The sequence below is a fragment of the Ptychodera flava genome, chromosome 7 (assembly GCF_041260155.1).
Source record: "Ptychodera flava strain L36383 chromosome 7, AS_Pfla_20210202, whole genome shotgun sequence".
Classification (NCBI taxonomy): Eukaryota; Metazoa; Hemichordata; class Enteropneusta; family Ptychoderidae; genus Ptychodera; species Ptychodera flava.
Window position 1 is genome coordinate 31,965,125 of NC_091934.1, and position 123,593 is coordinate 32,088,717.

The 123,593-nt window shown below is 38.3% G+C and overlaps 4 protein-coding genes and 1 long non-coding RNA gene across 10 annotated transcripts in view; 3 read left to right on the forward strand and 2 right to left on the reverse strand.

Annotated features, from left to right (window-relative positions):
* LOC139137290 (inactive phospholipase C-like protein 1) overlaps window positions 1-11,084 on the reverse strand; it is an 11,841-nt gene extending 757 nt beyond the window's left edge. Inside the window, exons 1-3 of the mRNA XM_070705299.1 lie at window positions 10,927-11,084; window positions 3,280-3,505; window positions 1-1,879 (exon numbers count right to left, since the gene is read on the reverse strand). The exon at window positions 1-1,879 is cut by the window's left edge and continues 757 nt beyond it. Of these exons, the coding sequence (XP_070561400.1) occupies window positions 1,452-1,879; window positions 3,280-3,505; window positions 10,927-10,965 (693 nt within the window). The 5' untranslated portion in view covers window positions 10,966-11,084 and the 3' untranslated portion in view covers window positions 1-1,451. The remainder of the gene's footprint in view (window positions 1,880-3,279; window positions 3,506-10,926) is intronic.
* A 6,210-nt stretch (window positions 11,085-17,294) lies between these two features.
* Window positions 17,295-20,069, forward strand: LOC139137295 (complement C1q subcomponent subunit C-like). Its single transcript, XM_070705312.1, has 2 exons — window positions 17,295-17,604; window positions 18,408-20,069. Exons 1-2 carry the CDS (start codon window positions 17,448-17,450, stop codon window positions 19,058-19,060), a joined length of 810 nt encoding a protein of 269 aa, XP_070561413.1. The 5' UTR covers window positions 17,295-17,447; the 3' UTR covers window positions 19,061-20,069.
* A 71-nt stretch (window positions 20,070-20,140) lies between these two features.
* LOC139137294 (phospholipid scramblase 2-like) lies at window positions 20,141-44,117 on the reverse strand. Of its 2 annotated transcripts, none has more exons than XM_070705310.1 (10): window positions 43,942-44,117; window positions 42,379-42,724; window positions 38,695-38,848; window positions 37,600-37,677; window positions 34,002-34,078; window positions 30,661-30,791; window positions 28,960-29,080; window positions 28,334-28,436; window positions 27,616-27,674; window positions 20,141-23,429 (listed from the first exon to the last, which is right to left on the reverse strand). In XM_070705310.1, exons 2-10 carry the CDS (start codon window positions 42,682-42,684, stop codon window positions 23,388-23,390), a joined length of 1,071 nt encoding a protein of 356 aa, XP_070561411.1. In that variant the 5' UTR covers window positions 42,685-42,724; window positions 43,942-44,117; the 3' UTR covers window positions 20,141-23,387. The 2 variants fall into 2 exon arrangements, with proteins under 2 accessions (XP_070561411.1, XP_070561412.1); XM_070705311.1 differs by having other exon boundaries at window positions 43,968-44,107.
* LOC139137296 (uncharacterized) lies at window positions 23,858-27,027 on the forward strand. The gene is made up of 2 exons (XR_011553362.1): window positions 23,858-24,202; window positions 25,519-27,027. It is a non-coding gene; the product is annotated as an uncharacterized lncRNA (long non-coding RNA).
* Window positions 44,118-52,678: 8,561 nt separating the features above from the next.
* On the forward strand, window positions 52,679-119,783 carry LOC139137291 (orexin receptor type 2-like). 5 transcript variants are annotated; one of them, XM_070705300.1, is made up of 3 exons: window positions 52,679-52,819; window positions 53,167-53,275; window positions 114,531-119,783. In XM_070705300.1, exons 2-3 carry the CDS (start codon window positions 53,209-53,211, stop codon window positions 115,793-115,795), a joined length of 1,332 nt encoding a protein of 443 aa, XP_070561401.1. In that variant the 5' UTR covers window positions 52,679-52,819; window positions 53,167-53,208; the 3' UTR covers window positions 115,796-119,783. The 5 variants fall into 5 exon arrangements, with proteins under 5 accessions (XP_070561401.1, XP_070561402.1, XP_070561403.1 ...); XM_070705301.1 differs by lacking the exon at window positions 53,167-53,275; XM_070705302.1 differs by lacking the exon at window positions 53,167-53,275 and having other exon boundaries at window positions 52,679-52,815.
* Window positions 119,784-123,593: the final 3,810 nt, after the last annotated feature.

A 123,593-nucleotide genomic window follows, 5' to 3' on the forward strand; every position in this document is an offset into this window, starting at 1 on the left:
AACATAATGTAAACATTTCAGGAAATTTTACCCAGCCAGAGTGGAGTTAAAATTCTTTGGAAATCTTGAAATTGGGAGAAAAGAGAAGGTAGGAAATCGGGTGATTTGCGTGTATTTGCATAAATTAACATTTCTTTATCACGCAACTTACGACCGCTTGACAAGATTAAAAGTGAAATCAACCAATAGTTTAATCTTGAGTTAACAAGTTAATTGAACTTGAATGAATATTTGCAAAAAAGTTATTTTTGAGAAAAATTCTCTCTGTTGAGTGCAGCGCCCCCTTTAGAGCTACAGGAAGTAATGCCTAATGTACAAAAATATCGTGTTGGTAAATAGAATACTATTATTTCGTCATAAAATAATTATACAACCTCCTAATATACTACTATCTGAAAAACTCAATTAGCCAACTGAGGCTTTCCATAGAAAATTTTAAGATACGATGTATATTTCTGCCATATCATTCTAAAAAGACAGAAGAAAATTATTTTATTAAATTTCTTATTTACTTCCAGATAAATACTGGATGTAAAATTTTAAATGATAATACTCTCACAAGTGCATCGTTCTCAAGCCTAAAGCTCTGTTAGCTGTGACGTTGTAAACTATTGTCCAGGTTTTTATTTGTATTAACATTTTCTTGTTCTACTCGCACAATAATACTACAATTGTAACAATAATATTAAAAGTGACAATTCTTTTCCCTTTAACGAATTTAAAATAGTTCGCGCCTCGAAAATGGAAGACTAAAACTTTCTCTCAAACTTCCCTCACGCAAACTTTCAACCATTCTCTTTCAAAATCAAGAATAAAAAAATTAGGGAACACCGTGCAAGTTTTGGTACTAGAGAAACAAATTACCCAATATTTACCGATATTTGAAATTCAAAATGGCCGCCATCCCTGTCTTATCTGCATAGGGGCAATAAAATCTCACAAAACTAACCCAGTGAAAACTTTATTAACTCCATAAGCTTCAAAGTGCGCCCCCACGAGTGGCAAGCCGAAATAATAGTGTAGGAGTTTGAGGGTTCGAATTTCTGTTCTCGAGGCGCATTCTGCCTTTAAGGTAGTAGCCTATACACCTCGAAAGTGAAAGACTTAAACTTTTTCTCAAACTTTCCTTAAGGACTCTTTCCACCATTGTCTTTCAAAATGAAGAATAAAAATCAGGGGTCACCCTGCAAATTTTGGTACTAGAGAAACAAATAACTCAAGATTTACGGATATCTAAAATTCAAACCGGCCTCAATCCCTGTGTTAACACTATGAAGAAAAATAAAATTTTCAAATTTCGAAAAACTAAGCCAATGAAAAGTTTTCTTACACCAAGAGCTTTAAAATGAACCCCCACAAGTGGTAGATCAGAAAAGAATTGTAAAAGTTTGAGAGTCTGAATATCTGTCCCCGAGGCGCGTTCTACCTTTAACTAGTGCACTTGTGCATCCTCATTTAGTTTCTACAGTTTTGCCATTGCTTTGCATTGTATCTGGCTCGGCCTCTGAGTCCAAGGCTTTGATGATTTCCTTCATTTCGCTCATCATATCATCGATAAATTGTTGAAAGGCCTTCACTATGTCATCGACTTTTTTGAACTCCAGAACATTGTGGCTGGTGTTCTTGACCGCCCTTGGCATCTGCAACGGATTCAGATTCGCATCCTTCACCGTGTCCTGCAACGTCTCCGCCTGCTCTATGATCCCCTTTGCTGATTCCACGGCCGTTTCTAGGAGATTCTGTATTTGTTTCACGAGATCGCTGATCGCTGATACGGAGTCGATGAGGTTCTCGATGATATCCGCCACGTCTTCGGAGTATCCGGTTCCCGTTGTTAGCTTTAACGTGTAATTCGCCGTCAATTCCAGTTTTAGATTAGCTTCATTGAAAGAGAGGAACGAATACCTAAAATTAGTACCGTGGCATGATATGAAACGAATGAATTCAGGTTTCTGGGACTTTGAATATATGTAGAGAAAAATATTTATTTCTTGTATCATACGGAATCAAGACTCCTAGTTATTAACTTAATTAAATAAGAAATATGAAAATATAATTGTCATCATCATCATCGTCATCGTCGTCGTCGTCATTATCATCATCATCATCATCATCATCATCATCATCATCATCATCATCATCATCATCATCATCATCATCATCATCATCATCATCATCTTACAGCAAAAATGCGAACCTTGTACTTTACGTAATGTTTGGCGAAGCTTGGTTTGAATTTTGGCTGGATGATGATGATGATGATGATGATGATGATGATGATGATGATGATGATGATGATGATTATTATTATTATTATTAAAATTAATAACTATAAGCCTGGATTCCCTGTGTTTATATTGGCCCAATAATGTAAATTTGTCACTTGAAACCATGCATAGAACAACGAACTTGTTATTACTATGTTCAGCTACAGTTATAACGTACGACAGCGCAATAGTGATTGATGATATTATAGCGTTGTCAATACCAATGATTAACGAGTCGCTTGTCTTTAAAAATTGTGGACTATGTAAATCATATCATGCGGAATTGAAATAACGTATCAGTTATTTTATTAAAGTTCTGCTTTAAGGCACCTGACAAAATTTTGGGCACCTGTCCTACTTCGAGTTTCAGACCACACCGTAGCAATGTTTTTATGGTAGAGGGCGCCTCGGGGACAGATACTCGGACTACAAAAGTTTTACTTTTTTTAATTCTTTTATGATCCACCACTTGGGGGGGGGGGTTCATTTTAAAGCTCTTGGAGTAAGAAAAGTTTTTCGAAAATCGCAAATCTTATTTTCCCCAAAGAGATAACACAGGGATGGCGTCTATTTTAGAAAATACATTGTTGAAAGTTTCATCAGGGAAAGTTCGAGAGAAATTTAAAGTCTTCCACGTTCCAGGCGCATACTAACTTATGAATTGGTTCGTAATAATTATTATATTGATATTTTTAGTGATTCATTTGAGATAGACATTAAATTTTATATATTTGCTGGCTGTTTACTTTTTTTTTATTTTCTTTGTGTATTCTACACTCGATTTATTTTTATGAATATTTTCTGTTTTGCTGTTGTTTGTTTTGTTGTTGTCTTGTTCACCTTAAGCAGTGTTATTTTTTTCTCTTGAATCTTTTTGATGAATCTGTAAATGAGACTTGAGCACGGAGGGTTTCTGAATAAATAAATAAATAAATAAATAAATAAATAAATAAATAAATAAATAAATAAATAAATAAATAAATAACTGAGACACATGATGTCTTTCACTTACGGATTCTCTTCTTAAGACCGAGAAATACGTCTTTCAGTGTGTCGGTGTCTTTGTAGCCGGCTAGCTTTTTCAATTGCGATATCGCATCGTCCAGTTTCTCCTTCAAGTCCACGGCCTCATTGAACGGCGACGATGCGTTGTCAAAAAGCGTGTCTAATGTCTCCACTTTCGTCTTCTTGATATCCAACTCTGTGAGTTCCTGCTTCTTCTTATCGTCGGTCTTGCTCTGCAGACGAAGAAAAATTATGAGTCTCACCCTTGAGGAAAGACGACCCCCTTCTTTTCCTTTACTTTAAGATTATGCGAAGGTAGATAGACACAAAGGCGGATACACAGAGAATGACATTGTCACGAACACATGAGCTATAAATTATTATTATTACTATGAATTTGTTTGAAATGCGCTACACACACTTCCCAGTTCAATGTACAAAACAATAAAAAATAAAATAATAAAAGTTACAACCACTCATGATGCTAAAAAGAGAAAACTCACTGGATAAAAACAGTAAAACTAACCCCAAAGGAAGCCTTTTAAAAACGTACAAATAAAACTGAGTAAAAAGGTAAGTTTTCAAATTGCTCTTAAAACTGTCAACAGTTCTTGATTCCTAACGACAAATCATTCCAGAGTGCGGGCGCACAAACAGAAAACGCTCTCTGACCATATATCTTGTTGAAATTACCGCACTAAGTGGTGCCAAACGGAAGTGTTCAATAAATCGCAGGTCTCTTGCTGGTACAAATAAATTAAACAAATCTCTCAAATAAACAGGTGCCTTTCCATGAACAGTTTTGAAGGTCAACAAGAGTATTTTGAATTCAAGCATCTACCGGAAGCCAATTTAGATCTTTAAGTATTGGTGTGATATGGTCAAACTTACGTGTACGAGAAACTAATCTCGCTGCAGCATTTTGAAGAGACTGCAGTCGAGAAAGTTGGGCCTTGGGAATGCCAAACAAAAGACTATTACACTAGTCTAGTCGGGATGTCACAAATGCGTGGACTAGTTTTTCAGTCGTAGATCTATCAAGTAGTTTACGGATCTTAGATATTCTATGCAAAGAAAAGAAACCGTTTTGCGCAGACTATCTAACGCATTAGATTTCAGACGTGACGAGAAGTGAACAACTTCTGCCGTGTCATCATTCAGAACAAGCATGTTGGATTTCATCCAACCGCGAACGTCATCAACACGAAGTTCAACACTAGTTCGAATGTCGTCAGGTCTGTTGCAAATACATATATTTGCGTATCGTCCGCGTATATCATACAATCAAGTTCATGGTTTACGATGATGTCTTACAGTGGTAGTGTCTACAGTGTATAGAGTGTAAACAGGACTGGGCCAAGCACAGATCCTTGTGGAACACCATATTTCATACGTGAGCTTTCGGATGATACAGATCAAACTTTAACAGATTATTGGTGATTAACAATGTACGAACGAAACCAAGATCATAAATCGCTCGGTTTCCAACTATAACTGTGCGTTCGTACGAACAGCTGATCTAAAATTCACACAATTGTGGATGTCTGTACATTCTCCAAAATGCCAGTCCCTATTTCAGAGAAAGTAGTTCGTCGTATTGCTTTCTGTATGTTGAAGAGCAAACTTAAAACAGAAAATAGGATGTCCTAAGATTTTATTCGGTATTCAACATGTCCTCGCATCATTAACACTGACAGTATGTTTCAAATTCAAAAATTCTAATTTTCAAGTAAAGTTGTTAGGCTATCATTCAAGAACCTGAGTTTCTGCTTAGTGCGAGAAATAATTCTAGAAATGGGTTTTCAAGTTTGTATGATAGTGTTTACCGAGGGGGAAGCAACAAAATGAAAGTGCGCCGAGGATGAATAGTTTTGCATAATGACCTGGTCACGGATCGATAATTAAAAGGAAACAGTGCAAAGTATAAAACTAAAATGGAAAATAACGCATTCAAAAAGAGCAGTCTAAACGGTTTACACGATTCGTGTTTACACGCATGAACGAAAATCTTTGGAGTGTACCGACCCATGGCCCTGTCGAAACATTCAGATATTGTTCTGCGCGGGAAGAAATTCACAAAAGAAATATAAGTGGACTTCCGCTCTCTACAAAGATTATCACGTGATCAATTTCCCGGTAATCACACGGCACAGTTCCTCTGTATCAATGGGCACAGAATAAAATACTAGGGCCGTCGCTTCACCTGGTTTGATTTTGTGGACGATAACTATTAGGACAGAGTACGTGGAAATTGTTTCTCAAAAGAAATCGTAAAAAGACGCTTTCTCCTTGTGAATTAGCTCCGTCGATATCAGAAAATGATAATTCTAGATAGTATTAGGTAATGACGTAGAAACACAGTGTCTTCTTGTTCTTTCATCATCTTTCTTTCGTCATCACATTTGTCTACTCTTCCCGTAATTTCGTATCGGTATGTTAAGTTAAATTTTCGGACATTTGTCTACCAAACTTGTCTTTGTTTGCATCTGGGTCGTCTTTGCCGTACAATCTTTGCCATTGTGGTCTGCTGATTCTGTCTGCCATGTCTCTGTGTGTCTGTCCGTCTGTATGCCTCTATGTGTATCACTGACTGTTGGCTTGTCAGACGTGTATTTCTGTGTGTGCGTCCAGCAATATATGTGCCATGCTTATCTTTCTGACTGTCAGTGTGCCTGCCTGTGCGTCAGTGACGTACTGTCTCTATTGTGTCTGTTTGCAGCGCCGTCTGACCCGCTTTTACTTTCAATTCCTGTTTATTTTGAGAAGCTGCAAGAATACAGACAAGTTTTACGACGAAATGAAAGTACAGATGTACCGTTTTCAACAATCACAACTTCTCCTATCGTAGAACGTCAGTTCAGTTCAGTTCTTCCAGTTTAAATTTAGGATGGGCAAATCCCCGAAGTTAGCGTAGGAGCGTGGGTGTAATTGTATTCCGCTCGGTAATTCCCCTGTAGTATTCTGACGAAACACGGAAGTCAAGTCAAACCATCTTTTTCAGAACCGTGACTGCATGAGGTATTTTTCAGGCATGATCGCGACACGATAATCGTCTGCCGTGAGTTTGATCGAAAAGATGAGCTAGAGGAGTCCGACGCATGACATTCACTGAATTAATTTGCTAATAAAAATAAGGAGACCTCATATTATAACCGATCATATTTAATGACTGATTACTCTAAGAGTCGGTCACAGGCGTCGCCATTGTCTCTTTCACTCGGTCAAATTTCCATGGTCGACAAGCGAAAATGTCTGCAATTACCACTATCAACAGACAGTGCAAACAACAAAATTCTATCAACAAATAGAAAATGCAAATAAATACCTCACGAATGCAGTTGCCCCTAACAATAACGCTCTGGTCGTATGAACGAGTATGGACGCCTAAGACTGGTATTTTAATTTTACAAACTTGTCAATGCGGCAACAAATCGCCTAGCAACGAATTCAGCCAGAAATGCTCCCTGGCTTAATCCCCTCCAAGTATGAAGACACTCTCATAACATACAGATCTGCCTTGCTGAAAGCAGATATGCCAATTGCGCATATCATCACACTGCCAAGTTATGCACTGTGAAGGAATGAACCCGTAAATCCTGCGGCCAAACGATCTATCTGTGTCAATTAGTCATATCGACGTATGGATTAATTAGCGTCATTTATCTCTTTGTCAATTACGTCATAATGATGCGTTTTTGCAGACTTCAAATATTCGACCACTTCATTCACTCATTCATTCTGTTTGAATTTTATGATTGCGTATATAGTTCGGACAATAATGTCACGGTTACACATTATTTTTTGAATGAGGAAATCACCGAAGGTAGCGTAGAAGCGTGGGTGTAATTGGATTCCGCTCAGTAATTCCTTTTTAGGTTTTTAGCCTAATAGATTTATCTATGGTAAGAATGCCGTATATATTCGTTTGGACTGAAAACTGGCCGACGCGCCTGGAGGACTGCCTTCGTTGCTAGGTGATGTGGTGCCATGGGTGACAAGATGCAACGATTGAAATGTCATCGTATTCAGGATGGATACACCTTTATGTAACAAGAGCATTATTGCTAGCGGCAGCTGTGTTCATAGTATGATTATGTTTAAGTTTTCCGAGGACAATAGCACTTCGCAGCCATTTTCACGGTCGACCATGTAAAGTTGAACACAGGAATGAAATGTGGCGACATCTGCACTTGACCTCTTGTGAACTTCAGTCGCGTGATTACTGATTGAATGACAGCAAAATTAAGTGAGATTGGTAGACTTTGATCTGCGAAAGTCAGGCACGTGACATTTCAAGACTATCCAGTTCATGTATTTTTTTGTTTTGTTTTACGGTTTATGGACGGTCACATTGAAAAAGCGCTGACTCAGCTATTCTGAATCGAGTCGTGTGAAAATGAAATTCTATTTTTTGGCGGGAGGGGGGAGGGGCGGAGGGTAAGTTCTTTCAAAGCGTCAAGAAAATTGCATAATTTTTATTTTATTTTATTTATTTATTATGCACAACATGATACCTAAAGTAACCAGCAAAAACAACAAAATCGTGCATGGATTACACAGAAAAGCCTGAAGACTTATTTCCACTGTGGTAAAAATATACAACAGACCGACAGACAAAAGAAAAAACAATTACAATATAAACGATTTGACAACAAACAATAAAAAAACACTTCCAAAAGATCTGTGACTAAAACACAAAAAGTCACACAATCAAAATTCAAATGAAATCTCCTCTGAGACGATCCACAAAGGTATCTTGCAAATGCCGTTTTACCTTTTGCTTAAAATTAGAACTAGAATCTACATTCCTGTATATGTTACATGGAAAACTGTTCCACAACTGCGAAGCTGAGTACAGAAAACTTGTTTGAAAAAAAATTAAGTCCTCCTGGGATAAAAACAGCATTATTACCAAGCCTTGTGTTGTAATTGTGTACAGTTTGTCTCGTGACAACATTTGATGTAAGATAATATGGAGCTTGACCCCTATTATTTTATGCATTATATTCAGTTTCAGATATGCCGCGCCGCCCTTTGCTCCACACAAATCCACCCTTAGGCTAGTTTTTCTAAGTGAGCTGCCCCAATATGTTCCCTGGGTGCATATCTAGAACAAACCTTATTATTTTATTTTGTGTTGTTTGTAGTCTATGTTTACTAACAACCTTCAAACTTTGTTACCAGTAGGCACAGGCATAATCAAAAAGGTAATTAATGAGGTTTTGCCTTCTGAATTATCTGTCTGGCCATACTCTCTCTCGATAATCTCTGATCCAAATCTGCACCCAAATGGTTAACGGAGTTCTTGGCAATGACATTGGTATCATTACGGACTACTTCAAGCTTAGACTGCCTTTTTAATAAGTAATTCGAGCCAGAAAAAGAATTGATTCCGTTTTACTAAGATGTAATACAATTTGTTATCCACCAACCATTTATTCAAACTTTGCAACTCTAAGCTTAGTTCGTTTTGCATTTTACCAACATCCTCACCAGAAACCATCAGTGCTGAGTCATAAACATATCAAAAAAGTTTACAATTTACAGCATAACTCATATCGTTTACATGTATAGAAAACAGAATAGGACCCAGTGTCGATCCTTGAGGCACCTTACAATTAATTTGATTAAATGATGACATATGACAATAAGATCTGAACCAAAGGACAGCATCGTGACTCAGGCCCAACGCTTTAAGCTTGTATAAGATGATCCCATGATTCACGGTATCAAACGCTTTCTGAAGGTCGATAAGCACCATTACTCCCCGTCTCCAGGAGATGTAAATCGAGCATGTATCAGTTCTGGTCTAAATCCTGATTTGAATTTATAGAGTAAGCTGTTTTTCAGAAGTTACTCTTCCAGCTAATCCAATATTATTCTCTCCATCACTTTAGAAACAATGCTTGGAATTGAAACTGGCCGGTAATCATCTTCAAAAGTTTGTCATTCTTTTGTAAACTGGGACAACTTTAGCATTGGAACAATTTGCTGATGGGTGGATGGATAAATTAATGACATGAGTTAGTGGAGCAGCGATCTGCTCAGCGCCGTCTCTGAGAAATTTTGCTGGAATATTGTCTAAAACTGTCGATTAAGTGCTGTCAATGGAAAGATGCTCCCTGTCACACCTTGACGATTTAGCCAGCTTATGCCGACGTATCAAAACTTTTCTAACACGCTGGCTTGCTGAACTTACAATGTATTTTCAATTGTGGGCGTATACATAGCGTATTCATAACGTACTCATTGGTTAAAAGTACGGTTTGGGTACGCGATACAATTATCTCGACACATTTTGACTTATGAGTAACTTACAAGTAATGTGTAAGAATGAGTGTCAACGAGGTGTGACAGGGCCATTTTCTACAACAACTTTGTCAGGGTAAAAATGTTTGACGTGGTCTATTCCGAACTTACCAGACACTGGGGGAAGTTTGTTGACAAGTGAAGAAGCTATTGTACTGAAGTAGTGGTTAAACCTCTGTGCAACTGTTGTTTTGTCAAAGCAGCTTTCATTGCCCATAACCAAGCCAATATTTGCGAACGTAGAACCGACTTTTTTGAGGAGCCTATATGGTTTATGGTGGTTTCAGATCCATTTGCGGCTTTCACTGTCATTTTCTATCTCAGTGAATTGCTGTTCCAAGAACTAAATGATCACAATAGTGGGTTTTCCCTTCACTCTTGTCAACCCTATTTCTCTGTAAACAGGTCCACACTCACCGCCGATAGCAATGGGTTCAGGCCAAACCATGGCGTGAAAGGTAAAACAGTCATGAAACCAATGAAGAAATTTAGCCCACAAGATTTTTCGAAGAAATTACTCTTGAAGTCTGTGGACTCTGCGTACGATTTAAAAAAAAACAACCAAAAACAAAAAAGCAACAAAAAGTATAACTATAAAAATTTTTTCCTGTAAATAAAAAGCACATGTCGTCAATTTTTTTACTACCTATCAGTGAATTTAATACTTTCTACGGCAGAAGTATTTCAAAATGTCATTTGGGTCAAAGAGGGCTTCACGGCCGACACAAAATGTTTGAAATCTGTTCCATTATCGTTTGGGACAGGGTAGCGTCTTGTAAGGCTCATTTACATATTTGTCTCTGATTGAAATTTGATAGACATGCAGACAGACAGATATATAGACAGACAGATAGACAGACAGATGGACACTTGACTTGACTGACGGTGAGATAGGTATTTTTTATCAGTCCATCATGTAACGGGCATTAGCCCAATGACAGGATGAGGTACGCATAACTCACTAACATCATGGAGCACTGAGAAGTAAAGTGTCTTGCTCAGGGGAACGACACCGTGCTGGAGTCGCAAACTCATCGACCTCCGACACTGAGTCCATTACTCTAGACCTACCGGGTCTTGATGGGGTAGCGTCATGTAAGGGTTATTTACCTATTTGTCACAGATTGCGACGTAGATAAAGTAAGTCTTACTTAGAGAACATTTGATAGATAGGAGAAAATGACAGAGACGGACAGGGGCGCATAGAGACACAGAGAGAGACACAGATTAAGGGGAAAGGAAGACAGAACCTAGCAGAAGAGGGGCTAAAGTCAAACCAATATGAATATGTGACAAGAAAGCACGTCCAAGTCCGGTGTTAATTTTTGGTGTTCAAATGTCCTACCTTTGATCCGCAACATGCCCAGCTCTGGCAACAACCCATTGTCGATGGCCTCACTTGCACTACAGGTCCGATACAGACTAGCCAGGCAGCTACACAGAAAGATCTTTTTAAAGAGTTCGGGCCTACACAATATTGGAGCCCGAGCTATCCCATTGGATAAGCGCTAACAGCATGCGAATTTAGCCTCCGGAAGCAGGACCGTGACTCGACCACAATGCAGGGGGGAAGCAGAACGAATTCGCGATATAGCACAGTAACGCTGTGCCCGACTTCTCATTTAGATAAAACGATTCATACGAGAAACGTCAATAATTCACAACAATATATATATATATATATATATATATATATATATATATATATATATATATATATATATTCACACACACACACACACACACACACACACACACATATATATATATATATATATATATATATATATATATATATATATATATATTTTACATATATAACAAATTTGGCAGTAGGAAAATTTTAATAGTTTACGGGCCCCTAGACTATCCTGAGAAGTGAATTAATATTTTAGTGTGAAATTCCAATACCATATTTGTTGGCCACATCTGCTCTTTCAAACACCCTATTCTAACCAAGTGCATTTATATCAATTGTTAAAAATTTATAAAATCATTAAGCTAGTATTGTATTGTAAAAAGAAATTACTTATAGTTTCCTCATGGACTACAATGTATGGTGAATCAACATTTTGGTGAAATTCCATATTCAAACTTTTTGCACACATATGCACATATAACCACCCTAGGCTAATCAAGTACATTTATATCAATTATCAAACATCTATAAATGCATACATATTGCTAGTTTTACATTGGAAAAATTGCTCATAGTTTTCTCAAAGGTTAGCATGTATAGTGAATCAACATTTTTGATGGAATCCAAAAATCAAATTTCTTGTATACACGTGCACTCTTTACCTTCCACTTTAATTAAGTAAAGTACATTTACATAAATTATCAAACATCTTTTTTTTCTAATGGAAAATTGTTGATAGTTTGTCCAATAGACTCCTATGTATTATGGTTTGATATTTTTGTTATCGGTCACATCCACGGCCACTTCTTTTATTTGACATATTTGCGCGAAAAATGGTGACCCACCCCCTGTAATTTCTGTCCAGTCCCTAACATTAAAAAATAATTACAAATTAAATAAAAATAGACCTTTCTCGCAAAAGTAACCAAACAAAACCAATATCCCTTTCTATGAAATATCTACTTTATTTCCCTATTTATCTCCTCGTCGAACAGGATGCGTACCCGGAAGTTTCTTCGTAAATAAAACTGATAACAGTTTCAAGTATGAAAGGTATGGCGACAAAGGTAGACGCAACGTTGTCTTCTCAGAATGTCTAATATGAAGAAATTATTGGAAATTCCAATGACGCAAGCATTCGGTTTCCGCATTGTCTGTGGCGAAGAGGGTTCGTTCCGTCCCGTCAACCGAAGCTCGTATCGGTACATTTCGCATATTATGTGGTGCTTAAAGTTCTGAAATATTACATTATGTTTGTGTGTCAAGTACATGCCAATCCGCCGTTGAACTTGGACGAAAAGTATAAGTAGACTGTAAGAGCAGTCGCTCGAGGGCGCCCCCTTTCGAGCGACAAACATTCCGGTGTGTGGTATTAGTATAAACCATGCTATGGATCTCTACCTCCGCTATTATCAAATTCGACAATATTTGCGAAACAGGGAGGCACCGTGGACCAGTGGTTAGGGTTACGGACTCACTATCAGAGCTTGGTCAGTTTGACCCAGTTCAAGGCCCAGTAGGTCCAGAGTGACGGACTCCCTATCGGAGGACGGTGAGTTCAAAACTCGGGCACGGTGTTGTGCACTTGGGGTTAAGAGGTTAAGTATAACTCATCCTGTAATTGGAAAGAAACTACGTTATCAAATGAATTGGAGGAGGGCCGTGTCGTCGGGAAATTTTGCAAAGCGATAACAGCGAGTGGGTGATTTTTATAGATTTGATAAAACAGGTCGAAAAACACCGTCCCGGCCCACGCAACTTTAGTTTTTGTCTTCTTTCGTCCAAACAAAGGGTCTATGTCGTCAACTGCTACGTGGGAAATACCACATACTTGTCATCTTTAACACAAATTCTACTGATGGGAAGACATCAGGTCTGGGATATGAAAACACTGTCATGGTGATTTTTTATCCTATAATTTGCCACAGTCCCTAAATCCACAACGTTTTAGTCAGTTAAACAAGGTACATTTCTTATTTGTAGATACTTTAATAATGAATGTACTTGTCACAATCTATTTAACAAGATCGGACGAGCAGAGAGATGCCTTTGGTTTGAAGTCCTCGGGAAATCACCAATATGTTTTCGAATAAATAGATATATGGATAGATATATGTGACGTAGATAAAGTTACAGAACCCTTAATAGATAGAATGGCAGAGACAATTGCGTAAATATCGTACATTCATGCACTGGCGAAGTTTTCACATTTTCCCCTGAATGGAGATTGGCAAAGACGGCGTGTTGGGCATGCCCATTTAACGTACTCGTAAATAAAATCGCTTGTTAGGGCCATAAGTTATGCCACGACATTACGCCAACTGACCTTACGCGTGTCCGCGGCTGGTCTTTTTTTTAGGCGTGCGCGCATGCGCGACAGTATATCATAACTACATCGCTCTCTCTAATCTAGGCCCTATCTTAATTTTTTTGTTCATATTACCCATTTAATCCGTAATAGTTTCAGTGACAACCTCCCCTTCATAATTACTTGATGGCCTAATGTGTTGACCTTATCACAGATGATCTAGCAGTAATAAGTAAAAGAAATATAATATTTAAATAATAACACATGAGAGTGAGGGCAAGATCACGATTTATTGCCTGCCCAAGGGATGGTGGTCATGATCGAAATATTCAATATTCAATATTCAATATAATATAAATAATAACACATGAGAGCGAGGGCAAGATCACGATTTATTGCCTGCCCAAGGGATGGTGGTCATGATCGAAATATTGAATATTTCGATCATGACCACCATCCCTTGGGCAGGCAATAAATCGTGATCTTGCCCTCGCTCTCATGTGTTATTATTTTTATTACACCGAACAAACTTCTTCGAGTACAGTTCGCCTTTAATTTCTGCATGAGTCCGGACCTCAGCGTAAAATGTTGTCAGTGCCAAGTCGAAGGTTGCCGCTGAAAGTTTGCCGATCTCCTCGGTGGGGTATCCAAATTTGTTGCTTGTTCGTTTTCTATTTACTTGCATCAAAATATCGTCTAACTGTGCCGGTGACAGCTCTGCATGACGTTTCGCAGCCATAAGTTGCCGACTGCAAGTAGGCCTACAAGCGAACGACAATTTGTTACGCGCAGAAAGGTTGCGCAGTAAGTAAACGACGTCATCCATGTAATATCAAATGCAGAGGGCATCATCAAGTTCGCAGAGGGCATCATCACGTTCGCGGAGGGCATCATCACGTTCTTTTACATGTCACGTGAGTTGTGTTTAACCAATGGCAGTGCACGCTGAATGAGTGAGGTGTAATAAAATATAATAGCAATAACGCCCGCCGCAGTCGAATATACACTCGATTTTAATACATGCATATAGACTCGACTATCGGCTCGTACTATATGCGGCGAATTGTACCAAAATTGCGTGAATACACGAACGCGTCTTGGGTTATTGCTGAATTAATTTCATAATTATAAAAGATTAATATTATCAATAAAACCTTTTTTTGCACTACGCCAGGTTTGATAAAATCACTGAAGGTGTATAAATTATACTTGGCGCGTTCTAGTAGTATAAGTATTTAAAAAGAGAAGGCAGCCAGCTGCCACGGCAAGTCCTCACTACATGTCTGTGAAAATCTTCTGTCTGACTCACCACTTATTTGCCGTATTTCCACCTCAGAAATGATTGATGTTGACATAGCCGACATAGCTACCTTGTTTGGTTCTTGAATGTCGTCCTTGTAATGTAGTGCGAAGTCAGTTTCTCGACGGCATGGCAGCGGTTCATGACGGTATTCGGAAAAGTCCGTAAAAGTTTTAATTTTTCCGCTGCTGTTGACTTCTCAGCATAAATCGTGTAAGCTGATACCATCACGGTTGTCAACCAACAGCTTACTGTTCAGAAGGACTGTCGAGACAGTACTGTAGTAGTGAAATACCACAGAGAGCCAATTTCTAAAGGGCGTGAATTTGACATAAATATTAAATACGGATCATCATTCAGTGCAGTTGGGTGCATTTGTGAGTACACAATAATGACAGAAATATTACATTTTTATCAACATTGAGTAAAATTGGCAAAAATACTGATCAACATTTAGGAATCGAGTGCAGTTGACTACTTTTTTAAGAATACACTGATGACAGAAATATTAATGTTACATTATTATATTAATGTCAACAATATTAATAATCATAAATTTATTAATATTTTTACGCTTTTGTTATGACTAACACCGCCTTATGACCCTGTGTTTATGTTGTCTGGACTTGTCGTAAAGGGCCGCAGACCACGATATCAAATATAATTCATACGCAATCAGTGATTTTATCACGTATTGCAGAACAGGAAGTAGCTCTGCTCTAATGGTTTATAGGCTATCAAAACTGTTGTATTAATAATATTAATATTTCATAACTCTGATGTTCATATATTGCTTATATGTTTACTCCTAGTTCGGCTTTGGCCTGATCAGAAGAATAAATCAATCAGGTAACGTTTATTGATATAATATTGAAATGAAAAGAAGGTTTGAATAATATAAACAATGATTGACCAAGTGGCTGATTACAAACCCTGACCTTGATTTTACATAATTCTGAGGTCCGTTGTTGGTTGACCTACTTCCACAAAACACCTATAGTGTCATTATGCTAATATCATTCAAATTTGTACAGAACTTCTTCAAAGACTCGTTTTTGTGAAAATCAAAAAATTCACATCCGCAAAGTTTCAGTTCGCATGTAAATATAGTTAAATTTTGGGTAATTCGTTTCACACTAAAATGTGCATTGTGACCGCTACGTTGTGTTATTGACCACGAAACAACATGGTTCAAGGGAAAAAGTTGGCCATTTTTCATGAATTTTGTTTTATACGAGATACTACTTATAATGTTTGACATGTTGAAAGACACTGAATGACTAGGTGACCATGCATATATTCGACCCCGATTTTAGACAAATTAAATGAAACCATCGTGAAAATGAATTAATGGTCAACCGGGGTCGAATGTATGCATGGTCACCCATTCATTTAGTATCTTTCAACATGTCAAACAATGTAAGTAGTATCTCGTATCAAACAAAATTTATGAAAAATGGCCGACCTTGTCCCTTTAATGTGAAAACTTTCTGTTGCAAGACATGCATGGGGAGCATTCAGCTATCATGGCCCGGGCGAACAAGAACAATTTAGAGGGTTTTCTGAAATCAGAATACTGCAAAGGGTTGGTCATTTATTTTTACACGGCACAGAGGTTGGCGGAGGCTACCCATCATGTCGAACACTGAGGCGAACTTCTGCGTATAAATCCATTTCGCGGAAAGTAACTTTGACACTCCGCATGTCTTCATTCTCTGAATTCATTTCATTACAGTCTGATTAAAAAGTATTGTCTATTTCTTCAACACCTTATTTGGCCCTTGCCAATTTACACAAAGGCGCTTGACGTGTCGGTGTGGAAATGACGTTCCTTGTTGGCAAGGGCAACACACACAGATGGAAGCTATACGATCAATCAAGACTTGGCTTTAAGTTCCCTTTATGTTGTTGCATAGGTGTGCTTGGCATCTAACTGTTATTTAATATAAGTGTAATACCAGAAGGTGCTCATTGGCAATCCGGGTACTTTCACTGGAATATTTGGGCCATACACACGACTCTGAAGATAGAATGCGCCTCGGGGACAGATATTCGGTCTCTCTCAAATTTTTCCAATATCGTTGTAGTTTTGTGAAAATCGGGAATTCAATTTTTCTCCATAGAGTTAACGCATGGATGATGACCATTTTGAATTCAAATATCGGTAAATGCTATAGGCAATTTGTACATACCAAACTCTACACAGTGAACCCTGGTTGTTATTTTTGATTTGGCTGAATGTTTCATTTAGGACAGTTTGAGGAAAAGTTCAATACTTTCACTGTCGAGGCGCATACTACCTTAAAACTGTACAATTTGGATGTCATCAAACATGTTCACGTGTGTAACAATGAAACCTGATAGCCGGTGTGCGTTATCAGCAAATATCCACAACATCCTCACATTGTATGCAAAACCACGTCAAGACCTGACAACCAAAAGCCTCCCGCGGTTCAAAAATTACCCATTCACAATGCAGTCCTTCCAGCTCTTTATCTGTTGTTAATATCCAGGAATTTCTGATTTGAGAAAACAAGTTTAAGCTTGCACTAGCCTTGAATTTCAGTTTGCATTGCATTCGCATAATACTGAAAATTGGCGAGTTCAGTTGGATCGACAATGAAGACAGTAATTACAGTTACTGCATATTTTATCCTGTTTGGAAATTCCCTTTTTTGGATTTGCTCTACGGGCGACGATCAATCCTGCACCCATTGCTGTGACGTTGAGCTTGCCAATGTACCCGGCTACTTCAGTATTGTGCGTGGAGAAAAGGGTAAGTTACTCCCATCAATAAAGGGAATAAAATTACGCCCTGCACATACTTGTTCAGTAGTTTACACATATTTACAAAAATTTACAACACAAGTACACTGAATTCGTCATGGGACACGCAAGACAACACTGACCAGTGTATCGCAATACGTTCTAATTGTTTTCTAAAGACGATAAGGCCCTGAAATAATTGTTATTTTCAATCTGGTGATTTTTGTTCTGCTGTGTGCACCATGGAGATATTTTCAGATGCTGTAATACTTGGCTCTTGCCCTCTCGCTCAATAGAATACTCCAATTATGTTTAGTCTCGCGTCCAAATAGTTATGATTTGTGCCAGTAAGAAGTTGTGCGATCATCGTGTTTTACCTGTGGAGTCTGTATCGGGTGCACAATAAATAGCTTATCACATTAAACAAAACTGCAAACTAGTGTTGAGAGATGTTGACTTATAGTATTGATTCCAATTATCTTTTTACCCTTTGCTTTTACTGTGAACTGATGGAGTAAATTTTGCAGGCAGTTCACTTGCATTCGTGGATGGAATTTTATGCGCAAACAACATTCCCCTATCATTTATAGGCAAGAGAAATCGCCATTTGTTTGATTACACTCAAGGTATTATGGTAGCCAGCAGATTATGCATTGATTTGAAATTGTTTTTAATAATGACTGCCTAACGCATACCTTTGGCTTTGAATCGTTCAGTTTGAGTGAAATGTGTTGAGGTGTTGCTGCCTGACGCTATATTGAAGTGTCTCTTTCATGTAACGACGATATTATTCATGTGTGCTGCATTACACAGGTGATACTGGTGTACCGGGGAAAGATAGTGTAATTGGAAAGCCCGGTCCTAAAGGCAACCGTGGTCTGGATGGGGTCAAAGGTGCATTAGGGCCAAAGGGTCACCCAGGTTTCTACGGAGATGAGGGGGATTGTGGTCGTAAAGGACCCAGGGGTAGAAATGGTGGAAAGGGTTATCCTGGGATCAAAGGCCTGACAGGGCATCCTGGGGTCAAAGGTCAGAAGGGAGGATGCTGCCCTACCCCTGAATGGTCCGCTTTCTCTGTCTTGAGAACAGCACCTGTGGCTGCATCGTACTTGTCATGGACGGTCACGTACGATCACCCCCTTACCAATGTCGGCAAAGACATGAACTTGGACACTGGAATTTTCACCTGTCAGTCTCCCGGGGTGTACTTTTTCTCTGTGTCTATATTTAAATATCGCAACTCACACTCGTCTGCACTCCTCATGTTAAACGAAGAAACATTTTCGACGATATATGACGACGACGATGACCGGGAAGGTATGAGCACTCACGAAGTCTACCTGACCTTGGTCAAAGGTGACAGGGTATGGGTCAAAGTTCATTCCAAGCACGTTTTCTTTCCCTACAGAGACTCTAAACATGACATTACCTTCAGTGGGTACTTGGTACATCCTGCTTTGTCATAATTTGATGCGTATAAGCATATGAAATGCATATTTTCAATGAATCGTTTCTTGACAACGAACTTTCAACAGTTGTTTTACATAAGCTGAGTTAGAATATTTAGTATGATCATGACGACAGTGCAATTTGTTTGCACTTAAACACTGATATTCCAATCACACGCGATCACAATTTCCCGACGGAAGATAATTGTCAATGGTAATACATTTTTTTTTAATAAGCGTGTAATGTTGAATGTTAACTTAGTCGATACTCTAATCATGATTTATTTTGTGGGTACCCTGACATGAGCAAAGAATTTATTATGTATACTCGATTGTTCAACTTATGCCCTTTGATTTATTTTGACACAACAGCAAGATGGTGTGCGAGAGGTACCGGGATCATTACCCGGATTCTCTACCATGTATTACCATTGACGATTATCTTCCGTCGGGAAATTGCTATACGAGAAGACGTCGGGATACAGAAAGACTGAGTCTGAGATTACATGAAAAGGTTCATAAGACTGGCAATTATCAGATGAAATTATAACTGTGATATGTAAGATATTACTTCCATATTTAAACCTGAAGATATTATTTTTATGTATATGTATATCTATATATACCTCTCTCTCTCTTTACACATTTATAGAGGGATATGTGTATCTATACATGCAGGAATATGTATTATATCATACCAGTATATTGATGGCACAAATCCAGCGATCTGATTGGTCAAGACGCGAAAAGAACCATGGTATATTGGCAATATACCGGTACCACCGCTTGAGCAAAAATCCGTTTTTGACGTTCAACGCCAGAATTTCAATATACTATTATAATATAATAGCAATAACTCACACCCAGCGATGTATATATATACACACATCAATATGTATATATAATACAAGTATATACACATTAATAAATTACCTAAAGTACAAAGTAATAGTATCTGTTACTGAAGTTTCATGCATCCTGTAATCTTCAGACTAACAATTAGAAGTAAAAGGATATGTATATATTATGTGGTGAGTTTTGTGCTGTGTGCAAAACTTATCAATAAAACACTAATCATTGAATTCCAGAGCATTGCTATTGTGGCTATGACTGGTATGGATTTTATTGGAAAGTAATTCATGTTAATACATCTGCATGCGTAGTTAGTTTGAAAGAGAAATGATGACAGTCACAGAATGCTAAGAACAGTCTGACTAAAACATTTCTGTATGTCACAGAAGGGGAGCCTTTGTAACTGAGCTTTACATCGTGGAGAGCAAATGCTATTTTCAGTAACTTATATATCGAGGTATGGAAAAGTATTCAAGGAACAAATGCGTTATGTACACACGTTGGCAAACCTGAATGAAATTCAATCACAACAATATCAGTAAATAATCTAAATTTATAATATGCAAGTTAGTTATGTTAGTGCTTTCGTATTTTATGTACAAAAAAGGTGCTTTATGTTAAAATTGGAAAACTGAGAGTGTAAATCTTTCGTGCGTGTCCCTCTGGGCATTTCATCATATTTACAAACTGGCTAGTTCTGTGAAACCCATATAACTCAGAACAACACAAATACTAGCAAGGGAGTCATGAAATAGCAAACTATTTGATCATGGAGTTTCAAGCATGCAATCTGCTCACCCCTATTCCCTGTAAATAGGCCCATAATCACCATTGTTAACGATTGCTTTGGGCTAAACCATGGTGGTGAAAGGGTAGATACAAATATGGAGGAAATTATTTAAGGAATATTTCATCACTTGAGCACTAATTACATTCATGAATACACTTTAACTGCCTCTATGAAAAAATAAATAGTTTAAATAGAATTTTCTGAAACAGAAATTTAGTTTCCATCAAAATACAAGTCCTTGTCACTTTCTTCCTACAGAAGTAAACTTAAGCCTCAGAAACAATATACTGTATAATGATAACCTGGTGAATAATTTAAGGTATAATGTCCCTTTAGGATAGATATTCAGGCTCCAAAAATTTGTTAACACTTTTTTGATCTACCACTTGTGGGGCGAGGGGCTCATTTTCCTTACACCAAGAGTTAAAGCTCTTGGCGTTAGAAAAATTGTTCCCATCTTCGTTTTTCAAATATCCAAAATTTCATTTTTCCATAGAGTTAACACAGTGATGTGGCCATTTTGAATTTCAGTAAATGCGACAAGTATTTGTTTCTCTACTGCCAAATACCCCTGACTTGCTCCAGTAAGGAAAACTTGACCACTTTTAATTATTTCACTTTTCATTATTACTGTAACGTGCCTCAGGCACATTTTTTTTAAACTAAAATTTTTACTATAAACGTCTGGTCTACTGATTGTGAAGACTCACTTTGAAGCGTATAGAGGAAATGAAGTTTTCATCTCTGTTTTTTTGTGCAATATTGAACATTCAATTTCTCTCTAGAGTTCATACAGTGAGTTGGCTATTTTGAATTTCTAGTGTTGGTATGGATCACATCGTCTGTTCCTGTGATATCAAAATTTGTAGAGTAACTCTTGATTTTATTTTTGATTATGGAAGAGAAAGGTTTAAAATTTTGTGGAAAGATTGTGCAACAGTTTAAAATGTTCTGCTTTGTGGCACATATTTTCTTAACACATTCTAAATACATTAAATGAACAACTAGTAATATGATTTTGCTCAAAATGTTAGGGACATGTTATTATAGTTTGTTAGCGAAGCAATGGAAACGGTCAGACAATATTTATTTTTTTCAACAAATGAAATTTCCTAAATACCCTTATGATTTTTTGTCACTCACTGTTACTGTATATTGGAGACTGACATTAAAACCCCCTGTCGTCTCATGCAATTAAATACACATGCGATGATACAGCTTAGTGTAAAATATTAATACTACATGATATTGCAGTGAATACAAAAATTGATTGGGCTTACACATTTTCAATAAAACTAACCATCTGAGAGTAAACAACCAAAATACATTTCTGAAAGTAATTCAGTAAAGATTAAAATTCTTTTTCCTCTACTTACTGGGATCTTGTCCCGTGCAACACTTTCACATGAATTTGCCATTTTCGTTCAGCCAATGGTTATGCTGCCATTGATTACATCAAAAGGTATTTGTCAAGTATTTTACCAAGCTAAAATAAAGTATACTGATTCTATCAAAAATTTCACAAAATGAATATACTTGAAATGATTTGGAACATTAGAAGGCAAATTGGAAAGTATATTCTTTAGTTAAAAAGTTCAAAATTTTCAAATTCTTGTCAATATGACATATATGGTGTTATACAGCTATTAATTGACAAGTGCTTGACTGGCCATTTGAACTTTGACAGAGGAAAGATAGGAAATGTGACAACTACCGATTGTCCTGTAAATGTAGACATCCTGGCCCTCTACGTGAGTTTTTTGCTAGGATTGAGTGACATATCTCCACATGTCAGATGTGACATTGAATACAGTCACTGGCTTGCAGGATAAACTTAAATTAAGGTAGAATGCACCTCGGGGACATATTCGGGCTTTCAAACTTTTACGATTCTTTTCTGATCTACAAATTGTGGGGGTTCATTTTAAAACTCTTGGTGTACGAAAACTTTTTACCATCTTAGTTTTTCAAAAAGTGAAAATTTTATTTTTTCTCCATAGAGTTAACACAGGGACGGCGGCCATTTTGAATGTAAAATATTGGTAAAATTTGGGTAATTTATTTCTCTAGTATCAAAATTTGCACAGTGAGCCCTGACTTTTATTCTTGATTTTGAAAAAGGATGGTTTAAAGATTCCTTGAGAAAAATTTGAGTGAAAGTTTAAGTCTTTCACTTTCGAGACCCATACTGCCTTAATGCATTCAGGACAGGACAAAATAGACCTAAGCTGATGCTAGTCTGCAGAAACCACTACATGCTGACTTCATGGCTTATACCCTTGATTTGATTTACAAATGGCTGTTACTGACACTACATAATACACCTACACCAGACATACAACGGACACAAAGAATACATGATATCATCCATCTCCAAATACCACACAGCAGCTTACACAAGACTTAATAATATTCCAGATAGCTGTCACATGATACTGAGGGATTTCACAACTTGGTTTACATTTTACAATGTAAATTAAGACAGGAAACACCATGAAAAAGACAAGCTTGGATTGTCTACAGTGAAAAGAATAAAACATGATGTATACAAGGGCAAAAGATGACAATTCTCATACCGCTGAAACCTGGTTGAAAGTTATCACTCACTGTAATGTTTGCACACAATTATGACATGTAATTGTATCACAGAAATATCTTCAGGAAAAACAGAGAATGATGTCTTCTTTCACAATTTGCCGTTGTCTATTGTTTCTGGTTGTTCTTCTGCTCAAAGTACATGAAATCCTGAAATAAAACAAGAAAAGACACAAATCAAATTTCAGGTTTGTTAAGACACACTTTGTGCAGTGCGGCTTTTATGGAAGATTTTTTGTTTGTTTAAACAATTAACCTCTGGTTTTCATTATCGGAATTTCACAGCACTTTCCAATTTCAAAAAATCCTGTGTTTTTGTAGAGAGACAAAGTTCATAAACATTTAAGGCTGTAACAACCAGTGGAAGCAGAGGCAACATACATCTTTTGCAAAGATATGTGTAAACACTATTCCCAAAACATAAGACAACTCTCTGGCAATAATGCTGTGTGGATTTGCTGAGTTCAAGTCCTTGAACTATATATGAGGTTTGCTTTCAGGAAGGGATTCATTGCAGCCGGCAGATCACATGGCCTGTATCTTTTACACTACTCAGAGCTGGTGTGCGTTATCAACACAATCCACAACATCCTTGTATTGTATGCAAAACCATATTAAAAGTCAAGGAAGATGTGTTTAGGACTCTAGACTTTCATTCCACATTCATTTCAGCATTTCAGTACCTGCATGAAAAATCACTGTTGGGTGTTTCTGGATTGAAATATCACTGCTTTAAAGAGCTAATTCAGACACCTGGTGGAGATTAACAATTGCCATGACTACCAGACTTTTGATTCTGTTTGGGATTGTTGTCATATGGAGCTGTACTGATGCTGTCAGTACAGGTCAATCCTGTACACGATGCTGTGACTACGAGCCTACTAAAGAGCAAGGCGTTTACAGCATCTTGCGTGGAGAAAAAGGTGAGGTTTTTTCATGCTTTTTGAGGTTGCAGGAAATATTTTATTTAATGTTAATGCAGTTTCTACCATTGTTAACTACCAAGTTAACTTTCTTTTCTTATGCCCCTGTCAATAAAGGTCATTTAGTTCTATATTAACTTAATAAAATATGTGAAAACACAGAAAAAACTTTGATAAAGTAGAATGAGCCTCCATAACAGATAATCAGACTCTCAAATTTTTACATGTCTCCTCTGATCAACTACTTTTGCGGCTTATTTTCAAGCTCTTGGAGTAAGGAAGATTTTCACCATCTTAAGATTTTCAACAATCGCAAATTGTATTTTTTCCCCATAGAGTCAACACAGGGACTGCCGTCATTTTGAATACCAACTTTCAGTAAATGTTAGTTAAATGTTTCTTCAGTAGAAAATTTTGCATGATGACCCCTTTTTTATTCTGGATTTGGTAAGAAAATTATTGAAAGTTTCATTAAGGAAAGTTTGAGCAAAAGTCATTCATTTTCAAGGCACGTACCACCTTGAGCATATCTTTTGCTGACTGTTGTACAAAGATTGATAGTATTTGTGTACCTCATGCAATTACTTCAAGGTACAAGCGCATACTAACTGTATCAGGGACATTGGAATGGACTTCCAAATACCTACCAAATACCTTGATATGGTATACTCTCTGAATAAATTATGTAGCAGGAATTATGATACACTATGAGATATCAGTCCGTTCAACATCGCTATTACTATCCAAAGTACATTGCCATTACTGTCCAATATTATGGTTTTAAACATTTTGTCTGCATGGTGACAGCTAGCACTTGGAGTAAAACTCTGATGTTATACACACAGAGATTTTATTGAGATTTTTGGGCTGCAGGTCAATGTGGCTTCAACACTGATAACAATGGCATTGAAACTTCTGTAGACAGTAAAAGGAGCATGGATTGGTATGATAAATATATACGATACATTTTTCTGTGAAAATTGCATTTTTCATTCAGAAATTGAAATTACACACCTGGACAAGGTTAACTTTAAATTTTTCCTAAATTATTAACAACATGCTTGACTTTACTTTTTTTTTAATTTTTGCTCATTACTGAATTCTGCAAATTATATTTGCATTAGAAATTTATCAGAAATTACTTTGAAATCCTAGGATTTCCAAGACAAATTTATCAAACGATCAAAAATTAAAATTTCCTCTGAAATTACTGCTTTGAGTATTTATGGTGTTTTCATCTCTTCAAATAACACGGATCAAACACTCAGACAATTAGTTTTCTGTTCGTGACAATGTATTTTTTCCAACTACCCTAGGGGACACTGGTGCACCCGGAAAAGACGGAGTCAATGGAAAGCCAGGTCCCAAAGGCAACCAAGGCCAGGATGGAGCAAGAGGTGACTAGGGAATTAAGGGTGAGCCAGGCTACTTTGGACCAAAAGGACAACCTGGTCAAGATGGGCCCCGGGCAGGCGTGGTGCAGTGGGAGATCCTGGGGTGCCAGGTGACACAGGGTTGCCTGGGATCAAAGGTCAGAAGGGAGACTGCTGCGCCTCCGCCGGGTGGTCTGCTGTCTCTGCTTCCAGACACGAATGGCCTGCTTTCTCTGTCTCAAAAACCCCACCCGTGGAAGCCCCGTTTGGGTCGTGGACTGTCACCTACAATCGCAACCTGATCAATATCGGTGACCAATTAAACATGGACACAGGAGTCTTTGTCTGTGAAACGCCTGGAGTGTATTTCTTCACTGTGACAAAATTCAAAGTTCGTAACCAGTACGTATCAGCATTTATAATGTTAAATGATGCGCCAGCAGTAACGATATACCCTGAAGACGATGACTGGGAAGGTATGGTCAGCCAGAGCGTGGTGCTGACCTTGGTCAAAGGTGACAGGGTATGGGTCAAAGTTCATTCTGAGCATGTTTTCTTCTCATACAGTGATTCCAAACATCACATAACCTTCAGTGGTCACTTGGTGCATCCTTCAACGTCGTAATTAAATTCTCAAAGGGTCAGGAAATGTAACTTCTGACAAATTTTGTCATTATTTTGTTCCATGAAGGAAATGTATAACCTCATTCTTCTCCCTACAGTACTGTATATGGAGATCACAAGTATTACATTGCAAACATTGGATGCAATGTATGGTTCATTTATGGAATGTTATGTGACAGTGTGCAATGCACATTAAAATTTTCCTTAAAGAAAATTGAATATTGTAAAGGGGTATACAGTTGATGTAAGTCAATTTGAAATTATGAATTCCTGAAGCTATCTACAGGGCACCATTAAACAATATACTGACAGCTTTTGGATTGAAGTACCAGTGACACTAAAATGGTTTTGTGAAAAAGAAAGTTAACACAAATTGCTGAGACTATCTACATCTTATAACTATTTTTTGGATACTGCAATACAAAATCTTACTCACTGATATACCGGTTTACAGGGATTGAGATACAAACCTGCCTTCTCACAGCATTACGACATTTAAGGTTGTATTTTTTTAACATTTTTAGTCCCTAATAAAGTAATGCTATTTTGAGAGTGCTATAACCTTTGACTTATTTCTCATATTAGAGATATTAGAGTAAAAAATGCACACAAAAAATTGAAGTAAAAGTGGTGCTCTATTTCATCAGCTCATTCATTTTTTCTAGTCAGAACTGATATGCAACTTTCTGATATCTGACAATTGTTCAAATGTTTGATGAACATGTAAAACCTGACCAAAAAAATGGATTTTACACTTGAAAAATTTTGCAGGTACATGTACAGTACCATTTTTATCCTTATGAAAAATAAAATAGGACTGAAATGAAAGCTTCTACTTGTTTCATGTTTTGAATGCACAAAAAAAGTTTTATTTTGAGTTTCTGGTGGTTGTACAGCTCTGTTGAAACTATTGAACTGCAGAGATGCCTGTTCACCCTTATTGCAGTAGAAAATGTATCACTTCTTAAGTGTGACAACAAATACTGGAAAAAAATGGCTTTGTAAACCAGTAATCGATAGGTTTCGTTGGTATACCCTGTACAAAAGGTTGTGATAAAACAGTAGTTTTCAAAGTGGTCAACTGAGGGCGCTATCACTGAACCCCCATCTCATTTTAGTTGTTCAGAAAACTGGCCAGTACAATACAGCATTAGCCTATGTTTTAGTGAATGGACCAATTTTCATGTTTCAAGGCACACATTGTCTCCGTGAACACAGATAAACATAGAGGTGATTCACAGTTAATATGAAAAAGTTACAAAGCTACATCATTCATGGATTCATACACAACGTCTGAGTCTATGTGAGACCTCTCCTTCTGCAACTTCAGTCTGTGATAGGGCGTCAATGCAAATGGCCATAATGGTAGGAGCAAATATAATCTGTCCATTGTTATGTACTCAAATGTATACTCACAATAAGGAAAACTGCTCCAAGCATGGTTGCTTTTACCTTGACATCCAGATCCATTGGAACTGAAAAATGAAGTACAAAAGAGATGTATTTATAAGTTCGTCTGTCACCAAGGTATTGGTGAGGAGTTTACTCAAACAGGAACCGGGAGGCACAAGGAATTTCCAAAATATTCACAAAATCAAATTACCATAAAAAGCCCTATCAATTCGACCAGAAAAAATAATTACAATTTTAAATTGTTAAATTATTAGAAAATTAATAAGAGAGCCAAAATAATTTTAGTAGTCTAATTATTTAGGGATTTCAACTTTTTTCACAGTTCATATAAGTGATATGCTTACCATCTTGGATAATTGAAACATTTAAAGGTGACTTTCCTGAAGTTTTGACTTGGACATTCTGTGCTATACATCATATTGTTGTGTATTTTATCGAAAATAAAATGTTCAAAACAGCTTGTCATGATTGGCTGGTCAAATTATTGAAGATTGAGAAATTCCTAATTTCCTTCAGTGGTAAAACTGATAAGGGGAAAATAAAATTACGTTTTGAGAAAAAAATAGGGTGGTCGAATTAATAGGGTTTTTACGGTAGACACTTCTTGAATTCTGTATAAACCTCATTCCACAGGATGGTTCATTTAGGCACGGCCTAAGAAGGGATTGTTTTTGTCTCTGGTACTTCAATAGAATTAGATCTGCAACAAAAAGGTACTCACAGTTCACAGAAAAATTGTCCGCACTTGTGTACATCTCCCGCATCAGACCACTCCACTGCTTGCTGATCTTGCCAATTTCATGATTCATATCTTCACTGTGTACCTTGAACGTGAGATATAACATGTGACAAAATCAAATTTTGAACTGTATCTAGTGCGATGGGATGTGCAAGATTACATGATGCATTGCCATGAAATGATGACTGTTGCTTCTCAAAAAAGAAGAATCTTGATGATGCTTGTGTAAAGTACATGTATATTAAAACAAACATACACTTCATAAGTGCTGAACTCTAAGGAAAGATTATACACATTAAATATTAGACAAGATTATGACTGTATCAGCTTAGAATATCAGCTAATTGTGAATGGCAGACATGTTATATATATTTTCTATGGATTATAAGTGTGCAGGTGCACTGTGTTACCACAGGAGGATTGAAAAATCCAAAATCCATCATTTGCAACCTGGAGTAATTAATGCATCTATGCACAACAATTGGTATGATGTGAAATATGATGTGAAATATTTGTGAAAGTGTTTTGTACACGTCTATTTTTTTTAGGTATACATTACACCAAGAATACTGGATTTTTTTGAATTGTCTTGTTATAGTCTCACTTACCACAAATTCCTGATCCCAAGTACAGCAGATACCCTGGCAGATACAGCATGGGCCCCGTACTCTGAATATCTCCTTTCTGTCCTCGTCCAGGATGTCAAAGTGTGGTGGCCATGCACTGCACCTGAATTTAACATTGAGATGGAGAACGGATATTAAAACAATTAACTTTCTGACTAAAACTACTGTTGTCTAAAAAGTACATTTATTGCTATGCACAGGAAATACACTGTGTAGATAAATAATTTCTGAAGGTTGTTTTACACATTACATTAAGACTATATCGGTGATTGGTAACTTTATCATCAGCATGTGTTTTGATCATATTGAGGTTGTAAAATATTGAAATGGTAAAATGCTGCCAAGGTTACCAGAGAGTGAAAAACAACTGACAAAGAAGTGTCTGCTTGGCTTAAAAATGTGATCATTTTTTTTAACAAGTTTATACCTGGCCCATATAAGTTGTGGGAAGTATCAAAGACAACCATGTGACAAAGAGGTTACCGAGATGGACACTCTGCAATCAGGATTATGCCTGTATGTATTGGATGGTGCTTTGGTAACCATGGTAACATTTCTGAAATCTCTTAATTAACTTATACGATTTGACGTATTAACATAGGTGGTGTTTTTTCCAGAGGGTGGCACGAATCCAAACCTGTATTTAAACAAAGTTGCCCTCAAAACAAATTTAACACAAACAGGCCACATTACGCCTCCTTACGATTAGATTTGAGATACTGATTTACACAGAGGATTTACAATTATAGCCTTCCAAACCATGATTAATGTCTGTGATGTAGAATCACATAGTTGATAAAACCCACTATCTGTGGTGATACCATATCTGCAGAAGAATGTAACAAAGCTGAAAGACTCATCAACGAGAGTTTGCCTCCAGATTACAACTATCTTTGAACTGAAATGAATGAAGTGTAAATGATTTGTGAAGGCTTCTAATTTGTTCAACATTTACTGGATGGAAAAAAGTGTCTATGTACTTGAAATCTGATCAATGCCATACAGCCTTTATCTGCTACTACCGTTCAAAAGCTTAATTTGCATAACTAAAATTTGCATAATTACATTATGCCAGTGACCCTTGATCAGAACCAAACTAAGATTTTCAAGCTGAGGGCGACATTCCTCCCTTGTGAGAGAAACCTGGAGAAAACACTGCATAGGAATCCAATTAAGGAGTAGGGCTAAACAACAGTCATTACATAAGAGACAACACTGCCCTCTATGTACGGTACTGGCAACTCATACACAGTCATGTCCTTAAACGACTTGCATATAGCCAGTAGGTATGGGGGAAATGTATCGGGGAAATGGCTATAAGTTAACAACCTTTCAATTTTCGTAACTACACATGTCTGCTCTTGAAAGTCAATTATGCAATAAAAATGATTGTTGACTAAAGTGAACAAATTCACCAACAATGGACTGTTTTATCACACTTTTTCCTGTTCATACCAATTGGCTCATAAATCAATTATTTCAGCGTTATTGCCTAACCGGAAACCTATTAGTTGTCCCGTGGAACCTGAGCTAATAGAATCTGACAATATGAAGTTCAATCAACTTACTTTGCCTGGCTCAACTAATTCAACAGTACATTTTTATGGGCTCTTTTTTCTGGCCAGCTTACTAATGGTGTTCAGAAACAAGGCTGTATTTATCCTTCTCAACTCATGTACTTACGTTTGCCTGACGTATCCAATGACAGTGCCGACCGGTGCTTCAACTGACACCTCCATAGCACAGCAGTCGGAGCACGCACAGCACGGGCAACCGGCGCAGCACTTGAACTCACGATTGACACGAATAACTTCCTGTATATATAGATACACAAAACAATGGCATTAAACCTATTAAAATATAACAGTCAATTTACTTCAAATGTTAATAGTATGAGGGTTGACGTTGTCCTTTTTTACATTTATTAGGATAAATTCATCCGTGTGTACACGACATCATACAGGGATTTTGGCTGCAGTGCAGGTGTTCATAATTCATATTTGCTTGATGACTTGTCATGTAGCGTGGGACTAGCTGGCCTCCTAGCTATACGGAACTGTAATTATTAGGCATGACAATTTACCGCATGCCTTCAGCTGAAAGCATATGGCTCTATCTATTTTGTAATTTTTTTCATCAATTTTCAAACTTTTTACATACTCCATATTCATTTTACGTAACGTATAATCAAATGAATTGACAGATATTAGTTTCAGCAGCTATTCATTCCACGAGTAAAGCTTGTAACCTAGGCAACGATTGTTTATCTCCACTTATGCTTCACTAATAGTTTATTCCACACGTGATCAAATAATCATGGAAAAAAATAATTCTGCCAGAACAGACAAGCATATCATGGACTCAACAAGTGGTTGCATGGTTTTCCGTCCACCTTTTCTGGTCAACAATCAATATACAGAGAGGAAAATATGCTTTTATCTGCAAAAAAAATTCCCATTATATTTTACATATTTCTGTACTTGCTGTTTAAAATAGTTTTTTACAAAATTTTCATGTTTTTTGAGGGTATCAAATACAAAAACATTCCATGACATAAAAAATAATTAGGCTCGGTGAACCAAGCGTACTTTGGTCTATTATAAAATTGATCTCATCAAGGAAGAAATGGAAATTACTTAACAACATTTAAGTTGCCTGATGATGTTTTTCACCTTTTTTGACTAATAAATCACAAAATTCTACCTATGGATATGTGACACCCTTCTGTTTGTTCATAAAAATTATTAGCTTGAATCCTTCATTGTCAATTATGTTGTTTCCAATTTTCTTTTTGGCCCAACAATCAGAAATGTACAATTATAGCTAATTGACTTTCCTGATGTGTATAATTGTGTACAGTGACATATAACATTTTGCTGTGGTATTTTTTAGGAGTGTAATTTATTCCGTTGAAAGCATTGATCACTAGTAGACACGAGTGGATGATAGCAGAGTTGCTGTCTTTTGTTTGCCACAGAAACTGAATTTTAGTGAGTAAAAGGCGCTTGGGTGGATATAAGCTGACAACAGCCCAGCCACTGATACGATGCAATGTTTCGCTGCACATCCACAGACATCATTGCATCCATGCACAGACATCCATGCACAGACAACACACCTACCAGCATCAACAATCTCAGCCGTTCAAAACACTCCATAGGGTAAAAAATTAGGCCAACAATGGTTAATTGTCAATTCCTGAACTTTCACTTTGTATATTGCGCATTTACATGTGAACTGACAAAATCAGGTGAACTCTAATGAGTCTGCAAATTTTATAATGGGTTTCGACTTTAATTAGCTTCAAAGCGCTACTCAAATTCTGACAGACTATCACAGTGACCTATTTTAATACACATTGTTATTAACATTTTTTGTTGGAAACGCTTTGAATCCAGGACATTGTCAATTGTCACTGACATTCGTACCATATACACAGTTACAACCACAAACTATTATACCCACAGGGTATACATTTACTGTTGAACACATATTAAAATCTGTTATGGTTCAGTTCAGTAACGGAAATGCTTGCTGTCAATCATCTTCAAAATGATATCAACTACAATATCAAAATATCACAAAATGGGTTTCATAATATATTATGTTAAATGTAACTGTAGAATGCCATGTTATATCATTCACACCAGAAGTATTTGATACATACTTTGTTTAAGAAAATGAAAAGCTAACAAGTGTGTTATTGACTGCATCTATCTAGCTACATGTACATGTGACTGTAATGTCGCCCTGATAAATTCTTTATGATCATCGATATGACCCCACAGAGGTGAAGGTCACCGTGGCAGGAAGCCAAATCTGTAAATGAAAGCCCCATAAACAATGAAGTCATGCTTCTATAAAAGACATAATTATTGTTTCATGGTTGGAAAGACAACGATCACTTTCAGGTCAGGTTATCATTATTTAAATATATTATATTCTGTTTAATCATTAAATTACATTCTATCCAGAACATTGCAAAAAATACAAGGGGACAGTAGGTTAAATTCAGGTACATGTACCAGGTACTTAACATCTTATTATTGAGCTTACCAGCATAGTGAAAATTTGCTAGATAAAAATACTTGATCTGCTTCAAAAGTTCTATCAAATTTTCAAATTATTTTTTTTATAAATTTGGTGATTAAATGCAAGTCCAACATATCTCCTTTGGGATAGCATGTCTGTGAGCACTGAAGCACTATGTGATAGTGACTGTGTTGACCATAATTAACAACGACTGGAATCTCATTTCTTTGGAAAGGTCATCTGTTATTACGTTCATATTGAGGCGCGAGAGTGCAAGATGTCATAAATATGAAAATACACAGCCCCTGAGAATTATGAGTGCTGTATAAGTGTACATATCGTATCTTGTAGGTAAATGATGAGCCATCAACATCACAGAGTTATTATCACCATTTTACTGGTGAAGATGTGTGACAGGTTCAGTTGGTGAGATGTGTGGGATGTACCCTACACGCTACATTTGTGAATGATAATCGGGGAACAGGTTACATGTATGAATCAATTAATGGTACCAGCAATGCAATGCCAGTATAAAGTTGTGAAATGCATTCTCAAGGTAATTGAGATTGTACAGTCCAAGGATATAGGAGGAATTTGCATGCAAAGTATATAGTAGCACAGGGTCCACAGCTTAAAATGAAAATTGAGGCAAAAAGGGTTGCAGAGGGCTGGGGCAGAGTGGAAGACAGATTATCTGGGATGTCCAAGCACCCATGGAATGAAGGAATTAACAACCTGTTTGTGCAAAAATTTAGTCTGGGATTAGTGTTACTTGTATTGTGATAGCTAATTATTCTTGACAAGCTGAATACTGTATACCTCAACATGCTTTGGGGAGTTACATGAAACTGTAGTTGACATTAAAAAACAACCGCAGCGGGAAAAAATCATCAAAAGTAACACAGCTTCTTAGTTCAAGCCTTTGAAGGTATACAGATTTGGTGTAAGGTATGGATCCCACAGAAATATGGAAAAATGTAAGCTGAAATTACCTGCTGCATGTTGTCAGTTATATGCATAGTGAAGCCTCTGTTAGCTCCGCAACACTGGCGATGACATGCATCAGACTCTGAAATTGACAGCAATGAACACAAAAAAATGAAGAAATACGTGTATACAAAAAAATTTAAAGGATGGTGATATTGGAATAAAACATATGTGACCTTACATATTACAGCAGATCTAGTAATATGGAAATGCTAACTTCTAGCAAAACTTAAAGATAATATTACTTTTGTTTTGCCTTTTCCCTAGTATATATGTTATTGTTTGTTTCAAGTTCAATATTATAAGGCATTTAGAACTGACAATATAATTGATATGCTTCATTTCTTGGTAGGCATACCTCTGAAATGCAGAAAACATTTACTTTGCAAAATACATAAACAGGAATAAGACAACTGATCACTAAGAAAACAGCACGGTTTTGAGAGTTAGTCATTTGGGCTTTGGGAGAGCAATTTTTTTTTTAGTGACTTGAAGCACTAAGATTTTATTTAATCCTTTTCCTGCCAAATAGTATCTCTTCCTCATCTGCCAAGTCATTAAAAAGCAATTGTGCCAAAAATCCAACTTATTTTCAATTAATTGGTTTATAGCAGCTTTAAGTCAGTAAAAATCATGTTTACAGTATCTCTGTTTTCAGGAGCATTCATATGTTCAATTTTTCTGTTAGAAGTGCATGCACCATATGAGACATGTTGTGTGCTTCCTTAGTTTTAACCAACTTGACCTAATGGTGACATATATGAACTTGGCAGGATAAAGTTAAGCATTTTTGTACTCTTCAGGTAATTGACTTGCAACAGTTATCTGATGTTTTTAGAATGTATTTTACTTCTTATTGGGTTAAACAAACATTCTGTACAGTTTGTGTATCTGTGAAGATTTCATTAAAAAGCTCTTGGATGAAAGTATTATCTTCATTTATGATTGACATTTGAAACAAAGAGGAGGGCTTTTTTATCAGCTTTTTCTCCAAACAATTGATTAACTGCTTACAACTTTCAAAGGCGAATAACAGATTAATGTACCATTACTTGAATAGTACCGGTATATGTCAATAACCATTGAGATCAAGGAATAAGTGATATTGTAGCCTACAAGCTTGACCCCTGACGAACAATTTTTTTTCTGCCCAGTTCTCTCTATTCAGAAGATCTATTGGGATACCCTGTAATTGGCAATAACAAAACTAATGCTCACAGTATTTGTAGCATTGATTTTGTTCACATGTGGATTCGAAGTTATATTTCAAAAACAAGAATTCACAGGAGTTACTGGCTGTCCCTGGTTGCTATGTGGAATACTTTTCATGCGTCAGGAAAGAAACTAAGAAAACAGTAAGTCAATTGTTAAAAATTCAAAAATACAGAAATCTGATATCAAAAATTACACAAAATGGGAGTTAATTCTGTATATTTTTTCCTTTCCCGCGGATAGAAACCAGCCAACGTATACTCTACAGCAGATATCACTCTTGCTGAGAATTATGTTCCCTATGATGAAGTATGAATCACCACACTGGGAAGGTAAATTTTTTGCACCCACAGGGATGGACACCTGTACAGGTCAGATTTCCCATTACATATCTTAATTACTGGGGGCCCGATAGCTCATTAAATATTACGTCAAAGGGGAAGTCGGCTATCACTGACTCATAGCAGAGGTTTCATTTGCAAGAAGGGATATGGCAAACACCAAAATCAATTGAAAATCATGATAGAAACTATAGAGCGTATAAATTACACATCACCCAATGATATTCTAATGATTTGCTTTTTTAAATAAAATTAGCAGGCACATTGATAAATCATACATGTCTCATAGTCATACAGCACATCACGTGGACTTGAGAGCATGGTGTTTATATAGGTATTTAACATAAAAGGAAACGATCCTGTGTCCCCTTAAATTATGCAGAATTTGAGTACTATGATGTCATCATGCGTCTGAGTCACGACTACAATGTACTGTACAGAGGTGTTGTTCCCTGTCACAATGCAAATTATATGTGGCGTATTCTGCAATAATTGTGGAAACGTACGTATTCTTTGCATATTTGGTACAGTAACTGCATGAACTGACCTACATACATACACCCCGGTACAACATACTGGGTATTATAATAAGAAGGATTGCAATTAGGTGAATAATAAAAGAGAGAAGACTAAAATTAAACATTCTTAAGTGACGCACATTGCTTGTATCATGCATAAACAAATGATTGATATAAATTCCTTAACTTCATTTTCATGAATAAAATAATAATAATTACTCCAGCTTAGGCCAAAGTAATTAAATTCTTTGTTTTGCGTCCACTCTAAATGGGAAAAGGTACGCGTCTAAGCGGCTGAAAAACACACACAAAAATTAACACAATGTATTTGATTGCAGCAAATAAAAAATTGTAACAAAATTTTAGTTCAGAAAAGCTAAGCGGTTATGTCTCTAAAATTTCCTATTCAAATACACTGTGTGTGTTTTTCAAATTTCCTATTCAAATACACTGTGTGTGTTTTTATGAAAATCTTAAAAACTAGGCGGGTGGGACGCAAAACAAAGAATTTAATTACTTTGGCCTTATTTCCTGGACATGTTACTTTTTCAGCATGACACAAACTGTCCTATAAACATGAAGAAAACAGTTTGGCCATAACAATTTTTCCTATCTGTGTATGGATGCTTTTGTGAAAGTTTTTTTTCAAAAAATACGTCAAATGTGTTACAGTCAGTGATCAGAAAATATATCACAGTATTGTAGACTAGTACACAGTTTGTTTTGTGTAGTGAATTCACGGATACTAAAAATAACATGGCGATGGTGACGCAACACAAAGATCATTGTGAATGGAGAATACTATAATACACAACATCCTACCAGCAAATCGCACATGTTTAAAAAATATGGGAATATATATATAGAGAGTAATTAATTAATCAATCAATCAGTTAATTAATTTGTCCACTTACAGTCCACCTCGGTAGTAACCAGACATAGTTCAACTGCACAGTTCATGGTTAAATTACGCAATACACTCCCTTGCAGATCACACACAAAGTAAACTTCACACAACATAATGTAGGAGGCAAAGCCATGTACATTATGGCGTGCAAAGTTTGCTATGGGCAAGTAGGCGTTACATTATTATTTTATAGTTTGGGCAATTGTAATAAGTGAATTTACATGTAGAAAATATCTAGGCCACAATGCTGGATAATTGTATACATGTACATTATCAGTAATAATCTTGGGAACAACATCACAAAATTCACTGGTATTGGCAAAACTGTAAATATCATACAGGAAGACTGAAATGGTACATGTAGGTTAATGCCATGTTACCATATGAATGCCACATTACCATGTGAATGCCATATTACCATATGAATGCTGCATGTTATTAAAGCTCACAATATGCAGAGCCCATATGGCGCACTTATAATAGTTTAATAGTACTAATGCATACATATTGAACCATAGACAGTGGTCCCCCTCCACTGTCTATGCATATTGAACAGAGGATGCTAAAACAATGAATAACTATGGAGTTTTTGTTTTTTCAACATAAAACACTACTTTTCTCTCACCTTCATGGGCAAAGTAGATCTGCTGACCCATGCTGTTCTTCACCTGATAACGATTCTGAGTTTCCCAGCTAGTGAACACTGTAAAGATGGAAAAAAGAAACAAATTTCAATTTTATTTCTTCTCTGACAATATGACAGATACAGTAGCTAATAAGATGAAGTCTGGAATTTACTTTGTTATATGTTTTTACAAAAACATCTGTTGAAGATTTGTAATAGTATCATCTCACTAAAACACTGATAGTGATACAATCAATGACAACAACAACATACATGTATGAATATTATGGCTAAAAGCCAGCATCTACACGTAAAAGTTGATATAATGGAAATATTTGCTCTATGTGGACTGTGGACTTCCTCCAAAGCACAAGCTGGACATGGACTCTTTGAAAAGATTTCAAAAGTCAGAACAATTGTACCAGTTTCGGCAAAGCTTCCCTTTTCAAATATGAAAGAATGACAGAGGAAATTCTTAAAGTTATTTTGTTAGTATTTGATTTCTTCCTGTTTCAGTAAAACTTCCCCTTTCAAAAATGTGAGAATAACAGAGGAAGTTTTTTAAGTTTTTATTACTGTTTGCCTTCTTCCTGAAGAAAATTTTCAATGTTAATATTTTACTTTTCTGTAATATTTTCAGCCCTAATATCTCATACCCACATGATATTTTAGAGGGTCAATAGCTGGTGTTATTGTTGACAAGTGAATTCTGGTCCGGACTAAAATTCAAATGTGAGCAATAACCAATAACCATGCATTTCACGTCTAAGATGCTTAGTTGACTAGTTAAAAGTGAGTGTTTAAACGTGCCTTGGGTAGAAAACAAGAACTTACACACGAAATACAAAACAAAAATAGTGAAAAAAAAATCTTCAAAAATTAACTACTGACACGTTAACCAATATAGCAACAAATACCAGCAACTCTCTTTGATATTTAATACTGAGAAGGGCAAAAAGTGTATATGGTATTTAATTATGGATATTCAGACAAATAGTTCCTGTTACCAAAAAGGGAAGAATACCATAGAAACTTGGAGAGGCAATTTAATGTACAAAGTCATTTTGCGTCATAAATGCTATGAGTCGGTCTTACCTTCAAATAGTTCCATTTGCTGATGTACCAAGATCTGATCAATTTGAGTGAGATACTCCAAACCAGGTGGACAGCCTGCAGGCACCTGGGGCATTGGCATCCACTGAGCAGCAGGTGGTTGACCTCCACCAGGTGCACCTGGTTGTTGCATCATCTAAAATACAAAGGTTTCATACTTAAATTAATTAACCCTTTCACCACCATGGTTTGTCCCAAATCCATCGTTTTCTATGGTAAAGTTGGACCTGTATACAGGGAACTGGGGGTGAAAGGGTTAAGGTTGTATTTGCCTTGAAACAAAAAAAATTACCTTTGAAATTAGTTCTTGTCCGTTAAATAATATTATGCTTCCTAAGTGAGTCATTTGAGTCTTTTCAATACATCAGATTACAGAAGTAAAAGTAAAGTTTTCGATTACACAGGAATTTATTGCCAGAAATCCCTAAAAAGATGAAAAGATATGAATGAGTTGAGCTACTTCCACTCATGAACAGAAACTTTCTTTTAGTGATTACCTTTGTGTAAAATGTATTTATGACATCACTATCTCAAACACTCACTGTAGTGAGAAGTCGATCATGTCGTTTGCCCCCCTAGCACAAGACCAAAGCTATTTACCGTAGCTGAATTCAGATCGGTGGATGAGAGAGAAAGCTCTTTGTAAGGGGGTATGTCAACAGTTGCCTATAAAAGTCACTCTCAGGACTTCTGAATGAGTGTATGTTCCAAGTACTACATTGTATAACACTGTACACATTTTCTTTTTATGCGCTTGATTCAAATAAAGACCCCGTTTGTGTGACGGTCAAACTTGGCTACAGCTGGAACCTCTGAGAGTAGCCATAATGTGATTTCTTTTAAACAAAACACCATTATGCAATATGGATAGGAATTTCAACTGCGAAACCATGAGGAAGGAAGCTAGTGTTGCCCACATCAATTATTGTTTTACATATCTATTCTATCAGACAATCAGACATTTTATGCTTATATCTAATATTCTTTTTGCAGTTATATAACATAAGAATCTGTTCAGTACATTTAAATTCGTAAATTCACCAGGCTTCAAACCTGGCATAAATTAATGGGATCTAGACAGAGGATCCCTAAAGGTAAATTACTCTTCTGGAATGTATTGTATTTTGCTATTTTTACCTTGAGAACTACAACGCAGATAATATACATGTACAGTAATTTGTTTTGATGGGCAAGACATACATGTTGCCGCGAAAAATCTTCATCTTAAATTTAGAATAGCCTCTACTTAGAGGTGATGAATGATAGGTGATCAAATACAGACTCTGCTAATTTAACCAGACACAATTTCAACAAAAAACGTACATCTTATTTAATACAATACATGTAAAGGGATACTACATTCAGTTGAATCATATGCTAAGTATAACTCTAACTTTTGATGAATTTTTTCCCTGCTTTTGTTTTGTTAAATGTCAATTGCAAGTTCATGTTCTACTCCCCAGAGCATGTAGAAACATCAACTATTGGCATTACAGCTAGTTAACACAGCATCTACATGTATACGTGTCAAATGCAAGGTTATTGTTTACATTTGAATTCTAGTCTGGACTAGAATTCACTTGTCAACAATAACAATGCACGGAGTCTTCACATCCTGAGTTGACAAGCTGAATACTTTGTATAGATCTCAACATGCTTTACAGAGTAGAACAAGAAGTTGTAGTTGACATTCACAACAAAAATAGTCTAAAATTTATTAAAAGTTACTGGCCCTAGAACTTAGTTCGATAGAGTCACTGTGATTTTGGAGTATATTCTACAAGCGATTTTTGCTGATTTAACAAAGCAGTAAGATATAGCTAAGCCTCTACCAAGTTCAAATGTTTTTCAACTAGTCAACACTGAAAACGCTAAGAACTATGAGAATTACAGGAATTTAGACACTGCCCTATCCTTGCGTAAAATATTAATATCTTCACATTTGAAGCATAAATTTATCTTTTTAATGACAGACTCGGCCAAATAAACCCTGATCCTGCAGACAAGTGAATCAACAACAATTGGAAATACTTAGTTCTGTTGTTTAACAAAAATAACTTGGGCAACTGAATTGGAGATTGACCGAATAAGGTTTTTACAGTAGACTCTTGAATACTTTCAATGCATCGTGCAAAACTATAGTGACTGAATAGGGTCTTTACGGTACATTCTTGAATACTTCCAATCTGCTTCCAATGTATTGTGCAAAATTATAGTTACTGAATAGGGTTTTTACAGTACATTCTTGAATACTTTGGTATATTATGTATTTTTCTCTTCTTTTTGAAGGCTAAATAAATAAATAAATAATAATAATAATAAATGCATAGTGCAAAATTATAGTGACTGAATAGGGCTTTTACAGTACATTTTTGAATACTTCCCATGCATCGTGCAAAATTATATTGACTGAATAGGGTTTTTACGGTACATTCTTGAATACTCCCAAAGCATCGTGCAAAATTATAGTGACTGAATAGGGTTTTTACGGTACATTCTTGAATACTCCCAAAGCATCGTGCAAAATTATAGTGACTGAATAGGGTTTTTACGGTACATTCTTGAGTACTTTCAATGCATTGTGCAAAATTATAGATCTATTTGTTCTGGGATTAACTGAACGATTGTCCTAGCTATTCATGAATTATGAGTTCAAATCAGTAAATCAAATAGACATTTCCTGAGACAATTCATACAGATATTTGATAAATCTTGAACACTTCCTAATAATACTTCTAAATCATACTTGAATCTTTCTTTATAAGTGGCATAAGCTTATTCACAGAATACCGGTCAGAATATGTCCTACAGCAGAGGAATTCTCAGGGCATATGCAAAAGTACTCAGATTATCATATATAACGATTTTGAGAATAATCTAATTATCATACACTTTTTAACATTGAAGTTTACAAGAAGGGTCAAAATTTTATTTCAAATTTCCCTTTTTTTGTACATTTGGTTACAAGTTGGATCAAACCTAGAATTCAAATAGAACACGGTACAAACCATTTACCGAACCACATGTGCATACAAAAATCGAAAGATGTGTATTTTGAAATTTGATGCGCATTTGTACACGTGGGTTTGTTTGTATGGCCATCCTGTGCCAGGACAGTACTGTATCTGTAGAACACCACACATCCTTTTTATTGCAGAGTAGTGCCATTGCAAGAAAACTAGCGCATGACTCTTTATTAAGCATGATTCGTTTGCAAATTCATCCTGTATGGTCATGAAGGTCAAATACATTTACAAGTTTTTTGCGGGTCTCTGATTGTATGACTTAATGATCAGAGATAAATATAGTTTCAGAAAAAAATATTGAGATCCTGTCAGGTTTTCCAGGTTTGTAGTACACGAAATAGCCGTAGGGGTCAAAAAACAATCAAAGACATTCCATCACTGTTATTATTCTCTTCGTCCAATCATACCACAGCTTACTAAATGATCAATTCGTACAGTACACAATATCAGGTGGACAAATTTATGAATGGCGCCATATCCCCTTCAATAATTTGGACATCTCTGTATCAAGAACAGATTTTTCAATCCAAATGTTTCTGCTCACATATGATTTAAAGTTAAGGAAAACTTCAGTATCTATTATTATTGACAATATTAGCCTTTGTAAAGGTGTGTTTAAAGAAACCCACTGTGTTCTTACCGCAGGTTGGCCTCGGTAGGGTTGTCCATATTGCTGCGGAGGACCCTGCCCGTAGGGTGGTTGGCCATAGCCCTGTGGCGGTTGTCCGTACCCTTGTTGCGGTTGTCCTGCATACCCCTGTGGCGGTGGTCCGTAACCTTGTTGTGGTTGTCCATAGCCCTGTGGCGGTTGTCCATAACCCTGTTGTGGTTGTCCGTAGCCCTGGGGTGGTTGTCCATACCCTTGGGCGGGAGGTTGTTGGTTGGCAGAGTGATTCTGCTCGGAGAGCTGAATCTCCTGCATGTTGATCTCATCATTCTTTGACATCTTGGAGAATTATTTTACTTTCCTTTAAATGATTCACAATCTGTAAATAACATTTTTCGAAAATGTTCACTGTAAGATCAAATTTCAAAAGTTACTCTGGTGAATATTATATTGCCTTTTCATTAAATGACAAAGAAAGTCACACTGTAAGCTAGGCAATTAACTGAAAGTATTACAACACTCAAACCATGGGATAAAGCCTGTTTTATTTTTTCTAGGTACGGTGCTTTAAATAGTAAATACTATTATTGTTGTCTATTGTTTCTATCAAGGGCAACAATACAAATGTTGAAGAGTTGTTGTTTAAAGACCACTTTATATTATATGGCATATATAGTTAATATTCAATCGTTTCCTGTAGACTAGTATTTCTGCAGTAGAGCTGTCAATGATCGTCTCTGTAACACGCACAGCATATTATCATTCAGAAGTCCAACTACTGACTGCGTATCACGTTTGTCGCCTTGGCGCATTTCAAATGCTTGTGAACTTCGTCCGGCGTATCAACGACATTTCAGTAGTTTACTGTCGCGATATATGGCTCGCTATGAGCCTGAGAGTGAGAACTGGGCATGGTAACACCATGGAGGGAGTCTCTACTACCTCCATGGTAACACAAAGATCGGGCACTGACGCAGCGCCTATGGTCACGTTAGCGTTATTCTTCAAAACAGTCTTTTCAACTCTACAACCTATTATACCATATATAGTACAGTACAGTATGGTGGGGATGATGAAAGCGAACGCCACGCAACGATGGCATGAAGAACAGTCGACATACCAGCCTTTTTGTGACGAGCCAATTCATGTGAAAGTGGCAGTGAAAGATCAAATTATGGCTGTGAAACTACCCATCCATACGGTTAGCTTGGGGACTGTGTAGCAGTAGTAGTAGCACTGCCTCGGGCATCAGATATCGATCCCCGTCCACACACAACCGATAAAGCCCAAGGACGTCCCCCGGTCCCGGAACAGTGAAATTTGAAAGTGTCAATAACAATCATTTGCGCTGCGTGAACTTCGAGTTGACCGTTCGCTCAAAACGGAGGCGTTTGATCATCCCTAAAATATCAAAGCAGCTTTTGCTGCGTACAAGTGATGCATAATTGATGACTATTTCACATCAGCAAGTGAAAGTACTGAATGTGCGATCATGAACATGAACGACCGCGACCGCCGCGCCGCACCCATAAACATTTCACTACACTCTTCAATACTACACTGTGCAAACGTCTTCAGCTTTAAGTCAACACTTACCTCCGTAGTCATAAAATTTCACTTACATCCAATGTTAATCAGAAAATGGAGGCAATTCAGCAAAAATCTAACACGTTGGCGACAGCAAGTTTCATTTGGAACGGGTGTCCTCTAAACTGGTGAACTGGACTGCACGGCAGCCATTCTGTCTCTCAACAAATTTACATTCACTGCTTGTCACGTGACTACGCATTCGGCCTGTCGTTTATTGCCCCGGCCTGCACATCTCGCCTTCGTCGATCCTCTACGGTGTCGAATATGGCGAAAAGTTTTCAATGTCATTTTCGATGAACAAGTGTGTTAAAACTGTGAGCCTTTTATTTGATCGACTCAATATAGACATGGTGGCCCGGCGAGTTGAAGTAAACACAAGGCCAGTTTTGATACAAGTAATTAACCCTTAGGCCTAGGCCTAGAGTGCTGTATTTTCCCACCGAAATTTTAGTGCAACATTTTACCAATTTTATGAACTTTTCTGTAATTTTTTTGATAATTTTGGACCAAATGAGCACAAAATTTCATCGGCCACAATGTTTTATCAAAATTTTGGCAAAATCTGACAAAAATTGACTGAGGTATATTTTTATAAGGGCGACAAAAATTGACTTTGGCGCTCAAAGGGTTTTAATTTGAAGTGTGAACAAATTGATGGAAGTTGACGCGAGATCACTGTGACGCTTTCTATGATGGAGTGTCATCCATTACTGGCAGAACAATCAGGCCCATCATAAGCTTACGCCCTATCGCCAAAAAAAGAAGCACACAAAAAAATAATGGTAAAGATAAAGAAAATCGGTGAAGAAAGAATAATACACACGAGGAAAACCTCTGATGAGTAGAACTGGTCCTCGTCGCCTGGCTTTTCTCGGCAGCAGATAGGCCTACTGGTTTCAGTAATTAGAGGGGAAGGGGTAGGCCGGGGAATTTGGAGAGGGTCACCTTTTAGAAAACTGTCCGGGGGTCACTTTTTATAAACCTATCTTGGGGCGAGCGTCACTTTTAACAGAAGCTGGTTTTGCGACCAAACCTTCGATTGTCCATGTGAAATTTCCAGAACAGGAAATCATCAACAAAGTACACCGATTCTTTTACATGTACATAGGGGGCCTACATGCTAATTGTTCACAATTTCGCATGCAAACAAGATCGTATCATACATTAAACACCTCGAACAGTTAAAAGTGATGAAGAGACAAACACATATGGGACATATTATCAATTATCAAATGTCCATAAATGCACAGATATTGTTAGTTTTACACTGGAAAAAAAAATTGCTCATCGTTCTCTCATAGACTACCATGTAGGCCCTATAGTGAATCAACATGTCAGTGAAATTCCAAAATCAAATTTCTTGCACACATGTACACATGCACTTGTAATCAGCCTATTCTAATCAAGTACATTTATAGCTATAATCGAACGTACATTTATAGCTATAATCGAACGTCCATAAATGCACAGATATTGTTGATTTTATATTTGGAAAAAAAATGTTCATAGTTCTCTCATAGACTACCATGTATAGTGAATCAACATTTTCGATGAAATCCAAAAATCCAATTTCGCATATGCACGTTTTACTTCCTACTTCAAGCAAAGTACATTTATATATTGTCAAACATATATAAATGTACAGATATAGCCTGTTTTATGGGGGAAAATTATCAATAGTTGTATGATGGACTTCCATGCATATGACTTGATATTTTTGGGTGAAGCGCTATATCAGCCACATCTTGCCTTCTTATAGTTGCACAAAATATGGTGACTCCTGAAAAAGCATGAAATATCGTGTCCCTTCAAAAATGCTTGCGTGGTAAATTGTGACCCTCCCTCCCAAAATTTCTGAACCTAACTTACATAACAATTAAACCATTGTATATGTAAATTAGCTGATACTTTTTCAGTGATACCTGGTGACAATATTGCAGTAGTTTGGGGAGTGTCACATTTTAAAGTACAGGTGTGCATGGAATTCCCCGCCCCCTTGTAATTACTGAAGGCTCCCTTGTTGGCTGCAAGTCCGCTCATAGACATGTGTAGATATCCGTCAAATTTACACATGCCAGTGTAGGCGCTGGGCGGACTTGCAGTAAGTTCATGTAGGTCTAACTGCGCTGTGGGGCATCGCGTTCACTCCACGATCTACGCAACAGCCTACCACTAACGCGACAGTCTTGCTTATACTCTTTTGATATATACCACAGATTTGCAGCAAGTGTATAGGATACATTTAAAAAGATAACAGAACTGATGAATCGACAAAGGTCATGAAAAATCAAATTGTTAAAAAAACAATTACAAGAGAAGTAAAAGAAATGACAGTGAGGCAATCGAAGTCCTTATCCGCGGTAGAAATGAAGTCGATTTGGATAACGCCCTCTATAATCAGATTTGTCTTGAACATGTAGCTGTTACAGCAGAAGCAGGCAGGGCAAACGTACGCTAACCTCTGTTCACTCCAATCTCTGTAAACAGATCCACTATTACAATGATAACAATGGGTTTGGGTCAAACAACGTTGATGAAAGGATTTTCTTTTATGAGTCTTCTAAGCTGTAGCTTTCAAAGAATCTCAGCTCCATTTACTCAAAATTTCACACCTTTTTCGTTGTGTTTCTACATCACAGCTTTTGTCATATTTTCAAAATGGTGTCGAAATACCTAACAGTTCAGTTACATAATACAGCCTCTATGTATGTCGGTGAAAAACTGAAGTTTTGTCCGAACTTTGAAATTATCCTGTCAAAAATTAAATTTGCAAATTGCACCCACTGGCAGAGAATTTTATATGCAAAAGGAATGATGCTTATTGCAGTGTACCCTAGGGAGATAAATGAAACCAGAAAAAGTTTTTATCTTTTGGTTTAAATATGTTTTTTGTTTGTGTTCATTCCTTTGACCGGTCTACGTGACTTGTCGTAGACTTTGTGGTGAGTGATGGAGTGAAAAGGCCGCCTGATCAAGAATTACGGTCGAGACAGTCTTGTTCACGGAAAGATAAATTGGCGGGATTTGATGTTCCTAATGGGAATAATCAGTAAGAAAGCCTCTATCAAATATTTATGTAAGCACAATCATCTTAAAACCATGTTACTCTGATAAATTTTGGGACCCTAGATCAGTTAGTATCTTGCGCCGTTGTCGGTCGGAGCTACAAACATAAGAGCGAGGAACGTATAGCAGAGAATTTTTCAACAGTAGAGAGAAATTTAAAACAGTAGTGTGGAGAACGTCTCCTGGCAGAGAAATTGTGAACAGTGCGGAGAATTTTCACTATCGTCCACGGCAGGTCTGCTTGAATGTCGAACACTGGCGGGTAAGGTATGATTAATTTTGTAAACGTGACCTAAGGGTGTAACTTTTGATATAATTTCCATTATTTAGTTCTGGCAAACCAGTACTTTTCCTTTTTTACTCCTAAACAATTGTGACACGTGACTGCAATTATGCGATGGTATGCATGGTTGTCAATCAAATTCTAGGAAAAGATTCAAGTGCTGAAAATAACATTTTCCATTATGTCTCGAAAAATCTAATTTTATAGAGGAACGAGATACTGTATTTTTAAAAATGAACAGCTTGTGGAGCGTTAATCATTTTTCATCCACTTTAACATTAACCTCTTAATAATTAATCTGCCGTGGCTATGTTTCGAAGATTGTGTTTATGAAATTATTCATTGGACGCCGGTTTTGTTGCCACACGCTGAGAATTTTCACACTCATTAGTATAAGGTGACAATCCATATAATTATTTTTTAATTACAACGTGGAGCTATAAAGTTACGTGTTATCAGAAAACATCACGCACAAAATAATGCATAGCGAGTTCTCTGCCAAATTTATTTCGAGTCTTTACACTCATCCGGTATTCAAGACCACGAAAATACACACAGAGCCAAAAATACTAACACTGCTAAGATGCAGCCAAGTACATCGGCCCTGGCATCTGAAAACCTGTTTTCGGTTGGTTCTTGGCTACCATTCAAGTCCCCAGTAGCGGTGAGTACTGCTGTCTTTGTCACGAAGGAGGACCACTTTCTATCAGCCCCGTCTCCATGAAAATCAGTAGATTGGTTGAAGCGGTTTGTCACCGACAAAGATTCGTGGTTGTAAGATTCGACAGAAGTATTGTCAGTGCCAGAGTGGATCTCTTCCGTCTTCATCAGCATTTCCAGATGGTTGCCTGCATCTGTCTCGGCAGATTCCACTCTGTCCGCAGTGGAAATTACGGGGCTATCTTCGAGGCATATCGCCTCTGGCGCTACGATTTGCGAAGACACTTCCAAATTCAAATCATCATTTGGCTTTGTCAACGCGTCTTCCTCATCTTCATGCGTCACAGATGGTGTCGCCGGTTGCGTTTTCTCAGATGCCTCTGACTTCCCAGACCGATTGGAAATCCTTTCAAGTATTAAATAAAGCGGATTTGTCTCAGAGTCTTGACGATGGTATGTTTCACTCTCGCAGCGACACTCAGAGCAGACCTTGGACACAGAATAACAACCAAATGACAGATCTTCATCAGGAAAGCCACGAGAAAACGGCACAGAGCATTCACTCTTTGATTGAAGTTTTGAAACTGGTTAACGCATGAACAGCGTATCTCCGCCCGGCCAAGGCGAAAAAGTTGAACTGTGCGACTGGCTGACGTTTTACCGAACTGCATACTACTAACGTTATTGTCTTGCATTTTGTCTTTTGTTGGGGGAGACGACATGGCACCAGGTTTAGCGTTTCTTCCAAATGACATACTTTCTTGTCCAGCCTTGGACCGCGAACGAAGAAAACTCATTGGTAACATACAAAGGAAAAGTATGACGAAAATGGCGCCCTTTACGGCAGCTTCAAATGTCATCGAGACAACGCCACAAACTACAGTCTGGAAGTTCATCAACTTCTCGCGAAAGTATCCCATATGTCTAATGATGGCCAAGCGCGTGATATTTTCAAATGAAGCCATTATGGTAACAGGCGTTTATATCGCTTGCCTTCGCTGATTTTGATATCCCAGTTAACCTCTGTCCCCCTTCTTCGTCCTTCATTCTTTAGGCCTACATCACCTTTTGGTACACCATGGTAACGTCTGACTCAAGTTTTCTCCACGGCCCTTAACCTCTGTGATGGAAGTCTTACGAAGATTTCGAGAGAAAGCAGGCTGCTGTTGGAAGGCATTGTCCATTAACAACTGTTTCGATTCGGATTGTCGTAACAATAGAGCTGTGCAGTTCCTACTCTCCTTCATCCAACGCTTGGCGGCGCTTTAGAACATTCACCGTACGCGTCACTAACGTTCCAATCACTGTTCAAGCTATTGACGTTTTCACTCCCGTTCGAGCTCAAACTGTGATTGCGATCGAACATCGTTTTAAGTGACAGGTCATCAACGACATTCGATGACGTCATTATTTCAACAAAAATATATTTTTTTTTTGTCCATCATCCAACGGGCGTAAGCCCAATTACAGGATGAGGTATGCATAAACCACTATCCCCCCCCCCCCCCCCCCGTAATGGAGCACTGAGGAGTAAAGTGCCTTGCTCAGGGGCACACACCGTGCTGGAGTCTCGAACTCACCATCCTCTGACAGTATGTTACCCTAACCACTGGTCCACGGTGCCTCTGTAGTTGCCACACTTTCTGGCCAAAATAATTTGTTGCTAAGTTATTGAACGACAAAGCCTGGAAAAACCACTCTGATATTATTCTGATCATGTTTCAAGTTGGAAGTAACAAACTGGAAAGAGTATGTCAACAATCTAACAGACAGATGAACCAGCTACTCTAGGGTTACAGAAAAATATGTGCTGACGTTTTGGACATAAAATGTAGAGAGGTCGGTGGGTTGTTTCATTAGGGAGGGAGGCGAATATCTTGATCTAGTGTGGGGGATTTCCATTCTTGTCTACCGATTTTTCCTTTTTCGGGAAACTGTTTATTTTCTAGAAAGAATTTTTTCTGTTATAATTTGTTGCAAAAATTCTATCTTTGTTGCCATTTTTGTTGGCCAAAATGTTATCAGCGAGAGCATTTGTGGAAATTTATTCTCTGTTTGTCGGGTGATTTTATTTTTATAAGCGTATTTCTATTACATTGATGGAACATTTCTTCTCTATGGAACGGACTTTCTAGTTTTTAGTCGTTTAAAACATTGAGCAGATTTTCAGTTGATTATTTTAAGGAATGCGAAATTTGTCTTGACAAGTGGATCACAAAAAATACTGAGCATAATTTTCCTTATACATTTAAATATCTCTGAAATCGCTTCGTTGAGTTCATAAAAGAGTAAGTACATCGAAATTCTATATTGAAATTATTTTTATAATCCAGCAAACGTACCCGGTAAGCAGCATTCCAGATGCGATAAGCAGATCACGTGATGTATAATGATCATACACAGTACCAACACGATTGGAACTAATTTAGGATAATTGGATCTTCATATTTTTCAAATTTCTCAAAAGTGTTGGGTGCCCTATAGCTGAATGTTGCAATATTACAAATTACTCATGAAAAGCAAGCGCATATTGCTTAAAGAGAAACGAAGATCAGCTTACATTTACAGATTAAACCGAAATTAGTTCGCTATTCAATTATCCCAAATTAGTTCCAATCGTTTTTACCATAAAAGGTTAATAAAACATGATAAATATTGAATACTAGTCATTTGATGAAAACACCAAATTACCGGAAAGTGAAAAAACAGTTGTCGGATAGACTTGACATTAAGATATTAAAGTAAACATAAAGAAATCAAACATAAGATAATACCTCTTCTCCAGTGCCCTATCTTCCACTTCTATGATCATTCTGTTGGTCTTATTATTATGTCAATTCACCCTTTCATCAGTTTCCTCAAATGAGAATTTTTCCTTCATTAGGCGAAGAAAGAATTTTTTTTTTAATGGGCGAGACTGTTTCAATCGTGGGAGGTCAGTATTTTTTCTTTCATATTTTCAGTTGTTTCCTTCGCAAAACGCATTTTTAAATGGATTTTTCTCATATTATTTAGGACTAGTAACTAATAGATGTTTATAAATGGCTCTAGTTATGCATTTTGTTTTCTGACAAATAACGGGTAGCATATACGACGTATAGTGTACGTGCAGTGTCAAACATACTACGTGTACAGACATTGCACGCGTAACGATTTTTTTCAACACTTTTTTCCCTCTTCTAAACTTATAGTAGAATGTTTTGACGAAGAAATTCTGTCAGAAGATTCTGTGTTGCATTTGGAACATTCCGTCTAAGGAATCTTAATTTCTTAAATTTATTCGATGTATGAAGACTTAGGATTTTGTCGATCATGCCAAGAAGCTTTGCTAGCTTTAAACGGCCCACTACATAAACTTTAAGTAGTCGAAAGTTCATTAGCATGCTATAATAACACCATGATAAAGATCTTCTGCAACCATATGTCTTGACTCCTGAGATGATCCCGAAACAACTCAATGACTTTGTGAAGTTAATTCTGCTACGACAAAGCAGAGACCCATCGAATCTTACGTACCGCCAGTGTTTCTCAAGTATGGACGTTGAGAACATTTTCGATGAATTTATATGTGATGCACAGAAAAGTTTTGATGAAACAATTCGTCGGATCAGCTTATTCAGGTAGGTGCATGATCAAATGAGGCCGGCCGTGACCATGGTTTGAACAGCAATTACAGTGCGCTATTTTCAATTGTTTCTCTGCTTTGAATGACACATTTCCAACGACAATAGTTGCAACATCTTCGAAATGTTTCCAGTCCTCCCGATATGCTTATGTAGGTTGTTGTCTCTATATCTAATCCTATGATTTTTCTCTCAAAATCTCTGTCCACGGCCCCCGCCATCAAGTACACAGAAAGAGTTTGTCGCTCACAGCGCCCTCTGTGTATGACTAGGGGCGCGTTCGATTAACACGATCATGATCGTGATTGGCCAATAATGATCGTGATCGTGAGTTCGAATACGCCCAATAACAATCATGATTGATAATCACAGCAATCATGCCCCAGGGCGTGATTGGTGTGTTTTAACATGGCGGACAACATTGCAACACTACACAGATGCCGGTGCTGAAAGCAGAAACGACGGTTATTTAAAAGTTTCAGACAGTAAAATTTGATTTTTAAAGCAATGTTGTTAAGCGAATTCTGTCGCAAGATGCTGGTTTAGTCGCCTCTGCTATTAAACATAATATACTTGGATTTACAACGACATTTGAATAAAAATGGAAGCTTAAGGTCATCTCTAAAATTTGGAGCATTAAAATTAGTAAAATCTCCATTGAGGATATATTTGGCATCGTTTTCCTAGTTTTTTTCAGTGAACTTTTAAAGTTCCAGAGAATAAAATTTGATTTGTACAGCAATCTTTTCAAGCGAATTAATATAGGCCTAAGTCACTAGATGTTAGTTTAATCGGTTCTGCTATATTATGCACAGTATACCTTGATTTACAAAGAAATTGAAAAATATTTTTGTTTGCTATACTTGTTCAGAACACAACAGGCGGACTCTCGAGTATCGGAGAGCGAATGCATATTAACGTACATCTGATGAAAACATGCACCAATAAACTATAAAATCGGAGTACCTTAGCTAGAAGTCGCTACGTACGCTCCGGCTATGTGGAAATGCATCAACACTGAGGGCAGCCAAGTCAGCTGAAAACAAGAGGATCGTGATAGCCAGTTTTGTTCCACAGCCTCGATATCGTTCATGATGTCACATATATCACAGCCATGATCGCGCAAATCGAAAGCGCCCCTGGTTTGAAGTCGTGACGACGCGCATACGCGCACGGTGTTGGCAATAAGACATATTGTTGTTGCCTTCGTCGACGGAGCAGATATATCTGGTGGCTGCCAGAGACTAAGTAGGTAGGTTAAGTGAACTTTAGAAAACCGAGCAGTAACCTTTAAGGCTCTTGATTCAACAGTTACGTTATTTGTTTTCTTGCTTTTCCTTTGTTTGCCTTTGGTTTTCTTCTTTCCTGCAGAGCTCTGATACAATATCCACCCAAAGGTGTACATGTTAATGATGATTCACCTTTTGGAATGACACTTTGGAAACACATGATGGACAAGGAAAGAGTGTTTTTTGAAATGTAATATAGTGTCGGGTATGCACAATATGGATACCTCAGGCGCACATTGAAAATTGCGCAAGATTTTCTCTTGATCATATCATGCGTTTTCACTAAAGAAGGTAGACGTCAGGCCTTCAGACTGAAATTGAAGAAATTTGAAGAAATTTGACCGGTTTTAGCATGGCAACAATTGAAAGATTGATATCCTCTTGGAAGTATAGAGTGATGATCATACAGTTTAATCCAGGTTTGTTTTAAATACCTCAGTAGTAAAATAAAGGTGGTCAACTGTGATAAATAAGAATTTTTACACCCATTTTATTCATTTATCTACATGAAGCGAAGGAAAAATTAACCATCCATGTAACTAAAGTATAACCCTGACCTATATACGAACTCACGCACGCGCAACAGGGGTTTGACGCAGCAGTGCATTGTCCTGAACTAAGCGGGGAAATTCCCTGCTGAGTCAGACCTGGACTTGCGCAATACAGTAGCTGGGGACCACTGATGCTGGGACATGTAGAAACTTGTTCTGTCTGACCTAAACACACAACATGTATAAACATGTACGTGAGGGAATTCCATGGGAAATTCCGTGTGAGTCATCACCATCAAACTAGCCTATATAAAGGGACTTTTACCCCCCGTTGTCAGTCAGTCGCGGAGTCTAGCTGATGTTGAACACGAAGTTAACTAACTTTCATATCCATTCAATCCATAATATCGTAGATATCGCTCCAGCGGCGGACTAAATCCTTCTTGTTTTTGAATTTCTAGCGCCTGATGAAATATGTCCTGAATAAGTTCTGACCCCGGAGCCTCTGTTGTTGCACCTTTTTCTTGTATTTGTGTAAGCAGCTGTTTATATTGAACGTAATAATGTTTATACTTCTCTCTTCTTTTTGATACTCCTGTTTTTCCTTGTATCACATCAATAATAACACCTGGTATAGGAGTTAAAGCTAAAAGAACTGGAACTGTCGGAATTGCTGCTATGACAGCAGAACTTACAAGAATTCCCTTAGTAATATTGAGAGCCATATCAATTCGACCCATTAATTTATAACTTCGTCGATATGCAGCACTTGTTCTTTCAATATAGTCGGCCAATTGTTCAACGCTTTCAACAACTGAGATGTGCATTTTTACTGTATATGTAAGGGATGATAAAAAATAATTGTAGTAATATAGAAAGACAATATGGCAGAAGGAGGAGAAGATATACCACTCCAGGATTTCGATGATGCAAATTTTAATGACGATGATGCTACTGATGAAACAACTTTTTCCTATGATGATAATGCCCTTGCAGAAGCCGATCCTTTCCAGGCTGGCTCACGCGATAGCCCGCAGGTGGGTCGTTTGGATGAACTTAGAGTAGGAAGCAAAATATATAAGGTTAGACAATTCTTAGACTATAATAAAATTACTGATCCGGATGCACTAAATATATTGGCTACGGAATCTGAGATTAGGGATGGAAAGCTGTATTATAAAAACCTCAAGCTGTCTAAAGATAGAGAGTGGATTTTATAAGCTGTCCACATTAAAGGGAATAGAAGGAGGACATGAATTTGTGAGAGAAGTATTCGAAGACCACTCAAGCGCAGAGCCCGAATATGTGAAACGTGAATTGCATTCTGAAGATGTGAGAAAAGATAAAATACCGGCTGAGAAGATGACGCCAGAAGACATGGGTGTATACAAAGATGAACTGACATTCTTACGGCAAGATGCTTCTGGTAATGCAGATAAAATACAAGCTTTTGAAAATAAAATCGAACAATGGAACAATCTAAACCCCGAATATAGAGCTTTTGTTGATGAATTAAAGATGGCAAATATGCGTCTTGATGAGCTTTACAGTGAAAGAGATAAAATTATGTCAGAGCAGACAGAACTTACACCTGAACTCAGAACAAGACTAGCTAAAATTAATAATCGAATTGAAGTACAACATGATATGATCAGTGGGGCACGTGAAAGACTGGCGTCGACTAGGTCTCTTCGTGATGTAATTTCCGATCCAGAATTATCACTGAGACTGAAGCTGACAGAGTTATTTAAACGAAATGGTATAACAATCGCTGCAATACTGACTGCCCTTGGAATGACAATATCAACAATTGCCCTGGCTGTGACTAGAGGAGGAGGAGGAGGAGCGGGAGCAGGAACTGGAGCAAACGCAGGAGGTTCAGGTCCGCCCAAAGTATATACAAAAGCGAAAGAAATTGTAAAGCAATTTGGCGAATGGTTAAAAACCTTGGCCGCAAAAAGTGCTGCTGCAATACCAGGTTTAATCGGCTCCCTTGTCAGTTTTCTATTAAAAACAGCAGGATCGGTGGTCGGATTTGTCGGAGAACAGCTATGGATATTTTTAACTGGATTAACATTAGTCATTATAAATAAAATTATGTATTAATATATCACACCCCCCCTACGGAATCGGCATGTTTGGTGAAAAGAATATTGCAAAGTTTCTTTCTAAAAATAAAGACCTGTTTGGTTTCTCTGTCGAATTGGAATGGTGCAAACTTCGGCGGGTAAATCGACATATCCTTCGAGCAAATCCAGGTGTCCGACTCAAAGATGATAATCTGTATCATAACATATTAGCTTTCGTGAAGGAATGTCAAAAGACTAACTTCTTTAAGCGACTAGAATTCATAAACGTCTTTCAGGAGATTGACAATGATGAAATGGAAGTCCAACATCTCCAAGAATATTGGGTCCTTCGATTGATTCGCGACACAGGCAATCGATTTATCTTTCAGGCAGACGGAAATATTTATGTAAAGATGTGATTTTTTCTTCTAAGTTATTATATACACGAAGTGAAACTTAAGATGTGATTAATTTTCTTTATAACATGTAATTTCTTTTTTTCTTCTACTATATACATTACACGAAAAATGGGGTACGATAGAACATTATCACCGACTTTCACCAACCGAATACCGAATGGAACAAAGTCAGAAAGAACTCATCACGTGATTGCTCATAATCCAAGTGAGGCAGATCCAGGCCAGACACTTATCATACGATGTCCGAAGTTAGAAAGCGGAGTACTCTTAGTTCAGATACTTTCGACCTGGTTTTTGATCTCGAAGTAATGGGAGATGAATATAACCGAGTAGTACAAAATGTTGCAAAAAATTTGGTGGAGCGTATGAAACTCACATTTGAGGGTCAGACACTTTCCGATTTGAGTAATATAACTTTATTGAATGCTATCGTGATCTCTTCAAACATAAAAAGGAGAGAACGAACATGACACTGTACGGAATTCAGAACGAAAATCTAAGAAAATTGAGAAGTGTTGCGAAAGATGCAGACACTACCGTTTTGGGCGATATTTTACTTCTCAAACATATAGAACAAAATATGCTATTCGTCTCACTCATCCCCTCGTGACAGGTCATGGAGTTGCATATCCAAAAGCGTTAGGGAGTCATATTGAATGGGAAATTACGTTGGCACCCGCCCCCCAATTACTTGTCAGTAATCAGGTTGTTACAACCAATTATAAATTAAAAAACATTCAAATGGAATACGAGACAATTTCTGACCTCGATCTCGCGAGGTCAACTGCTGGTTATTACAACGGTGGAAAAAGTTACCTTTACGAGCATATACATTATTTTAGAACAATCCCATTCAAAGAATCGGACACGGTTATCAATGAAAATATAAATGTACCACGACGTAGCATTAGAGGTATTGCTATACTCTTCACTAAAAATCAGAATCAGGCAGAACTGAACAGTGAACTTTTCTTTAACCCATCCATTGAATCTGTGTCTGTATCAATCGAAGGCATTGCAAATAAAGTGTACGCTCAGAAGATGTTGCCAAGACAATTTTGGCGAGAGGTGCGACGGTATTTTGCTGAAGATAAAGATTGGTGTGAAATTGATATAGATGAGGTCGATTATTTGAAGAATAAATTTTGTCTGTTTATCGATCTGCGTAGCTTTAAAGATATTGAGTTTCATGGAAATGGTTTAAAAGTAATGAACACAAAGGACGGAATTCAACTTGAGATCCTGAAGAAAGATACCGCGTGGGGTGGCGATGACGCTCACAATGATAATATATTTGCCCACGTTTATGTTATTAGCGATGCCCTGGTCTCTATTGAAAATAGTAGATTAAAGTCTTTACAATATTAACCATGACCCGTCATTCCTATCGGCCATGTTTCTGCCAGCCATTCGCCCGTGTCTGGATTGTATAGCTGCACACGTTTGATATCATTTGGCGCCATCATAATTTTACTACGCTTTTCACTACGGATTTCTCCAGCCTTTTTCCGTACAAACTGTACAAATTGTGCCGGCTCCGGCTTCTTCCCAGTTTCAAACAGATCTTTATAATCTTCAAAGTTCAAATGTTTTCTAACACAAACATCTTTCACCCCTTTATTTTTTTTCGTCTCGGAAACGGGAGTTCGAAAAGCATACACTTTCGAGCGTATGCCGACAAAATCAAGAATAGGTTCACCATTCAACTCATCTTTAAATTTACCTATCACTTTTTTATTAATCTTCGGAAAGTTGTCCCCACTCATCCCACTAGTATCATATATAGACTTCTCACCATTCTTTCAACATCTTCTCGGACTATATCATTGAAAGTTACGTCCGGGTCCGGGATCGGCACACTGTAAACAAAACTGTCAGTATCCATGTAGGCTAATCGTATTCCAGGGAACCGTGCTAGAAAGTAATTGTAATGCGTCTCATACATAAGCAGCTTAGAAAGTTCCAGTACTGCGGCGCCGATGAAAACTGGTTTTACATATTTATGCTCATCTGTTTTCAGTTCCAGTAGGGCACTGTCGCAGGAATCGCCATCCTCTTCGGAAGTTATGAAAGTTATATGTTTCATCTTTGGATTATACTTCTGAATCTTTTTACGTCCACTATCCGTGCCGTTCCAGTCCGAAACAAATTTAAAGTCTCTGTACTTTCGAACATCTTCTATTGTCTTACCGAACATTGCATTATTCATCAGCTTATAGAAATTCTTTTCAAAATCTGTCCTCCCCTTGTCCTCATTTTAGTGTTAAAGTCAATATATTCGCGAGACATGCCCTCTCATCGAAAGCAAGCACCCGATAAATCTTTTTCAATCTCATTCCCATCCGAAGATAGAATTCCAGCAACTTGTAGTGTAAGACTATCTCTCTCTATCCATCACACTTGTAATCAGTCGACCGCCCTGCCTCGGAAATTCATAGTGATGCGGCGCTAATGGCAAATCGCTGTGTTCTTCATGTAATTCGGCTGGATATTCTAAGTCTACTTCTAGAAAACTTGGAGGAAAGGTGGAACCAGGTCCCCACCCTCCGGAACCAGCTCCCCATTCCTCCCACTCTTCCATCGTCATCCAATGAAGTCCGCCCGTAGGCATTGGTTGACTCATTGCCCAGCCGTAGAGATTGTTTGCATCGAGATATTTTATTTCGGTCACCGGTTTCTCCGGATCGTAATTCCCGTAAGCAGGATGATTTGTCTGTAAATAATGAATATTACACTGGCTGATACCGCCTCGAATTCCCCTCTGTACGAAATTCATCTGCTCAGCATCTTGAATGAGCCCAAATTTATTACCTGTGTAAAGTAACATAGCATCCCATGTCAAGCCGGGCGCTGACATGTAATGGGCCGGATCTAACTTATATGCTTCTAAACATGTGTCACGGAAATTTTCGAATATATTCGCAAGAAGGAGAACGTCAGTCTCGCAATAGAATTCCATATAATCACGAATCGTCTTACATTCAACTTCGTCCCATACTCGCAAAGCATGTTCGTAATCAGACTCTGAAATCCCCTCTTCCGTCAATTCGCTATAAAATTCCCCCCTCTCCGGGAGCTCCCCCTCTCCCAGTCTGTCAACCGAGTCTAAATATTCGTAGGGGAAGAAACCTTTTGCCCTTTGAATGTCCGGGTACGAAAGTGGCGCCGCCGTCCACCCATCCTCCGGCACAGTTTTTGCCAACTTCGCCAATGACCCCATCATCAGCTGAGCACTGTCCATAAACTTTATAGAAAATAAACGTCTCTTTATCTCCCTCTTCCCATCAACAACAATTGAGGCACTAAAAATAAATGTTTTCGAGAGGCCCATAATTCCACCATTGCTCGTCTTAGCTATTATATTTGGCTCTTGTCCCCCTCCATCTATTTCATGTAATTCTTTCAAAATAAAAGAACCATCGTATCCCTTGAGGTTGTGAAAGTAGATAGGAATGGTTCTCGACGGCCGGCATCCTTCGCAATAGAAGGTCGCCTCCTCCTTCACTACTCGGTATCCTGCCGGCTCTCCACATGCAATACAGACTGGATCGTTGTAATTAGAAGGATCCCTCATCGGTATTATTTTCCAATAATACGATTTCGAATAATACTCGGCCCGTTCTTTCATATCCTTTAGAAATTCTGTAACACAGGAGAGACCTGTGAATGTTCTTTTACCATAAACAGTGGGCCGCCGTTCCGAAGGATTCGATCCTCCCCACCCCCGTTCCACCATAACATACGAAAGACAAATTGGAATGTGTCGGCCGGTCCCCTTCTCAATAATTGCCTCAGTATCTGCATAGACGACGTAGGGAGAAGGAACCTTCTTCCGATGTCCTTCGAATTGACATACTTCCTTAGGAAAACCTGGCTGGGCAGTGTCTGTTCCACAGTACACCTGATGTATTTCTAATTCTTCTGTTGACTTAAAACCTCGCTTACAAACCATACAAATACACTTCCGTCTGCGCTCATTCTTTCGATTAGTACGAGAATTACGAAGGCGATTTAACGCAGTAATTGGCACGAAGTGACCCCGGGATCCTCCCTCTTCACCAACTATCAGTAATATATTGGCTATTTGATCCGTTCCACCTTCCCCTAACGGAACGGTTCCGTCAGGGGTTCCACTATATAACACAGTTATGTCTGACGGGGCGGGATCGGACTCGTGGATCTGAAACACTTGAAGTTTCGTGCTCGGATTTTGCTGCTCGAAGCGCCTGAATACAGTCAGATCGGCGGGCGTAGGAAAGGGAATACCTTCCCAACAGTAGTCAGCCATAAATGGGGCGTACGTATTCCATTTTCTCCTTACCTGACCACATTTCTTTTCACGAAACTCGGGGTCGGTCAACTTTAAACTTGCTACGATGGCGTATTGAAAACAGTTCTCGCTGCCCGAAGGTAGCACCAGATCGCTAACACAATGCTTATTTTTTAACCATCCGGGAAGTTGAATCCGTTCCCCTTCGGAACGCGTTCCAGCCCCGAGTAAAACTTCTACTAGAATTACTTCAAAATTAAGTATCTCCTCGAGAACGAGACCAGAACCCTCAACATTTTCAATTGTATCAAGCATAAGGTCGTAGCGATCTATTAATTGTTGCCCCACATCCGCCCCTCTTACATCTTTTGTGTATGTATCTTTTAATTTAACATACAATGTACGCGGTTGTGTATTACCAGTTTTCGGATCCGATAATTTGACTTCCATTTCGGTATAAACAGAGTACATCTTTCGTTCCGAATGGCTTTCTTTGACCATACCTTCAATATCCACCAGCTCCCCGATATCCTTGACTCGCTTGACTTCAGGAAATTTTTTTTGTAAAACTGCTCCCTTGAATGCTGTATGTAATTGACTGGCCATAATAATCTTTATGATATATACTATCCTAAAATTTTTAAAATGAAAAATAATTATTCTATGATAGGTCATCAAAATCCACTATAATATTTTTGTCAGCATTTATTTGTTTATATATCTCACCTAATCTTTCTAAGTCGACTAGTTCTTCCACATCTTGAATTTCTGGTTTATTAGGCGCAGCACAAAATAACCTCTCAACAGTGAAAGAAAGGCCACGCTTACTTAAGCGCGGTTTAAATGCTAAGAATTCTATCTTACTACCTTTCCGGATATTACGAGGTACAATAGCAGGATTTTCTCGGACTGGCAATGGGCTCACTGTTTTAAAAGCACAGTCAATTTCTTGAACCATATCAATACATGTAGCGAAATCGTGATTTCTCCCTCTTTTAAACTGAAATTTAAAATACGCAACTGGCTGCGCCCCGCTCCCTCGCTTCTGATACACTTTAGATGGATTGTAAAATCCGGTAGTATTCTTGGAGTTAGCGGCCAAACTTGCAGCATAACTTTTAGCAGTGCTTGCATCGAAACTTTCACCTAGGGTACGGAATATTATTAAATCAGTAAACTTTTGAAGACTCGGTTGCCAACGGACACACACCCCATCACATGTAGCTGGATCTTTAGAACCATATTTAGGTCCGATGTTGAAAACTACTTCTAGCTCACTGTCTACGTATATGAAAGGATCTACATATTCACCAAATACTAATTTGCCTCCATCATCAATTTTGATGTTTTCTCCGGTTTCAAGTATTTTTATTGCAGTTGAAATAGAAAGGATTGTCATTGTCTTATCGTATATATCTTAATAAAAAAATTTTAAAAAATTTTTTTCTATGATATAGTATCCTAAAATGTCATACATATTCATAAATGGACCAACTGGAAGTGGTAAGAGTTACGATGCAGTAAATTTGAAAGAAGAGGGAGTTGCTACAGTGACTCACGTGCCAGAATTTGACACTAGTTTTTCCAGCAACATTGCCGACTTTTATAATGGGCGTGTCGTTGTTTCGATTGCTGATTTTCAGAATCAGTTTATAGAACATACTCTTAATTTACAATATCAGGCTGGGCTCCCTTCAGAACACTACATTATTTGTGACTCTTCCATAATTCAACATCTGACTTTTTCTCGAATCCGGGGCGTTTCCGTGGCAACGGAAGAAAAAAAGATTGTTTCTAGAGCATTTGACCATTTACCCAGTTTCATTATCATATTCAAAGATATGCCTTGGGATTATTGCAGGCGGAATGTGTTGACTCGAGCAAGACAATATGAAATAACCGCCTTAGAAGAACTAGAAGAGATTCACAACAAGTTCAAACAGACTTTCTTAGAAATTTGCCACGACTATAGGCTTCCATGTTTGGTAATTCATCAATCTCTTACCCCCCTCGTTCTCAAGAATATACTTAATCCAACAATTGATACTGAGACAGTCGGGCCAGTAGAATATCCACGAGCTTTTGACTTTGGAATTGCATGGAGCGGCGGCAGCCAGGGATTTTTAATAGACGGTTTCAAGGAGGAGGAACTTGAAAAAGCGTACTTCCCACCTGGTCAAGAACAACTAGAACAACCTCGAGTCTCACTAAAGAACCTACACAAACTTCTTAACGCTTGTGAATCTGTGTGTGCTTATAATGCTTCGTTTGACCTACAAGCACTTGACATTATGAAAGGGGGGACTTTGAAGTTACTTGTCTATGGCTCATGTCAGTTGTGTACATTATACTTCAACCAGAACTTATCGATAAAGCTGAACAAGGGGGACTCGAAAGAACGGACTGTGGTAACATGAGAAGTCGTTTTGAAGATCTTGCAAACTTAATATGTTCAGGAACTGAGATACCACCTCATCCACATACTGCCGAAAAAGATGCAGTAAGTGAACATTACTTACGACAGTACATGATAAATAATTGGCCAGGTGGGGGTGGAAGTGGGGTGGTAAACTGACACTTTCGGCTTTCAAGAAATTAAGACTTTTTCCATGGTACTTATTGAATAACTTTCGTAAATACTTACGTTAGTACTTGACAAGTACCAGCACAGGAACTTACGTAGTACTTGACAAGTACCAGCACAGGAACTTACGAAGTACTTACGTAGTACTAATAACATTTTCCTCTGGCTCCCAACTATTGAAACTTTCTGGATAACCTTTCCATTTTATCAGATAATATTTCTTTCCTCTAATTTTTTTCGTCTTCAAAATTCGTTCTACTCTGTACAGCTCGTCGCGTTCCGAAAGGGCACTCTGAAGTTCATCGGAGTAGAAAGTGCCGAGTATTTCCTCTCCATTCAGATCTTTTATTTTGTAAACTGGTGGCGTTCCCAAGCCAGCTGCATACACCACTTTTGAAACCACGAAAATCTCCTCTGTCCAATTGGTAAATATCCTTTCTTAAAAGTGGTCTTGTATTTTGTAATTCGAACCCGTTCTCCCGGCTTGAATTCAGGGTTAACTCCCCGGCTGCCAACTCAGGACCGAATAGTGTATAAAATGCCTGCCAATCGTTCTCCTCTGTTACGTCCCTGGGTTTCATTTTGATACTTCCGTGAACGGTGTTATTGTAATTCTCAAGAAGGTGGGGTAGAATGGGGAGCCAGGAACGTGTCTGTTTATATGTAAAGTATTTCCACATCATCGTCTTAAGGGTCCGATTAAAACGTTCAACGACGCTAGCTTTTTTATCACTGTAGGTGTGAAACCAGTGAATTCCCACCTCCTGGAGCCACCCCTGCATTTTCTGATTAGTAAATTCCCGCCCCTCATCTGTCTGAAGTTTGTCGGGCCTTCTCCCAGATTTCTTAATCAGTCTTGTAGCGCCTGTAACGTATCATCAGCCGTTTTGACTGTATCGGCCTGGCCCATGCATATTTGCTTAGCACATCGATTACTGTCAGCATGTATCGAATGTTACGATTCTCTTTTGCGAACGGGGGAGGGAATTCCACGAGATCCGCTTGCCATTGAGAGTCTATCGATGTTACAAAAACGCGTCGGCCGCCCGTAGCACGAGTACGAGGTACCGATTTATGTAGATTATAAGTTAGCTGAGTTTTTAACCAGTCCTGTACCTCTTTCTTAGTAACGTGGAGTCCGCTGGCCCGTGCTGCGTCATACAATTTTGTACACCTCCAAAACCATTTTTCGGGTTGTAATATAATTCTCTAAGAGAACCTTCGGTAGAACCTTCGGGATTCCTATCGGTAGAGCCTTCAGCTTCCATAATTGCTATATTATACGAATAATTTTATGTCGTACGGATTCCGTAAACGAAATACTAGTTTACTGAATGGCCTACTTTTCAATTGCTTGATTAGGCCCACGGCTTCCCGTTCTGACACCTCCTTTCCATATTCTTTTATAATAGTTTTGTTGTCTATCTTGTTCGGTGTGTAAAATAGTACTAACATCTGTATGTTTTCCCTGAATGGTTTACTAATACTAGTATATTGTTGAGTCAGAACCCAGACAGATAATCCGTCATGTCTTGCGCTGAAACCAAGTTGGACTAAAACGTTACTGCGCTTCTTCATATCTTTGGACGAGGCGCAGTCATCGAGGATTATTAAAGTGTTCGTTCCAGCCCATTCTTTATGCACGTAGGTTAATGTATCATCCACTGCATCGAGTCCGACTGGAAATATAAACACATTATCATCGGTGAAAATGAATCTTCTATTATACGCTTTATTATTCATGAATGTTGGGCAAATGAATATCACATATTCGAATTTCCTTAAGTACGGACCGGTGAGGAGGTCCAACATAAATTCTGTTTTGCCAGAATATGTCGGTCCAGTTATAATCATGTTGAATGGTGGGGTTACGAACATTGCCATCGGATCGGATCTATATACTATACATAAATGTAATGAATATTGCTAAAGATAACAAACCAATTTTACCATATTCGTGAATAGGGTCTGCGCCGGTCACGGCTGCTGCCTTAGGAATCCGAGTCGTGTCATTGTGAGGTGGTGATTCTCCGGGCTCGTCCTGCCACTTCACAGGATCTCCCCCCTCCCCTCCTCCTTCCATCTCGTGTACAGCACTTTCTCGAACTTCCGTGTTTATATCACCGTTCACTCCGAAGGACATAGATTCTGTTGCGTATTGCAATTCATTATTATAACCTGAGATTGCCGGGCCCGAAAGAATGACCATCTCAGACGGCAAGAGAAGTAAATTGGGCGAAACTGCCATATCAAGTTTGACACCAGTATTCATTATTGTGTCTTGATATCGCCTATAACTGATTACTTTGTCTGTATTACGAATTTCATCTTCGAGGAGAACGCCGAATTCTTTTCTTACTTGCACTGCACTGCCAGTATCACCTACTATGGTACTGCGAATATTTGCTTGTGCGCCGAGTATGCAATATACGTAGGCTTCAAGACTTTCGTTGAGGCGAGCGAGACCGGCCTTTGTCAATCCGAGTCTCCCTTCAGAGGGATGAAACTATTATATTGTCCCTCCGATCCATCATTTCGGAAGAAATAGTAGTGCGGTCGTTCTTTGTCGGACAGTACATGTTTTTTCTTTCCAAAAATGGTATGTGTATAGAAAACGCCTCCGTCGGAGGAGAGGAAAAGTCCCGACCGTTGTATATCGCTTTTGGCTGTCTAACGGGCCCGCGATTAGTGTAATATTCATATCCATAACCAAGACCCTTATTTTGACCTTTTCGATAACGAAAGTCGGACTTCGTTGGACTTATATTTCCAAATTCTGTACATAGAAGTTCATATTGGACGAGATTGTACGGATTGTCGCTGGCTTTGAAGGTGGGGAGGGGGTCGTCTGGAAGTGCAACGCCCATTTCATGAAGGATCCTACGTATTGTAAAATATACATGGAAACGGCAGAATGATCGTATTTGTGGAGGGAGGATTTCCCCCCTTCGGAACCGAAGAGATGGGCGAATGATATACCACAACCAGTAGTGCTGCACCATACGGCGAAATTCAGTTGCTGGTCCCAATATTTCATATGCGGGCTGCCCAGCCAGACATTACTTTCTTTCGCTGATCGATGAGTGATTACGTTATCTTTGAACACATCCCGAGGATGAAAAGTAAATTTATCTGTCGGCGTTACATATATTTCTAAGTCCATGAGAATAGGTTTTATTCCCCCATTCGGTTTGGAAGGAATATCAGCATGCTGTACTGTCGGTACGCTCGTCTTATTCAATTGAAAAGCAACTGGGAATAAGTCTGTACTCATTATTCGTGTTTCTATATACATATAGATTTAAATGGAGGAGAATTTTCCCGGAATCCCTGTCGGAATCGTTCTGTTAGGGGTACTAACATTCCAGACTATGTTAATACTTTATTTCGGATTCAGGTTTAAACGAATTTTTTATTTTTTACTAAGAATAGATAACATACTGCAAACAATGGAGAATTTAATAAAGTCATCGGCAGCGGCAAATACGACAGCGCCCTACCGGAACGGTTCCGAAGGGCCAACCGCAGCGTCGGACAATAATCGATCCATAATAGAGACGAAACGTGAAAAAATACTCTGTGTCATCGCAAGTGGTCAAAGTAAGTTATTTTTTGGTAAGGAGATTTCAGTTGCTGACGTAGAAAAATGGAGAGATGAAACGGTGGATAAAGCCTTCAAAATGTACGAAGCGAAATACAGTTCTCTTATAAGTGATACCATCACTCAAAGTTTCATAGATCTAGGAGCCCGCGCAATTAGTCAGGTAGTTCCAATCGATGATCGAGATAACTATGCCACTGATCTTAAAAAGGATTTTATTCTAAACAGTGAAATAAAACGATTATCAGGACGGATAGGGTACACATGGGGGCCCCTGATTGCTCTAATTTCCACCGGTTTAATTACGGGTAAACATTTAAATTTTAAAAAAATCGGTTTTAATATAGTACCTGAAATAAATGGATTCAACTTCGCCGACTCAGCAAACGACTCCGTCAGAAGCCCCGCCGACGACCCCCACACCGCAAACGGAAACGACGATCTTCCCTACGCCACAGCGCAACATAGAGAAAGTGACGTTACCGCCGAAGCATCCAGGGAGAGTTGCTGCGGGCAAGAAATTAGCGGAATGGAACAGGAAAAACAAGGAGAAGAAACTAAAAGCAATGGAGGGGAATGATAGCGATGCGGTAGCAGACCTACCGCCTACAATGAAAGAACAGTGTGATAGCTCACGCTGGTATAATAAATGTTATCTTGTTTTAGGAATTGTGGGAGTTTCATTGACTGCATTAGGGCTATATTGGGGGCGTGCTCGGCATATTTGTCCCCTCCGGAAAGATCCTCCCCAGAAAGCGAAAAAAACAGAGCCCGTAGCGGCTCCCTCCGGAACAGTTCCGACAGGGGTTCCGAGGGGAGGGGAGGGGGAGGGGGAGGGGGAGGGGGAGGTTTCCAGCTCCTCTACATTGTATGAGATGGATTAACTCCCCATATTTTTTATTTTTATTTTTTATTTTATATACTAGTCAGCAATCATGGATACTAAAACAGTTGTAAACACAATGTACGATGGTATTGTAATCGCAGGACTTGCGATGGGATATCTTATGATCTCCAGCAAATTTCTGAAAATAGAGGTTGGCGATCCAAGTCGACCAAATTTAACTCGATTGGCAAAATTAGGCGGTGCGACTGCTGCCGCGGTAGCAACCAAAGATCTCCTTGAACAGAAAAATATTATTCCTGCTGAACCTTATACTTCGTAATGGGCACCTTCGGAATAATAATAATATTCATCGAACATTTATACTTAGTAATATATACATACGTACAACGATGATCATTTGGATTGAAAGCAAAACAGGTGAACCTGTTACTGTTAATTTTTACCCTTGTATTGACACGACACAGTTTACGAAGATAAGACTGCTAGAGTGCGGACTATATAATTCATGGCATAACATAACATCGACAAATAATGTACTAAAATATCAAGAAGGTGACCAACCAAAGAAGACTACATCAATACGCCCAGGTAACTACAATATCGATACGTTAAACAAAGCAATCGGGTTGAAGCAAAAAATTACTTTTGAAAAACATCTGCCGACAAACCACGTTCTTCTAACTTTGGCTAAAGATGTTAAAGTTTATTTCAATGCTACAGGTAGCTTTGCCAACGTAGTTGGTTTTTCAGATAAACCTGAGGACAACCCAGTTATAAAAAGTACTATTAGTCCGAAGAAAGTGGATTTCTTAACAGTCACTAAATATATAGTTCATTCAGATGTAGTCGATGTTACTGGAAATTATGTTTCATTTGGTTCGGGTGAATACATACAGGGGAAAGTATCGAACTGTTTACAAATACTTCCCATCCGGGATACGAGAGAAATAAGTGAAAAGGTTACTTACGATTTAAAAACGGAGCAATTTCTATGCCATTGAGAAAAGGGGGAGATTACATGAATTCAATGCGTATCTGGATAACAGATCAGGATGGGAACATGATCGATTTCAATAACTGGCCAATTAGCTTTGTATTGAATTATTGTAGTCGTTCCGAAGGATCCTACCGGTGTAACATAAACCATCCCACGACCAATCCTCCAGCAATATAGATCATCTCATATTTCTTTTGCTCAGGACTGGGTTGATAATAATCTGAGAATTGCGCTAACGCTTGCGCTGGACTTGACGTAGAGTTGCTTTGCACCGCTTCTGCTTCTTCCAGGATTTCTGCATCTGTATCTCTTAATTCTGCTGCAGCATGTGCATCCTTTGCCTGATTTTCTCTTTCCCAGTCAGCCTGTAGTAATCTTTTTTCTGACCAGACGTTGCGATCATGTTCAAATTTTTCTAATGCTTTATCATGTCGGACTTTCTCTTCAATAAGAGCCTCACCATTCCCAGAAAGCTTTTGTCCGATAATATTTCCTCCTGTGAATGCCGTTGCATTTAATACAGCACCGAGAACTGTCATTCCTATAGCTGAAGCCATGGTTGTGTATATTACAAGGTATTATTTTAATTTTCACTGTATATAGCATAATTATGTCTGATCCAAGTGGCTTCGGTCTAGGTACAATTCGTATGCAAAATCTTGAGCTTGAAGATCTGAGTGATGTTAAAGTTAACAATAATACTAAGATGGCTGCTAATCATAATAAGGATTACGTCCTTCGTTACAAGGACCGCGAAAAATATTTCGTTTTAGCCAATGCCGCGGCGCCACCCCACGAACATGCTGTAGAATTTTCCGAACTTAAAGACATTGATGAAACTGTAATTGACGCCACAAAGGCTTCGAATGATCCTACTCCTTTTGCTCTGACATGGGATTCGGCTAGTCAGAAATTCATGCCTTATAATGTGCCGCGTAACATCTTAGATATATTGGATAGTGAAATTGCAGGAGGTGTTGCTGAACCACCAGGAACTCCGAATGTGATTTATTTTGATAGCAATGTAAACAAATATAAATTGTTAGATTTTCGTAGTTGGCTTACTCCTACAAATCCATACATTGCACTTCTTGGTATACCAATTCATCTTAAAATTAGTCCTCTTAATACAATAATTAAGGCAGATAATACATTAAGAAGTGGATAAACGAGGGGGAGAATTATTGCTCGTATACAGCTAGCGGAGTTCCAGTTAGATTATTTTGGGACACAACTTTAAAGAAACTGGGTCTGAAAAGCGTCGGTGATGAGGCAGCTGTTCTCACTTTACAGACTGTAAATCAACAGATGACTGATAATATGAAAATACTTCAACATGGTACAGTTCTCATTAGATGTGTAAAGTTAGCTACTGGAGATGAATTTGACGATTTGTTGGATATTATGCTATGAAAACAGATAACAGAACAACTTGTGATATTATCATAAGTATTGATAAAGATCGCAATGAAATGAGTATTGAATGTTTTGTTGGTGGGAATAGAATAGAGAACGACTTAGGAACTACATTTGTACGTAGAGATAAAAGAGTGAACACTTTAGATATCAGTACCATTCATCTGAAACGTCTCATATTATTTGAAGTAATGGTCTTCCGTCACATTTTAAGTTCAGAGGAAATTACTAAAATTTTATCTATCAGGTGAACAAGTTCGCACCGATAGGAACTCCGAGTTCAAAAAAAACCTACCGGAAATTCAGACCTCAGTCATGCAGTAGGAAAAAATTCACATCAGCTAGACTCCGCGACTGACTGACAACGGGGGGTAAAAGTCCCTTTATATAGGCTAGTTTGATGGTGATGACTCACACGGAATTTCCCATGGAATTCCCTCACGTACATGTTTATACATGTTGTGTGTTTAGGTCAGACAGAACAAGTTTCTACATGTCCCAGCATCAGTGGTCCCCAGCTACTGTATTGCGCAAGTCCAGGTCTGACTCAGCAGGGAATTTCCCCGCTTAGTTCAGGACAATGCACTGCTGCGTCAAACCCCTGTTGCGCGTGCGTGAGTTCGTATATAGGTCAGGGTTATACTTTAGTTACATGGATGGTTAATTTTTCCTTCACTTCATGTAGATAAATGAATAAAATGGGTGTAAAAATTCTTATTTATCACAGTTGACCACCTTTATTTTACTACTTACTTGGTAGCGTTAATTTCCCTCATTTCACTCAAATGCCGAAGACACAACAATTGAATTTTGATGAAGACTTTTTAGAAACGTTTCTCATCTCGAGCGAAATGTGTAAAACATTTTTTTTCTAATCCTCCATATGAACAAAATCAGCACATTAACATATGTAACCTATGAATTCAGTTGACGAGTTCATCAATGGTGTTATAATTTTGTTGTAAATTATACAGAGGTCATCGAACTAAACGTACGACTTGTTGATAGTTATATTTGTGACACTTTTTCGAATTGAAATTCATACAACGTTATTTTGACGACACACTAATAAGCCCGTTGTGGTATGGTGTTGTACACTGGTCGCATTAATAAAATTACTGCTAGTCATACTTCTACCGCTATAAAGAAACCGAAATCCAACGTCCTGACCGCGGCAGGCACGGAAACCATGGATAAATATTAAGTGTTTATTGTGGAATATGACAAACAATAGAACTGTGCGATTACTTCTGAATGTCATCAAAGCTCATTACGCGTACGGACCGCCGGCTTTCTTGCAATAACTCAAAACAATGTGCTGTCCCTTTTATACTAATTGAATTCTCCCGTTGAATGACATTCTTCTGATGAATTAGGCCCTTGGGTTGGTGAAAAGCCACAGTTCTGCAATAGAAAATCATCAAGAATAGATGAAACAAAGGGACTCATAACATACATTCAGCAATGTTATTGTTCATGCTTACTTTGTCGACAAATATTGAGCTTATGCTGATGTAAAAATTGGAGTTGGCTTATTTTAATGTTTATGACAATTGCTATGTGCTTTGATAATATTTTCATTAGTTTTTGCTTTATTTAACAAAAACGCTTCATCCCCCTAAAGTATATCGGAATACAGAGGACATCCTTTCTAACACAACCTGTTGTCCACAATAAACAATGCTGTTAACGTCAAACGAATTCCAATCCCGACAAAGAATTCTGTTTTCAATAGTAATATTTTATACAATTTTATATAATTTTATATAACTTGGTTAAGGTAGATCGCGCCTGCGGGACAGATATTCGGACTCTCAAACTTTTACAATTCTTTTCTGATCTACCACTTGTGGGGGTTCATTTTAAAGCTCTTGGCGTAAGAAAACTTTTCACTGTCTTAGTTTTTCCGAAAAGCGAAAAATATATTTTTCTCCATAGAGTTAACACAGGGATGGCGGCCATTTTGGATTTGAAATATCGGTAAATCTTGGGTAATTTATTTCTATAGTACCAAAATTTGCATGATGACCACGGATTTTTATTCTCGATTTTAAAAGAGAATGGTTGAAATATTCATTGAAAACAGTTTAAGGAAAGGTTTCAGTCCTTCACTTTCGAGGCTCATACTACTTGAAGCGTAGAAAGAGAAATAATTACAGGCTAGAAGAGTGGAAAATGCGTGTATTAGTACGCTCGTTTGAGCTTTAAATCCTTGGCGTTCAACGTTGCTCTAAAACACCACAACGGTGTGGCGAGGGTAGAAAATGCCCTACTATGTAAAACTCATCGTGGACCATTGACAGATCAAGACGTCTCATATTGTAACGACGTAGACGCGTACGTGATCGCAATCTGAAGTCGGACACACAAGTATTTAAACGGAGCGAATGACTGAATCCGTCCCCATCTGTCGATGCCGCTTAACTGCCCCATTCTGTGCAGCTAGTTCACTCGTTCCCGAGCCAAGACAATTACGCTGTCGTTGAATACCGTAGACGCCACATGTACTGGCAATTTCAAGGAAATTTGTCGTTGCTTTCTCAAAATCTTGAGCAATTGTCCCTGGGACGCGCCGTTTGAAGATTTCTGTTTTGAGGCTGAAATGTCGTGAAAACAATATTACGCAGTCAGGGGTAAAGATGAGTTGTAGTCATATTCCTGCCGCCCTTAGAAATCTGCCAATTATATCAAACTTCGTGTGTTGTGTGTAAAGGGTTTTCCCGCCGTCGATTTCTTGTTTTTAGGAAAATCCGGTTTATTGCAAGATTTAGTATGCAGACAGAGAAACAGTGTATCTTGAGTGATGGCAGTGTTTCTCCGGAGTGATTGTGGCATATAGTGCATTTATGATTTAGAAGAGCAGTGTAGACGCATACTGTCTTCAGGGACAGATTCTCACGATGATATTGTGCCGGACACTGTACGTGTAACATGATTTATCGATGAAGCTATCGAAATTGTATTCCCCAAGGGAGTTTTTGTTGCCCAGTGGTAAACAGAAAAACATAATTAAAAAGTCCCAAAATTATAACAATGCCAATATCCCCTTCAAAAGAAAACACTGGCAATACGTAAAATGGGCGTCTAAATTTGCGTTAACTTTATAATCTTTTGTTGATGTCGTCGCTTCTAAAAGAGTTGACGGTTCATATTGCATTTCAAAAGAAAATGTAAACAATCTATTTAATGGATCGAGGTATTAAAATTGCAGTGTCTGTCAGCGTGTCCTTTTAATTGAATATTACAGAAGTGACATCTTATCGCTGTCCATTAATATTATCCTGTTCATCTCAATAAACAAAATTGTCTCATTATTTTTATAGTCAGTCAGATCCAGACAACTCGCGACGGCATGAACTTTAGGGAGCCGTCATTATTTACGGCCGGAGGGGGGGGTCGGAGGAATTTCATCGGAAACTCTGAAATTTAGCGTAACCCCCCCCCCCCCGGCCAACCATGATGAATTTATAAAACACTCCCCTCTCTAACACAGAAATTTTGACAGACCCCCCCCCCCAAAAATACATGTACAGTATTTATAATTTACAAAAATACAGCAATAGTAAAGACCTTTCAAATCCTGGTGTACCCTGCTAGTTTATCATCGGTTATCTCATGACGGTTGAGAAAGGTGAATTTTACCTAAATGAAATTAAAAGTTAAAACAAAATATAGATAAAAAGCTCATGCTATAACCAGTAAACAACCACATACAGTATTGTTTAATTTTGATGTGTATAAGGATAGGGTTTTCACTAGGACGTCTGACAATGTACTCTTAATTTGAAAGTACAGGGTGGAGAACATGCAAGAGGCTTAGAGGGAAAGTGTCAGATAGGGATGTCCCCTCTCTTGCGTTGTAAATTTTGAAAAATTGATGTGCGCAATGGCGCAGTGTGGTGCAATCTGACAGATGATTTTACTGAGCAAAGCTGTTAGAATACCCCTGGGGGAGAGCAAGAGAGGGGTTATTCCCTTTCTCGTATCAAAAAGTTTGAGAAACTGATATGTGCAATGGTACAATATGTTTCAATTGATTTTGCACCAAAAATTGAGTAACCCTCTTCTTTTCGTCTACAGTTTGAGCACAACCCCCCCCCCCCCGCGAAACTTTAAATTTTTGAGTGACTCCCTCAGGTACCTCCGACACCTTCGCAGACCGTAAATAATGATGACTCCCTTATAGTGTTGTTCTGTGGCTACAACTAGTCGAGGAAATCCACCAGTGACAATAACATTGGCAAAAAGAGATTTTCGGCGAGTAAATTTAACTCCTCATGATTGAAGTGCTCAAGGGCCAATAGCTGTATCTTCATTTTGATGATTACACTATTTCTGTCTTTAAGTTCAATTCCAGCCATAGTCTTTTATTTTTGTTCTACTGCTCAGGTTATTTTGAGATACGCGGTATACTTGACATCTCAGCCTGTGCATTGTAGACTGTAATGTTATTGTTAACAAAGTGAATTCTTGTCGGGACTAGAATTTAAATTTAAAAATTTAAATATACAATAACAGTCATTGTTCTGTTCTTAAAACAAACTGCATAGGACACCGAATCAAAACGTCTAGCAAATCAACCTCCATGACTTCATTGCCTGTCTCTCATTCTGAGATCATGGCAGTTAGTTATTGAAACAGTGTGTATCTAAACACAGACAAATAGTAGAAACAGTTTCTATTTGTCTGTGATCTAAAGGAAAACATCGACCCCTAATTTCCAGACATGCGCAGTAGAGCAATGCCGTTGCTGTTCTCTGTATGTGGTATCTCACGGTTATTTTTCGTACACACAGTGACCACTGTGACGGATTTTCCTACAGTCTTAAGTCTGACCTTATTCTACATAGATTTGAATCTTTGCAAATTGTTGGCAAACACCTATTCTTTGCCTGTTTTTTTTTTTTTTTTTTTTTTTTGGGGGGGGGGTCCCTCTTAAACATACTTGTATGTAAACTTAGAATACCTGTCTTAGCCAGACGTCGTGTTGCCAAGGTTACAAGGCCGCATAGAATGACATGAGCAGAGACAAGTAAAGCAATTATCCTGTCTTGATTTCAAGACACTACATGACGGGTTAACTCTTTTACTGTCTCTGGCCCGTGTAGCCTACGTCAAAGTTTATTAGACGAGTCTTGTCAAGCTTGAAAATCTCGGCTGTGCGCCTGCTCTAACAGTAACACATAATCACGGTGTGGAGGGACTGTCAGTGACAAAACACAGTCTCGACTCCCGCACATTTCGACTATACGCTTCTCAGAACGGAAGTAACGGCACTGGCATCGATTTTCTCATGCCCCAGGGGAAGACGTGAATTTCTTTGCGAAAAATCCTTCAAAGCCTTTAAGGAAGTAATCTTTTATATTACTGTTACCTTGGCGTCTTACACTGCTGCGCAGGCTCCGCGGGCGGGAAACCTTACACCTCGCAATTTGAACACTGTTCACACATTTAGCCCCTCCAAACGGGCATTCACCCATTACTATGGGTGAAAATCAAGTTACAGTTTCTCCTCTTGTTTGTGTTAATTGATCATCTATCTTATGGACATTTCACAGATTTGCCATCGATTCCGTATCTTATTTTAAGATCTTTGGAAGGACAATTTCATGTTAAGCTTTAAAAACCTTCTCACGTTTATAAAGTATAACTGTCCATTTTGGATATTATCCAAAATGGACAGTCAATTAAGGTAGAAGGGGAGAGATATTTACATTCTCAAACTTTTGCACTTCTTTTCTGATCTACCATTTGTAGGGGTTCATTTTAAAGCTCTTTGCGTAAGAAAACTTTTCACTGTCTTAGTTTTTCGACAATTAAAATCCGATTTTTCTTTGTAGAGTTAAAACAGGGATGGCGGCCATTGCGAATTTCAAATATCGGTAAATCTTGGGTAATTTGTTTCTCTAGCACCAAAATTTGCATAGTGACCCCTACTTTTATTCTTGATTTTGAAAGATAATATTTGAAAGATTCATCGGAGGAAAGTTTGAGCAAAAGTTTAAGTCCTTCACTTTCGAGGCTTATAGGCCTACTACCTTAACTCACTTGTATAAAAAAATCGGCACCTGGCAACTCTTCGTAGCCCCTTCTTTGCGATTTCAAAATATTCCAAACCTTGCAGCGACGTCGATACACAGCTTTTCTATATTGTAACATCGGTATACTACCATCGAAATCTTACAAGTGTTGTAAGAAGGTTGAACTGTTATCATATGATATTTTCGTGTTTCGTTCCCGCCGTTTGATTTACTCGTGCAGTTGTACGGTTGTTTCAAGGCGCCAATTTGACGCAGATGATCTGTGCCCTTTACCGCATTGGTTGCCGACACTCAAGTAGGTCGCCGGCTTTGTGCAGCACATTTGGCTAGTTTTCGAAAAAAAGAGATATAATTTTCGAAAAACAAAACTTCCTTGGCCATATTGTTTTGCATACTGGCAACATTGCAGTCATATGAAGGCAATGTTCTCGATCTTTTCCATGGAAAAAACTTTTGATGAGCTGTCTCCCACAAAAACTGCACTATACTGTACAAGGTCCTTCCAACTACTCGAGAATGGTTTCACCCTTAAATATTCGTGGGCACGGTCACTCTACATATAGAGTAACCGTGATAATTGTGGGGGTGGGGGTGGGAGGGGTTAATTTTTGAAATAACCCAACATATTCCTATTGGTTGATTCCGTCTTTCAAACATTAAAAAGGCAGAGGCGATTTTCTCCGATCATGATGTCAGCGTCATCCCTGGTACTGGGTATTACAGACAGCAAACATAAAATTGTGAGAGTTGTTAGCTCACGTGTGTAAACACGTGGGCTAATGTCATAGCGATGTCTGTCTGTCTGTCCGTGTGTGTGTGTGTGTGTGTGTGTGTGTGTGTGTGTTAGTGTGTGTAGGTGTGTGTCTGTCTGTCTGTCTGTCTGTCTGTCTGTTTACACGATAACTCAAAAACGCCAGAACAGATTCAAGTCAGATTTGGTACACAGGTACCATATGCTACTTGCAAGAACTGATTAGATTTTGGTTAGTGTGGCTTGCATATTAATGAAGTTATGCAATATCTTTTTTTCCGTACAATGGTTTCCTTATGGAGACGGTAATGACAGTGTAGACATATATCAAGAAATATTGCACAAAATTTCATGAAACTTTTCACAGATGACAATCTCAGAACATTATGATGATACTGTGAGTGTCATGTCAATTATCTTCTCATTTGCATATTTAATGAACTTTTGTTATTAGTGAGATAACTCTGAAATTCCTGCACCAAATTTGATGATACTTGCAACAAATATTGATCTGATATATATCTAATCATACTTAGAAGCATTGGGCAGTGTCAAGTTAATAAATAGCTCATTTGCATATTTTATGAAGTTTTGTAATTAGTCATATAACTCTGATATAACTGCACCAAATGTAATGGAATCTGCTGCAGATACTGATCCGACTGATATCTAACTGTAGTGTAAAGCATTCAGCAGTGTGAAATAAATTAAGGGTTCATTTTCATATCTAATGAACTTTGTAATTAGGTATATAACTCTGAAATTACGGCACCTAAGTCAGTGAAATTGGGTACAGATATTGTTTTGATATCTAAATATCTAATTGTCATTTGCATATTTTATGAAGTTTTGTAATTAGTGGTATAACTCCAAAATAACTGCTCCAAATGTGATGAAATCTGCTGCAGATACTGATCCGACAGATATCTAATTGTGGTGTAGAGCATTTAGTTGTGTGAAGTTAATTAAGGGTTCATTTGCATATTTAATGAACTTTGTGATTAGTGATATTACTCCAAAATTACAGCGTTAAATTTGATGAAACCTTGCTACAGATGTTGATCTGATAAATATCCGATTGAACTGAGAAGGATTTGAGCAGTGTCAAGTTAAAGCCCCAGTATTTGTAACTTTTAACGATTTTTTTCATATTTTTGATTAAAATGACATCCTCAGTATGTGAAAGTAGACCATAATTAATACTGAATCGCATGGTTTGCATGCCCAGCCCGCCTCATGAATAACAGTAAAAGGAGTGAAAAATGACTTCTTGTCCGGACCAGAAGTCAGCTTTGTTGACACACGAAACGAAACGTAATCACACCACCGCGCATGCTCAACCACATCTACGCAAGTTTTACTGTGGCGTCCGTAGAAACCATACGCTCTTCGAAAAGGCCTTGTCCATCGAAACTGGAGACTCGGCTAAAAACGCGCGAAAGTTGGGTGAAATACCGGAAAGACATAAATATGTAAGTGATTACAGATTGTTCCGATTATAATGAGCCGTGCAAACAAACGTCTTGAACACAGCTAAACCATAGGGGAAAGAAATCAGTCCCATGAGGTGGGGAGAGAGGGTTTTTTGTGCAACGGTTTACCTTATTTGATTTTATTAATTTTGACTGTGATATTTCAAATAAAGAGTTCAACTCCAAACCGTCTGACTGTTTTCTTTATCGCTACAAGTAATTTTATTAATTTTGACTGTGATTATTTCAAAAAAAGAGTTCAACTCCACACCGTCTGACAGCTTTATATATTACCGACAAGTCCTTATCTCCTCTCCAACTTGTGTATACACCACTGTAATTGCTCCGAAAACATTGCCAACTTGCTAATCCGCTGTCCGTATCAGCGGATTAAGTGATTGAGTCAACACCACAGCCGTCTCACACGCATTAAAATAAGTGACGGCTGTGGTGTTGACTCAATCACTTAATCCGCTGATACGGACAGCGGATTAGCAAGTTGGCAATGTTTTCGGAGCAATTACAGTGGTGTATACACAAGTTGGAGAGGAGATAAGGAATTGTCGGTAATATTATAAAGCAGTCAGACGGTGTGGAGTTGAACTCTTTATTTGAAATATCACAGTCAAAATTAATAAAATCAAATAAGGTAAACCGTTGCACAAAAAAACCTCCCCACCCCAGGGTCCTTTCATCTGTTCCCTGTGGCTAAACTAACGACGGAGGCAGTCGATTGTAAGCTTCATGCAAGGCACTGCACGTTGTGACCGATGGTACGGAGATCAAGTTTGGCTGAATGAATTGAGAGAGAAAAACATATATGAATAAAAATTCAGCACTTCACCATTGTAATCATTGAACTAGTCGTTTCTTCCATTATGGAGTATAATGAAAATTTCGTTGAAAATAATGACGGGACTGATTCTGCTCCGTCTACTCAAACGAAGTTTTGTGTACTGCCAGGCTACGCTGCAGGCAACACAGCCTATCAACTTCGCATATCGTTGCCGTACGGCGTAATTGAAAACGCTCAGAAAGGAAAAATTATATCTTGAATGCTGTACAAAAGTCTTACTTATTAAATTTAAAAGTATTTCAAAATAATATCGAACGTAACGGGTATCTAATCCTCACAAGGAGTACAGTAGTACAACAAGTATCGGCTAGCGGCTAGCTAGCTGCGATGCGATGGAAGTTCAAACACAAGAGAGATCCCGGCCTTACTGCAAAGTCGTCCCCTGCGCACCCGGCCCGACAGCAAACTAACCTCTCGGTTTGATTCTGGGTTTATATTTTGTATAAAATTCATGATACATGTATCTGACTTTCACAACTGTCACGGTACAATTTGCTCAGGCTGTAGTCTGCAGACGATCGGAGGGAGCTAAGGTAGGCCCCAAATTTGCATGGACAATGCCCGGGACAATTATAGACGCAGCTCGATGAGAAAGTCATTCACATAATGAAGTGATCGATACAAAACTTTTAAACATCACTGGTTCTGAAAATTTATGATCAACGGTTCTGACCTATGGAATTTACACTGCGACGTTGTTTTTTGTGTGTTTGGCCAGCTACTAGACCTGTAAAGGCCGTACTACATGGAGGTAGTAGACTGTACCAGTGCAGCGGGGCCGGGCCGAGATTGGTGTGGGGCCTGCAGCAAGGTAAAAATTGACAGCGTCCATTGCAGAATGCCCTCGTGTTATCCTTTGTCGTTTGGGAGGAAATTTACCGCTGTATTCAGAACGCCTTTTTACCAGTATAAAAGCTCAGTAACTGATGCATCAAGAGCCAAGAGTCTGTAAATTTCTTAGCAGTAGCTCCATTGTTTTTTTCTAAATTTTCGCTGACATACAGCAGTGCGTGTCCTGGTCCCGGTCGTTCTGACTCAGGCGTTCACAGCTGTTTAGGGAGCCGTCATTATTTACGATCTGGGGGTCGAAGGAATTACATTAGTAGAAACTCCTAAATTTTGAGTCGCACCCAGCCCAGCCAACCATGATGACTTTGAGTAACCCCTCTCTAACAGAAAGTTTGGCTTACCTGAGCCCATGTAATAATATGTAGATATAAAAGCTCACCTAATAAGCAGTCTCCGACCATATAGTATTGTTAAATTTGGATGGTTAGCATGTCATTATGGTATAGTTAAATGTCCAAATGGTTGTTGAACTCAAGTCAAATAAAATATACATTTCTATGATAATATAAAGGATGAATTCACAACAGTTCAGTTTTGTCCTAGATCCTGTGCACTTATAGTGATATCTGTCGAGAACATTTCTCCATGACCAAGCCTCTCCTTCCAACCCTGGTAACGACTGCAGAAAACTACTGTGTGACATCATCATCACCACTGTTGATCCTCATCTTTAATGTCGCTGGTGCCATTGCGTACATGAACAACAATATCATTCTCATCGTCACTATCTTCTCTTTCATAATAAGTATTAAAAGTAGTAGCACCTACTTGTAGTTTTTTTGCCTTGCTTTATCTAGTTGATATTTATTTGTATTATTAGAGTATTTATTTTCTTTTAATTTAATATGTATCAGAGTAAAGTATATATAATCAACTAATCATTATGTCTTGAGGACAGAGTAAGACAAAGAAAAAACATTTTGAGCACCCCCTTATAACTTTCAATTTTTGAATGACCCCCAGGTCGTAAATACTGACGGTTCCCTTACTGTAACTTGCTGCCAAGGCCATCGCGTTCACTGCATTCGATAGCCTACCATACATTGCCCAACTATGTTGCTTCGATTTCGCAATTACTTTGCCGCTAAAGCGACAATCAGCTGAAATTTATTACTTCAAGTTACTCAATTTTGATAGCTATTTGCCTACAGAAGTGAGCCAAGTGTATATATTTTCGTCTTGATTCTACATCGGTACCCGGAGTTCAAAGTGACCAACTGCAGGGTGCGCATTCTGAATTCTTCATATGGTCAGCGATTTCTGAACCCACTCACTGAATCCTTCAGCTAGTTAGCGATTTCTGAACCCACTCACTGAATCCTTCAACTAGTCAGCGATTTCTTAACCCACTCAATGAATCCTCCAAGTGGTTAGCGATTTCTGAACCCACTCGCTGAATTCTTCTTGTGGTCAGCGATTTCTGAACCAACTCACCGAATCCTTCAAGTACTGAACTCCCTAAGCTCAACTTTATTAGTTTCTACTTATGACACGTAACAACCCTACGTCACACAGCGTCATGCCTACGTCAAATGTCGTCACAAAAATTGTGGTGTCAATTTTTACTAGAATGCTAAGGGGTCGAAATTAGCTTTGACCTCTGAGTTTTACGTCGACAACAAGTGCGTTTACGCCAACTAACACGCTCCGTCAGTGGATTATTTCTATTTTATTTTTTCTTCCTGGCCTTAGAGCCCCATTATTTTTTAACTTTTAACCTTTTTTGTTCGAAATTACATGTTATTCCCTTTCATCCATCTTGAAATGTTGTTCAGTGAAGAAATAAGCCAAATTTGTGCTTCTGTAGTGATATACAAACGCTAAATATTGTCCGATCGAGTTGGATTGCCGCGCGGGTTTGTTGACAACGCACATGTATACGTCTTGCAGCATGCCTCGCACGAGTGATAGCTCGCATAGAAGTACAGCTCTCGTCATCGTACGATTTCAGAAAAACGACAATATGGTAATTGAATATCGTAATTTAACTAAGTTAAAACAAGAAACGGTCCTAGGAAACGATAAAAGGAAATGTTCTTAACGTATTTTAAGACCTTAGAATAGTTCAATGTCGTATAATAAGAGGCTCTCATCAGCCACCCGGATCAGCCAACAGTCCCAAAAAATTCCTGGGGCCATGCCACGCCCTGCCCGGGCAAACGTCCACGGTCGCTGGCTGAATGACCTGCGAATGATTTTATTTTGTTCTCCTCTGTTCAAAAACGTACTGTTACTGTGTTTCAGAGGATACAGAACTTGGGAGAGGAGGCTGACATTCTATTCTGGTACAATGTGTGCGTTATATACGGGTTATTCAAACTGAAGTTGGCAGAGCCCGATGCGCACCCTGCACAGGTCACACAGGAACTCCCGGTACCGATGTAAAATCAAGACGACACTATATGCACTTGGCTCACTTCTGTAGGCAAATAACTATCAAAATTGAGTAACTTGAAGTAATAAAATTCAGCTGATTGCCGCATTAGCGGCAAGGTGATTGCGAATCGAAGCAACATATTTGGCAATGACGGTTTTGATGCTGAAATTTCACAAAACTGTCACTTCTATATCAAAAGATTGTGTAATCACTTTGATTTGAAAGTAATATAAAACACTATGTCAGTTAAGCTTGGTTGCGTTTCGCTGTCTTTTATCTATGTAATGGTTGTCGATCTATAAATGTATTACGTTCTGTATAGAGAGACTCGGGTGTAACAAGGCATGCCAGTTCATAAGGATCATGAGAATATTGTTTTTCTGTTTTTCTTTACTCAAGTTACAATTTCTTTGGATGTGTTAGCCGATTTTGAAAATGATAGAAAGTGTTAAAATGTACATGAAAATTAAAATTAAGCGTTCGTGACACATAACATGGGCTTTCTCGAGTTGAAGCCCCCAGTCTTACTGCTTTTGTGTTGCTGAACCGGGCTTATACTCGGACGAGTACAGCATCCCTCAACTAAAATATTCATGGATTACCAGCCATTGTCACTGGACTACCAACTTCAGAAAATGGTAGCCCAAGTAGACTACCAGCGTAAAAAGTTAATTTCGAGCCCTGTATGTGTCATGAATTCTTTAAAAAATAAGTAAACAACAGAATCAAACCAAGAGGTTAGTTTGCTGTTGGGCCGGGTGTGCACGGGGACGACTTTGCAGTAAGGCCGGCCGGGATCTCCCTTGTGTTCGAACTTCTACCTTGCCTGGAGCGCCATTAATGTTGTGCTCACATCTAGACGGTAATTGTACTACGGTAGTCCTTATGAGGATTAGATACCCGTTACGTTTGATATTATTTGGAAATACTTTTAAATTTACTAAGTAAGACTTTTATACTGTATTCAAGATATAATTTGTTCCTTTCTGAGCATTTTCAATTACGGCAACGATATGCGAAGTTGATGGGCTGTACATGTATTGCCTATCCTGTACATACAGCGTAGCCCGGCCGTACACCAAACTTCGTTTGAGTAGACGGAGCAGAAGCAGTCCCGTCATTTATTTTCAACGAAATTTTCATAATACTGCATAATGGAAGAAACGACTAGTTCAATGATTACGATGGTGAAATATTGAATTTTTATTGATATATGTTTTTCTCTCTCAATTCATTCAGCAAACTTGATCTCCGTACCGTCGGTCACAACGTGCAATGCCTAGCATGAGCTTACAATCGACTGCCTCCATTGTTAGTTTAGCTGTTCAAGACGTTGTTTGCACGGCTCATTATAGTCGGAACAATCTGTAAACTACGGTGGCCCCTACACGCCACGGAACTCTACTACTTTTGAATATAAACTCTAATTTTTCTTGACAATATCTTTAATATTTGCAAGAGATTTTATTTCTCGACCGCAAACTTTTAATTTTGTACGGGCAACTTTATCTTAACATTATCTTAACTTTAACTTCTCGAAAGTATTTTTAGTTTTAACCATAAACAAAATATGTTTCTCAAAAGTATTTTTTATTTTGTAAAACAAAAGTAAAAATTTTTCAACATAACAAACTCCCCTACACGTCATGGAAATTTATTACTTTTGAACATAAACTCATATTTCTTGACAATATATTTAATATTTGTAAGAAACTTTATTTCTCCACAGCAAACTTTTATTTCTGAACGGGGAAACTTTATTTTTGGGGTAAACTGTTTTTAAAAACTTTTAACAAAAAAACTTTAACTTTTAAAAAATAACTTTAACTTTGAACAAAATATTTGTTTCTCAAAAACCTTTTTTATTCGAAAAGAAGTAAAAATTGTTCACAGCAAGAGTTGAAGATTTTTGCTAAGCGCGAACTGAGTTACTTAAATGACATAACCTTATGTCTTTAGTGCAGAAAACTTAAATTCTTAAAGAAAAGTTTTATTTTTCCAAGAGTAAAATTAATTTCTTTATGGAAAAAATATTTTCTCAGAGCAGCAAATTGAAATACAGAGAATAAAACTTTTTTCTCAATGGCGAGAAATTATTTTCTGAAGACAACAAAACTAATTCTTTCAAGACATATTTTCTACATATGAGTGTGGTTTAAGAATTTGGTAAAACTGAACTGAGAAAGAACGAAAAAGGAAGGATGAAAAAGTCAAACTTACTTTTCTTCAGAGCGAAATTTATTTCTGAGAGGAGAAATATTTCATGTGAGGGCGCAATTACCTATAATGCATAGCAAACTCTTTCTAGCGAGAGTAAACATATTTTGGGGAAGAGTAAAACATTTTTCCGACGAGCAAAACTTTATTTTAACGGCGGCGGAAGTTAAAGTATCCCACCATGCAACACCCAAGTTTGATGACCTTGAGTCTCCGAGACAACCATGACTGACTTCATCGGCGATACAGGCACGCTAGCCCGGCCCTAGCTGCAGTACAGTACCTCGAGCTTTTACCTGGGTATTTGGGTCGAACGGTTTGCCGTACTGTACTGCAGCTAGCCCGGCCCTACACTGCCTGCGTACGATGCTGTGTGTTGGGGCCGTATATATAACGCCGGGAACACACAGCATCATACGCAGGGCTATGAGCACGGGCACGGAAATGAGTCAGTTCAACAGTTGCCACTTATCTGAGTCCCCGAAGAACGGTTTTGTGTTTGAGTGATTCGTCCTGACTGCAGACGTTTTGCGACGGGATGGACCGCATTGGGTTCCTTCATTAGCTCTGCATGGGCTGTGTGTTACCGGCGTTATACGGCCTTCCACCACATAACGCCGGTAACACACAACCCTACCATGCAGAGCTATTCCTTCATCAGTTGCTGTGTTGTTAATGTTATGTTGTGTGATAGTCATCTTTTCTATAAGCCAGATTCGTAATTGATAGAGTCTTCGACTGAAACTGAACCTGGCCTGCCAGATATGACCACAGTCGAGCGTGGTCCACAGCTGTGGTGTTTTCGGACGGGATATGCCTTTTACGGGCTGGTTGACTTTCACGTTTTTGACCCCGCAAACCACACGTGAAAGTCAAAACCAGTCCGCGACTGTGGTCAAATCTGGCGGGCTCGGTTCAGTTTCAGTTTCTATAAATTACGAATCTGGCTTCTCCTCTTAGAAAAGATGAATATCACACATTGGCTGTGTGTTACCAGTGTTATGTGGTGGGAGACTGTACTAACGCCGGTAACACACAGCCCTGCCATGCATAGCCCTGCTCGTACAGGTCTCTGTGTTCCCGGCGTATAACGCCGGGAACACACAGACCTGTACGCAGGGCTATGCCATGCAGAGCTAATGAAGAACCCAAATGCGGTCCCGTCGCACACCGTCTGCCGTCAGGACGAATCACTCAAACATAAAACCGTTCTTCGGGGACTCAGACAAGTGGCAACTGACCCGCGTGCCCGTAGCCCTGTGTACGATGTTGTGAGTTCCCGGCGTTATACGGCCCCAACACACAGCATCGTACGCAGGCAGGGTAGGGCCGGGCTGGCGTGCCCGTATCGCCGATGAAGTCAGTCATGGTTGTCTCGGAGAGCAGATCGTCCATGTAGCCGACACGAACACGAACTATCTGATACCGGCTACCAACTCGGAGACTCTGGGTCATCAAACTTGGGTGTTGCATGGTGGGATACTTTAACTTCCGCCGCCGTTAAAATAGTTTTGCTCGTCGGAAAAATGTTTTACTCGTCCCAAAAATATGTTTACTCTCGCTAGAAGGAGTTTACTATGCATTATAGGTAATTGCGCCCTCACATGAAATATTTCTCCTCTCAGAAATAAATTTCGCTCTGAAGAAAAGTAAGTTTGACTTTTTCATCCCTTTTTCGTTCTTTCTCAGTTCAGTTTTACCAAATTCTTAAACCACACTCATATGTAGAGAATATATCTTGAAGGAATTAGTTTTGTTGTCTTCAGAAAATAATTTCTCTCCATTGAGAAAAAAGTTTTATTCACTATATTTCAATTTGCTGCTCTGAGAAAATATTTTTTCCACAAAGAAATTAATTTTACTCTTGAAAAATAAAACTTTTCTTTAAGAATTTAAGTTTTCTGCTCTAAAAACATAAGGTTATGTCATTTAAGTAACTCAGTTCGCGCTCAGCAAAAATCTCCAACTCTTGCTGTGAACAATTTGTACTTCTTTTCGAAATAAAAAAGGTTTTTGAGAAACAAATATTTTGTTCAAAGTTAAAGTTATTTTTTAAAAGTTAAAGTTTTTTTGTTAAAAGCTTTTAAAAACAGTTTACCCCAAAAATAAAGTTTCCCCGTTCAGAAATAAAAGTTTGCTGCGGAGAAATAAAATTTCTTACAAATATTAAATATATTGCCCAGAAATATGAGTTTATGTTCAAAAGTAATAAATTTCCATGACGTGTAGGGGAGTGTGTTATCTTGAAAAAAATTTTACTTTTGTTTTACAAAATAAAAAATACTTTTGAGAAACATATTTTGTTTATGCTTAAAACTAAAACTACTTTCGAGAAGTTAAAGTTAAGATAATGTTAAGATAAAGTTGCCCGTACAAAATTAAAAGTTTGCGGTGGAAAAATAAAATCTCTTGCAAATATTAAAGATATTGTCAAGAAAAATTAGAGTTTATATTCAAAAGTAGTAGAGTTCCGTGGCGTGTAGGGGCCACCGTAGTAAACACTTACATATTTATATCTTTCCAGTATTTCGCCGAACTTTGCGCGTCTTCGGCTGAGTCTCCAGTTTCGATTGACCAGACCTTGTCGAAGAGCATAGGTTTCTATGGACGCCACAGTAAAACAAAACTTGCGTCACAGTCCCTCTATCCATAGAGCGACTGTGCTTGCGTAGATTGACGGTGGTGTCATTACGTTTCGTCTTGTGTGTCAAGAAAGCCTGACTTCTGGTCCGGACAAGAAGTCATTTTTCACTCCTTTTACTGTTAATTGTTCACGTTTTGTGAGGCGGGCTGGGAGTGCGAACCATGCGATTCAGTACCTATTAGGCTATGTACTGACTCAGTAAAGATTCATTTCCGGGTCACATCTTACAAGCTTTGATAAAGACCCCCTAGCGTAATGGTCAGCCACCTTAAGAATCCGTGAGTGAATTTGACGGGTCTCTTTTTGAGTGACCGGATTATGATAGAAAAAATATCAAGTCTGCTGGGGTGCCTAGCGGAATATAGGCAAGTAGTTAAAGGATTCGGTGAGTTGGTTCAGAAATCGCTGACCACTTGAAGGATTCAGCGAGTGGGTTCAGAAATCGCTAACCACTTGAATGTAAGTGAGTTGATTCAGAAATCGCTAACACAGTTGAAGGATTCAGCGAGTGGGTTCAGAAATCGCTGACCACATGAAGAATTCAGTGAGTGGGTTCAGAAATCGCTGACCACATGAAGAATTCAGCGAGTGGGTTCAGAAATAGCTTACCACTTGAATGTAAGTGAGTGGGTTCAGAAAACGCTGACCACGTGAAGGATGCTGTAAGTGGGTTCAGAAATCGCTAACCACTTGAATAATTCAGTGAGTGGGTTCAGAAATCGGCAAGCCGAATGTGGATGACTAGTGGAAAAATTCGGTCAGTGGTGTAAGAAAACGGATGTTAATTTTGGCATGCATTACGCGCCATACAGCGTAGTCTTCGAATGCAGGCCCATCGGGGCGCGCACAAAACAAGGCACAGCGACTGTGGAGAGTCTAGGTGCGCATCTGCACTGCCGACTGCAGTTTGAATAATCCGTATATAACGCACACGGTACCAGAATAGAATGTTAGCCTCCTCTGCCAAAGTTCTGTATCCTTTGAAACACAGTAGCATATGTATTTGAACGGAGAAGAACAAAATAAAACCATTCGCAGGTCATTCAGCCGGCGACCATGGGCGATTACCCGGCAGTGTGGCGTGGCATGGCAAGGCCCCAGGAATGTTGCAGGCTCGATGATGTCATCAGTATCAGCGTTCTCGATCACGTGCACAGCCTACGAGTTGTCAACAAACCCGCGCGGCAATCCAACTCGATCGGGCAATATTTAGCGTTTGTATGTCACTACAGGAGCACAAATTTGGCGTATTTCTTTACTGAACAACATTTCACGATGGATGTAAGAGAATGATATGTAATCTCGAACATAAAAAAGGTTAAAAGTTACAAATACTGGGGCTTTAATAATTAGTCATTTGCATATTTTATGAAGTTTTATTATTAGTCATATAACTCCGAAATAACTGCATCAAATGTGGTGAAAACTGCTGCATATACTGATCCGACAGAGATCTAACTGTGTTGTAGAGCATTTAGTAGTGTAAAGGTAATGAAGAGTTCATTTGCATATTTAATAAACTTTGTAATTAGGTATGTAACTCTGGAATTACGGCACCAAATTTTGTGCTACAGATATTGATTTGATAAATATTTAATTGTAATTTAAAATAAAATAAAATTTAATTTTGTAATTAGTGATTAAACTCTGAGAGTACTGTGCGAAGTTGAAAAAAACCTTCTACATATAGTGATAACATATATCTTATTGTTCTGTGAAGCGTACTACTATTAATGAACCTGTAGTAAAAACATGAGCATATTCAGTTCATATCTTGTTTTGAAGTTGTAATAGTCGTGCCTCTATAAGTCTCTGATGAAGACCGTCCCTGCATGATCGAAACTTTAGGAAGAATAAACAGCTTCTGTCAGTGACAGATGAGATTTGTCAACTATTTTTGGCACAATCAGTATTGCATAGACGTACTTTAATTAGAAAAAAGTTGAAATCTATTTGGAGAAACCTTGAACAACCAATCTATTAGTCTTGTATGTGTTGTAACGGACAAAAACAACAGATATTATTAGAATTTCCTACCCTTAAACTTAAAGTTTGTTTATAAAGACGTGTTCCTCTGGATCTGCCGACATTTAGGTGTATGTCTAGATTACATGCAGGTGTTTTCATTGGCGATCTGCCATAAAGGTGAGTTGTATGTCGCTGTCCCAAGTGAATTTATAACTGTCTAGTAATTCATTAACTAAAATAATTGACCTTGTGTCATTCATGAAGCCAGTGTATTGAAGCTTTGTACAAGCTGCAGCGACGAAAGTCCTTTAGGAATAAGTTATCTCAGTAACAGTGTCCAGTTTAAAGGCCATTTTAAAAAAGGACGCATGCAAGCTGATTCCAGCTGTCAAAAAGTCTAGCGGGGGTGTTCCTTAATAAGCTTTGTGGCCTCGCTGCACCGTTCTCGCAATTAAACGTCATTATGGCGGTGTATTCCTTATACGTACTCACATTTTTCAGCAACTTTTTAAGAGGTCTTGCTTGGTTTTTGTTCGACAACTTGAAGGACACATAATTTTCTCAACTATCCCGCCCGTAGCTTACAGGAAAAGTATCGCCTGAAAACAAAAATTCCAAACTAGTACTCAATCTATGATATTGGCTATTGACGCCTAGAGTTCATAATTTGCAGAGTAGTTAGTTCCAAGGACAGGATTTTGAAAGATTAATTTGATTTTTACATTTTGTGTGTAGGCTGCATTATTGCTGGTAACATTGGCTTTACATTTTGTGTTAGGGCTGCGTTATAGCTGGTTTACATTTTGTGTCTAGGCTGCGGTATGGTCCGTAATATTGGGTTTACATTTTGTTTCTAGGCTGAATCATAGCAGATGACACTGGTTTTACATTTTTTATGTCTAGACTGCGTTTTAGCTGGTAACATTGGTTTTACATTTTGTGTCTAGGCTGTGTTTTAACTGCATGGTAACATTGGTTTTACACGTTGTGTCTAGGCTGCGTTTTAGCTGGTAACTTGGTTTTACATGTTGTGTCTAGGCTGCATATAACTAGTAACATTTACGTTTACCCTCTGCACCACCGCCCCTGAAAGCGCATAGAACAAGTTATGGACCTTAGACAATTAAAACAATGAAATGTAAACTTATTGCGTTCGACTTCAAACCCCTACACATAAACGAAAGTTAGGGATAGCGAAAATCAGAAATGGTGCACGGATATAGTTAACGCGAATTAGCTCACGATAAATAGGAATAGACAAGGTCCCGCTTTCCCTAACGGCAATAGCTTTTCAATACCCGTGTACATGTAAACTTACGCTCATATTTCCCCCAAGGAAGCTTTAAGGTTTTCTCTTGTAATAATCACGAATGAAAAGTGGCCATCAAGATTAAGAGGGATTGAGGGAGGGCTCCTTTTGAAGATAATGTTGTAAATTAAGTTTTTAAATTAAGTTTAGTTTGGTGAAAATCAAGAATTTCATCTTGCCCCCTAGAAATATCGGTAGATAACACAGGTATGGTGAGCATTTTGAATTTCAAATATTAGTAAATATTGGGTAAGTTGTTTTTCTGGTACCAAACTTTGCAAGGTGATCCCCGATTTTTATTCTTGATTTTTAAAGAGAATAGTGTAAACTTTGCTTGAGAAAAATTTGAGGAAAAAGTTGACCCATGCCTGACCGCACTCATGCGATCTCACTCGATCTGATTCTTATTCACTGCCTCAGTTCAGTTTCAAATCTGTCAAAAAAAAACCTCGAACATCATCGCGAACATGCTTCAATAGAAATAGCACCTGATTTAGCCGCTAACTTCGCATTCTCTGTCGCCCTTACGACCATACAAAGGGATGCTGCTGTACAAATCTCGCACTCGCTTTGTTCACGAATAGAACCTTGCAGATGGCAACGCGCGTAGAAACCATTGCAAAACTAGTTCTGAAATGCGCACGCTTGCAGCTCGGCGTGATACGGGAAATTATTACACAAATGATGCACAAGAACATAGCATACAAGAAACTCCGACCAAACCCGAGTCAACCAGAGACAGCCGAGGCCCCTTATGCCGATGATCCTTCGGAATATCGCTCTTTGCGCCCTCATGGTCCCGAAGTCCAAAACATGCACAAAAAAGCATTTAGTCCTTTGCACTAATATTGTATCAATACGACATAAAATAATGCTGCATCGATGTTGTGAATGTCAAATTTCTGTTAATTGAAGTAATACATATTACTTTGGGCTAGTCAGTCTGTAGTGTGGTCATAGAATAGAAGAGGTGGTGGTTGTGTGCATCCGAGGAGGTGTGAACTTCACGCCAGGCGCGTTTAGAAGTGGATGGGTAATTTTCAGCTCTTGTTTAGCAGTAAATCGTGCTTGGGTCTTTTTTCTTTTGGTTCACATGAAATTGCAAGCGATAGAGAATACCAACTAGTATAGATGCGGGTCTATAAATTCCAAAAGTTTAACTCAGAAAAGGCAGGTGAGGTTTCAGCAAAAGTGGCCGAGAGGGACAGCCCACCCAAAATAATGTTGAAGACCCATCATCCGCCATTGTCAAGAAAGATAATTTTAATGTTGCAGACAAGTAAAACACTAACTCTGAATAAGTTTACCACCAAAAAAAAAACGTTAAGCGACCTTTTTAATGTAGTATTATCAAGTTCTCCGACATTTTGCAGTGAATGGCCCTCCGCTGTGATCTGACATCTGGCTAGCTGTAATATCGCAGTGGTAAGTTCGGCGTGTATCGAATGCCCTCGCTTCAAGGGTCACTGGCGGTGACCCTTGACCCGAGCGCGTTCGATAGACGCCACAGTACCGCCGCGGTGTCAAAGCTAAATGCTATCACAACAGGGAGCAGCGCAGCGTGTGTCAAAATTAGACTTACAAATGTTTACTTTGGGGTCGGAATGTCGACCATTCGTCTCGGGTCGACTCGGGTCGGGTCGGATTTTTCGGTATGTCATAGGAACATGGCTCGAGGCATATGATAATGATATAACCCATCTTCCTACTCATGCCCCACTTGCCGCCGCTCGTGGCGCGCTTCCTCTAACTCACACCTTGCATTGTAGTGCGTTGTACACGTATTTCTGGGTGACAGTCACCGTGTGTACCTACCTGTTTGCCGATTTATCATCTGACCAGTTTACATCTGCAATCTTTGCCAAAGCCTTATTGACCACTTTCCGTAAGTCCAATCTATTGAGATGAATTTTATCTTTCTCGTTTCAAGATCCCAGATCTCTTTTTCTCATATATAGGGCCCAGCTAGCAGTTAAGGTAAAATACGTTTGCAATGCATAAAATTCGCTGATGTGTGAAAAATGAACGCATAATCAGGTAAATTTATTTTCGCGAAATTATTATTGTGTCCATGACGATATGCATAGTCAATGAAAATATTGATGCATGTTAATGACTCGGCTGCAAAAAAAAAAATCCCGGGATAGACGGCCACTTCTTTCATGATGTTGCTTCGCCAATTTTGGACGTCGGGACGTCAAGCTTAATTTTATGACCAGGCCCCGCCGAGCAGGTTTATTCAAAGCACAAGCAAGAAGCCTACGGAACTCGTGCTCTGTACCATTAGTACGGTGAGTGACGTTATTGTCCTACACGCACAAAGCCGTTTATGACAACAACACTACGGTTGTATTGAGTACAAGAACCAGTAGGTTGTTAAAATGCGAGCGAACAACGAACCTGTAATAGGCATGACAAATCCATCGTAGGTTGTTCAAATTGTTTTGTGGAAAGAGTAACGTGCCAGATGGCAGGGAATTTCTTGATACCTATGCCGCTTTTGCTGTTGTAGCTGAATTACAGAGAAGCCAGAATTCTAGGTTAAAAAATCAGAACGTCATCATAACCCTGTGGGGAAATGTGTTTTCACGTCTTTAAAGTATGACGTCATGAATACACTCCAGCATAAATGTGTGTGTATATGTAATTTACACACACTATTCACTTTGCACGTCCATCTAATGCATTTGGCGCCCGTAATCTATATATGTACAAAAAGCGGGCACATCTCATACGATGGATTTTTCATGCCTATTACAGGTTGTTCTAAACATACCATAACGATATCTGAAGTGGAGATTAGCTCGTGATAGTATCTTAAATTGCAAAATGTGACATACGTACTGTATGCTTATTTAAAACCCTGTACCCTCTGTGTTATGCAACTCGACTAATTAGTTTAATATATATGATTGCTCGGTTGCTAATTACGTCAATTGACATTTCATCAGTAGAATTATGGCACCAGCTTTTATACAGATTTAAAGTTATTTTTAGCAGAGCGTTCTCTGCCTTTCGGCTTCGGCTCAGGGAGTCACCGATGCACTGATTTGAGAAACATCTGAAGTATAGGTAACAGCGTATCCCTTCTTCGCAGGTACAGTCTTACATTTTTCTCTATCAGTATTTATATCATCGATGCTAACTTCACAGCCATTCAAAGACACCATTAATCTTACTGTTTATAGTTTCTCGCAAAACGACCAACGCAAATATATAGCTATGACGCTCATGTTAAACGATGTAAACCTCGCAGGGGAACTTACGTTCCAGTCAATCACACAGATATATTAGACATTAGTTCTTAATCTCATTACAAATCTTAAAGTGGAGAGGGCTCTAGATGGCTCAATTTTGTGTAAATTACGATTCAAAGTCAATGTGGACAGTACAAGGCATTTAGAATGTCCTAGCCTGGAAATCGGCAAAGTTTTCCCCTATGATCGACATGTCGTCGGTAATGATAATACTCATTGCTGTCCGATTTTAAGGGAATTGAAACAGCTTATAATTCCTCGATCCCCGGTCCTCGCATCAGCGCTTGTTGACATTGACTGTATATGCCACTGTCACCATTTTCCCCTCTTAAAATAGTCACCGTGTTCACATGATCAATTTGTTCGGAAATAAGGCTGACAGCCACCCCCATCTCTAAAATCTCCTCGACACATACGAATAGGCAGAATTTCAGAATTTCTCATCACTGTTTAGATTGTCCCTCTGCTTTTTGTCTCGAACTCTGCGGGCTTGAAAGTGATCCTGCTATAATACTGATGCTGGTTTTCAAATTATTTCCCAAGTCGAAATAAACCCAGCCATATCAATCTCATGTCAACATGGAATACTTTGTAAGAATGTAATAACTAGGTCTCCTCATCATTCAAACGAAATATTAATTGTATTCAAACTTTCCTTTCATCGATTCCCCTGTCAACTATTGTGGAAAGACTTATTAAAGTTTCACGCTTGGGGAATTTGAAGGAAAGGACACAAATTAAACACCTTGCATTTCCTTACTTTAATGTTAACACGGCTTTGTAAGAAGAGTTAAACAGGAGAGTTTATTGTAGTCGCAATTTATGTTTTTATTTCACGACACACCCGTTTTTCGATCAAAGGGAGTAATTATACAAATCAATTGTGTGAACATTTCATTCCCGCGGAATGATATACATTTTATTCAAATCAATCGACCGTGAACATTTCATCCGCCGCGGAAGGATACATGCTATGTTGGAGTATTGTTCAGCTTTATAAGAATTCCTCAGGAGATTTTGAATCGATAAAATTAAACGAAATACAAGTTTTTATTGAATAGACAATGTATGTAATAATTTATTGGCAAAGGATCTATCCAACACTCACATTCTTAATATATTTGTGCCATTTTAACATCTTTGTTAACTGTATATATTGTAGTTGGTTTTTTTTCGTCCCCGCCGGGCGAGGTCGGAAACTGGGGGGGGGGGGGGGAGGGGGCTCATGGATTAGTTTCCGTCCGGGTGTATGTGTACGTCCGTCCTTCCTGAGCCGTCCCTCGGACATGACTGGACCAATTTTTCTCAAACTATAAGGACAACACACACAATAGCATACATATGCACGCGATTTATTCTTCATCCGATCCAATATGGCCGTCAGGTGGCCATTTTGCGCTAATTTACACACGCATTGACTAATTTCACTCAGACTTAGTACAAAGACAGACAAATATGATTCACGCATTAAGCTTTATTTGTATTGGTACATGGTCACGTATAGGCGATTGATGACAATTTTTGTTTATTTTTTTTTTCGGTCTGGAGCCAGTATTCTGACATGACTGATTTCAATCAAACTCAGGGGAAGGACATACTATTAGTACTATGACTGACAAATGCACGTCAACTTATCTCGAATTTCAATTCCATATGGCAGACTGGCGGGCATTTTTTTCCCTGATATTTGCCCTCTAAAAGCCATTACTAAGACATAAAAGGACCGATTTCATTCAAACATGACACAAAAACAAAGTCCGGAATGGATTATTTCCATGCTTGAGCGCGCGCTATCATTTTAACTTGGCACAAAGGCATAGTATTATAACACACAGCCCCATGTCGACATGTTTCCTTATACAATCGAACATGTATGCATGATGGCAACTTTCTTTTAATCTTTGTCAGTCCAAAGACATGCTGCCTAGACAGATTCCAGCCCTTTGCTATGTTTGTATCAGCTGAATCGCAATGGTTTAGGTAACTGAAGCTGACTCAAAAGTTGTTTGTTGTGAGCATCACCTTTATATCTGCAAGATTACAGATTCTCACGTCCCCAGTGCTCTGGGAGTGTGAGAACACCAGTGTGAGATCGATTTGTTCTCACACTCTGTATTGCTGCGCGAACGAACACCTCGTATATTAAACGTATGTTGGTTGGTCAATTCCGCTCAGCGCGTAGTTCTCTGTGCGAATTATTTGACAAATAGAACATCGCGTAATGTACAACCGGAACTATAGCAGACAGACGACTGTACCGCAGAGTGAACAGGTTGTTCTGGATTTTCCAGATTTTGAGTATGGTCAGCGTCAGCAACAAATAATACCAAGGATGACCGCATTTTGTTGTAACGGGAGAGTTCAGATCATTACAAACTTATCGGCTGTTTACGCTCGTCGACATACTGTCTGGAGAAGAACTGATATGTACAGCGATACAGTTAGCGAAAGACTTCGATATTGTCATGAACGAACCATCTGCACCCGTACCCGAGGCTATGGCAGACGACAGCCCCTTCTATTTAGGAATCAAGCAGAATAACCCAAAACCATCTGAAAAGACATGGTTTAAACGACAGCCTATGGGTCCGAATACCATCGCAAATATCACGAAGAACATGTCGACGGAAAGCGGTTATCTGAACTGAGTAGGAAATTCGCCAATACCAGTGCAAGGAAGAATTTGTTGCAAAAATTAAATGATAATATGGTACCACCGACGCATACCATGCAAAAGAGTGCACATAAGAATGTCCAGTCTGTAAATAATTATTGCAAACTATCTGATACACAACAATATGCCATGTCGCACATTCTGACCGAGACAACAAAAGCTGATGTCACTCAAAAATACGCTCCGACTGCTGTGGCTGGTCCATCATCAAATTATATGAAACTTCAACTACATAAAGGAAGGCAGACTCAGCGACTGAAAGCATCGCATGTTCTGGGCCAATCTGCAATCTTCGAAAATTGCCATGCAACAGGTGGAACTTTTAATGTGAATGTAAATATCCAAAGTCAAACTGGGCCACCCAGCAAGAAACGACCAAGGGTGATATATTCAGACTCTGATAGCAGTCAGGAAAATATTATTGAATTATAAATGTCGGTTTGCACAGTGCTTCACAATGCAGTAGAATGAAACTATTCATGACTTTAGCAATATTATTTATGGCAACACAAACAATGGCCAGTTTATTTGATGACATTGGTGTTTAAGTAGAAAGTTTTATTGTATAAAAATGCCTCTGCAAGACATTTTCAATTTATCAAAAAATACAAGTACGCCTATGCCTATTTGAAAATGTCTGATATGTTGGTCTTAATACGGTTGCTGTTATGTATTCACTAACGATCTGTCACCGACGATATGTGAAACCTATGTTAATAAAATTGCCATATCGGTAATACACCTGTTAACGTGTTTGATATGTGCGTCAATGAAAGGAACTTCATTTTTCTGTGCGGAATGATACAAATGAAACATGGGCAATCGAGCGCTGGTTTTTTTGATAGTATTAACCTACCACAATAAAATGCAATTCTCTAAAGATATTGGAGGGACGTGAGAAAAATAATCCCACATCCCAATTGGCTGAGATGGAATATCTCACACTCGTTGGGGAATTCTGTCTCACACTCGCCGAGACAGAATTCCCCAACTCGTGTGAGACATTCCATCTCAGCCCATTGGGGTGTGGGATTCTATTAGTCTTGATGTTCCAGGCCGTGATTCTCGTTGTAACCTTGTGCAAAGCCATACACACATCAGTTTGCTCTACATATGATCTTAGATGGTCATCTAGCGGTCATTTAGTTTTAATTTTTGTCTGTCTAGAGCCAAAACCCAGAAATTCCGTGACCGATTTCAATAAAACTTGGCACTAGGGGCTAGGGCTTTGTCCAATGACCAACATCAATTATTTTAAAGCGATCACTTCCAATATGGCCACCATACCTCGAATCAGCGGAGACAATTTTCGTTAAAAACTGATACAAAGACAAGGTGCTATGATTTATAGGTCTGACTACAGATAGCTTTGCCGTTTCAGTCACACATTCTAATGGGCCCATTATTGTGACTTCAATTCAGTCACATCTAATCGAATCATTTCATTACAGGTTGGGACTTTGTCATTTACGATGACTTTTTCTCATATATTTTCACTTTACTGGGTATTTTGTGACTAAGTGCTTCTCTTCTTATCAAGGCCAAATAAAGTGAGAAGAAGAGGCAGGCGATTTTTTTTTATTTTTTTTGAAATGAACGTTTAACACAAATGTCAAACTCACTATGATGTATTAGAAAAGTTCATATCAAATCAATTCAATTTCAAAGAAGAAAAACCAAGAATAATAATCAGAAAATACGCTGAAAAAAGAGATGAACATGAAAGACTTTAATTTGAACTTGAAATACGATGACACAAACTGATAAAAGGAGAAGGATGGTTAGATTTGCCGATCAATCGATGATTGACTGGAACAGGAACTGGAAACTGGAGAAATCTGTTAGCTAAAACCGAAAACCTAGAAAAGCCAGGCAACCAAAGCAGTGACGAGACAAGGGAGATGAATTAAACACGAGTTCGACTCGGGGTTTGATCTAATTTTTGACGGAACTCATAACTCTAGTGAAGAAGGGCTAATGTTATTTTTCACAACTAACAGATCAAGAAACCACCCATTTACACCATTCGGTCTATGTTTTACCTCTACCGTCGTACTTGTGACCTCCATTAAAGGCCCATGAGCTGCAACTGCGAATTTTGTCCAACCTCAAATTACCTCTAATCTCCTAAGATATTCATTGCAATCTACAAATTGAACCATGTAGTCATTAACTATGCCACAACAACTTTTACTTGTGGCACAATAGGGAAGAAATTGAAAAGATTTTAGTTCATTTTAAATTTCCCGCCATTTTCAATATCTTGACATATTACGTGAAAAACGGAGAAGTTTTTGCCAAAGTGGAGTGAATGTCTTTCCCGTCCTTTCAGTGGGTTGCAGCATGTTGTATTTGTAAAGATTCAAATGTGTACATGCACCATTTACGCTGTTTATCATGTAGTTGTATGGAGGCGGCCATATTTGGGTGCGGCACCCGTTTATTATTTGTCTTACTGAAACTTCCCCATGCAGTCCCACTCAGTGGATAATTATATTTGGCTAAACATCTCTGATTAAGAAAATTTCTATGAGCTAATTTTAATCTAAATATAAAATCATGAAAATAATGTCAAAAGATGCAGCTCATGTGCCTTTAATGTAATAATCTCCATAAATGTAACATTAAGCAAAATCAGCCACAAAGGTAACAAAACAAACAGGCAACAATTAATTTAACAAATCGGAACCACAAATGTAATATGCAAATAAACCATAAATAAAATAAAACTCAACCCTACATGTAATAAACTTGAACTTATTCATGATCATTTGTTTATCAATGCCCTGAGGAAATTAAAAACTTTAATAAGACTAGACTATAAGTGTAATCCCATTGCATACTTTCGTGAATCTCGGTCTCCTTTTCAAAACACAGAAAACTATCAGAAAACGGCGAGATACCAATCAAACCTATGCGCCAAGAAAGTGGAAAAGCAGTTCTAGACACAATTGATTACCTAGTAAGGAAGCGTCAAATTAGTCCGTCAACCAGTGATATTACACAACTCACAAAGGCAACACGGATGAACGTGCCTCACGTGTCTAGGCCATGCGCAATGACTTATCATTATTGTAAATTTAGAAAATATAAAATGTGAGAATTCTTAAGTGTTCAATAATTGGATGTAGACCTCGCGAGTCAAAGCTTCATTATTAGAAAAATCTGGAGATGTGCCAACACTGACATCTTGGTTTGTTCGCTTCAATCACTGAAAGTTGTCACATCCTGAGGTAACTCAACTCTTTGGCGTCAAGATAGGAAGCGTGACAATAACATACAAACTCAACTACGCGCATACTCAGATGAAAAGAGAAAACGGCCCTGAAGCCAAGTTTTGACATGATCGATGCCTTATTATTCCCCACGGACAACGTCATAGGGGACTTATAGGTTTGGTCATGTCGAAACATGCATGCATGCGTGCATGTTTGCGTGCGTCCGCCCGTCCGTCCATTCGTTCACGCTAATTTCTCATAGATGCCTGGAGCGATTACATTTAAACTTGATACATGGATTACTCCTCATGTCATGATGATACATATGCACTTCGATTTGTTTTGTGATAGGATCCAATATGGCCGTATGGCGGTCATTTTGTTTCGATTTTTTCATATCCAGAGCCATAACTCAGGCACGTCTCAAACGATTTTATTCAAAGTTGGTGCAAGGACATTGACTGTTATCATACATATGCACGTCAAGTTTTTTCACGATACGATGCAATATGGCATTACTTCCGTCTCAATATGTTGTTGCCACGGACAACGTCCGGGGGGGGGGGGTCGACTGCGATGCATCAGTGCATATTTGTGTCTGTCCATTCACACAGATATCTCAGACATGCCTTAGCCAGTCCCTTTCAAACTTGGTACAAGGATAATACACTATGGCATTCATATGAACTTCAATTTATTTGGGTTTCGCAGATTAGTGCTAATTTGCATAATTAGTGAATTTTGAAAACGAGCTCTATTTCTGGAGCGACTTCGCCAAATTTGATGAAACTTTGTACAAACGTTGGTCACACAGAGTTCTAATAGCACACATATGACATATGTCAGTATTGTGTTAATTAATTGGTAATTTGCATATCTGATGAATTTTTATAATTAGGGTAATGTCTAGAAATACTGCAGCAAATGTGATGAAACAGAGTACAAATCTTTAGCACACTGTCTTATCATAGTGTACAGAGACAGTTAGCAGTGTCCTGTTAATTAATTGCTAATTTGTACATTTATTGACTTTTCCTAATTAGCATGCTGTGTGCAGAAATACTGCATCAAATTTAATGAATTGTGATACAGATGTTGATCTCTTAGTACTCTAATACTTTGGAAGACAATAAGAAGTGTCATGTCAGTTAATTGCAAATTTGCATATTTAGTGAACATTCATAATTAGTGTGATATGTCACGAAAAGTTGCACAAAATTTGATGAAAGGTGGCACAGAAGTTGACCTTCCAGTAGTGTAATGGCATGCAAAGATATGTAGCAGTATCATGTCAATTAAGTGCTGATTTGCATATTATAATATGTTTTCGTATTTAGGCTGATATGTCAAGAAATAGTTCATCAATTTCATTAAACTTTGAACAGATGTTGAGCTCACTTTGCTTTTAAAAGTGTACAAAGATTTTAAGTAATGTTAAGTGTCATATTTAATGAACTTCCTAATTAGAGTGTTATGTCAAGAAATACTGCATCAAATTTGATGAAACTTGGTACAGATGTTGATCTCACAGTGCTTTAAAGTTGCAATATGGGTCAAAATTGTATATTTTTTTCGTATAACTAAAGCAAATAGACCATACTATGTTGAAGTACTCTTCATAGCTAAGCCTTTTACAATCCCGGCACACAAACACGTTCATTTTGATACGTTGCGGTCGCCTAGAAAAGCTGTTTTGTAAACAAACTTTAAAAACAAAAAGATCGGCGTTTTCTGCTGTGCATGTGGCAAATACCACCACGATTGATGACGTCTCCCGAGACAGTCAGACAGCCAAGTCCTCATTTGCATAGACACTAACAACTGAGCCACGTCAGTCAACTTTTGAAATCATTGTAAACTTCTTGCCAGTACCAATCGATTTAAAACCTCGCTAGGCCCTATATCGGCGCAGACTACAGGCAGCCGGTTCAGTGTATCTAAAAAAAATTTCCTCGTGCTTTCGCACTCGCCCTCGCATTCGGCTACAGTGGCTCTGTGGGGGAAAGCATAATACACAGTGGCGACGTTGGTGTTTTCGCGAGAAACTGTAGACACAGTCTGCCTCGACGTGGTGCAGCAGTCGCTTGTCACTCTTTTTCTAGTTCTATCTCTCTATCTGACCAAACAATATTTATTTGCCGACATTTCTTGGCTGATTTCATACGTTTTTACGCTGTATAAGTCAGCAGAGACGCGGGTGCAGGCAGCGACCTGACTGCATACGCGTGGGAAGCCACACCGGCGTTATGTGGACCGGGTAGTTTGTATAAGAGTAGTTTATGCTATGAGGTTTATGCTACGCTCCGACGTTCTGATATGTAGCTTTAATAAGGCTACACAACAGAACGTCGGATCGTAGCATAAACTCATATCATAAACTACACTTTTACAAACTACCCGGTCCACATAACGCCTATGGGAAGCCATGTCCACAATGTTGCGGTTTGGCAAACTGTTACCATGCACTAAATACGCATGCGTACATATCCACATTGTAGAAATGACGTTTCAAACTCTGTGCTTTACTCTCGCAGCAGTACGTGCCAAAACAGCACTGTATTCGGTAATTAAATCTATTTACTCAAATTAGAGTCATCCCCGTGTTTCTGTTAATGGTCAAATCTGCAAATAAAATTGTTACGGATTTATCTATAAAGTTGAGTCGCCGAAATATGAAGGTCAATTCTGACACATATTGCAAGTTTCAAACTTGGCTTCACTGCCTTTTTCTCTTTCTAAGCGAGTATGCACGTAGTTGAGTGTGTATGCTATTGTCGCGCTTCCTATCTTTACGCCAAAGAGTTGAGTTACTTCAGGATCTGTCTACTTTCAGTGATTGAAGCGAACAAACCAAGATGTCAGGTGTAGTCACACCTTCACATTTTTCTCACCATGAAGTTTTAACTCGAGGTCAACAACCAAGTATTGAACATTTGAGAATTCTCTCATTCCCCACGTTCTAAATTTACAATAATGATCAGTCATTGCATGTGGCCTATAGACACTTGAGATAACTCGCTCACATGAGGCACGTTCATCCGTGTTGCCATATAAAGGACGCTACGAGCTTTTGCTGCATATACAAATTGGCTTGATGGTATTATTTGGGCTAGCCACGTTCAAAAAACCTATTATTCAACCAAAGGTTTAACACTATTTGTGAAGCAGGAAATCACGACGAGACGGCACTGATATTTACCATGCGTCATGACAATAAGCAAGATGCTATTCAACCTTGAAATCTTCATAAATACAATTTACTAACACAAAGACGCTTTGCTTGAGGTAGTATGCACCTCGAAAGTGAAACACTTTAACATTTGTTCAAACTTTCCTCAATGAAATTTTTAACCATTCTCTTACCAAATCAGGAATAAAAATCAGGGGTCACCTCGCAAAGTTGGGAATTAGAGAAAAAAAAATGCATAATTACCGATATTTTTAGATTCAAAGTGGGTGCCATCCCAGTGTTAACTCTATGGGGAAAAGTAAACGAATTTCAACAAAACTAAGACGTTTCATTTTTTCTCCAAGAGCTTTAAAATGAGCCCCAACAATTGGCAGATCAGAAAAGAATTGTAAAATTTTGAGAGTCCAAATTTCTGTCCCCGAGGGACATTATCTCAGCAATTGACGCAGTACAATGATTAACACGTGACATATCAGCATGCATGTCAACAGATTGCTAATCCGCAGAGAGAAGAATGCTCTTTCGTTCCAACTCTATCTACAGATTCGTTTGACAATGCTGGCGACAGAGAATTGACAAGAATACTATGTTGATATAATTTTTTATGAATTATAAATATCATTAATATATATCCACATGCATCCGCTTAACTATGTTACACACTCTGATGAAGACTGTGTGAAGTCTGTATAATCTGACCCGTTATTTGATGTTAGCATTATTACAGTGCGGTAAAGAAGCCCAAAGAAAATGATTTTTTTAATGTTTTTCATTTTTCAAACATCAGAGGATTGCAAGATGCATGCAACTTAAGTAATAGATTTGATTACTTTGTACTTGAAGCAAATGTTTATTTATAACGCTCTGCTTTAGCATTGAGCACTGTAATTTCCCACGAGGACATCTGTATACTTATAATATATATATATATATATATATATATATATATATATATATATATATATATATATATATATATATATATATATATATATATGAGAAACTTGAGTTGACACACTACCACACCTGGTTGTCAGGTTCCAAACGTAAATTTAGAGCTTCTTCAGGTGTTTTTTACAATAGAAAGTACGAACATAACACATTACAATGGTTGAATTGTACAGGAAAGCGAGCAATGTGGAGTTACAAGTATCTGAAAATCTGTAAATGTACATAAATGACAAGAGAGAGACTAAATAATTACAATGGTTGAATTGAATAGGAAAACGAGCAATGTGGAGTTACAAGTATATTTATACATGCATATATATATATATATATATATATATATATATATATATATATATATAACAAATTACTTCAAGTACAAAGTAATAAAGTATTCATAATAAATAATTTCCAACGAGAACACACACACACACACACACATATATGATATATATATATATATATATATATATATATATATATATATATATATATATATATATATATATATATATATAATTTTAGTTAATAAATGTCTGACGACAATATTTTGAATGTTGCCTATTGTGTTCCGCTGTCTGTGAAACAAATAAACTTTGAATACAATCACAACAAAGGTTTTCATAATTGCGTCCACTACCGTCAAGGTTTGTGGAGTAATTACTAAGTAAAGTTTCAATGTCACAAAAAAGATAGGCAACAACAAAAATCTTCATCAATAATTGTGCTTTACCGTGAGTCAGTATTTCCCTTCAGCTGACTCTTATTCTCGTCGACATGATGGTATTGATATTTCAGTGTGAGAGTTTGTTTATTAAAGGAAATACAGTGCAATGCGATGCAGCCTTTGGCAGCCCTGCGGTCACTCGCCATTTCACTTTCTTGGTAAACAATTTATACCGGTGGTTTTAGCTTCAGAGTCATATTAAAAGCTTGCCGACTCACGATCTTTCTGTCATGTGTAGTGTACCACTTTGACAGATACCGTCATTTAATGTATCTTACCTAGAAGGTAGTTTTTGTCGAAGTTAAGCCACATAAAAGCAAGCAAATAAAATATCCCTGCCAAAGATCTAACTGTTTTAATGGCTTCCTTGTTTGAACAATTCATCTTCTTCTTTCAATTAAAGACGCCGGCAATGTCACAATGTAAAAAGCTGCCATACACCTTCTCGTTTTAGACCTCGTGCAAGTGCAGACAGCACTCGGAGAACTTCAACAAGGACTTGCTGGGAGTAACTGACATGTATTTCTTGGGATTTCGGCATGTTGGACAGGATCTCATTAAAACGGGTTAACGTCTATCTCGCGTTAATATTTATGTAAGTGTTAAGTCTGGGTAACAGTGAAGATGCGGTTGTACAAGTAAGAAAAGTTTCTACAGATGAGGGACAAGTATTGTTACATGGAATTTTAATTACCGTTGGGTGTTAACCGTCCAATGGCAATTCTGCGTAAAACCATGGACAGTCCCCCTCCACTGTTTAAGATAACAATACGGAGATTGAGCAGATGTGTTTTTTGTTTCTGGAATGGTTTTTTGTGTGTAAGGTTTTATGCTCATGGCAACGCGAAAGAACCACTAAAACGAATGAAAAGCGAGTTTGTTTTCAAGTTCATCACATGGCTGAAAATGGGCGTTGCGCCCAAGGCATTGATTCTGGCCAATCAGGAAATGAATACTGGAAATTCATTTCGCGGACGGAAATGCCAGATTTTTTGATGGTTCATTAGTCAGTTCATTCCACATGAGTACTGAAATGCCTTCAAGAGATTAAGGCATATCTTTTGAAATCTCCGATGTTCTTTCAAAACATATTATAAAATTGCCAATGCCTAGATTAAGTGAACTGTTAGGATGGACTTCTTGAAATGAGATCAATCGTTGATGAGTTTTCCTAGCACTTTACCGGTCCCATGGGTGTGATGGTCACCAGTATATTCTTAACATTAGCCTACAATTAGAATAAATCTGACTCCTGTAGCAGCTCAGCAGGACTAAAGTGTTTTTTCCGAGAGAAACAGCTGCTTTCAGAGTTCTAAAACATGTTTTCATAGATAATGGAGTAGATTACAATTGTCTTGGTGCCTTGTTTATTGAGTATATGATCAAGAAAACAGCAGTCTTCTGTAACCTAGTGCAGATCTCTAATCATTCTCAAGCAAGCCGCGCTAGAAATTGCCAAAGTCTACTAAATCGCACGTGGTTTCAGTAACGCCATGTCTTCAAAGAGCGCTGGTATTACCTTGAACGTAGTTCAGTAACATGTGACGATGAAACCACCCCTTTCTTGGTCGAAGGTCTATTCGTATTCAACATAATAGAGTAGAGACGAACTTGTCTTTCGGAAAGTTTAAACTGTTAGTTTCGTAAGCGTGTCCTTGACAATGAAATCATCTTCCTGCTAAAACGAAGGTCTGTACATGCTTACAACAATAACAAAACAGAGTATAAAGATTACTAATATTTGGGAAAGTTCAAAGACAAACATCCTCTACTTACTTGTGAGCACGACTGTTACGTAAAGACCGCCGATTCCACTTTTGTTTACCTGTACTGTGCCCCCGACTATGTGTGATAATGCATTATCAAATGTCTTGACCACGGGAAATATTTTGGATTGAGGTAGTTACAAGTAGAGGCCTCGAAAGTGGAAGACCTAAACGTTTGCTCGAAATTTCCTCAATGAAAGCTTCAACCATTCTCTTACCGAATAAACAACAAATATCCGGGATCACCGTGCAATGTTTGGAACCAGTGAAACAAATTACCAAACACTTTGCGATATTTGAAATTCAAAATGGCCGCCATTCCTGTGTAAACTATATGGGGAAAAATTAAATTTTGGATTTTCTAAAGACTAAGACGGTGAAACTTTTTTTTCTCCAAGAGCTTTAAAATGAGCCTCCGCAAGTGGTAGATCAGAAAAGAATTGTAGAAATGTAAGAGTCTATCTATCTGTCCACGAGACGCGTTCTACCCGTTCCACCTTAAATGTGCACGAAATTTCATGAGTTCGTATTAAAAGAGAATCTCGTGAAACATTGCATTCAATAACAACACATAGATTAAGACTTCATTTTAAGCTTTGCAATTTAAAAAAAAAAACTTTCGACAATTTATGCCCAATATAGCCTACCCTTTGCCGTTTCCGTAAAGGATAGAGTGGAACATTTTTTGCTCGGACTTATTCAATTTGCGCGTATTTATATATCACCTGTATGGGACTTGTATAATTCCATATAGTTTGTGTTTCTTTAAACCAGACCTTATTTAAAATACTCCGACCCTTAACATTTTTTTCGCGTTTTAAAAATCATGCACGATTTCACCTAATTTTGCGTTCCTTTTTATGGCTCGCATCTTACCGACGTGCCTTTTTCCCCTGAAAAATTGATGTATTAATAAAGCATCGGTATTTGGACCCACTGGAATGTACATACAGACATCGAGCGATATCGACATCGAGAGATACATGTCGTTGTGTGACATCAAAGCTTGGTTTATTTTGTGAATTTTGTTCTCTGTTTGGGTGCATTGCATTCTAGGGTTATATGCATGGGCCAATCTTGAATTTGAAACAGTGGGTACCACATTTGGTTTTTTTGGAAATGCCGGATCTGATGTTTGCTTCGTCAGTGTCGGGTAAATGAATTGTGAACTTTCAGAGAGCAGCATATTTGCCCGTCAGTGGGGCACCAATCAGCATCAAGTTTGCAACGATGACATCACTGAGTTGGACATATATGGACCTGATTACAGCAAGGCACTTGAATGCAAGGCTAACGCAGACGTGTGATTTGCTGCCTATTCAGTCTTACGGTTTGCCAATGCTCGTGATGCTATCTATGCTACCTCTGTCATCAGTATGGCAACGGTAAGCTGTTTTTTCTGTGCAGTACTTGTGCTGATCCATCGTGTGCTGAGTGGCCAGGGCCACTTGAACCAGAGCCGAGTTTGCCTGTCACTACCTCAATACTGGGTTGCAGCCGCTTTCAGAGATCTTTTCTAAAGCATCTTAGGTCTCTCGACGCTCAACACTCCTCTCAAGTCGACGTAGGCGCTTCGTGCAAGACAGGGGACTGCCAAATTGTTTAACTAACTGTTGTAAGCAAGTTATTGTGAGTAACCTGACACCACCCAGTATCCCTGTGTTAGCTGAATAATTTTTTACTCGTTATATTTGCTATATTATTTCAGTTCATGTTATGTATACTTTATAGGTCGCAGATCAGTTTTAATATACTATTGGTCTCTGTGTTTTCTCATTCCCCCCCAAAAAAACACTCCGCCTTGTTTACCCTCATGTGGCTTGGTTCTTTTCCAACACTTCGGACAGGGCTACCCCAAGGCAAGCTTGTGACATGCTGGAATAAAACAAGAAAAAGTACCTTTCTCAAGACCGTGAACATGTGTCTTGCTATTTCGCAATAACTTCACCAGTATTCACAAACCAATGCTTGGTCGATCTTCAACATGACTATGTATAACATTTTACCAAATTTACGCCTTTGAGCCTGAATCTACGGTAGAAGAATGTTTTTTGTAGGGTTAGTAAACATCTATTACCTGGTCATGAGGGCTATAGCGCCTGTTCATTACTCAGGGGGCGAGTGTTACCGAATACAAATCGACGTAGGCCGAGGGGTATAGCGATGTGTTTCTGGTAACGCACGACCACGAGGGGTAATGAACGGTGTATTTGTTTTATAACACGCCACACGCTCATTTTGTACCATGCTTTAGTTTTGAATGTGTTTTTCTATCGTGCAATGAAACAATCCATTGTGACAAATTTGCTTAGTCTAGGCGATTTCTCCACAGCGGTGACAGCACTACCCATTTCTTCACGCAAATATCCTGAGCATACCTAGCAATATCCTTGGCTACACTTGCATCTTTGTCGTCGATGAGCTGTTCAAGTTCCTATGCTGTTGGAATGGGAAAATCTTGCTGTTTTAGAGAAAGGCTTGCGCTTGTCCTGAGCGCTCATCACGTTCTAGTCACCCGCCATCGTTTCAAAGCTGCAGACGACACTACTCGTATGGTCACGTGACCGGGCACTTTTCCAAATTTTGGCAAAAACTATTTCCCTAGGGAAATAATCTTTCAAAAGTACCCTCTGACGTCACTTTTGTCGATTCAGTGAGGACTAAACGTTTCTATTTTCTCATCACGTGACGTATTCTGGCGAATCGCAACACGGATTGAGCATGTGGTGTGTTATAAAATGTTGTTAGGAGAGAAAAGGTTTACAAGTTGCGTTAGACCAACATGTTCGCGAATGTGTTACCTGTGTGTAGACCAGCTGTCAGAGCTGCTAAGTAAAGAAACTGGACATGGATCGCTCTTGCATAACACCCCTTTGTAGTACAAAGAATCGCGTACAATGTTGCTCTCCGATTGCCCATAGATCCTCCAAACGGTCGTATCTACACTGATGACAGAGAGTTTATTTGTTACGTATCTCCAGGCTAGGTCTCTTTTTCAATTAAGTAAAGCCATTTTAAAATTTAAATTACGATTTCAACCGTAAATCTAAGTAGCTGCATCATTCTGATTACCTTCTTGCAATACTTCTGTTACTCAAATAAATGAACTCACTTGAGAGTTATCGTTTATGACATAAAATGATGCGATTAATGGAATGGCTTCTTTATTAAAGCTGAATTTTCAGTTGGGAATTCAGAAATAAAACATGTCCATTAATCATTAGACGCTGATTCATAAGTTGCTTATATGCGTGCATGTAATAAATGTATTGAGAGGCGTTCATTAATTGATTTCCTTATTGAATCAAAATCTAAAATGTCTCCTTGAGGCAATATTATGAGTGTGGTATGTTCAATACAATAACGTCTTTTGCACTCTTACTTATTTATTAGCGAGCTTTTGTGTACACACTATTTCTGGTATAGATATCAGGCTGGTGGCGAAAGGCGATTAGCTTCATTAAACAAACAACCAGAGAAAAAGCATCGCCATCGTAGAAACTTCAAAGCTCCCGATAACAAGCAAATTTTGGGCAAGTGAGTTTTCTATCGTCGTCGTTACATTGACTGTGGATGTTTCATCGGAGTAACTGCCTACAGAGCTCACTTGAAAACATAACTAGGGCGGCTGTGTGGAAACGTTAAATATAAACCTGAAAATAAGATTAAGTAAGATGAGTTTTTCGAATAGCAGAGATGACATTTTCAATTTAGTATTTGTGTAACCACCGGCCATTCCTCTAACGGGGCAAACCTGTATCACAAAGACACCCATTTATAGACATTTCTTGTGACGTTCCAACGGATCGACTCTAGGACCACGTTTGTTAATTTCTGGCATCAATGACTTCCCTTGTTCCTCTGAATTGCCCAACTTCATACCGTACGTCGACGACTCAATTTTATTCCATACAGTACAAAATAGTTGCAAAATTGACTTGAATGTTTAGTTGCTAGCTGTTAAGCAGATGTGATAAATTTGTGTACATGTTATGCTGAGAAGCTGACTGTAGTCTCCTAATAAAAGCCAACTAATTATGCAATTGTGGACAGTAGCAGAAAAAATCTGTAATGGGTCACTGCGAGTGCAGGAGCAAGTACTAGAAAAAACACACTGTGCTTCTTTTGTTTGGATGACTATCGACAGTAATATTTCCTAGAAACATAATACTGTAAAAAGTGCGGATGAAAATTACCAAGTCAATCTCGATGTGTTTTTGAAATGACGGCATGTAGTTGTACTGTTACACGATTCATTCCTTCTACCCCTCATAATGTATGGATTGGAAGTCGGGGTAATACTTATCCTACACATTTGAATGACATTTTCCTTTAAATGTAAAGCTGGTCTGTATAATGGAATGGACTTCAGTAATAATAGAGCATGCTCTTCACAACATTTTACAAAACTTGGCGCTACAGAAGGTACAATTTGTAGTATTTGTGTATGATTCCTTGAATCATACAAAGCCAGAAGCCTTTTAAAGGGAAACAGTCGTGGGAATTGCGCCTGTGCGAGTTTCTTACTCACAAACGATGTATTTCGTGCACGATATCTAGATGCACCTCATCATCATAGCTGCAATATTTAAATTATACGATGTAGATTATGACAGACATGCTTTAACTTTCATCAATCACCATCGTACCTTGGATACAGTGTTTACATTGGTCATAGGGATCCCGTACGATCTTTGAACGCAGTTCCAACGATTGCATCCCTTTACGGTTTGTTCTGGCCCATATAACACGCTAGGAAAAAAAACGTTCCAAAATATGAAACAATGCTGAAAATTAGACATGCAGTAGGCCAACTCACTGTTAAATATGTTGCAATGAAGGTCTTGAACGATATCCTCAGCAACATGAGAGAAATAACCATTAGCAACAAGAATAGAAATTATTTGCAGTCATCAATCTGCTCAGCCTTGTCCAAGTACCTTCTTCCAAGGTGTTCGATTTCGTTTTGTTGAGTAAGTGTCATTTTGAGAATAGCGAAACTGTATCCATTTAATCCCTCGATAGTTAAAGGCTACCTTTGTAGCTCTGTCTGAGAGTTGCTTGCCTCTGTTCCCACGCTGAATTTCAGTTTCAGTTTTTAGTTGAAGGTTGCATTTTCAATTGTGTAATTTTGCCTTACCGCACTCCCAGGGTGTGTTGTTGAACAATAAAGTTCAGTTTCTTTTGCATTCATTCCAAGCGATCCCAATGGTAACAGTATGCAAAAAAACATGTCATTTTGTCATAACAACCTGGTACACGCGAGTTGCTGGACAAAACTATTTTCCACTCTTGTTTTTTTTTTCAAAGATGACGTTTTCTTTCACGTGTTCACACACGTGAGCTAATATCGCAGCCAAGACTGTCTGTCTGTCTGTCTGTCTGTCGTCTGTCTGTCTGTCTGGTGGAGCGATATCTCAAGAACGCCCGATCGGATCAGAGTCAAATCTAGTGCATAGATTCAGTTTGCATATGACAGGAACTGCTCAGTTTTTGGAGGATGTAGCCTCCATATTTTATGCTTATTTCCATAATTATTTCCATGATTAAAGAAAAAATGAATATTCATTAACAACGGCTGCACCCAATTTGATGAGAATTACTACAAATGTTGATCACACTTGGATATATTAGCGGTGAAATACTAAGGGCGACATGTAAGTTAATTGCTAATTTGCATATTTAATGAATTTTCCTAAATAGGGATATATGTCTGAATTAACTTGATCGAATTTTACGAGACTTTTAATGTTCATTGGAGATACAGTGATATGCAATTTTTACAGACATTTAGTAAAAGTAAATCACCAATTTGCATATTTAACGAACTTTCCTAATTAGGAATACACCTGGATTAACTTTATAAAAGTTGTTGAAACTTGCTGTGTAAATTTTAGATACTATGACATAACATTATTGAAGTCATTTAGCATTTTGACTTCAGAAAATTGATAATTTGCATATTTAACAAACTTTCTTGATTAAGGAAATATATCAGAAATGACTTCATCAAAGTTTACAAAACTTGCTATGTACATTAAATATACTACAACGTAACGCTCATGAAAGTTGTTGTGCATGTTGAGATCAGCTAATTTACTAATTTGCATATTTAACGAACTTTCCTAATTTGGGATACATATCTATATTGACCCGATAAAAGTGGACGAAACTTGCTAGGTACAATGAAGATACTATGATATAACAATAATAATTTGTTCAGCATGTTGAGATCAGCTAATTACTTATTTACATAGTTAGTGAACTTTCCTAATCAGTGATATATATCCAAATAGACTCTATCAAAGTTTACAAAACTCGCTATGTACATTGAAGACACTATGATATGACATTATTGAAAGTTATGAAGCATTTTACTACGGCTACAAGCTCATTTGCATACTTACTTGACAAATTTCCTAACTAGGGATATATATCTGAATTGACTTAATCAAGTTTACAAAACTCTCTATGTACATTGAAGACACTATGATATGACATTATTGAAAGTTATGAAGCATTTTACTACGGCTACAAGCTCATTTGCATACTTACTTGACAATTTTCCTAATTAGGGATATATATCTGAATTGACTCGATAAAGGTTACAAAACTTGCTATGTACATTGAAGATACTATGATATAACATTATTGAAAGTTATGAATCATTTATTTTCAGCTATTACTAGTTTGCATGTTTAATGAACTTTTCTAATTAGGAATATATATCTGGATTGACTTGATCGAAAGTGACGAACCTTGCTACATACATTTGAGATACTATGTTATAACATCTATAAAAGTTGTGTTAGCTTTTTTAGATAAAGTAATAACACATTTGCATATCTATTGAACTTTCTTAATCAGGGATATTTATCTGAACAGACCTGATCAAAGCTGACAAAATATGCTATTTACATTGAAGGTGCTATGATAAAACATTACTAAAAGTCGCTTGGCATTTTTAGACCAGTTAATTACTAATTTGCATATTGAAGTAACTTTCCAAATTAGGGACATAAGACTAGAAGGACACTACAGAAGTTTATGAAACTTACTATGTTTATTGATGAGAAAAATGTATTGTATTAGTGAAAGACGTTTAGCATTTTCATGTCAGTTTATAATTTGCATATGTACTGAGCTTTCACAGTTTGGCATATAAATCTAGAAGGACTTGACCAAACACAAATACACTTGCAATATAAAGTGGTGATACAATGACAGCAGTCAAAGAAATTTAGTATTTTTATTTCAGTGAATATTGTTCATGATAGTGATCATAGCACTTTCATTATTGAAGTTGCAAACTTGTGACAAAAGTTGCAATTTACAGACAACTGCGATGTATAGTGAAACACAATTCATGTCTCGTTTAGAGTGTGTTTATAAGAATTTTTTTAACTTATGCTATATGTTTGAATGGGTAATAAAGCATTAATTTATATAATAACTTAAATTAGAAGCATTAAATTGAATACTAATAAAATTATAAAGTGCTACGCTGTATTATGTATTGTAACAACTTTATAATACCGTTCAATAAATGAAATATCGAATATAAATTTGAAAGTATGAGTCTTTAAGATGAGGTCATAGTTTATCTATTTACTCATATATTGATTGATTGATTGATTGATTGATTGATTGATTACAATGAAGGGGCTCCATTTTCAATCACAATTTGGGAAAATGGCCCAATAAGGTTGTAATCTTCAATTTGGTCCTCTAAACAATAACGTAAATAATAATTCTAGCACAAGTATAAAAAGAACAAATATGACTTTTAATCGCCATGTGAGATCCGTAAAGACCAACTTCCTCCGCCCTATTACTATAGGATACAGAAAATTGATCCTAACAACATGTACATTCCGGCGCCAATTTACTGAAAGCATGCATAATGTTTGTAATTTTGGCCGGTTCATGCTTTGGTGTGACGCAACCACATAGTTCTGATCAGCTTTTTTTTGTGAGTTCTTGTGAATCGTCAGAAACAAATGATGCTATTGTATTTGCCAACGCTGATAAACATACAGTCTTATTTGTGTCTCTCTTCATATGCTACTTGATGTTCTCGCATTGTAAAGACCAAATAGTGATTCTGGCACAGTTCAGAACAAAGTGTTGCTGAAATTTTGTTCTGACAAAATGAGAAAACGACTTTCTTCACAACGCAAACTACCACATTAAATCTGTCCAGACATAATTTTACCGTGCTAATATTTTATTCAAACTGCTGCATCGGTTGGTCGTAACGGCTTAGCCAGAAATGTGATACGTGATAACATTTTCTATTTTCAGCTTCAGAAATCACATATTGAACAAAATGATAGAGCTGTCTCTCCATCTTGAAACCCTATGATTTTCTATAATTTCTTATGTGTAAAATGTACGAGCTTAAAAAATATGTCGTGCGATCACATAACCAATTGTACGGTCTGCACCTCTTGGTTAGGTCAGTGTTGTATTGTTTCCCTAACCTCCAATCCACAAACCAACTGAGGGTGCCTACCCGACTAAATACTTTTGTCAAGCGAAGTTGCATATGACCAAGATTATTTTTCTTGCTTCGAAACATTGTGAAGTACGCGGCCGGACAAGTACACTGCGGCAAAACAACTGGTAAATGTAATGTGAGGCAACAGGTGGGCATATGTTTTATTTTGTCTTCAAATTCTGACATTCTGACATGATATATGGTTTTCCTTTACAGGTATCAGTTGGATAACCAGCTCAATGATGACCGAGTCAGACATCTTTGATTCCCTCGGCGACGAAAATGGAACGTTACCCGCGTATGACCAGCTAGTGTCGGCACTCCTGAAGGAGTGCTTGCCGTTCTACGCCGTCTGCAGCGTGGTGTTGGCCGTAGGTGTTCCGGGGAACACGTTGGTTCTCTGCGTTTATTGGAAGAAACGACAGCAGTCCAGTGCAAACTTTTACATTTGGTTCCTGGCCCTGGTTGACCTTTTGGTGTGCACGATAATACTTCCGCACGAGTTATACTGGTGTGTTAACTACTATGACTATCGTAGCAATATCATTTGTAAAATATTCAAATCCCTACTTTTGGTGAATGTCTGTACCTCTGGCCAACTCTTGGTTGCCATAGCTACTGATCGGTACTATGCAGTGGTCAAACCACTGTCTTTCATTAACACTGTGAAACGAGCCCAAATTACTGCTTGTTCAGTAGTCTGCTTCTGTGCTATAATTGCTACGCCAGCTGTTTTTATTAACGAAGTTAAAACTACAATCCGAACGGCAGACTCCCGCGAACTGTCGGTTTGCGATAGACACAATTCAACGTTGTTCAGTTTTGCGTATGAAGTCTTTTGCGCTTTATTGGTTGCTGCATTGATCGTGGTACTGGTCGTTCTGTACTGGTTTGTAGCCAGAGCGGTTATCAAGCGAAACACCCGCATTGAGCAAATGCCACGACCACCTGCTACCGGGCACCAAGAGGAGCGGGCGACAGGGCCTATCGGACTGGACCACACACAGGTGGTCATGGATCAGCAGCCGGACAAAAATGAAGAGCGGTCTCGCAAGCGAGAAAATCAACAACAACTTCACACTGACGTTGACTCAAACAGTTACAACAAAGAGCGAAGTACGGATCACCATTCAATGTCTCAGCCGTCTTATCCAGCAGCAGGCCACTCAACCAAACATGCTCTAAATCACGGCCCCGCCCGACAAAACGGTAGACCAGCGCGAGTTCTGAACACCGTGAAAATGTTGGTCACTGTGACGGCAGTATTTTTGCTAACTTGGATACCCTGGATGATAATATCCGTCATACGTTCCACGGGACTCGTGAAAGAAACTGGTCAGGCCTGGAACATCATCACAGATTTATTCTACTGCCTTCTGTACATTAATCACGGTGTCAACCCCATTGCGTACGCGTTTGTCAGCAGCAAGTTTCGCACTGACTGTAACCACTTTTTGGAGAGAATGTGCAGGAGAGCATAACTTTTCCGCGCAAAAGGCTAAGGCACGTATCGTATACGGTGTAGCTAGCAAGTACGGTGCAATACTCAAATCGAATAATGTTTGAACATCACCGTTCAATTTCGTATTCATCATCCAGCAGCGGTGATAACCATCTTTCCATCACAAAGATACCCGTGAGTAGGCAGTGGTCAAGTGTTCTAGAACTAATGCGCCACGAGGATATTTTTCATACAAACGATCAAATATTTACAATATTTTTTGGTCCACAGCTTGTCAAGACTCGACGGTTTTGAATCCCAGTCTGGTAAATGGCGTCTTCGCTGTCTTGTTTTTGAGAAATCAAAAGATTTAGTTGCTATTTCGACTCTGACTTGGTACAGAAGTACGCTACGTAGTTCAAACGATAAAGCTGAAAAAACGTTACGTTTGCCATTTACTCAGGGACGGGCTGGTTCAAAAATGTACAATTTTACCAAGTAATTATTCTTAAAATGTGTATTTTCAACGAATGACCATAAACAGAAGAAAATATTTTGTCAAACTTTCTATATGAGGCGAGAAAGAAGGGTCTTAACACCTCATTACACTGGTGCATAACCGTCCCATTGGAGTACTCCCGGATTTTAAGCTAGCTTGATTCGCCTGTCCACTGACCAAAGTTTCTCATGGTCTATCAAAGTAAAGGCTGGGGATAGCAGAAATATTTCAAGTGTTTGCAGCCTCATTTATCTGTGCCAGTGGAGAACAATTCTCAGAAAATAACACCAGTAAACCTTACAAATGTTTGTGTAGTATACGGCAGTGCCTTGACTGTATTAACAACATTTAAATCAGCATTATTTCAAATGACTTCGAACAAAACCTCGAAGTTACGTATCATCGGACTCTTGACAGAGCTAATATATGACTGTGTACAGCAGATCAGACATTTCGTCATGTTTTTATAAGATTTGTCTCCTGCACTGTCAACCATTTAGCTTGCATGTCACATTTCACAATCTTTTCACTTCCTAATACTGCGTCGATTAATGCAACAGCAAGTTAATTGACCTCATTTAGGTGTCAGTTTTATTAAACATTCACTCATGCCGCCGCTCTTCAAGCAGCCCCCTTTTGAATGAAGACAAATGTTTTGATTCGCAGATTCTAGTGTAGCGATTTATCAAAATGACGTTCTATTCTACGTCCAATCATGTTTCTGTAAGCCAGTGTCACCTAGAGTCTTTTGCAATTATGCAACTTGAAGTTTCTAGTTGCCAGTCGACTGTTTACAAAGTCGGGTCTGTTGTTGATGCTCCTGTTGGTGATCAAAACTATGGTCTATCGTTTATTACATGCCTTGATGTGAGTGCAAAATTTTGCAAATATTTCGCACGGGTTAGCGGGCCGGTGAACACTGTAGTGACCGGTTTCCATGCATACCCGTTCAAGTGAAGCCCTTCGACGTTTTCGACGTCAAAGAAGACGCATAACACTAGATGTAAAATATCCATGCGCACTGCTATTTTGACTTTCGTTAAAATCTGTTTGATGCTGGTCGATAATCGTGAAATTGTTTAAATTGCCCTTCATGTAACTAAATATCATATGGCGTTAACTTTGAAGAGGCATGTAATAAAAATATTATTGCCTGAATACATGGGTTTACGTATCCTCGCAGCAGGAGACAATTTGCCCTCCTGGCGTCGGACAAATTGTCACCTGCTCTCGGGCACATAAACCCATGTATTCAGGCAAAGATATATAATTTTGTCTCTGCATTTTAATTATGGTACAGTATGCCTTTGAACTCTGCACACTTTATTACGCTGGTGTCTTCGTTCTACAACTCTTCACGGCATCACAGTTACGGTTCAGTTGTCTTTTCTATATTGTCCTGTAGCCTAACGATTAGCAAGTCTGTAGTAGTGTTTTGTACTTCGAAATGCTGTGTCAATTTTAAGTCTTTAAATTCATATCATGCCAAGCTGAACAAGAAATCACGCGCTCATGAACATGATGGCAATCATTAATAATTTCGCTGTTATCAAAAGAATATCACAAATACTTGGCTAGGAAAATATTCATTGATCTGGTCATGAAATTGTTTGCGAACACCTCAAAATGTTATGTGAATTAATCATGAGTGCTAGTTATACACACATATCAAGAATTCAACCGTAAAATTGCCGCCGCTATCATTTTGATGAGTGGGTAAAACCATGTCAATCTGAGTATTAATGTTGTGACAACTAGATGTTCCTTCATTTATATGTGAGTGCACAAATGCAGATGATTACGCAACCTGATGGAGTTTTCCACTGTCTCCGCACAGAGATTGCAGCCCTCCTCTGAAGCTGAAAATCAGGATGAGGATGATGCTATCTTTATGCTCGTTCTCCAAGCCCTCAAAACATGGGCCCAGATGTCAAAGTAGATTGCCACGACTTGAACTGGACATTTTGAAGAGCGCATAGAATAGAAAAAGCTATTTTTAGACACTTTAGTGTTTTTACTTTGATTCAGTGATTCCGTATTCCATTTTTCCGTGTTTCCGGATTCCATATTTCATATTTCCGGTAATTACCCTCAACGGTTTTACATTTGTATAATAATTTCTTCTTCCCTGCTATTTCGTTAAACATAATTCTGATAATAAGTTCAACCCTGAATTTGGTGTTTCGCGTTTAATGCAGTAAAGCGCAATAAACTTTCCAGGTGAGATCCCAATGCTTGTGACCAACTAAAATCTCAGTATATATTCGCTCTTGTTTGCATCAGCGTGGGAATATGTTGAGTTAAAAAGAGTCAGGAACGGGCAACTAAGAAGGTTCCTACGTAATTTTTGCAGTGCGGCGATGGATCGTCGAAGAGAGTGAACAGATTCAAGTTGGATGGAATCGTGTTTGGGCAACGTCAAGAAGTTAAGCGCATTGACTTTTAAAATCTGTGTCATTGTTTGGAAGAGTCATGTTACATTGCCTTGAGACACCACTATGCTCAGTTTTTTCTACTAGGGCCAGTCACAATCATGATAGTCTCATCACTCTCCAAGGCAACAGAGCTTTGATAATCTGTTTCTAGTCTATTATGAGATTCAAAGAGATTTGGTCGTGAGATTTTGGACGTGAATTGCCGACAGTACCAATGTTCGAAGTCATGGCGTCAGTATGAAATCGTGTTCTGTCAGTGAAGTACGTACAACGGACGATTTTGTATTCGATAGTGGGCAGGTTGTTGAACTGCAGTTTTGTCAGCCGAGTGCACATCAAGCTCTATTCAGTGAAGAAATAATATGCATTTTGTTAGCAGAGCTCATAGCTACAGGCAACATCCATGGACACATTGTCTCATTTCTTGTTGTATTTCAGTACACCAAAGTTCAAACAGAAGCGCGGGAGTGGGGAGACTCCAAGTTGTACGAGCACATGCCACCCAAATGGGTCATGCTTTCACGAAAACATCTCTAAATATAAGCAAGAAAACCTGAAACGTGGGTTGATGACAAAGCAAATGAGCAAATTCTTTAGGAGTACATGCACATACAATATAACTGTAAATGACATGTAGATATTATCCGAATTTAGGTCAGACATCCTTATTAATGGGTCGATTTTTTGAGTATACATGTGTAGATTATTTCAAGTTGGCCGGCTTGCCCTCTCTACGCAACTGTTCAAATCTCTTGGCCGACTGATTATGTTGCACAGCAAGGTTGGGATCTCGTCGCGAAAGTTTACTCTGCAAAATTTATGGAGTCCGACATTTGTTAAATTTTAAAGGTAGTGGGTATATCTTCACAGAAAGAAAAATATTTAAATACTTCTGACAAGAAGACATCACATTGAAAGGAAAATATTAAAGCCATGTTTTATTGATGAAGGTTGTACTGACACGATTAGATTTTTTAAACGATGGAAATGACTGCCTTTTCCAATTATTGTCAAACCAAACCAGGCTTTTTGCCAATTAAGACATTTCTATTTATCATTATTACTGTAACAATAAACGACACATTTTAATTGAACATTTTGCAAATTTGTTGTATGCTTCCTTGTTAGAATGTTTCAATGTGTTCTAACGTGCGGACAGAATGCACCATATCATCTCAAAAGCCTCATCACATGATGTTGCGTCTTCCATGAATGCACCTCGGGGACAGATATTTGGACTCTCCAAATATCTACACTTCTTTTGTGAGGCTTGGTGACGTGACCGTACACAAAGAAGAAGTGCGTGCACATCTTCTCCTGAAATGTTGCACAATTTTCAATCACCACTGTGACTTTTTGTGTCAAATCAAGTGCAAAAGTAGACTGTCGTCAGTCCCTTGTGCCTTTTCTGTCTCTCACTGGTGTTGTCTCTCTAACATACGACGAGAGGGGGAGGGGGAATCGTAAGAGGGGGATCGTAAGAGTAACAAGGGACTGTCGACAGCCTACTGCAAAAGCTGTATGAGCGGAACTGAAATAACGGGAATCAGTATTAATGGGTGGAGAGCAGTATTTGGTGGTTTTTGCCATCCGAAAAGTTGGCGTACTGTGTCTCTCGATCGTTACTCGCCTTGAACTGCCTTGAACTTGAACTGGAACCCAGTCAACGAATCACACTACAGGTGTGTATACAGCTTCATTGTTGTAAGCTATGTACTGCTTGCTCCGCGTGGTCTAGTCATTGCTCTTCAATGCTTGCAAACGTGGCTGGAAAATTCTGGCAGAATTGACATTGGCATTGCAGTTCGCCCATGAGCAAATGTCGTTTATGACGCAGCGGGCATCATTTTTCGGAACTGATGCCTGGCAGGCAACAGTTCCGACAAATGATGCCTGATGACGTTATTTACGTGGATCAACGCAAAAAGAACACATCCCACGTGACTATTAATTGACGAATTAGAACGCAGACTGCGGATGAGATGAGTTATAATAATATATACGTTACTTGCAGTGACAGAGAAAGGTTCAAATTCGATGAGGTAACACAGAACATTGTCAAGTTATAGAGGTTCGGCCAAGCCCAAACTACACTAAGAGACGAAGTAAGAAAAACAACGGAGAAAGCAAAACTGTCGCTGCTCTCGTGGAACTCAAGTGGACTAAATAAATATACTGACAACCACCAAACTTTTGTCTAATTATGATATGGTTGGTATATGTGAAACATTTGCCAAACATGTCACGAAGTTTGATTCGTTTCTACTGGGTTATACCGCTTTTTCGACATGTCGACAAAGGCGTTCAAGCATTGGTAAATTTTCAGGTGGTGTGAGCGTATTTATCAAATCTCATCTTCTACAATGAAAGAGTTAAAAGTATTGATGACACAGTCTTTCTTGTGTTATGATAAGATTTCGGTCGTATTAATGATATTATCAGAGGATTTGTGTATGTTTCGCCGGAGGGCTCACCAATTTATGACGATGGGGAACCGGATGGAACCACACGCCGAGAAAATGGTTTAGAGCGAAATTTTGATAAGTGTAATAGTCTCGAACGGGACATTTACAGGATTATATAAGTAATGAACCCAATAATCACGTACATGGCGTGTTTAATAATGGAATTGATCATTTTGATTTAGAAAGAACAGCCAAAGATAAACATGTAAACAATTTTGGAAGAACACTTATAGAATGTTGTTGGAAATCAGATATACACGCATTAAATGGTCATTTTGTTGGTGATTAAGATGCAGAATTTACGTGTACAGCCAACTAAGGAGCAAGTACTGTTGTACTGTTTATGTAAGAGCGTCAACATCTCTCTTTGAATATATTGAAAATTTTATTGTAGATACTGTTGACTTGTTCAGACCATTTTCCCATTGACTGCGAGTTATTTTTTCTGTAAATACGGACACAGATCTAGACACTAGCTAGTGTTTTATCTTATTATAAATATTCGTGAAAACCTGATATAGCTGACTCAGTTAATTTGAATTTGCAGAGTGATAATACACTACACCTTCTCAGAGAATTTGCAACTGAAATCGAAAGTAAAAATATAAATAGTGCGCTTTGTTTATTTGATGTTATCATTTCTGAGGGATGTTTAGATCTCATATCACAAGTTGGTGGTAAACACGATTGGGACTAATTTGGGATAATTGGATTGTGAAGTAATGTAGGTTTGATCTGCAAATGTATGCTCATCTGCTTTTCTCTCTTCAAGTTACGCCCTTGTTTTTATGAGTGATTTGTAATATTGCAACATTCGGCTATAGGGCACCCAACACTTTTGAGAAATTTGAAATATATAAACATCCAATTGTCCCATATTAGTTCCAATCGTGTTGGTAGTAATTTGGGATCAACGAGGAATAAAGTCGAACCCTGGTGGGATGAGGATTGTAAAGTCCTGAGGAATCGTAAATTTAACCTTTTACAGAAAATTTGTAATTCAAACAAAGACGAAGATCTCGCCGATTACAAAGTAGCAAGAAATCAGTTTAAAAGTATGTGCAAAATCAAACTTAAGTTGTATCACAATAAACAAAAAGATTTACTTGTTGAGCAGTGCAAAAATTCCCAGGGTTTCTGGCGTAAACACGATTGGAACTAATTTGGGAGATTTGGATAATTACATTTTTCAAATATCTCAAAAGTGTTAGGTACCCTATATCTGAATGCTGCAATATTGCAAATTACTCATAAAAACAAAAAAGCTTTTGACAGAGTCAATCACCATATGCTGCGGCACAGTGATTTCGTATGGCATACATGGAAAAGTGTTAAATGTATCGTGTTCTATGTACTCGCATTTCAAATCTTGGATAAGATGTCTGCACGGCCTCATAAATATTTTAATTGAGAGGTTGGTACAAGACAAGGTTGCACGCTCAGTCCTTTTTTTTTATTTTCACTATTTATAAATGAGTTGGCAGAGTATATGGATAACGGATCTGCAGGTGGCATTTATATAAATCAGGATTTCCCATCACTTGGCGTTTTGATGTACGCAGATGATGTACGCAGATTAGGTTTCGCAGCTGATTCGCCGATCCGACTACAACGCAAATTAAACCAGCTGGAGAAATTTTGTAAAGACTGGGCCATGGAAGTAAATTTGTCTAAAACACGATTGGATCTAATTTGGGAGAGTTTGATCTTCATATTTTTCAAATTTCTCAAAAGTGTTAGGTGCCCTATAGTTGAATGATGTAATATTACAAATTAAACTCATAAAAACAAGTGTATACCTTAAAAAGAAATTCAGATGAGCTAACATTAGCAGATCAAACCGACATTATTTCACTATCAAATTATCCCAAATTAGTTCCAATCGTGTTCTAAATCAAAAATTGTTGTTTTTCGTAATGGAGGGTATTAAGAGCCTGTGAGAAATGGAATTTTCATGGTGAAAAAGTCGAAACGGTGAAACATTACAATTACCTGGGATTGATTTTTTCCTCTAGGTTATCCAGGTCCCCGGAAAAAAGAAATCTGGCTGCAAAAGGTGTAAGAGAGTCTTTACTCAATTCAATCTGTGAATAGTAAACTTGGGGGAAGTCTTTTGCTAGAGCTTTCAAATATTTGATGCAATTATTGTTCCTGTTATTTGTTACGGGGGCGAAGTGTAGGGATACGAATTTTCAGAATGTATTGAGCGTGTTCAATTTACAATTAAAAGTTTGTAGATTTTTAATCAGTGGCACATTTCGGCCAACCAATAAACCAATTTGCACCTTCAGAAAAGAAAATCGAAATGGAGCTAATTTTCAATTTTCAAATGGTTTCATCATCTTGGTTATTAACTTTTAGGCCCCTTTTTAAATTTAAAATCTTTGGTCTGAGATTGAAGTGTAGGACATAGGTATATACTGCTGTGAGGATGGCACT

Excerpts from the sequence above, each read along its gene's own strand:
- LOC139137295 (XM_070705312.1), top strand. The coding sequence starts at position 17,448 with ATGAAGACAGTAATTACAGTTACTGCATATTTTATCCTGTTTGGAAAT. Across the intron at positions 17,605-18,407 it reads TATTGTGCGTGGAGAAAAGG|GTGATACTGGTGTACCGGGG; the intron begins GTAAGTTACTCC and ends TGCATTACACAG.
- LOC139137294 (XM_070705310.1), bottom strand. The coding sequence starts at position 42,684 with ATGTCAAAGAATGATGAGATCAACATGCAGGAGATTCAGCTCTCCGAG. Across the intron at positions 29,081-30,660 it reads ATTGGATACGTCAGGCAAAC|GTGCAGTGCATGGCCACCAC; the intron begins GTAAGTACATGA and ends TGTTAAATTCAG. Across the intron at positions 28,437-28,959 it reads CTTGGGATCAGGAATTTGTG|GTACACAGTGAAGATATGAA; the intron begins GTAAGTGAGACT and ends CTCACGTTCAAG.
- LOC139137291 (XM_070705300.1), top strand. The coding sequence starts at position 53,209 with ATGGCAACAATTGAAAGATTGATATCCTCTTGGAAGTATAGAGTGATG. Across the intron at positions 53,276-114,530 it reads GATCATACAGTTTAATCCAG|GTATCAGTTGGATAACCAGC; the intron begins GTTTGTTTTAAA and ends TTTCCTTTACAG.